Genomic DNA, 126608 nt, shown 5'->3' on the forward strand with positions numbered 1-126608 from the left:
CTACCTTGTGTATTTTCTTAACCTCCAACACCAAGTCACCATCACAGTTACATTCCTCCAACTGACAGTCTCCACAGTGAGGATGGAAGCATGTTTCGTTTTCCACTCAGAAAGGAGAAACTGACTTCGTATGAAAAGTGATGGCCTGAGTCTGAATTCTTACTTTTATCACTGCTTGTTTAGTGACCTTAGGAAAATCACTGCACCTGCTGAATTTGAATTTTCCCAGCTGGGAAGTGAGAGAGGATTCAGAGTTTGTAAAAGCTTCAGGATTTTATGGTTCCATAAAATCCTTGCGATGTGAGGCATGGGGCTTGGCCATATGTGCAGTGATCAGTCCTAACCACCCACTGAAATAGAATGGGTAGAGACTTCCTTTCTATCAGTTTAGAGATACTGTCTGATTATTATCAGAGCTTAAGTTCCTTTAGCTCTAGAGGTTTGGTTCTGGTTAGGAGATCCCAGGAGACTACTCTTCTCTTTCATCAGAGGGAGCAAAAACTTTTTCACCTAACTTTGTAATTTGCTCTCATTATGTGCAGGGCTTTGTATGATGCATGACTTACAAAATGCTTCTGGAAATTTCTGGGGATTTAAACCTTGCAGAGTTCATCCTGCCCATAAACAAGGTTTTCTGCTACTTTGGAATTCATGTTTTGGCAGGAAGACCAAATGAAATTGTGATCCTGATGTTCATTCTATTCACTTTCTCACTGAAAAAATTGCTCTCCTTGACCAAACCTCAGACAGGCTCCTCTAAGTCTGCTTCTCAAATGATCCTGGGCTTCCGTGTCCACACTTCCTGGGCCTGTATTGGCCCCCTATAGCAAGTTCAGTTTAGAAGAATCCCCACTCTTGACATTTGAGAACCCCCAATATCTGGCAAATTCCTTTTCTGCTGCCATTCCCCAGGTGATGGATGTCTAATTATCCCAGGCTGCCTTCAGCAAGAATCTTGTTAGATCTCTTTAGTATGAACCCTGCCCCCCTGGCCCCCCAATGTTTCCTCTTAATAACATTTTATCCTGATAATTCCCCAACTTTGTTTCATAATTATAAGTCCTCACTGCCCCATATTGTATCAAAAGGCAAGAGTGGTGCTACATGTCCACAATTTCTAGTGACTCAGGAAGCTGAAGTGGGAAGAGTGGGAAGGGTCTAAGTTTGAGGCCAGCCTCAGCAACTTAGAAAGACCCATGACCCTCAGCAACTCAGCAAGGTCTTGTCTCAAAATTAAAAAAAAAAAAAAGGACTGGGGATGTAGCTCAGTGGTAAAGCATCCCCGAGTACCACCCCCCAAATTAAGCCCGGTATTAAACTGAGATCTCTTTTTCCCTATTGAAATATTTCATAAATAAAATCCATTTTGCTATTTTAGGTACTGTCTGGCTCTGATTTTCTTTGACACCACTCACTACTAACACAGTCTCTCTAATCACTGACTCCCTTCCTGGATACTTAAGGACCAACGGTGTGTTAAATATCACTGCTTGTTTAGTGACCTTAGGAAAATCACTGCACTAATTATCGTGGGGATACTCAGAAAAATATAAGGAATGGAGTTTTATTACAAAGGGTTTATGCCTTTGTGGGGGAATCAAGATGGTGCCCATGAAAAATAAAATACACCTTAGCATGCTGAGCACTTAACAATGATCAGACAAGAAAAATTGAGAACCACTGGATCAAGGTGATCCGTGGAGGGGTGTTTGGAAGAACTTTTGAAAATAGCAGAGTTGGAATGCCAGTTTCTGGTAATATCTTGTGGAAGTATAGTAGTTCAAATATATAGTGACCAAGGAAAAAATATATAGCCCAAAGGCACATCCTTAATGTCCACCTCCTCCAGCCACAGGCTACCTGCTCCAGTGACCACTCTGTCAATCCCTATTAGGGGATGGATTCACTGACTGGGTGAGGATCTAGTAACCCAATCATTTCACCTCTGCATGTTCTTGCATTGTCTCACATAGGAGCTTTTGGAGAACACCTAATATCTAAATCATAACAGACCCTTAAAAACTGAGGAAATAATGCCAATAAATGGATGGTATCAAATTAAAAGTCTTGTGCACAGCAAACAAGAATGTGAAGAGAGAACCCACAGAATGGGAGAGAATCTTTTCTACTCACTCTTTTGACAGAGGATTAATATCCAGAATATATAAAGAACTCAAAATCTTAGCACCATAAAAGCAAATGACCCAATTAATAAAGGGGCAAGTGAACTAAACAGACACCTCTCGAAGAAAGAAATAAAAATGGCCACCACCACACCCCCTCCCCCAAGTTCAGCATCTTTAGCAATTAGGGAGATACAAATCAAAACTACATTAAGTTTTCATCACACACCAGTCAGAAGTTTAGTCATCAAATATACAAATAATAATAAATTCTGGAGAGGTTGTAGAAGAAAAAGAACACTTTTACACTGTTGGTGGGATTGTAAATTAATACAACCACTATGAAAATCAATATCAGTCCTCTAAAGACTAAAAATGGAACCACCATATGATCCAGACCACTCCTCAGTATTTATCCTAAAGAATTTAAGTCATCATTCTACAATAATACATGTACACCCATGTTTACTATTAGCATCATAATTCACAATAGTCAAATTACAGAACCAGCCTAGCTATCCATCAATTAAAATTTTAATGTAAAACTATTATTGAATAAAAATATTACTTTAACAAATTACCTTATTTATCTATGAATCATATTTATTTTGGATAGAACACAACAATTCAGGGTCAATTCTCTTGCAAATTGTTTTAATTCACAGGTCAATTTTCTTGCAAAGTATTTAGTTTATACATAGGAACACTAAAAACACTTAAAACACTAAAAACTAGAACTAGAGTATCTAGTATTTTATTTAATTTAAACACATATTCACCATAAAATGGAAATAAGAGTTTTATTTATGATAGGAATAAATAAATATTCACAGAAATATAGAAAAATACTGAAAGAGTATTTGTTTATTTATAGCAGTGGCAAATCAATTCTATAAATTTCTTTCAAGTTGTGTACTAACGTTTATAGCCTATAGGTCTATCATCAAAAATATTTTAAATTATTTCTTAGAAAATAATTTTACTTGTTCCTTTTTCTGCTTTCTCAAAAACAAACTGGAATCTACGTGGCTTGCAAATGTAGTCACTGCATTTCAATAAGATTCAAATTTTTCAGGCCAGGCACAGAGGTGCACACCTATAATCCCAGCAGCTAAGGAGACTGAGTCAGGAGGATCTCAAGTTCAAAGCCAGCCTCAGCAAAAGTGAGGTGCTAAGTAACTCAATGAAATCTGTCTCTGAATAAAATAAGAAATAGGTTGGGGATGTGGCTCATTGGTCAAGTGCCTCTGTGTTCAATCCCCAGTATTCCCCCACCCCCCCAAAAAAAGATTCAAATTTCAGTTTCTGAAAAGTTTAAGTTTTCTGATTTTTATCAAATGGATGTTAATTATAATTATCCATCTATTGCAAAATCTTTGTTTAACTTTATATTTTCAGAAATATAAACCAAAATACTAGTGTTCTCAATCACCTTTGGCCATTGAGTTTTTAATGAAATCTTTTAGCCTATTACATGCTTTAACTAATTATTTCTCTGTTTACCTAACTGAAAACTTTGAAAGTACAGATGTTATTCATTCCATTTAGAAGACTGTCATAAGACCCAACTGATGGCAATATGACTTCTACTTCAAAGAAGATGGAGTAAAAGTATTTTCCCCATTTCTTACCAATTAGTACAACCCAAAACTATAGACATTACATGTATTAAAAATAATCTATAAATATGGAAAAAAATCAAGAGAAGTTCAAAAATTTGCAAGTAAAAGGAAATTACATTTATGAATTCTCTGGATTTTCTTGTTGCAGCAGATATCTTAATCTTGTAGCTGATGATGTCAGCAACACTGGAAAGTCAGAAACTAAAAACATTTAGTTTTTCCTTACATTTTCTAATTTTTTGTGGAGATTTTCTACTTCTTTCCTGAGTGAATACCAAACAGGATAAAAAGAAATCCCTACCAATTCACATCATAGACAAATTCCTGAAAACATTAAAAGATAATGAAAAAAAAACACCTTGAAAGCAGCAAGAGAAATATGATATTTTATCTATAAGGGTAAAACAATTTGAATGATAGCAGATTTTTCAGCAGAAAACAGGGATTCCAAAATGAAGGTTTTTAGAATTTTTATTAGTTATTAATAGACCTTTATTTGTTTATTTGTTTATCCATGGTGCTGAGAACACAGGGCCTCACGCATGCTAGGCAAGTGCTCTACCACTGAGCCACAACCGCAGCCCCAAGGAAGTGTTTTACAGAAACATAAACAACTTTAGCAGCTGATGAGTCATATATATTATCAGGACTCCATTAAAGCATGAGCAGTCAACAGAAAGAAAAAAAATTCTCAGTTAAATCAACATCTTCAGTTTTATATCATTTAATTCTTCAAATAGCAGTTATGAATGACCTAACTCTGACCATCACTCAAGTTTTTAATATCAGAAAAAATTACCAATACATAGATGAGAAACAACTGAGGATATAATATGCAGGTTCCTCGTCTCAATCTGTCTTATTTTAAGAACTAGAGTATCTAGTATTTTATTTAATTTAAACACATATTCACCATAAAATGGAAATAAGAGTTTTGTTTATGATAGGAATAAAAACAGAGAAATATATGTCTCACCCCAAAAATAAACATCACATTTCATTTTTAAGAAGCATCGTAAGCCAAGGTAATTTTACAATGTCTCTAAACTCCAAATATATTTTCATTCTCTCTTCAATGTAAAACCATTATCTAAGAAGATTTGTCAAGCTTTATTGTGTGCAATTTACATTATCACATAAATCTATTTTAAAATTGAGGTATTATTTACAGAGAGTAGAATGCATAAAAAAGGAGTGTAGCATTCAGTGAGTTTGCCTAATTTATAGGTCGCCAAATCTGACTGTGAGGTCTAGAAAATTTTTATCACACAAAATGTAGGGTCTAGAAAGTTCCTTTTTGGGTTTTTCTAAATAAAGCCCACCAAAATCAATGAGATAATTTCTATAACCATCACAAAATTTTCTTGTTCTGTGAACTCATAAATGGGATTGTATTATTGTTTCTCCTTTTGCTCAACATAATACTTCTGATATTTATGCATGTATGATTTCATTCTTTATGTTTTTATTAGTGTGTGTTTCTTGTTCTTTATTTCTAGTTATTATTTCATTTTATGAGTAGTCTCTATAACTTTATTGATCTGCTTTTGGACATTTGGACATTTTCTAATTTCTTTTTATTATAAATTAAATGCTAAAACATTCCTACAAATCTTGATGTGGAAAAACACATACTAAGTCTGTTTACATTAATAGAAACCAGCATTCTTTCTTACAGGATGGCTGTTTCATTTTTCTTTGCCGTTTTGCTCTTTGATAAGATTTTTTTTTTCATACCTTGATTTATTAATTTATTCTACTTTTATGCTTTGCTAAAGATCTTTTCAGGACAATGAAGATATTCCCTTATGTTTTATTTTGGTTGCTGTATGGTTTTGCTTTTCCATTTAGGTCTGTGCTCCCTTTTCTATATATACATAAAATTAAGCAGTGATTAAGTTATTATTCCCAAATGCAGTTGTTTCAGTATCCTTTGCCTGAAAGATTTTCTTTCCTTCATTGAATTTCACCAACACCTTTGCTGATGTCTAATTGACTCTACATGTGACTATTTCTGGATTCTATTTTTCCACAGTATGCCAGTAGATACTGTTTTTGTTATTATTGCTTTATAGAACTTTTGAAATCAGGGGCTTAAATCCTCCACGTTTCTTTCTCAAAGATTCTTAAGACTTCATATTTCCTTATGAAATTTAGAGTTAGTTTATCAAAGCCTGCTGGTATTTTTTTAATTGAAAATGCATTAACTAGACAGGTAATTTGGGAAACTTGAATACTTACCATATTGAGTATTTTAATTCATAAATTTGCATACATCTCCATTTAAGGATTTTTAAAATTTTTGCCTTTTGTTCTAAACTTGTAGCATTAATTATAGAGCACTTCTCCACTTTTGTTAAGTTTAATTTTAATTGTTTCATTTTCGATGTTATTAAAATTGACATTTAAAAATAAATAGGCAAAAGAACTAAACAGAAACTTCTCAAAGAAACATAAGTGACCAAGAAATTTATGAAAAAATGTTCAGCATCTCTATCAATTAGGGAAACACAAATCAAAACTACCCTAAAATTTCATCTTATTCCAGTCAGAATGGCAATTATCAAGAATACAAGTAATAATAAATGGACACCAGACTGTGGGGCAAAGGTATAGTCTTAAGTTGTTGGTGGGACTGAAAATTAGTAAAATCACTCCGGAAGATAGTGTGGAGATTCCTCAAAACACTAGGAATAAAACCACCATATGACCCAGCTATAAGACTCCTTGGTAGTTATACAAAAGATCTAAAGTCAGCATACTATAGCAATACAGACACTTCAGTGTTAATAGCAGCACAATTCACAGTAGCCAAATTATGGAATCAACTCAGGTACCCTTCAACAAATGAATGGACAATGTGGTATATACACACAATGGCGTTTTACACAGCCATGAAGAAAAATGAAATAATGGTATTTGCCAGGAAAAAATGGTTGGAAATAGAAAGAAATCATGCTAAATAAAATAAGCCAGATTCAAAAAACCAAGGGTCAAATATTTTCTCTCATATGTGGAAGCTACAGAAAATTAAGGGGAAAGAAGGCAGTTGGGGAAGGGAGCAGATATAAAGATACAGGGAAGATCAGTGGAGTAGGAGACTGAGAATGAAGGAGAAAGGGAGGGAAAGGGGAAGGAAAATGGAATGAATTTAACACAATCATGTTGTATTTATATACAAAGTCACTATAGAAAATTTCACCTTTATGTATATGTAGAAGAAAGAAAATTTAGTAAAGTAGAAGAGAAAGAATGGGGAAGGAGGGAGAGGAGTAATGGGGTTTGAAATCAAATTCCTTGCATGCATGATTTTGTGAAAATGAACCTAAATACTATATAATTACAGTGCTCTAGTAAAAAATATTTCTTATCCTTTATTAATAATTTAGAAATAATTCATTTGATCTATCATAAATAACTTAAGATTTTAATAGATCTAATGCATTTATTATTTCTAGTGGCCCTTTGTGTATATTTAGTTAGAATATCTAGGTACACAGTGAGAGCATCTGAAAATGAATTAAGTCTTGTCATTCCTTTCACATAAATATTTTTTATGTCTTTCTCTTGTGTTATTGTACTGGTTTGAACCTCCAGTACAATGTTGTATGTAGTTGGTAAGAGTGGACATCTTAGGGGAAAAAGTTTAATTTTTTACAGCAAAATATGATATTAGCTTTAGGCTTGTCATAGAAACAGATTTGCCCACGAATGAATACTGATTTTTATAATTGTTTTTAACAAATGTTGAGGTGAATAAATTAATGTTTTGTCATTTCTTTTATTAATGTAGTAAATTATGTTAATAAATTTCAGTTAGAAAATCAGTCTTGCATCCTTGGAATAAGACGCCCTTTTCATGGAATATTAATCTTTTTATGTTTTGTTGCGATGTATTTTCTAATATATCTTTAGGGACATTCGAAACCATGTTAATGTGTTACGGTGGTCTGTAATTTTGTTTTCTTGTAATATACTTGTCAGGTGTCAGTTGTAGTGTCATTTTGGGCTCATAAAATGACAAATGAATTGTTCTCCAACATTTTATTCCATGAAAGAATTTGTTTAGCATTGTTCATTGTTGACCTTAAGTATTCGATAGAATTAACCAATAAAATGATCTGAACATATTTAAAGGAAATATGTGATAATTCAATACATCTATAGAATGTTTTGTGATAAAATCAGGATAATTAGTATTTTCGTCTCCTCATCATTTCTTCATGTTTGGAGTTTAACTTCCCCTTTGCTAGTCTTCATAAAATATAAACGAGATTGTTGTAAACTCCAGTAACACTACTGTGCAGTAGAGCCCTAGAATTTATCCTTCCTATCTCATGGTATTTTGGTACCCATATCTAACCCCCCTCCTCTCCCCACCCCAACCCTTCTCAGCATCTATTAATCACTATTTTACTCACTTCTGTGAGGTCAAAGTTTATAGCTTTCACATATGGAGAGAACATTCAGGATTTATCCTTCTGTGTCTGGCTCATTTCACTTGATATAATGTTGTCCAGTTTCATCTATTTTGCCACAAATTGCAGCACTATTCACAGTAGTTAAATAATGAATCAGCCCAGGTGTCCATCACAATGAATGGGTAAAGAAAATGTGGTGCATATCTAAACAAGAGAATACTATTCAGCCACAAAAATGAATTAAATCCCATTTTAGGTAATAAAATGAATTTGTTTTTCTTTCTGAATACTTTTGTCTATTTTTAAAAACATATTTTGGGCAGGGCACAGTGGTGCATGCCTGTAATGCCAGTGGCTCAGGAAGCTGAGGCAGGAGGATCACGAATCCAAAGCCAACCTCAGCAAGAGTGAAGTATGAAGCAACTCAGTGAGACCTGTCTCTGAATAAAATACAAAATAGAGCTGGGGGTGTGGCTCACTGCTTGAGCACTCCTGAGTTCAATCCCTGGTACGCCCCCCTCCAACAACAACAACAAAAGGGGGAGTGTTCACTTTTTCTCTATATTTTTGCAACCTTTGGAGTTCTTTTAAAATAATTTTTTTAAGTTCTCTAAAGTTGACACTAACCTGTTCATAATATTCTTATTCTAATTGCCTATATAATCTGAATTAATATTCCTTCTCTGTTTTTTTTTAATTCTTCCCTCTGTATTCTGATCAGTCTTAATAAGGATTTATCAATTTCCCTAAGAACTTCAAGACCTAGGGTTTGGTATTGTTAATTTTCTTTTTTATTATTATTGTTTATTATTTATATATTTATTATATTTTTCTTCTCCTTATTTTTTGGGTAGGCTTACTTTTTCTCTTAATCACCATTCATTATTTTAAATCTTCATTTTTCTGAATATGAGAATTTAAAACTATAAATTGGTATTTGAACAATATGGAGTGCATTTCATAAATATTAACAATATTTTTTATTTTTAAAGTAGAAATATTTTCTTTCTAAACACATGTATTATTCTTTGACTATGAGTATGTTTAAAGACAGAGAGAGAGAGCAAGAGAGAGAGAGAGAGAAATTGATTAGCTCAGCTTCATTCATCTCTCCACGACTTGTAACAATCACTGCAGCCAGAGATTGATAAACTCTTGGCCCACTTAACATTAGATCTTAGATTAATATATGGGTTGAGGGAGAGATATTGAAGCAGAAATAGGGCAAATTGGGGTGTTGAGCATAGAATAAAAAAGAGACAGTTGATGATGTGAAGGAATTCAGTGTTTCTTTCCATAGGGAAAAATAAAATAAAATGAATGAATGAATGAATCATGGACAGAAACCTTCAAACCTATTTGAAGTCATTGAAAAGGGATCAAAGTCAGTCAAAAATTTGAGATGCAGTTAATTTTAAAATAATACTATTTTATAACATTAGTTAAGAACTGTGAAATTCATTTTTTTTTTTTTTTTTTTGCCTAGGTATGGTCCTTAGCATCCCACACCTAACATACAAACAAACAAACAAACAAACAAAAAAAACAGAGTTTAAAGCAGAACAATGCTGGGAATTTTAAAGGGGGGATTCTGTAAATGAGGGAGCTACAGAAAGAGCTGAAATGCCAAATCTGAATATTGTCTGTGTCTAAAGTCCTGGTATCACAGGGAGTGCAGTGAAAGAAAAACTTGTTCTCAGCAAAAGAAACAATCTGTGAGGTAAGTAGAGAGCCTACATCTTGGGAGCAAATCTTTACCTCTCACACATCAGATAGAGCACTAATCACTGGGTGTATAAAGAACTCAAAAAGCTAGACACCAAAAGCACAAATAACCCAATCAATCAATAAATGGGCCAAGGACCTGAAGAGACACTTCTCAGAAGATGATGTACAATCAATCAGGAAATATATGAAGAAATGTTCACCATCACTAGCAATTAGAGAAATGCAAATCAAAACCACTGTAAGATTTCATCTCACTCCAGTCAGAATAGCAGCTGTTATGCATACAAACAACCATAAGTGCTGGCGAGGATGTGGGGGAAAAGATACACTCATACACTGCTGGTGGGACTGCAAATTAGTGCAGCCAATACGGAAAGCAGTATGGAGATTTCTTGGAAAAATTGGGAATGGAACCACCATTTGATCCAGCTATCCCTCTCCTCGGTCTATACCCAAAGGACTTAAAAACAGCATACTACAGGGACACAGCCACATCAATGTTTATGGCAGCACAATTCACAATAGCTAAACTGTGGAACCAATCTAGATGCCCTTCAACAGATGAAAGGATTAAAAAAAATGTGGCATATATACACAATGAAATATTACTCAGCAATAAAAGAGAATAAAATCATGGCATTTGCAGGTAAATGGATGGAGTTAGAGAAGATAATGCTAAGTGAAGTTAGCCAATCCCAAAAACCAAATGCCGAATGTTTTCTTTGATATAAGGAAGCTGATTCATAGTAGGTTAGGGAGAGGGAGCATGGAAGGGATAGACAAACTCTAGATAGGGCAGAGGGGTGGGAGGGGAAGGGAGGGAGCATGGGGTTACAAATGATAGCGGAATGTGATGGACATTATTATGCAAAGTACATGTAGGAAGACAGGAATTGGTGTAAGTATACTATGTATACAATCAGAGATATGAAATATTGAGTCTATATATGTAATAAGAATTGTAATGCATTCCATTGTTATGTATAAATATAAATAAACAAGTAAATGAACAAATAAATAAATAAAAAGAAAAATATAAACAACCACAAAAAAGACAAAACAAGAGAAGACTGAATGGCTGTTGGTAGTATTTGTGAGTTTAATATGCTTTTGACTAAGTATATCCCTCTACTGCCACGCAAATTGGAAGGCCTGAAAATGGGCACCTTACTAGTTTGAGGCATCAAATGCAGAACTCAGGAGTGTCAAGGCAACCACCACTTTAGGGAATAGCAGAGAAGAGTCTCAAGATCTGAGAGTAAACTCTGTACCAATATTTCTTACAGCTACATTACACCTACAGACAGCTAGGATGTGCATGAACAGTGGAGATGAAGAAACCAGACTGAAAAGTAAAGACAGAAGAAAAGAAGCAGCTTTTTGAAGTCAAATGGTTGGATCACAGATATCCAGTACTGCAGGTGAGAAGGAGTTGATGTGTTTAATTCAGGAGTGTTCATTAACAACTGAAGAGCAACCTTAAAGAAAGAAAAGAAAAGAAAACAGATTTCAGAGTTTCTGCAATATTCTCTATTCCAAAATGTTCAATTTTCAACCAAAAATGTTTACTTATATACAAAAAAATAGTAAAGCACAATCCATGCATAGAGCAAAATAGTCTACAAAAATTGGGATCACAAGTGAACACACAGTTTGAGTTTTGTAGTATTCACATCAGGAATTGTAAATATATTCAAGGAATAAAAGAAGAATATAATATTTAAAAGTACACAGATGTATAACCGTAGAGAAATGGAAATTCTAAAAAAGAACCAATCGAAAATCTAAAGGTATAGAGTTATTATAGTGGGGCTGGGGATATAGCTCAGTTGGTAGAGTGCTTGCCTCGCATGCACAAGGCCTTGGGTTCAATCCTCAGCACCACAAAAAATAAAATAAAATAAAATATAGGGGTATAATAACTGAACTAAAAGTTTCAGGAAATGAGCTCAACAAAACATTGAATATGATAGAAGAAAGAAAAGTGAATTTAAAGCTAAATCAATAACAATCGTATAATCTGAAAAATCTAGAGAGAAAAACAAAGATGAAATGGACAAATTATTTTAATTTTTTGAGACAGCATCAAGGTCCATATTTGTACAATTAAAATTTCAGGAAGGAAAAAAAGGAAAAAAAAGAGAAAAATATTTGAAGAAATGACAGCTATAAACATCCCATTTTGGTGAAAAATGCTAAACAATTAATCCAATATATTCAACAAACCAGAAATGAGAGAGCAACATAAGGTATGCCCATGTACATTATAGTCAAATTGTGATAGTAAAGAGAAACTATTGAAGCAAGAGAAAAATGACACATACCATAGAGTGGAATAATTATACCATTCATGGCAACATTTGCATCAGAAATTTGGATGATGGAGACATTGAAAAGGACATATTAAAAGATGAAAGGAAAACACATGTTGAACCAGATTTTTATTTCCAGCAAAACTAATTAAAAATAAATAAATTTACAGCTAAAAACCTAAAAAGCCAACTATATTTTGCAGTTGAAGAAAAAAATGAAGATATTTTCAAATAAATAAAAATGTAGACATTGTGTTTCAGCAAATCTTCACTATAAGAGATAATAAAGCCAGTCCTTCAAACTGAAGGAAATTAGAACCCATGGTACCTTGGATACACAAAAATGAAGAAGAGCACTGAAAATGGTAAATGTTGGTTAAATATAAAAGAATATGCATACACAGAATGTTTTCTTAATTTCTTTATAGTGATATATGATGGTTTTAAAATATAACAATATGTAGATTCATATAAATGGGACTATGCCATTGTAAATTTTCTGTATTTTGATGGAAAGTATTCAATATTAAGTTCAAGTAGATTATGTTAAAAGTGAAGTTCAAGTAGATTTTGCTAAAAGTTCATGCTGTAATCCCTAGACCAACAACTAAAAATGGTGCAAGAAAAATAGGTATAAGCCTAGTATTAATACTTGTTTCTGAATCTCACTTATCTTTTATTTTTTTTTTTTTGGGGTGTTGGGGACTACAGGGGATTGAACCCAGGGGGCTCTATCACTAAGATATTTCCCCATTTCTTTTAATTAATTTATTTATTTTAATTTGAAGCAGCGTCTTTCCAAGTTGTCCACCAGGCTGGGCATGAATTTGAGATCAGGCTGTCCCAACTTCCCAAGTTACTGAGAATGTAGGTGTGTGCCTCCACTCCTGACCACATCTTGCTCATATTTTGGTTCTGTATATGATGAAGAAACCAGGAATAGTATGGTAGCTAGGAGAAAAATTCTTGGGTCTACTTGTCACCAATTAGCTTTGTTATCATAGGATATTTAATTTTTCTATGTCTCAGTTATCTGTCTTAAAATAATGAAGAAAATGATAATCCCTAAATGCTGTGAGTGTTAATCCACATAATGAAGTTGGTCAATGTCTGGTATGGATTCATGTTACCAATCATTCTTATTGTTCTTGTTGAATCAGTGAGTAGAGATGTAGATTGCAGGTGCAAATATTGAAGAAACACGCCCTTTGATAGTGGTAAGTCAGGCAAAGTGATTAATGTAGGCCGATTGCAGGGGTTGTTTTGAGGTTTCAAGACAATCCGAGGGGGTAAAGTAGATTAGAAATTTGGGTGCAGATATCGCGGCAGCATAGGAGAAAGAAAAAGGGAAAGAGAAGACAAAGTTACTTTTAAGAAAAAATCATCTTAAAAAAGTAGACAGATAAGAATAAGGGGAAAAATGGCCTTGGAAGAGATCAGGATGGTCGTCAGACTGACTTTGAAACCAGACACTACATGAAATACCATATCAACATCTGGAGACTGCAGCAGGGGGAGAGCAAATTCCTGTTTTTATTCCACTTTTATGGCATGCATCTAAACACACAAATCCTGAGCTCTGTGATCTTGGGTTGGTTGCTTCAACTCTATTTTGGACTCAATTTGTTCATCTATGAAATGTAACTAGCTCACTAGGTTGTTAGGTTTTAAGAGGTTTATCATGTCCAAATAATATAATATTTAGCACACAATAGATGTACAAATTGTTGCTTTAATCATGATCTTTTTAGCATGTCCTTGTTCATATTCCCTTTTCTGCTTTCCCCAAAAGGATGTTCCTAACTCATAATGAAAAACAAAATTAGACCTGTTTCCTGAAACAGCACCCATTGGGACTGGGAATCCTTAGAGAGATAAGTTGTTTGGATGGAAGCAAATATGGTTCACCACCTGGGGCTAGAAATGTGGAATGAGGTTTTCTGGTATCATTTGGAGACATTGTTGTGCTCAGAATAGGTGTTTCTGAAATGGACCTCAGAAGAGGCTGGCTAGCTCATGGCTGTCAGTAGGACTTGCTCTCCCTGTGAGCCTCCTTGGTGAGTGGAGCATCTTCTCTAGTCAGAGCTCTCTCATGCTTTGGCAGGGAGGCACAGAGCCTAATGGCTGGTCTTTGGGCTAAGGGATGCTTGATGCACAACCAGCAATGGACCTCATTATTCCTTCAGCACTCACATAGTCTTAACATGAAAAAGGAGCCTCCCCTACTCTGCCCAAGGGATTTAGAAAGGATGAAATGACATGGCAGTGGCTGTAGAGACACAGATGTTTAAGTTGAGTAAGATATCTCTTAATCTGCATTAGTACTGGGCTCTCACAGAGTCTGAGGAGAGAAATCATTGTAAGAGGAGAATAATATTAGGTTAGCTACTAACCATACTTGTTCACTAGTCTTGATTCTGTGTGACTTCAAGAAATTAACATCATCTTTTTTTAAATTTGTTCTTTTTAGTTATAAATGACATTTAGAATATAATATAAATACATTTAGTTATAAATGACAGTAGAATGTATTTTGACATATCATACATACATTGAATATGACTTCCCATTCTGGTGGTCATACATGATGTGGAGTTACACTAGTTGTGTAGTCATTTATGTCCAAATCATTGTACTATCTTTCCCATTCCCATCCCCCTCCCTTCTCCTGGTTTCTCGCTGTCCAGTCTGGTGAGTCTTCACCCCTTCCTCCCCCAAGTTTATTGTGAGTTAGCGCCTGCGTATCAGAGAGAACATTCAGCCTTTGGTTAGGGGGGATTGGCTTATTTCACTTACTATGATAGCATCCAGTTCCATCCATTTACCTACAAATGCCATAATTTCATTTTTCTTTATAGCTAATATTTCATTCTATATATGTTCCACATTTTCTTTATCCATTCATTTATTGAATGGATAGGTTATTCCCTAGCTTAGCTATTGTGAATTAAGCTGCTATGAACAGTGATGTGACCGCATCACTATATCATGCTTATTTTAAATCCGTTGGGTATAAGCCAAGGAGTGGGATAACTGGATCAAATGGTGGTTCCATTCCAAGTTTTCTGAGGAATCTCAGAACTGCATTCCAGAGTGCTTGCACCAATTTGCAGTCCCACCAGCAATATATAAGTGTATCTTATTCCCTGAGTCCTTGCCAACATTCATTGTTACTTGTGTTCTTGATAATTGCCATTGTGACTGGAGTAAAATGAAAGTACAGTTTTAACTTGCATTTCTCTAATTGCTAGTGATGTTGACCATTTTTCATTTATTTGCTGACCATTTGTATTTCTTCTTCTGTGAAGTGTCTGTTCATTAACTTCACCTTTCTTGACTTTTGTTGCCTGATCTATAAGATAATATCCATTAAGCTGTTCACCTCTACATTTTAATAAGCAGTGTGTGTGTGTCTAAAGAAGGGCACATGAATATACATGTGGCGCGTGTACCTTCATATTTGCATGTACCCAAATACATAAGCATTTGTCATATAATGGAAAGCCTGATGTATTTGTGAACATGGTCATTATGTAATAACACATACTTTTGAATGTGTAAAATGTGCATAATTATGAGTGAGTGCTTTGTATGTGCCTACACATATGTAGTCATATATGTATTTGTGTGCAAGTGTGTGCACATGAATGTTTGTGATGACTGTGTATCTGTTTGCAGGCATATGTACATACATGCATGAAAGAATGGATTCATATATGTTTGTGCCTAATATAACAAATACCTTGCTGAAACTTGACTGCATTCTAAATCAGGCCTTTCTTTTCAGGTTACACAAAGAAAAGCAAATCCATATCAGCTGCCTTTTGATGAAACTAGGCATCTGCTATCAAGGTGTAAGCAATCAGCAAGCCGATCAGGAATATCCCTCAGAATGGTGCTACACAATGTGACTTTCTGGAGGGGCTTTGTTTTCCTCGGATTCTCCAGCTTTGGTGAACTGCAACTCCTACTCTTTACCTTATTCCTCTGTCTGTATCTTGTCACCCTGACCAGCAATGTCTTTATCATTGTCGTCATCAGGCTGGATAGCCATCTGCACACCCCCATGTATCTCTTCCTTTCCTTCCTGTCTTTCTCTGAGACCTGCTACACTCTGGGCATCATCCCTCGGATGCTCTCTGGCCTGGTTGTGGGGGGCCAGTCCATCTCGTATGTGGGCTGTGCTGCACAGATGTTCTTCTCCGCCTCATGGGCCTGTAGCAACTGCTTCCTTCTGGCCATCATGGGCTTTGACAGATACGTGGCCATCTGTACCCCGCTGCACTATGCCAGCCGCATGCACCCTACCCTCTGTGCTCAGCTCATTGGTGCCTCCTTCCTAAGTGGGTACCTCTTTGGGCTGGGAATGACGCTGGTCATTTTCCACCTGTCATTCTGCAGCTCCCATGAGATTCAGCACTTTTTCTGCGACACGCCCCCTGTGCTGAGCCTTGCCTGTGGAGATACAGGACTGAGCGAGTTGGGGATCCTCCTGCTCAGCCTGCTGGTCCTGTTGGCCTCCTTCTTCTTCCTCACCGTCTCCTATGCCTATATCCTGGCAGCCATCCTGAGGATCCCCTCTGCCGAAGGACGGAAGAAAGCTTTTTCCACCTGCGCCTCACACCTCACGGTGGTCATTATTCACTACGGCTGCGCCTCTTTCATGTACTTGAGGCCGAAAGCCAGCTACTCTCTTGAGCGGGATCAGCTTATTGCTGTCACCTATACGGTGGCGACCCCTCTCCTCAATCCTATTGTTTATAGTCTAAGGAACCGGGCTGTGCAGACAGCTGTGAGGAATGCTTTCCAAGGGAGCCTACTGGGTAAAGGATGAAGACTAGCTCAAAGGGACACTCTCCTCTGTGTAAGCTGGTCACAGACCAACAGGCCAGATTTTTCTGACCTCAGGTCAAAGGTGTCCCACTCAGCAGCCACTGGAAGAGCCCATCCTGCCGGTCTTTCCTCCAAAGCTACTTGAGACAGCAGAGGGAGGGCTTCTGACTCTGCTCTCTGTGTTCAACTCACAGTGAGCACAAAATATGAATTTTCACATTCAGCCTCATAGATGCCCCCTTAGTTACTGAAACCCACTAAGAATTAAGGCTTTTCATAATTCATTAAGATCATGACAATAAATTTGGAGTATTCAAGTTCAGGGCATTGGCTGGCAGAAACCCTAGCAGGGTCACTATAGAGTTTTACAAAATCATACCATGATTAGAATATTTGACCTCTAATGCTCTTCCAATATTTGGAATTCAGTGAAAAGCAGTATGACAGAATGATACCTTCCTAAAATGAAAAGGAAGGTTATTCCCCCTCTCACTGGGTATCTTTTATTTTATTATATAGTAGAGCTTTCTATCTCTGACTTATTATTAATTTACTTCCTTCATTTTAATTGTTTATGTAAGATGGGAAGATTCTATTTCAGAAAATGTATTTATTTCCTATTCTCCTTGGTAAGTGCTGTTGCTCTCTGGTGTCAAGGACAGTCCTTTCTCCCCGACTAGGGTATTATCCTTGGAATCTGTTGTAGAGCTATCTATTCTACCTATCCAGACTTCCACTTACAATGTTCCACACACAGTGCCAGACATGGTTAGGGATAAGTGAAAGTGTAGTGTTTGTGGGCTCTCTCATCCAGCGAGGAGGTCCACGGAACAGGGTAGAGGAGAGTGTGGTTACAGAGTTGCTAATCAAGACCTCCGGAGACCAAGCAGGAAGCAGGTCTGATTTTATTGTGCAGTTACCATGTATATATACTCAGTCAGTAGCTAAACAGGTTATAGGCAACCACCGATGCAATTTCTGCTGTCTTTGCAGCGACCAGTCGAGGAGTGGGCCATGGAGCAAGTGCAGGGACTGCCACACATGGCCCCATGCCCAGGGCTGTGCCTATGGGGTAAGTGGTTTGCTGCTCACACGCCTAGCACAGGGGAGTGGCCTTCCACTCAGATGCCCTTAATGTGTGCCATGTATGCAACACTCCATGCACTTTTCCCTATAGTAGTGAATTCCTAAAGCTGTCTGGTGGGAGCCTGAATGTAAGCCCTTCAACCTAAGTGACTGTATAACCCTGGATAAGTCGCTTAACCTTCCCTCAGTTTCAAAGCCTTCATCTGAATAAATGGTTGTAACTTCATAGTTTTGTTTTGGTGATTAAAGGGAATCATGAATGTAAAGAATTTAGCCTTAGTGATCGTCTAATAAATTTCAGTTGCTGTTATGAATGTGTTATGGAAAGTGATGTTGGCTTTTTGTTCAGGGAAATTTTATTCTGGAGGGGGAAGATCAGAGAAGTCTTCATGTCTAAGGTAGGATGTGACCTTGTTCCTGGAGAATGAGTGACTCCTGAGTGCACTGACTGAGGACGTTCACAGAAGGGCCAACAGAATAACCACAGGTTGGGAGGTCAGACAACATAGACCTGGTCCAAAGGATGGTGAGTTAGTTGTCCAGGAAGCTGAAAATGTCTCACAAATTACTGTGAAGTTCGCTCAGGTTAGGACTCATTTGTTGGGGGTGGGAAGCAATTTGAATACCTTGCTTCAGATATGACCCCTTGGGAACTGGGAGGCAGAACATGATAAACCTGCGAGCAGATAGTGAAGTGGCATCTGTGATGTGATTTGAGATGAACCCAGTGGCAGGGAGGATGATGAATTTCATCAGGGAGAAACCAGAGGCAAGGGGACCAGTAATCACTCCGTTTCCATCATCCTTCAGAGAGGCGGAGGCCTGAATAGGGGCTGTGATGTCGAAAATTGAAGAAAACTACAATCATAAGAGATTTTGAAACAGTGGGATCCAGATCCACAGGATTTAGCCATGAAAGAGAAGTGAGGGATGACTTCAGAAATCAAGGAAGAATTTAGTCTGTGATTTTTTTTTCTAAGTGGAATCCATAGTTTTTATGTTTTCAGGAAAAAAGAAACACATTGGTAATTAGAAAATTAAGTTTGGAAGACGGACCTACATCTTAGAGAAAAAAATGAGATACAGAGAAGTAGTGAGTTATTTAGGTAGCAGAAAGGTCAGCGTCTGAGGAGAGGGCCCATCTACCCTAGAGACCTTTTCAGTGTAGGATGGATCCTACCTTGTTGCTCTGAGGGACTTGAGAAGATTTATTTCCATAACCTATCAATAACCCAGCATGACAATCCCTAAACATCCACTGGCCAGTGGTGAGTAAGGGTGCTCCAAGAATCACTAAGCAATATTTAAAGGTATGCCTAACTTCCAAATGAAGCAGTCAAAAGTATGGAAGTGTTAGGAGTCACTTGGGGGGTTTGTTAGATATTTCTGAGGTCCATGTCTATAGAACTTGACATAATTGATTTGGGTAGGAAACAACAGAAGTAGGCTATGAAAATTGCCTCTCTTAATTAAAGATTTGACCATGTGCTTTAAAAGGGCAAACATTCATTCTAGATATATACACACAAACATACAGAGAGAGAGAGAGAGAGAGAGAGAGAGAGAGAGTAGTCCTGATGCTTTTTAGCTGTGTGACCTAGGAAAATTTTCTTTAACATTTTGTGTCTCCATTTTCTCAATTGTAAAATGGAATGATAACAATATCCATTTTATAGGTATTTGGGGTGAAGATTAATATAAAGTATTTAGGATAAAGCCTGATATACATTATGTACACAATACAACCATCTCTTATTAGTTGAAGTTTCTAGTTGGTATCACCTTAGAGGGCCTTATTTTTTACCAGTTGGCATTGGTATAAGCCAGAGACAGCTGTGTCCAGAATTTTATATATCACAACAGAGCTGGATAGAGTGCTATCACCCAGCACTGCGCCTGACTGGAGAAGACAGGAAGATGGATCTAGATCCCAGAGACATGAGAGGCCATTTATTGATTCTTGATTTTAATTTTTGCACTATAGGAGACTTTTTAAGAAAGTCAGGGCCTAATCTGACATGATAGAGATTTGGGCCTACTTTTTCTTCTAATAGATGAAGGGTCTCTGGTTTAATTCCTAGGTCCTTGATCCACTTTGAGTTGAGTTTTGTGCATGGTGAGAGATAGGGGTTTAATTTAATTATATGGATTTCTATTACACTTTTTTGCACAGATCTGATTTCAGAAAGAACTGTATGTAGGTCTGACCATTTTATTTTAAAGCATTTTCATTGCTTCTTCAGACAAATATTGTATTAGATAAATATTTCATATATATTACTCAATCTCTTTTATAAGATGGCACTAGTTGTCTTTGACTTTAAGAACACTTTTTCATCCATCACATGCCTAAAATCTGAGTTATGTCTTGAAAATTCTTGACCACTGAGCTATACCCCCAGCAGGAGGACTGGGGGTATAGCTCAGTGGTCAAGTGCTTGCCTAGCATGCATGAGACTGTAGCCTAGTTTTCCCATCTTGGGGCAGGGGGTAAACCCATAATTACCTTTGCCTTTGATTATTTCAATGCAGGGTCTTAGACTCTCCATACTTGGTTGATACTACACAAAACTGATTTTTTGGTGGCCTACTGGACTATACTCTTTTCAACTGTAAAATTTTTAGCTACTTGTAATTAATTTAGATATTTGTAGACATTCATATGTAAAATGCTTTCTTATTGTCATACTCCATGACATATTAGTTGATTGTTCATACAAGTCAGTGAAATACTTATTTAATACTTATTTACTTAGTAACAGCAAAGATGACTTTTTAGTATTAACCACAATTCTTTTAAGTGGCTCCTGCGGTAGGATTTTTCCCTGGCTGAAGGAAGGATTAATTCCCATGCAGAGAAAGGAATTGAGACAAGATGGTAATCAAATGGAGTGTGCATGTATTGAGAGGTGAGGGCTATTTATGTGGGATATCAGGACTTTTATACAAAGCAAAAAAAGACCTAAGAGTGTTCATGACCAAATGACACCATCACCTTTTTACAAATCAGGCCAGAATATATAAGCATTTGAACTTCTTCAGAGCAAACCTGTCCTGAAAATTCCTGGTGAGAACACTGCCTCTTGTTTTTTTCTGTAATTTGTAATTTTATTAAAACTCTATTGACTTTTTAATTAAAGATTAATTTAAAAAATAACACAAATGTTATTTTTACTACATTAAAACTTACGAAGAAATTCAGGCGACTGGAGAACAAGGAGGGGAGCCCTGCTATAAAGGAATTTTGTCCTTCTCATAGTGATAACATCTACTATAATGGTGAAGTATGAAAGGAACAAATTAAAAAGAAAAAAGTTCTCCATGCTGATCTCCATATGGTTCCATTTTACAGACAAAAATATTGCAGTTCCCCAGAAAATCAAATATCTTCATTTTCAAATGTAAGAATTTAAAGACATTCCGAAGCTAAAAAGAAATGGCAAATTACCTTGGATTTTATTTATCTACTCTACCATAGCCATTCTTTACAGTACAAATAGCTGTCTCTATTTTGAGAATGGTTTGGTTTCCAGTAATGCACAAGCTCAATTGGGTCAGAAATATTTTATTTCATTTCTCCCTTTAAAAACATACTTTATTTTCTAATCTGAACACAAGAAAACAATAAAGGTATACAGAAACCTAACAAATTAAAAATAAAGCCTGGCACTCCTCAGCAGTGACTAGTTGCCTCCAAAATAAGCCCATAGCTTCCTCTCCTCCAACTCTGTTAACTTCTCACCCATGCTCACAAGCTTGATATATTTTTTAAATCCTGCAATAAATGTAACACACACACACACACACACACACACACACACATCCATCTTTTCACCCCCCACCCTCCCTTTTCCCTTCATTTCCCAATACTTTCCCCCAAACCGAGGTTTTCTATGATCCTCAACAATCTGCTCATCAATTGCCAAAGTAGGAATTGGTGAAGCCAACATAATCATAGCCAGCAGGCTGACTTCGACCCCGTGGGTCCATATACTGCTGCATATGTATGGTACAGAATGACACTTGTTCTGGGGTTAAGGCCTAAAAAACATAAAAATAGAAAAACAGCGTTACAGAGACTTGAAATAGCTGGTTCCCTGAGGCATTTTCTATGCTCTAAGTGTAGGAGGTGGAGAGCTTTTGGAGGGAGGAGCAAGCTCTGCTCTTATCACAACTTTTATTCATAAATTCATGATTTGTAGTAAAAAAAAGACCAGCTCAAATTTCCAGTGTGGCTCTTTCCTCAAGGAAAGAGCTTACTCATTTTCACCATTCACTCGCTCTCATTGCCTAAGTTTGACTTGTTAAATACAAGGGAAATGAATTAGCGTTACAAGCTGAGCTGTAGGTTTTGGATTGACTCTGTTAGTTATCAGAGAAGCACTGTAGGTTTCTGAGCTTCATCAAGACCAAATGAAGTGACCAAACAAATGACATATTGTGAAAAAGGAAGTCTAAGGGAAAAGAAAATGTGGGTAGGTGGGTGGGGTTTTCAAAGTAAGGCAACCAAGACTGAGATGACCATAATCCAGATCATGAGAGCAAAGTAACAGAAAGAACTGGAATCTGACCTGCTTCAAGTCCTCTTTGGTAATATAGGCCTTGCCCTCTGCCAGGGATTGGAAAGCATTCTCTATCTCATCACTGGTCTTGATGTTCTCTGACTCCTTGTCAATCAGGAATGATGTATAGTCCTCCAGTGAGACATAGCCCTTCCTGTAGGAGAAATGGAAGAGAAGATAGACCTTCCCAAGTCAGAGAAGAAGGCAGGCTCTCTTCCATGCTATTCAGTGTTCAGAAGACAGAGAGCAGCTCTATTCTCCAAGTTCTTCTTTCAAATAAACTCTCTTCATCTTGATAATCTACTCACCTTACAGACAAATAAACATTGATAAGCTCTAGACTCTGTTCTGCATGGGTTGTTCTCTTTACACAGTTTTGGAATTTCCCATCAGCACCAGTCCCACATATTTAAATAATGGCTTGTCTTCTTTGGTCTTCTGTATCAGAAAGAATTGGTCCCAAACAGTAACTTATTCTTTCTTTGACTACACCACTCTCACAGTACACACACCTCTACCCTCAAGTGTTAGCTCTTGAATCATCTAACATTCCTTAAGATCTCATATATGTGAAAGGATTCTTCTCTCAAGTTCCATCCTTTGAAATAGCTGAAATCCATAAATCAAACATAAAACATGAATTGGGAAAATTGCAGAACGAGGGACTGAGTAGGAATTAATGCCATTTACTTCTGAGTTATTCATGAAAGAAAATCAAAAGCTTCCCAATTCATTTATTCTCTCTCTCTCTCTCTCTCTCTCTCTCCTTCCTGATCATCATATGAGCCGCATCCCTCTGCCACACTCTTCCTCCTTCTGCCCTATCTCAAGTCCCAAGGAATGGAGCCAGCCTTCTATGAACTAAGACCTCTGAAACCAAGAGCCCTCAAATAAACTTTTCCTCCTTTACAATTGTTCTGATCAGATCTTTTAGTTGCAACAGTGAAAAACCTGATTAAAACACAGTCCAAGCCCCAATCCCTGCCTGGATCTGACTCTTGGTCCTCTTCTTACCTTCCTGGATCCACAGCATCCAGGAACTTCTCAAACTTAGGCTCAGGTTCATCCTCCTCCACCATGGGCAAGTAATAATTGAGTCCTCTCAGGCAGGACCTGAATTCTTTGTGAGTCAAGCGCCCTGTCAAATTCTCATCAAAGTGTCTAAAGAATAAAAACATGTTATCAAGCTCAAGAGAGAACCAGGACTAAAACAGAAAGGAACAGGTCTTTCTTGTTGCATTAACTACGGGTTTTTAGATATGTCATAGGTCTTGAGAGATTAGAGAGCCTATCTGTATCTCTGTATTTTTTTAACCTAATGAATAGAGGGAAAATCATAAAGAATTGAGCATAAATGAAAGGTATTTAATCCAAGAATCTTATAGACATTTCATATTAAAAGCTGTAGCTGAAGCAAATTAACATATTTAGATCTTCATTTAAGATCTCATCAAGTCACTCAGAGGGAAAAAAAAAAAGGATTAGTTAGTTTTCAACTAATTCTGAATGGTCTAGGAAACAAAGCACCAGTCAACTAGGAAGTTCTACTCACTTATAGGTGGTGCTAAACTCCTTTAGAGTCTCCTCACTCACACCTATGGTATCCCTGAAAGGAAAGCAGAAATTAATCCATGAAATAAAACAAGAACAGCAAAAGACATCCCACATGGAAGAGAGAGGAATTTTAAGAAACATTCACTATTTGAGTCATCTAGCTCAGAGTTTGACAAACTGTGCTCCAGGGGCCAAATCCAGCCTGCCCTCTGTTTTTACAGTCCATTGTCAAGAATGCTGTTTCCATATTTCATACAGTTGAAAATAATCCAAAAAAGAGCATTTTATGAAACCTGAAATTTATATAGAATTCAAACTTTAGTGTCCATAAATAAAATTTTGCTGGAACATGTTCATTCCTGTATGAATGATCTATGGCTACCTTGCAACTACATCAGCCAAGTTGAAATGCTACAACTGAAACCACTGGACTCACAAAGACCACAGCATTTATAACAAGGCCTTTACAGGATTCCTTGCCAATTCCTGATATAGATAAAAATACTACTAGAAATTTATTGAGGCCTACAAAGCTGCTTTGAGATAATTTATCTTTAAAAAACATTTTTACTGTTCTGCTCTATTAGGCCATACCTGAATATTTCTCCCATTCCAGATATTATATTTTGAATGACATTTTGCTAAAGGGAATGTTTTCTGAATAGATCACACAAGATGGTGAAGGGACTCCAAAAACTGGATCAAGTCACTTGTCGAGGTAGATAATAGGTAGACTCAGGGGACAAGGCATGTGTCTTATTTCATTATAGATCCCAGTGTAAAGTGACATAGTCCCTCTGTGGAAATGAGAAAGAGCACTGGCTCTGGAGGTGAGTGCAGTACTTCTGAAGCAGCTCTTCAATCTAGTACCCCACCCCCGGCCCTTGGTTAAGTTCCTGCACCGTCCCTCCCCTGGCTATCCATCCTCCATACTTGGCTTGGATCTGTTGCTCCAGATTGTGCTGCATTCGCATCCCCAGCTCGTGGAGCTGGTCCCACTGCTGGGCCAGACCAATGGTGCTGTATTTGATGTCGAGGATCAGAGCCTCTTCCATGTTGTCTCCCAGGTCCTCGATCTTGGTCAACTGACGCTTCATGGCCTGGATCTCCTTCTGCTTCCTCTGGATAAAGAGAAGAGAGGTAGTCGGTCAGACTTCCAGCTCCACACCTGGAGACAGGAGAGAAGTGAGGAGGCTGAGGAACTTGAGTTTCACTGAATTGCTTCTTTTCAATTATTTTCAGGAACCTGCTTCTCTTTTATGAAAATCACTTCACTCTGTAGTCCTCGTTTCTGGAATAGTGGGATGTTTAGGTGAGATGATGCCTATCATTCTGGTATTCTCTTTTAAATGTTTTTATTGGTGCATAATAATTATACTGTCTAATTGTTTTCATTGGGGCATGCACTTAGATTTGATCAATTTAATTCCCCAGTTCGTTCCCTTGTCCCCTCCTCCTGCCTTCCCCTGATACCCGTCTCCTACCTTATCAGTCCCCCTTCTATTCTTTAAAATATGAAGTTTAGAGTTAATAGCCATATCTTGCAAATAAAGAAGAGCAGAATTTCTGGGACTCATGCATCATCAACTCCCAGTGATTGCATGTGAATTGTCTGCATTATTGATTGTGGCTGAGCTCTAAGTGTTCAATCCTGGGCCCTTTCATCAGCCTGCAGATGTGCATGGGCTGCTGCTGCTGCTACCCAAGCACATTATATGGCAAATTTCTGCATCTTGCCTATGATTTCTCAATGAGGGAATATTGTCCCCCACGGAGAGGAGGAATGAATTGGATATGATGATGGTGAGGGTTGTGTGAGAAAAGTTAGATGTTATAAGGCTTGGAGGTCCTCCAACTATCAACTCTAGTTGACACCTTACTCTTCTGTTGTTATGAAGAAATTAAATTTAATTAAATGTATTTATTTTATTTTCCTCTCGGGAAAAGGCAATTGAAAATAAGATGGAGAAACACTATTCTATGCCCATTGTTTCTCTCAATTGTTGGGAGATGATCTAGATTCAGTTATATCATTTTACCACATTAAGTAACAGCACAGATTCACTGATGTTCCAGGCTGTAAGCTAGGAACCTTGCTATCTGCTCCCTTACATAATTGTTACAGCAACTCTGTAATAGAGATATTAGCTCATTGTATAAATGCAAAACTGAGGTCCATATCTACAGTGTGGTGGCCTGTGGTTAGAGTGCCACTTGATGGCAAGAGTTGGGACTGCATCCTTAGCTTTGGGGTCTGGGATGATAGTTCCCTAAAAACATCATCATGTTGCTGTTAAGTGGTTTCTCTTGAGTTCTTTTTAATTCTGGCAATGAATAAACAATCATTACTTACTTTATTTGCATCCAATTGGGCTTCTAGAGTTCCTGTTTCTTTGAATAAAGATCTAGTTGAGAATCAAAGGAATACATTAGTCATAATATCAGAGGACAATATTTCATGCAGATATAACAACTTGAAGCCCCTACACATCTCTGCTTCTACTTCTCCCAAGTTATATGGCTTCTATAAAATGAAGTTTCACAAAACTAAATTTTCAAACCAAACCTTCTGTTTGTGGCAATCATTCAGATTGATGAGAAGGACACAGGACTGCCTAGGTCTTTCTTCTCTGCGTAGGAGAAGACTTGCATGTGTACTTCTAGTTCTATTATTACATACAGTCATCCCTTGGTATCCATGGGGATTGGTTCCAGGATCCCTATGAATACCCAAATTGTGGCTATTCAAGTCCCTTTTATAAAATGGCACATATTTTCATATAAGCCTCCTCACCTCCCATGCACTTTAAATCATCTCTAGATTACCCGCAATTCCTAATATGATGTAATTATTAAGCAAATAATTGATATATCATACTGTTTAGGTGATAATAAGAAAAATACTGTAAATGTTCAGTACAGATAATATTTTTCACGAATATTTTCAATCTACATTTGGTTGAAACCACAGATGCAGATCCCGTGAATATTGGGCTGACTCTGAACACTTAAACAATGTCAACAAGGCTCCACCTACTGGAATATAGGGGTAGAATAAAATAAATTAGCTTCTTTCTCATCCTGTATTTTTATTTATGCATTATCATAATGTAATGGGACCATGATACCTCAGTTCTAAGATCTCCTTAACTAATTCTTCCAGAATAATATAAGAAAACAAACATGATAGCATGAAATACTGACCCATCCAGAAAATAAGCCCTGGATACGAAGAACCGGAACATGAATTGGAAGGGAGAAAAGAGAGATCATATGTTAACATGGATCACTTCAATTATCTTGTTTCTTCAGATCTACGAAACATTCTAAATCATTTGTAGCCATAAAATATGAAGCTTTCTACACTGTTTCCAAAGTCTCTCCCACCCTGAGAAACTCTAAGCTTTTCATTGAAGCTCTTTGCTTTAGGATAGAAAGCACAGATGTTTAATGTTGAGCACACACTGCCAGGGTCTGATAAGGGAACCGAACCAGAGACAGAGGAGAATGTGCTATTTCCTATGTATTTTTAGACATGATGCAAGAATTTTTTTTGTTCATCTCATTTATCCTTACCAATGAGTATACAGAAGTAGCATATGTTATGGCTTGGCCAGCTACCCATTTAACCATCAAAACACCTCAATTCTGACCTACCTAATAGATACATTCTACCAACTTGGATCATTTGTTCTAACAACTGTATCCTTTAAATTTTCACTTTTCCAGGTCATTTCCTGAGGAGATGTGACAAATGTTATCTTCATGTATAGAACATTTTGTACCCCTTATTAGCTCACTTGATTCTCATTACACTCTAGGGGGCTGGCAAAATAAGAGCTTCATGTTAGGTGATTTCTTGTTGTGCCAATAAGTACATATGTGACCTTAAGCAAGTGAATTTACTAGTTGAATATCTTCACACACTTAGAAGTAATAATATTTGTTCCATGCATTTTTCAGTGTTGCTCTGAAAGGTAAGATCAGAGATAGGAAGCAATTTGTAAAGTTCAATGTGGCATGTAAATATAGGATTGTTATTATTTTGGACTACAATTATAGGCAACAGGAGGAAAACTGAGAATACTAAGGAGAGAATAAAGAAGGATGCATATGGGTGGAAGGATGAAATTCTTGCTTCTTGAAGCTATAAGGATTAAAGCAAATCCAAACATACAGCACAGTCAGTATGTGATTTGGGGACATAGTGCATGCTCTGGGAATGTGTCCACTCCCCTTCAGAATGCATGTCATCAAATAATGTGTGTGGCATAGGGGTTGTGGGGTTGGAGGGAGCCCAGCACACCTGGTCTCCTGAATCCACTGAAGGAAGGCACTGGCATTCTGCTCAAACTCTTGGCACATCTCAAAGTTCTTGACTTGTCTTGCCTCTTCTTTTTGTAGCTCCTGCTCCCGCTCCTAAAACCCAAACCACAGACAGTAAGACTCACATAAAAAACCTGCCTTTGCCGTAAGACAACTAGTTTGTCAGCTCAGTTGGACATCCCTCTCCAAAATCTAACCTATCTTCCACAGGCACATGTCTATATGTTCCTATTTCTTCTTACCCCACCACCTCCCACCTCCAAAATGTAGAAAAGACCTGTAAGGTAAGATCAGAGATAGGAAGCAATTTGTAAAGTACTTATAGGAGTATCTAGGACCGATCCCAGTAATAAGTAAATGATTATTAACAGCAAACTTCCCCTCCTCTTAGTATTTTTTCTTTCTTTCTTTTTTCTTTGATGTGTGTGTGTGGGTAGAATTAAATTTAAAAGAACAGATAATTATTTTTAAATGGAAAGATAGTAACAAGAGTTGCTATTAAAAAATGGTGATGGAGTGAGTTTTTATTAGTTAATCTTTCATCTTTTCACTTATCATAGTTTCAATAATGTCCATCATCATAGATAACAAAAATTAAAAACAAACTCATAAAAGTAGAGAATGCCTTGGATAGGGGGAGAGATAGGGCTTATGAATACATACATATGCACACACATGGTAAAGCTATTGCCCACTGTTTCTTAGTGTTTGTTAGTTTGTGGCTCCTTTCTCAGTTTAATTACTAACAATGTTTCTTTTTTTCTTATAAGACACCAACTTGGATGACAAATTAAGGGGTCATGCTCACTGCAGGCAAAAGTCACTCTTCTGCCTCAAGTTACCTTGATCATGTCAGGTAGTTGCTTCCAGATCCTTTCCAGCACCTCCACCGTCAGCCAGGTGTAAGGGCTAGAAGGCACATTTAAGGCCTTAATCTGCTTGTCTAGTGCCACCAAATAGTTGAAGTCTTCCTGAGCCCCACCCAGGGAGGCCAAGAATGCTTCGTGCTCCTTCTGCAGCTGCCGGACCTCCTGCAGCGACACGCAGTGCACAGGCTGTGACATGTCCTCTTCCACGTTCTCACACCAGTTGTTGAAAGCTGAAGCCTTGTGTGCAAATTCCATGAAGAGCTCCTCAGCCTGCAGAGGAAAAACCAGACAGACTCATCTTTCCTGATAAAGGTTCTCAGCAGAAGAGAAGATTGAGGATAAAAATAATGACTGTCTTCTGAGAGCCAGCACTCTCAAAGGGATGAACTAAAACCAGGAGGGACCATGTGATCAGATGAACGGACAGGAGAGGAACAGCCCTGGGCTTAGAATTTTCTCACTGTGTGAAACTAGTCAAGTGTTTCATCATTTACAAATGAAAACCTGAATGACTCTGAAAGTTATTTCACCTCTTAAGAGTTCGAGAGTGGCAAGGTAGTTTACAACATTTCTTATGGTAGCATGAGCTCAGGTTCTACCCGGTGCACACAAGACACGCAGAAATGGATGATGAACAAATACAGGGAAAAATTATCACAAATCAGGCAACTCTTTTATTCTTTATCCACTTCCTCTTCTTTTCTTCCAAGTTTCTGCAGATCACATCCTGCTGACATTTCTGAGCATACTAAGTCATTTTCCTAGCTTCCCACTAGCACTTGTTTGGACCTAATCTCATGTCGGAAGCTTCTCAAACCACTGCTTTAAAACATTTCCTACACTTGACCTACATCCTTAGCATGAATCTACGTATTGTCTCAAGTTGCCCATGCTCTTGAAAGACTGGGTCGTCTATATTACTAAAACAGTCTTTCCAAAAAAGCACGGATTTTTACAAACAGCAGGTGATCAAAAATAGTTTGAGACTTAAAATGCAACCTAGATTTTGGGTCAGCAGATTGTATTTCTAAGGAGATCTATCTTGAGAAAATATGAAAATGGGTTTCCTCTCCTACCCAACATAAGACTTAAAGAAAATTCACCTAAATGGAGTGGAAAGGGATAAAAGTATTATACCATTACTTCTTATCTTGTGAACTTACTTCAACAATATACATGCTTAATTGATTTTTTTTTTATTTAAGATTTGTTTCTGTAGGTCCTATGTTCTTTTATTAACAGAGATTTGCATTGTGTTCTGGGTTCTTGTATTCTTGCAGCAGAGAATTTCAAGAAAGGCATAAAATATAGTAAAATCAGCAAAGTCTGTTAAAAAAAAAGGTACCCCCAAGGGAGAAGAAGGGCCATCTTGAGTGACAACACCTTTTTTTGTGAGCTCAGTTTTATTGGGGTATGAGGACAGAGCTGATAGAAAGTTCCACTCAAGTATCACCTTCAAGCTCTGGATTGACAGACTACATTGATTAGCAGCCTAATGGCAAGTCTTGGTCATCTTGGTCCAGCTGATAGGTTCTACTTAGAACTTGGGTTTACAGAATTTATTGTCAGTATAGGCTGGTCTCAATTGTCCTGTTTTCCAAGTTTGTGAATCTCAGGTCTGTATTGTTTGAGCATGATCTTGCTTAGGATGTTGTAGGCATCAGGCCCTTTTAATGCATACACTCACCCTTGATTCTTACCTCCTGAATTTATCTATACTTTCTCCTGTAGTAAGAGGAATAGTTTATAAAGCTGGGTTTAGGCAAGGGTCCTGAAAGAGTTATCTTGTCAGCCTGTACAACTCCACTAAGGCAGAGCTGTTGATTGACTGGTTTGCTCTGTACTATTTTTTTCAACCCCTGACTGACTGATTATGTCTAACTGCTACCTAACACTTAAGCAGAGTATAAATTAACTAAGGGTCCAGACTGACTTTCATGTGTGTGTTTGTTTCTCAATTTCTCGAACTCCCTGCCTTAACTTATTGCCAAGTACAATGCTTCTTCTGGTCTGGGGCTGCTCAAAAATTTCCCTGACCCTCTTTTATTATTGATATACTTTATAATATATATACAATGCCTTAGTGGCCACCACTGGAAAAAATTTTAATCACTTCTATCCATCCATATAGAATTTAGTGGTTTCTTTTGCATTTTTGGATCCATCATCTATTTTAGTAGTACTGACAGAGGAAGTCAGGAGAGGTTGGCAGTATTGTCCTTTTTCTTAAACGGGGAAGCAAGTTTCAAAAGAAATGTCACCTGACCTATATAAAGGCTTCCCACCTAGGAAATGTCAATATGAGTTGAGAACATGTTTTATGGCTACTATCCGTTACTCCCTTTATTTGAGTTAGATAAAACGACAAGGTCAGCCTTCACTCCTCCCTGCCAGTTTTAGTCCTAAGTATGTGAAGACCTTCTACCCTTCTGTTCCAACCACTTCTTCTATTAACTACGTGTTTCTGACTTCCGTCTCAAGTTGGTTGTATAACCCATCAATCCATTTTTAAAAGCCCACCTTTTGATCTAAGAAAGAAAAGGACTCATTTTCATTCAACCAGAATATCTTCTTGATCTTTTTCAATGCCCTAATTTGTCTTTAGATTTTCCAAACAGGGTTCCCAGTGTCTATTTCTAAATTCCATGGTTGATATCCATGTGGCTGAGACCTAATCATGCCTCGTCCTTTTCCTTACTTTCTGTAGAGGCAGCTGCTTTTCCAGCAATTTCTCTCTGTGGGCTGCAGAGGCTTCCAGCAACCGCTCCCAGCGCCTTTGCAAGGCGTCATGGCGCTCCTCAATGGCTTTGCTCTGGCTGTGCTGAGCAGCTACCAGTTGGTCCTTCAGCTCAGTGATCTCAGCAAGTTGCTCTTGCTGGAAGCTCTGAAGACTGGCATCCAGTGTGTCCTGAGAAAGACCAATAGAGAGGCAATCAGCAGGAAAAACGTATGGGTTGCAGGAGGTCATTCACACCTGGCTTCCTCAGACGTTTATCACTTAAAAGATGAAGGCAAGGCAAGAATTAGGGTGCTGGCCAAGAAACAGCAAACATGACTTAGAGGCTGAAGGGAACACTTGGATTTCGAATTTTCGCTACGTCCGATTGAATGTAGACTTTATAATTCAATGTTAGACTAGTTATAAAAATTAATATTAAAGGAATATTGGATCATAATATTATATTCCAAATTGTCCCCATCAAAATTAAACCTTTCTATAGCATGCACACTTTCCCAGACTCTCTTACATCTCTTACTATACAATCTGTTCTAATTAGTAGCAGTGTCTTACTAAAGACCTTGGAAGTGCACAACTAAAAAAAGACCTCATACAGGTGCCAGTTACACACATTTATTTTTTTGTGGAGCTGTTGATACCAACATCACAAAATTCAGGAATTTAATTTCTAGCTTTAAATGTTGGCTTGTGTTAGACCAAATCTCCTCTTTGAGAACAATTTTAACAATCTCTTTGAGAACAATTTTAACACCTGGATAAAAGTAAAAAAAAATAAAAATAAAAAAAATCTGGGGAACCAAAGATTGGAGGGGACATAAAAATAAAACTGTAGAAAAGTTGGTTCAATATTGGCGTCCCTTCCCTCTCAAGGCATTTTAAATTCCTAAACTGCATAGGAAACACATCCTAGAAGCCAAACAGAAATAGCTAAGGGTCTAAAACGCCAAGTAGAATTTTTGGTAGTGTTACAGGGCTGACTTCAGGATCCATCAAGACAGAGCAGCCCTGATTATAGGACTTTGGTTAAAATTTCTAAAAGGCCTGAGGAGTAAGAGAAATATGTTCAAACCCTCAACAAATAAAAATGAAATAAATGCTGAAACTATGTTTGGAATCACTTTAATCCCTGACCAAAAATTGAGGAGACTGGATGGATAAGGGTCGTTAAATTATCTCTTTAAACCAAAATTTGTGAATTAATTTATTTAAATGTAAATAAACTCATTTTTCAATAAAAATTATCAAATTAGAAAAATAAAGTAATAACCAAATATGTGATATCTACAAGAGACACATCTAATATATTATTATACAAAACTTTTAAAATCCCCAAAGGATAGAACAGATACACACTGCAAACATTAAAAAAAAAAAAGAAAATTAGTGTAATATATTATTATCTGAAAAAAAAGTATTTAAGTCAAGAACTGTTATGGACTAGAAAGAGGAGAATTTCATAAGCAAAATTATCAGCACATAAGATGATTACATGATTCTACCTAAACTTTTAACCTAGTCCAAAATATATGAAAATAACAAAATATTTTTAAAACATAATGACCCCAATCTGGTTGATAATGTAAACCACTGTAAAATGCATAATCTACATGAAATATTCACCAAAACAGAATGTTTATTTTTGAATATAAATAAATATTCTGAAATAATATAGAGGATATTTTCAAAACACAATGTAATTAAACTATATATAAATCTTAAAAAAAATAATGAGAAAATTCCCCAGTGATAGATAGGTTAAAAAAGAAACTCAATTGGGTATAGCAGAAAAGTTTAACTGAAAGATAATGAAAATGACAAAATTTGTGGAATACAGCTAAATCCTTGCTTAGGGGAAATTTATATACTTACATTCATGTGCCTACATGAGAAAAGAAGAATGGTTATTTTTTTTTACCATCTCAAGAAATTTTAGAAAAAAATAGGAGCATCAATTTGATCCACAAGAAAATGAAAAAGAGATAAAAAGATATTGCCATAGATTGGATATTGCTTAAACATGTCCCCCCAAGTCTTATGTGTTGGAAGCTTAGTTCTCAATGTGTTGAGTGTAGGACCTTTAAGGGGTGGGGTGAATTATATAGGTCATAGGTCAATTGGAAGTGCACCCTCAGCAGGTACTGTGGAACCCCTGACTCTCTCTGGCTTCTTGTCTCTAGCTGTGGTTTCTTTTTTCACATGTTCCTACGATCCCCTCTGGGGCCCTCATTGTGCTGTTTGGACTTCCATTCAAACTGTGAATTAAATAAACTTCCCCTCTTGATGAAATTAACCTGCATTATAACCAAAAATGGACTAGTACAGTCATTAATGCAGTAGATGCACCAACAAACTGAGAAAAAAATAAAATAAAAAGCCAAAAGTTGTTTCTCTGCAAGATGATGAATACCAAGGCCACAAAGCTAGTATGTGAGAGAGGTTGGGGGAAACAGAGAGAGGTAGCAAGTTATCAATACCGAGAAGGAAAAAGGGGACACACACTACAGATGCTACAGACAATGAAGCCACAGATCCTGGAAATGAAGTAACTCCAGAGGACTGAGTTTCTGTGAGATGTGGGTTTAGGGCTCCCTGGCACCTGTCAACATGGCAGCCTGGTCTCACCTGCTTTGCCAGGAGAGTGAGGAAGGCAGTGAGGTCCTCACCGTTGAACTGGGTCTTCAGGCTCATTTCCTTCTCAGCTAAAAAGGAAAGAAAATGAATAAAAAGAGAACATATGTTGGTCATCAATGAACCCTTTTTGGCAGAATGATGTTTTTTTTTTTTACCACAGACAACAGGAAAAACTCCTGATTCTCCAAGGATGTGGTTCATGGGATGGGAGGCGGGTGGGGGGTAAAATGGTTGGTGTTTCTAAACTGATGAAGGATAAAAATGACAAACAGATCTAGGGCTAAGAAAACTTTTGAGTGTTTCATAGAACAAAAGGAACATTGAAAACTGGATATAAATTATAAGTGTATCAATCATACATTGTAGTTTACTTCCTAGAATATTTTGTGATGATCCCCCCCCAAAAAAAGGGTTCTGTGGAATTATCAGTTCCTCTAGCTGTGTGTGTGTGTGTGTGTGTGTGTGTGTGTGTGTATGTATAAACATGAGTATAACTGTGTCCAGAATGGATAAGTGTAGATAATAAAGGGAGTACCTTTTTTTTTAATGGTGAAATAAAAATCCCCAGAGACTACACTAAAATGAAATTTATCAGGATTTCTTAAATCTAAGGGACCCCAACCTTGACACATACCTATCCAGGACTCTACCACATCAGCCTTCCAGTTAAATTGCTGGAAGGCATAATTATCTTCCAATTGCAACTTCCAAGCTTCTATTGCATTCGCCAGAGAAGGGACCTTTTCGTTCAGAACCTGGATCTTGGCAGAAATTTTCTCCTTATTCTGAATTTCTTCCTGCAACACCAAGGTGGAGGGGAGAGGAAAACAGACACATATACTAATGAGTGCCCAGGCTAGAAATGTGAATTCATGAGCACTATTAAAAATTCTCATCCCTTTTACTCCAAGTATATAACTACTGTCTTCTAAGTCTAGTGTAATCATCCCATTATTCACCCACTCCCAAGAAGGTTATTTCCACTCTGGTATTTGAAGAGCTTGTCGTGTTTGTATACATAAGTGTAATTTTCTTAGTTGATGTAAGCTTCAAGAAGGTATAGAGTCACATAGCACTCAGATCAATGAGGTTCTGTAAAAATGATATGTAAGCAAAAAAATCATTCACAACTTGCAAAGAAGTATATGTATGTTTCTGTTCCTTTTTATTCTTAGAATACTCTGTGGCCAAAGCCAGTGACAAGATCTCAGTAGCACAGCAAAAGTGTCAACAAAGGATTTAAGGAAAGGTCAAAGGTGTACATATAAGAACTTGAAGAACAAAATTCCAGAAAACAGCAACTGAGTAGATAATTAGTTGTTTGGGAACAAAAGCATAGAAGAGGTTGCTAAAGTTCTGTGTATGACTTCAGCATTACTCATGACTATGTTTGGGGCATTTTCTGTCTCAAAACAAAAATTAGACATGGAGTCCCTGGGTGAGCTCACCTTACTCAGGATATCTTCTCCTTGTGCACACACATTTTGTACTCGGGTCTCATGGATAGTAAAGTCATTAGTCAAAGCTTCATGCTTCTTTAGAATGTTCTGCATAAATGAAATCAGTGAAAATCTGAATATCCAGGCTGAAAAACCTGTCTCTACCCACATTCAGGCTCATTGTAATATTATTCACCAGGATTGATTCAGGTTAATGGACAGACTGGATGAGTGTCTACACTCTCTGGAAAAACTGTACAAAATTCCTCTCAAGAGTCTTCCATTGAGGGCAGTCTTATTGGAAAATAGAACTTGGAATGTAACTCACACCGTTTCTAACTTATCATGTGACCTTTACCTTTTTCTGATTTTTTAAATGAGGATAATATATAAAGATGTCTCTGTACTGAGATTTATACAATGAATTTATACAACTTTTCTATGAAAAGTTGCATCTATCAGAATAATAATAAGTTTAGGATACCTAAACTAAGAACTTATCCAAAAGTGGTGCAAAGAGGGTTAAGGAAACTGTCTTTGCATGTCACTGCAAACCTTCTGTGTGTCTGACTGCCCAGTGGAAACATGGCATCTGTACAGCTGGCAGAGTGGAAAGAGAAGAGAGAATGAGGCATGAAAAGCACTGCTTTTCCATCTTTTGCTGTATGTTCCTAAGAAATATCTATACCAGTCCTCGTTACCACCACCACTGCTGCCTTTTTGCCTTCCTCTTGTCATACAGCATCTCGTTCATATTTTATCTTAAACACCATAGTAACCCAGGCTAAAGGAAGAACAGAATTTCTATGACAGATATACTTTTTCAAAATCACCATTTGAAAACAAAACCTTTTCAACGCACAATGATCTTAAGCATTGCTATCAGATGGTCACTCCTTTTAAAACAAGATGGGCTGCATTATATTTTATGTTCCTTTTTTTCCCCCAGAAGCTGTAAATGGAGACTGGATGGTTGGATTCCTAGAAACATACAACCTACCAAGACTAAGTCATGAAGAAACAGAAAGTCAGAAAACTCTGATAAATAGTACAGAGATTGAATCAGAAATCAGAAACCTCAGAGTAAATCCCTGGACCAGATGGCTTTACTGATGAATTCAGCCAAGCACTTAAAGAACTAATGCTAATCCTTATCAAACTTAAGAAAATTGAAGACAGGGAATATTTCCAAATGTCTTTATGAAACTAGCATTACCTTGATATCATAGTCAGACAGAGAACTCACAGGAGATGAAAAATATAAGCTAATGTTCTTAATGAATATAAATACAAAGATCCTCAACAAAACAATAGGAAACTAAATCCAACAATACATTAAAAGGATTATATACCATAAGTAAGTGGGATTTTTTCCTAGCAGGCAAGGATGGTTCAACATGCAAATAAATATCTGTGATACACCCATTGGCAGAACAACAGTATCCTTTTACAATAAAAGTTCTTAACAAACTAGAAACAGAAAGAGTACCTCAAAATGATAAATTTCACATACAAAAATCCCACAGCTAACATCATACTCAATGGTGAAAAACTGAAAGCTTTTCCTCTAAGATCAGGAACAAGGTAGAGATGCAGTTTTCCTAAGTCCATTTAACCCAGTACTGGGAGTTCTATCCAGAGCAATTAGGAAAGAAGAGAAAAGAAAAAGAAAGAAAGGGCATCTAAATCAGAAAAGAAGATTTACATTGTCTCTATTTGCAAATAATGTTTTATATATATATATATATATATATATATATATATATATATCTCCATATAAAACTGTTAGAATTAATAAACCAACCAAGAAAGTTACAGGATAATAATCAATTTACAAAATTCAGTTGCATTTCTACATACTAACAATGAATTACCTGAAAACAAAAGTAAGGTGACAGTCTTTTCATAATCACATCAAAAAGAATGTAATACTTGAAAATAAGTTTAACCAAGGAGGTGAAAAACTTAAGTGCTGAAAATTACATCACATTGATGTAAGAAATTAAGAAAGATATGAACAAATGGAGATGTATCTCATGTTCACATATTAGAAGCACTTAATGTTGTTAAAATGCCCATACTACCCAAAAGAATCCACAGACTCAATATAATTCTTATCACAATTCTAACGGCACTTTTATATAGAAATAAAACAAATCAATTCTAAAAACTCATAATGGAACCAGAAAAAAATCACAGATACCCAAACTAGTGATAACAAAGAATAAAAAGCTGGAGGGAATACTCTTCATGATTTCAAAACATATTATGAAACTATAAATAACAGTATGGTATGGCATAAATAAAGACACAGGCCAGAACAGAAGAGATATCACCTAAATGAATCCATGCACATACCATCAACTGAAAACTGTCAAAAATGCACAATGGAGAAAAGACAGTCTCTTTAATAAATGGTTCTAGAAAAACAAGATCTTTGCTTGTAGGCCCTTATCTTACATAATACCTCAAAATCAACTCAAAGTGGACTAAAGACTTAAACTAAGACCTGAAACTATAAAACTCCTGGAAGAAAACAAGCAGAAAGTTTCACAGCATATGTTTTGGCAATGATTGCCTAGATATGATACTAAAATCATAGGCAACAAAAAACAAAATAAACAAGTGGAGCTTCATCAAACTAAAATTCTGTGTACAGCAGAGCAAACAATCAACAGAGTGAAATGGTAACCTATGGAATAAGAGCTAATTCATGCAAACCCTTTCTATACATTCAGAATGTATAAAGAACTGCTCACCCAATTGAAATAAAAAGAACTATTCAAATTTATTACTATAAATAAGTAAATAAAAGGTAAATAAATAAATAAATGAACAAATAATAACTTGATCAAAAATGAGCTAAGAACTTGAATAAAATTTTTGCTAAAGGAGACATATAAATGGCCCACTGGTACATGAAAAAATAATAGTCACTCTTACTAATCACTAAAAAAATGTAAATTAAATCCCAATGAGAAATCACCTCATACCTGTCAGGCTGTTTATGAGCAAAAACAAAAACAAAAGACAATGAGTGTTAGTGATGGATTGGAGAAATTGGGCCCCTGGTACACTATTGGTGGGGATCATAATGATGCAGTTGCTATGAAAAAAACAGTGTGAATGGTCCTCAATAAATTAAAATCAGAACTACCACATGATCTGGAAAGCCTGATTCTGGGCATTTATGTAAAGGAATTGAAATCAGGAGATTGACAAAATATGAGCATTCCTATGTTCAATGCAGCACTATTCAAAATAGCTGAGATGTCAAAACAGCCGGAGTCCATTCTCAGATGAATGGATAAATCAAGTGTGGTCTATACATACAATGGGATTACTGCTCAGCTTTATAAAAGAAGGAAGTTATGCAATGTGTGACAACAGAAATAAAACGTAACATTATGCGAAGTAAAATAAGCCAGTTTCAAACAGAAACATAGCTTGATTGTACTTATGTGAGGTAAACAAACAGAATAAAAAGAGTGAAACGAGGCCAACTCAGAAAGTCAAAGGTTGAATGTTTTCTCTGATAGGTGAAAATAAAATAAAATAGCAAAAACACAAAATGTTAGCAAAGATATGAAGAATCTTTATCACTAGTGCAATTGGTGATGAGGCTGTAAACGAGTACAGCTGTTTTGGAAAACAGTTTGGCTTTAAAAAATAAATTCATAGATGATTATAGTACAGTAATGAGACTCCTAAACATTTGTCCCCAAGAAATGCAGCATCACATTTGCTTGGAAATCTGCATATGAATATTTATAATAGTTTTTTTCCAAAGTAGCTAGAAAGTAGAAATGACCCAAATGTCCTTCAACAGGTGAGTGATTGAACTGTGTATGCTCATACCATGACACTATACAGCACTAAAAAGGAATGAGCTATTGTTGTAATATAAAAAGCTGAATTAATCACCTGCATTTTATGCAGAATGAAAAAGCCAATCTTCAAAAGTGACATATAGTATTATTTCATTCATGTAACAGCCTTGAAATGACAAAAAATTTTAGAAGTATAGAACAGATTAATGGTTTCCAGTTGTTAGGAATGGGACAGGATTAGGAAGAAAGTGGGTGTGGCCATAGAAGAGAGATCTGAGAGACATCTGTGGTGAGAGTAATGTTCTGAATCTTGGCAGTGGCAATATTCTGGTTATGATTTTTCTTAACATTGTCATTGGAGGAAACTTGGTAAAGGATACATAGGATCTCTCTGGATTATTATTATTATTATTATTATTATTATTATTATTATGTGTATTAGGGATTAAACTCAGTGGCACTCAACTACTGAGCCACATCCCCAGCCCTATTTTGTATTTTATTTAGAGACAGGGTCTCACTGAGTTGCTTAGTGCCTTGCCAGTTGCTGAGGCTGACTTTGAACCTGTGGTCCTCCTATCTCAGCCTCCTGAGCTGCTGGGATAACAGGCATGTGCTACTGCCCCCAGCTCTGCATTATTTTTTTTTTAAATGCATGTGAATCTATAATTCTCAAAATCAAAGGGCTTAATTTTTTAAAAAGAAAACACTTTGGAGTATTTGATGTGAAACCTTAAAGTGCTTTAACAAGTCCAGGGGTGTGCATGAACATTTTCTAAAAAGTTTTCAAACCACAGGAGTTGATAATTTGAACTATATGCTGTTTGGATTTTAAGCTTTCTTTGGCAAACCTAAGTTTTCCTTATGTCATCATATAGAAGTCAATTAATCTCCACATAGAGTTTTGGGTAAATTCCCAATTTTTAGAAAGCACAGTTCTCAAGGTTCCTAGAACATTATTGTTTTATAATCACTCTCTCAAAAGCTGTCAAATCTACATTAACTTAAGATCACACTGTAAACTTTATTTCTTAATTGGGAAAGCCAGCCCTGTATTTAAAATGGGATCTCATCAGGTGGGGCATGGAGAGAATGGAGGAACTTTGATTGGGTATAGAGGAGGAAGGAAGAGGAGGAGGCATGGGGGGTAGGGAAGATGGTGGAATGAGATTAACATCATAATCCTAGGTACATGTGTGGCTGAACATGTGGTGCAACTCTGTACTGTATATAACCAGAGAAATGAAAAGTTGTGCTCCATTTTTGTACAATGATTCAAAATGCATTCTGCTATCATGTATAACTAATTAGAACAAATAAAAATGATAATAAAAATAAATAAAATAAAATGGCATCTCTTAACTAGAACTGTTTATTTCTAGTAGATACATTAAAATTCTTTGTCTCCTAAAAATGATATATCCTGAAATATATGAATAATATCCAGGCATAAGAGAAAATTTTTTTTCAAATTAGTGTAACATTATGGTTTAAGGAAACCTTTAGAAAATTTATGCCCTGGAAAGAATCCAAACTATCAGAAGCAGCCTTTAGCCATAAAGTCCTTTTGATTTCTAGACCAGAGATTACAGATTAAGATTTGAGTACTGTTTTCATGCCTGATTGGTTCCATTATTTTGAACAATTAACTGATACCTTCAGATATTTACATCTTTATACTTTAAAATTGGCAGAATTATCCATAATCCCCTCTTCTCCTTCTCTCACCAGGAAAAGTTTCTAATGTTATAGGTGAAAACATTGGCTATTTAAAGATCCCATTTAGAGAGAGAAAACCCATCCATTCTGCTTGTTCCCGACCTGAGTAGCAGCCAGTGTGTCTCCAGACTCCCCTCGGGCCACCATGGCCTCCTTCTCACTCATCCAGGTTTCCTCTTCCTCCGCGTTCTCCATGAATTGCAGGAATTGTAGGGACTCTTCCAACCGAAGCCCTCTGTGATGGGGTAGTTAGCCAGACAAGGAGAAGAAGGAATGGTTAGCAGTAGGATGACAGCCTGGGGGCCCAGTCTCATCCAAGCAGACCTGCTCCCGCTCTACAAGTTAGCCACGGTCAACCTGGACCAGGTCACAGCCTGCTAGGGGCCTGCTGGTCAGTGGGGCAGATCTCCTGTGAAACAGAGGAGACTCTTGCCCTAGACGTCCATTTTGAGTCATCACCTACTTTCTAGGAAATCTGCTAAAGAAAGGAAACCTTATGGCCCCCAGAACTAAAATGCTAAGACTTCACTGTCAAAGACTATCCACAGTGTATGATTCAGGAACTACAAAGCTAGAAGCTCCCTTTTTCCACAGGAAGAAATGTTTGTCCCTCACCAACAGGATGGGATTATAGTTGGAAGTTGTGCTGATGTGAAGGACAACACTTGTAAGAAATTAGTGATAAAAGACAGCTGCATGTCAGGGCAGGAAGAAAGGTATTTTCAGAACAGAGGTAGTGATCATTTCTGTGTAGGGTAAATGGTGGACAGCTTCACGGAAGAGTTGGGTTTTGAGCAGGGACTTGTAAGCTAAGCAGTCAGAGAGGGTGGTCAAAGCATCCTCCCAACAGCTGCCTAACAAATGAAGCCCATAGGAAGATAGCTGGGCCTCCCACTCACCGGTCCTTGGCCAACTCTTTGAGTTTCTCCCAGTGTTGAACAAACTGAGCCAGCCGCTCCTGGATTTCCTCTTGCCCCACAGCATCCTTGTCTCCCAGCTTCTCGGCCATATCCAACACATTCTGAAGGACACACCCATCCATTTCACATCACTCCACAATCTCTCCCCATTCAGCCACAGTCCCTGGAAAAGTACCGAGGCCTTCCTACCCTTTGGATCATTTATAACCTCCTATAACTGTCTTCATGCCTGACTGGCTCCATTACTTTGGACAGTTGGGGTAGTCCTAGAAACCCTGGGAGCAGGAAGGGAACTGCAGCAAGGTCTGCCCTGCTAAACGTTTCCAAGTATTTTGGCAAATACCTTGGTGCTTGCATTATGCTTATACAGCACATGAGCTGCTTTATAGACTATTCATGGTCACACGTGGACTCTGCTGCCAGGTCAGACCCAGAGTATCCTTCTTCCCATAAGGCTAACATACAGCCTTACCAGATGTCCCAACCTGCATCCCAATTGTAACTGACTTCCCAACACTGCTAAAAATGCTCCTTCCAGGGAACAGCACAACCTCTTGTCTAGAATCCTTCTATTCAGAGAAGATAAAATGTGGTCGAAAAAAAGAACAACTGTGAACTGTATTACTAACTCTCTGTGACCTTGGAATAAATTCTGCATTCACATTTTGCAGCACCAACATATTTGACTATACCATGAGAGACAGCTAGCTATTAGAATATTTTCTCTCTTCAGGTCTGATCATTCTGTTCCCACCTGGATCGCAGGTTCATGTGCCACCAGCTCTCCCTCCAGGCGTTTGTGTTTCTTCAGTAAGTTCTGAACGCCCTGCAGATCCCTCCCATAGTCCTGGGAGCTGACTCGTGCCAGTTTCTCCCTGAAACCAAGGAAAAAATAAAAAAAAATTGAAGTTTAGATGTCCAAGATCACTCAAGAGCAATAGTTTTCTAAGTGTATGTGTGCGGGGAGGTGGTGAATTCTGGAATATTCTAATGTTAATAGCCAAAAGGTAAGTAGTGGCTGATGTTTTCAGCATAAAAATTGAGTGGTGCTAGTACAAACTAAAATACTGATATCCACTGTGGACACACCTGTAAAAAAGCCTTCCCATGAATCATTTTTCCTGTCTACTTTTGTATATTTTCTTTGCTTAAGAACATACACTAATGCTACTCTTGTGGGGGGTGGGGAGTAACAATGTGCATGACCTCTATGGCTTTTATTATTTTCCTCTATCAATTTCAATAAAAACTTAGCTAGACTAGTTTTTAAAGAGTTGGTATTATAGGGGTCATGAAATTTAAATGGCTCCAATATTAGAACATCATCATGAAATACAGGATAATAAATAAGATGATGCTATTTTAAGGTATCCTCTTTGCTGCCCTATGTACTATGTTTCCATCTAATTCATTCATTACTCATAAGAATAAGCAGATCTGCAGAAGAGAAGCAAGATGCAACAGGAATATGGGCAGAATCTTTTAATTTTCTAAGAGTTCCCCAGTCATATTTTTTATAAGAAAAGTAGAATTAGTAATGAAACCATGGTAGATAGTGTATAACATTCTCTGTTTTATGTCCAGTTCAGTGTTACTAGGTAACACTGGATATAGACTGAATAGAGCCAATGATCTTAGCTGGGTAATCTATAAATACTCAGCTCAGTGAGTATTACATGTTCTATGAACTATATAGAGCAAACATATATGGCTTCAAAATTTGGTTCCCTACATGTATATGAACTGCTCACCACTCCCTCCACATTTCTCTTCTTCTGTCTAAATCCAGTAAGGGAATTTGGGAAAAAATATAAAACCAATATTAACTTTAAGCAGAGACAAACATGATTAAAATGCCATACAAATTTTACACTGAAATTTCATTAGGTGGTTTTCTAGTCACATCTCTTGGATCATCCACACATTGTGAGTTGGACTGGGGATACGTACTTGATCCAGGATTCCTCATCATCTAGTTCTTGGAAGAACTGGAACAAGGCATAGGCCTCTTTCAGTTTCTCATGATGGGCACTTGCCAAGTTCTGGACATTTTCAAAGCGCGAGTTGATACTATCCCTTTTCTCCACAATCTGCTCAATGTTGAAAGTTCCACTGGAGAGCAGATCCTCAGCCAAGTTGTTCAGGTCCTTGAGTGCCTCCTAGAAAACCCCAGCATGCTCAGTGAATGGTATTGTATAGACCCCAGACTTTAAACATCCCTGGTCCTGGTTCAAAGACCAGGGCAAATAGATTGTTTTTAAAAAGTAGTTTGAATTAAGCTGGGCAGGTAACTTATACCTGTAATCCCAGCAACTCAGGGTGCTAAAGCAGAAGGACTGCAAGTTTGAGGCCAGGCTCAGCAACTTAGTGAGACCCTATCTTATAACAAAAATCAAAAGGGACTTGGGATAGAGCTCAGTCATAGATAGAGCACCCCCTGGGCTCAATCCCCAATGCCATATACACATAAAAAAAGGTAGTGAAATTGATGTTCTATACTATTATCTGTTTTACACATATTTGTCTATGTTCAGATTGAATAAGAGTTAGATCAGAGAGCGATACAGATAGCATGACTCTATTACTCAAACTGTACATTTACTCTGTGTCTCCTGGTTCTTCCTTCTGATTTTCACCTTTATCCATAGCTAGAAAATGAGATCTTGGGGAATAATCTCACCATACAGGACTATCTTCCTTTAGAGCAAAATACTAAATGAGAAACAACTGTATTGGTAGAAAGCTTAGTTTGCCCACAGAACACACCCAGACCCTTCCCATCCTAACACAGCCTCCTAGTTATACAACAGGAGGTACCACCAAGGACTGAAGACTTTAATCTAGAAAGCCTTTGACTTCTTATCCTTTCTTCATATCCTTTACTACTAAATAAAAATGACACCATAAATGTCTGTCTGAAATGAACACCTGGTCACTGTTCACAGGGCAAATTTTTGGTTGGTATTAGGTTGCAAATGGAATTCTTCACAGGTTTTCTAGAGTGTATATGTATTTCAAATTCACTGTACATGTTCCAAATGATTTTTTTTTCTCTCTCTCTAATTCTGTAAAATAAAGTTGCATTTTCTTTCAAAGGCCAGATCAAATATATAGCTATGGAAAAACTCCCGGAAGTGGATCTTAAAAAGCTGTCTTGTTTGTCTTTTTACTGATGCATGTATATAAACTAGTGAAAAGATAAACAAGGCAGCTTTTAAGATCCACTTGCTGGAGTTTTAGAGTCTGCAGTTCAGTGATAATTGATAGTGACTGTCACAGTGGCTCTGTAGCCCATAGATCTGACCTGGTTAAAATGAATGATGGCTGAGCCATCGTGCTCAGTTTTGCAAGGCTACGTTCTAACTGGTCTCCTAGAAAATAAGGGAAGAAAATAAGAAATGTTTCATCCTATCCAAAGGGTTTCAATACTACTCACCTCTCGAGCCGACATCTCTTTTTCCAACAGCTGATGCTTCTTGAGCAGGTTTTCTGCAGAAGCCAAGTCCTTGGCCTGATCTTTCATGGCCAGAAGTGTCTCTGCCTGGAGACAAAATAATAAGTAATAAAGCTGATAGATGAAAACCGTGTTTAAGGAGAATAAAATTTAGCATCTATTCTACAGTCTTTTCCCAAGAAGGCTCAAGAAAACCATTCACATATAAATTCTTTTATTTAACAAGTGTTCTTGAAACTACCGTGCTCCCACCACCTCCAGGTGCAATTACCTCTGAGAGCCAGAATTCAAAATCCCGGACACTTGTGTTGAACCTCTGCTGGCGGCTAGCCTCATCGAGTTTCTCTCCTTTGTCAATGGTTCTCTCAAGGAGGCTGTCCCAATGTTCCTTTAGCAATTTCAGTTGCTCCTAACTCAAAGAAAGGGAGGATTCTGAGCACTGTGACAACTCGAGAGGATAATGTAGGGAGTTTCTGTATGTCGGGATTAGCCAAAATTTGCTGACAATTGAATGTCAGACATTTCAAACTAGTTATGCTCAATGTGGAAAAACAAGAAGTTTTGGATGACAGGAAACATTTGAAACAAAGATCCTGCACTGATTGCAATGACGGGTATCCAAATGCAAAAAAAAAAAAAAATTCTTGGCAGAGGGATAGAGAATGCAAAGCAAGCATGAGAAGACTTGGGAATTCAGTTGAAAGCTCTCTTGGAGTTCCAGGAGCTAAGTATGATGGGAGAGGTGGTCTGAGCATTACTGCTTTCTTCCTTTCTTGTCTAGAGGGAGGAGGAGTGACCACAGAGCACATGCTGGATCCCTACCCATAGAACAATAAAGAGTCAAAGATTTTTATGCATGTGACTTTGCAGCCCAAAGGTCATCCCAAGCAGAACCTTTACCTCCACGGTCTCTTCATTGCCATCACATGCCTTCCGCTCAATCAGGGAGTTGCCCAAGTCGATGACTCCTTCCACCTGCTCAGTTCGACCCCGAACCTCATTTTCAAAGGTCTGGTGCTTCAGGTATTTCCTCTGAAGGCAAAGCAAAAACTTATCCTTTCATGTAGGTAAGTGAGATTTTTAAAAAATCAGGTATAAAAGGAAGAGTTAATATTTCTATCACATCCAAGATATTGGTGATTTTAAAGGACTTGCTTCATGTTAGACTCAGTATGTGGAGGTGCTCATTCAGCCAACAATGTGAGTGAGACTGGTAAAATTTTCCAAGATTCCTATTTTGAACTTGCCTGAATGTTGGTGGGGTCTTTGTAGGATTCATCACAGGCTATGGGCATCATCTCACTGATCCATTCCTCCAGCTCCTCAAGGTCATGGTAGAATTTTTTCAGATCAGCGTAGTCTCCAAGTTTTGTCCGTTCAGCCATCATTAGGGCTTTGAGCGCATCCCATCTGCGGGAGGGGGCCAGATGATTTTTTTCCATTTTGCAACCTGCTCTTTTTCATTTCCTACTGTTTGACTCTTTTCAGATACAAAATGCAGTGGTTAAATCAGGTAATTTCTAGTGTAATTTCCATGTCTTTCATCCCATGAGTCTAGATCAGACAGTGTTATCATTTGCATCTTTAATGCCTTCTGAAAAGCCCATGTGTTAGGCAATGCAGCAATGTTCAGAAGTGAAATGACCAGTTTCCATTTAATGAATTTATAATCTGAATGGACTCCTGGGTGGTAAGTGTAGGCAGGTGGGGTGTGGCTGAAGGAAATAGGTACCTGAGGATGTGACCTGGGACTATATCTTGCCCCTAGCTCCTCTCCCTCTCTTTGCTTTATAGTTCTCTAAGCAGCTTTCCTTCACCACACCATTCTGCTATGATTCATATGATTCACACCATTCTGCCTCACCTCAGGCCTAGAGCAGTACAGTCAGCCAACCATGCACTGAGAATCTCTGAAACCATGAGCCCCCAATAAACGTTTTCTTTGTCTAAGTTGTTCTTGTCAGGTATTTTGGTCACAGTGATAACACAGACAGCTTCCAAGATGTCAAGATAGTTTAAGGCATCTAGAAAGGACAAAATCTCAGAGTGTCTTCCCCATCATAATGCTAGCAAAGAGGTCACTTTGCTACATCTTCCAGTAGCCTCGGGACTGACCTGCTTAGCACTTGTTGGAGCCGAGTGGTAATCTCTTCCTTTGCATAGTGGTCATCATCTATGAGCTGATCAGCAAAATCTTTTAGGTCATTAATTTTCTCTTCCTGAATAAAGGAAAATAAGAGACCAGGTGCCTGAAGATTAGACTTTGGGTACAATCTCAGACTCCCTCCTAAGGAAGAACAGTAATAACATTTTTCCTTCAGGAGACAGCTCCAAAGGTAAATGCCTTATAGGAAGGTCTACAGGAAGGTGTATTTTAACACAACAGGAGGAAAAATATCTAACAATCTTACTGAGGTGAGCTATCTGTGTGGTAAGGATCTCCCTAAAGAACAGTCATTCCTCATGACTGTTGTCTAGAGTGAGTCCTTCATGGGGCAGGATGTTGAAATAGGTACTAAGAACACAAAGTCAATTTGAATCCTCAAATTTGGGTTTCAGGATGGCAGACTTAAAGTTCAATTACACATAGGACTCGGATAAGACAGTGCCTCGTGTCGGTCCACCTTGCCTGCCTCCAACTTGTCTGTAAGAAGTAAATGTGAGTCAAAATACTCGTAAGTCATGATCCCAGAAAAACGTATAAGATTTCTGTTCTGCTCACAACCATTATCGTTGGAATATTTACATTCCCTGTTCTTACCTGAGCAGTGATTGCTTTCTCCAAATCGTCACGTTTCTTCATCAAGGCCTCTAGGCCATGTAAGGAATCTTTGTCATCCGACCTCAAGGAATTCTCACGCGCTGTCATCCAGCTCTCGACCTGCTCACATTTACCTCGGAACAACTACGGAGGATGAAATTAGAGGTATATTAAATGTTTATTCTGGGTGGACAGAGGAAATGATCTTACCCCTCTCCTGTGACATGAACAGCAAGGATCCTGCAGGGAGTATGTATGTTCTTTTAAGAAACATTCATACAATGAATCTTAGCTATATTGAATTTTCTACTCTTTCCTGAATTTTCTACTCTTTCCTTTATGTGTTCATATAAGCTATAACACCCATATCTTACAACTGGAAGATACTGACTGGTTATTTTCTTTAAGACTCTGCTGAACATTACCCACAGAGTTGGCCTGTGACATTCCCATACTCTTCCCTCCAAAGCTGTAATTATTCCTTCCTCCCTACCCTCAAAGCCTTCAAGAATTTTGTTTTACAAAATGATGTCCTATATTAGAATGATCTGTACTGCATGTCTAATTTTACTACTTAAAAATAGAAACATTAATTTACTAATCTTTGTGACACCGGGGCCTGCACACAGTAGATTCTCAATGAAAACAATCAACCCCTTCATTAATCAATAAATGACAATCATTCCCTGTCATGTCCAGGACTGATCATTTTCTTCTTTATCTCTTCTAACAGGGATAAGAGCAGAGAATAAAACAATAATCAGACTATAGAAAATAATGTTACATAATCAAGAGATGCCCTTGTGTCTACAACATGGGTAGTAGTCTGGGTACTGAGTGACTGTGATATCCAAATATAACTGCTTACAAGGAACAGAGTAGGGCTTCACTACTGGAAATCTGCTGTACCTGCAATTTCAGGCATTGGTCTAGCATCTTCTTGCGTTTTTCCCAAGACTTCTCCAAATCTTCTCTCTTTAGTTGAATATCTTGAAGTTTATTTTCAATCTCAGCTCTATTACGGTGCACACTGTCTATAAGTTCTGTGCCAAAATTTTCTAAGTCCTGGAAAGTGGAGGCCTCTGCCTCCATCTCGCCATGATGCTCCTGTTGGAAAATGGGGAAGTAGACTGGTGAAGCTAATCCTTTTGAATTTTTTTTTAAATGAAGCAAGGTTATCGGGTCAAGTGATTAGTGGTTGTGGGTTTTTAGCCATACCTGGTGTCGCTCTATCAAGATCTCTGTGCCCGTTAAGTCCTCAGCTAGCTCCGGTGATGATACCATGCCACCAATGGCACTCATCCAATTTTCAAGGTCCCTAGAGAAACAGGTATATTGGGATGGACAAAAGACCTTGCCACATTCTACAGGGCTATCTATCCTATAACTTTTTAGAAAATATTTCCAGAATAACATTTTCTATGTCTTCCTATGCTTCCATGTCGTATCATGTTTGGTGTTCTCATTGTGTTAATGATAGCATTACCTTGCATTTGAAAATCTTGTCACACATATTATTTCTTTTAGTTCCTGAAATAATCCTGTAGAGAATTATGAGAACTCTTTTATTTCCATTTTGGAGATAAGGAAGTCAGCTTGGAGAAGGTAAGCAATTTGCTAATGTGGTACAATTAAAACCAGACATATGGACTGTGTTCTTAGAACATTTTCTACCTATCATCTGGACTAGAGCCCAGACCTCTGGAGTTCTGAACAGAACGTATTCCATGACTGCTGTTGATTCCTGTTCCTTCAACAGTTTTCTGGGCTTTAAAGATACAGCTTATGGAATCTTGGGGGAGGAACATCTTTTCTTTTTCCTCTTTTTCCCAAAAAAATCTAATACATGCTTCTGCTCAGCACACATATATATACACACATAAACATATATACATGTCATACATTTCCTACATTACAGATTAAATCAAGGTTTATTTCTTATTGTTTTAGTAGTCAAGAATTTAGACAAGGTAAGCTAAGATTTATTCTTCCAGAGAGCAAATGTCAACCATGCATTGACTTAAAAGTTATCATGATATTAAGATAACAATCCCATAAAGAATATATTTAGTCTTGTTTGCTAAATAGTAATCCTTAAATCTAGGAAAGAGAGGTCTTTTGTTTCTTTATACAATAATTTTTTTCATTTATCCAAACATCTAAGTTTTATTTATTGCTTACTAAGTACCAAATATTTTGAAAAAGATATATCTTTACCTTCTAGGAGATCATACTTTATTTATATTGGGGGTAGGGTAAGCAAATGAGTCATACACACTCATAGCTATTAAAAATGAAATATAAATTATTATAAAGAGATAAAATGAGGTATTAGTGTTTCTCAGAAGCTGAGAACATGACTGTGATTGTGCAATATCGAGGAATAAAAATTTGTAAAAAGGGGCCATCACTTATTCTGGAATCTTAGTAATATATACGGAAATAAATGATCTTAAAGAATGGGTATAGATGTTATTTAATTACACTGTGTGAAAAACTACAGCTTTCCAGAGGTGCTAAAGTGGGGGAGGAGTTACCAAAAGCAACTATAATCATTTAGCTCATTTGCTTCCTTTTCTTCTTCAAAAGCACTACCTTGTGAGTAGCTACTGCCTGGACCTTCAATTCCAAAGACTCCTCCAAGCAGATTGAAACAATGGGGCAGAGTCATCCCACATAGTGTATATTTGCAAGGGGAATTTCATATTGTGAAAACATTCTGACTGTAGCACAACAATGAAAATTCTCTAGGATTTGATTCCAATGTTTCTAAATTTTTCTTTTGCTACTTGTGCTTAACACCCCCAATATAAAAAACCTATTCTCCAGTTTCCCCAGCCTTTCTTACCCTCACAGTTTTGCCCATTCCTGTCTGTATGAATAGCATTCTCTTTTACCAAAATCCTGAGTGATATGTAATCAAATGCTACTTCCTCTAGAGTGCAGGGAATCTCATCTGTTCCCTCTATCTCTGAACTTCCATGGCTATTTGCTAGGATGTGTGTTTTGTAATGTTTCACCATCGTTGTCCACATTCTTCTCTGTCTCTCCAGTGGTAAGAAAGCCCCCTTGATCTTCATCTCAGGATATATAGCTCCTCGTTTGTGCCATATACTTTGCAGAAGGTCATTAGTTGGCCTATATGACCTCACATTTCTTCAAACATCAATCTTTTATGGCCTGAAGTACTGAATTTAACATTTTTGTGCCTCACCAGAGGCAATATTTGGCCAGCGTGGTACCTTCCAAACCCATGGGTTGATGGCACCTCTACCCAGAGTGTTCCTCCAGGCTCTACTTAGGGCCAGATATGAAAATTGCTCACCCACAGGGTGAAAATCCACCTTGTGAACTTTACCTGGCCTTGCTGAGGAACAGGTAGAATTTCTGGGCCTCATTCAGGTTCTCTTTACGATCTTCTGTAAGCACCTGCAGGTCATTCCAGGCCTCATTCAGCTCTGTTCGCCGTCTCTGCAGGTCCTCAATGGCATCTTGGTGGGATTCACTGAGCCGCTCTGCTGTCTCTCCCAGTATGGTCACCTGGGGAGGTGCAAGAGCTCTGGCAATCACACTATTGTAGAACCTGATTCTTAGCAAATAAGAGTCCTGAGTCCTGGTCTTAATCTCCCCAAATAGATGCCAGCAATGTACCATCACATCTTACTAATTCATAAAATAATATCAACCTCTTAGTTTACATGATAACTTTCTGAAGTACTCAAAATTGACCTTACCATTTTTATTTTAAAAGTAACAAGTTTTGGAGAAAGATGGTTAAATGACTCTTCTGGCTAGTAGCAAAACCAGGGTACCAAAGGATCCTTATTCTTTTAATGAAGATATTTCCAATATTGATATTTTCTGTTCTTCTTTTTGCTCTGTATAATAAGGCCAAGCTTCGTGTTGCTTCCAGTGTATCTGGAAAGCTCTACTCTTCTTTTGTGTTTTGGATTAGGAGTAAGGTTATTCAACTCCTGACTGAGAAAACATTGCCCAAAGCTCAGGCATAGCCCTAGCCATCCTGGGTATGCATAGTTGCTATTTCTCCTAGGTCACTGTCCTGTAACTAATTGCCTCAACTTCTGATCACTCGATACCCACTAAACAGGCAAGAGGACATTAAATACTTAGATGGTGGCAGTTCAATGCATTTTTCTTGATGTTAATGGTCTTGGGGGTATGTCTTTTTATTGGTCTTGCTTTGGGGACAGAGTGCAAGAACAAGTATCATGCAAGATAAAGAAACAAAAGCATAAGACTGGAAAAGAAAGCAAAATAGGGGGCATTGATATGGTTATAAAAGCAAAGAGGAAGGTGCTGAGAAAGCTCAGAAGCACACAGCTCACCTTTTCCCCCAAAGGGATGAGGTCTCTCTCAAAGCTCTCATGTTGTCGCTGAAGCGCCTGAACACTGATCAGGTCAGAACCAGGGTCAGCAGCCCTGAGGGCCTGGCACTTCTTCTCAATCTGTTCCTTTGTGTCATCTATATCTCTGGTCCACAAGAGAATAAAAGACTTTAGGAATAATGATGTGTACCAAAGAGAAACTGACCAGGCTCAGAAGGAAGTCACTACTGCCATGTTACCAAATCTACCACCTTCACCTCTATCACCAATACCACCAGCACCACCACCAGCACCACCAACACCTCCATCACCACCTCCACCATTTCCACTATCATCACAACTGCTACCTTTACCACCGTCACAATCACTATCACTATCAATACCACCACCACCATCACCACCTCTACCTCTTCCACTAACACACCATGACTACTACTTCCACCACATTTACTACCAACATCACATCACCTCTCCCACCGCCATTACCATCACCACCACCACCACCAATGCTTACCAGAATAATATCAATGCCAGATGGTGAAGCCTACATTGAATCAAGAGGTCTAACTTCAGAGCCAAGTGTTTAACAATCATATTCATGCTTTCTCTTTTCAGCTATTCTAAAGAGCCCTATCCACCTGAATCTCTGCTTTCCCCTTCCTCGCATCTGTAACACACATAGGAAGGTATTTGGTTTATGTTTTGTTCATTTGTTTAATTCTTGTATGTGTGGTTATACCTCTTAGTACAAGTATGGATTTGGTAACCAAAGGCAAAAATGTATTCAATGAACAAAGTCAATGTGATGGTCTGTTGTCCTTTACTGTCTGCTTCTAGTCTAGGACCATAATTATTTATACCATTTGTTTATACTTCAAATCGATGCACTATCATGAAAGCATTCATAAAATATTAACTATGTGCCAGGGCCCAAGCCAGACATGAGAAAACTAAAGTTGGAGCTAGGCATGGTGGTACATGCTTATAATCCCAGTTACTCTGGAGGCTGAGGCAGGAGGTTTGCAAGTCCCAGGCCAGTCTGAGAATTTAGGAAGATCCTGTCTCAAAAGTTAAAAAAAAAAAAAGGGCTAGGATTGTGGCTCAGAGGTAGAGCACTTGCCTAGCACGGGCGGGACCCGGGTTTGATCCTCAGCACCAAATAAGAATAAAGGCATTGTGTTGTGTAAATCTACACCTAAAAAATAAATATTAAAAAAAGTTAACAAAAATCTTTTTAAGGATCTAGGGGAGTAGCTTAATGTAAAAACACCTCTGGATTCAATACTTAGTACCACAAAAAATAAAATAATAATACATTCAATACATAAAAAAATAAATTGAAGTAGGTTGTCTTGGAGTATTTAATGTGCCAAGTGAGGAATCTATTTCTAAAAAAGCCTGATTCCTATTTGCAAACTGTCTCTAGCTCATAAAAAAAGGGTTACACGAATAGGTATCATTATCACAGTGTTATAGTGTTATGGTTTAGATCTGAAATGTCCCCCCAAAAAACTCATATATTAGGCAATGCATCAGTGTTCAGAAGGGAAAAGATAAATTACCGTAGTTTTGACTTCATCTGTGCATTAATCCACATGATGGACTGATCATCTGAATGGACTACTGGTTGGTAACTGTAAGCAGGTAGGGCATGGCTTACAGGAAAGGGTCACTAGGGGCATGGGCTAGGCAACTAGATCTGGTCCCTTTCTCTCTTTTTTCCTGCTTCCTCGCTGCTATGTGCTAAGTACTTTCCTCCTCCAAGCCGGCTGATGTTCTGCCTCCCCTCAGACCCAGAGAAATGGAGATGGCCAACCATAAGCAGAATCCTCTGTGAAGTCAAACAAACTTCTCCTCCTCTAGTTGTTCACATTGGTAGATATTTTTGCCACAGCAATGAAAAGCTGACTAGACACATCGTTACTGGACTTGTGAGTTATGTGAGTGTTTTCTAGAGTAGCACTGCATTTTAGAATTAATTCTTACCTGTGAAACATCTCCACAGCATGTGCACTGCCTAGCAGCTGCTGCTGTTCATCTGCAAGCCTCTGCAAGGAATCCCAGCATGTGTTCAATTCCTAAAAGAAGAGCCACATCAGACTTTGGACAAGGAGTTGGTTCAGATAGCTCAATGGCGTCTATGACTAGCTGGATTTAAATCATTGCTTTCATGTTATCTCCTTCAGAAATCACCTTGCTTTATTTTTTTCTCAGACAGGCTGGGCTTGGTCTTATGTTGGTGCATCAGAGAAAGGTATTTCTTTTCTTCCAAATTGATGATTCCCAGTTGGACTCATCAACCCTGGAGCCATAATTGATGCTTGCTATCACTAGACCATATTATATATAACCTCTGAAAAATGAGCAAAATGTGTTGCCTTGGTATTTAGAATCTGCTACAGTTCTCTGGGGCAAGCATAATACCTTTCTGCATTCTGAATTGAATAGACCTAGTGGTCTAAGAGCCTTACTTTCTTTTTTATTTTCATGCACATTACTTTTTCTCTTATCCATGACAATCACCATGGGATAAAGAAGGGAGTTCTTCTTTACTAGTTTATGACAACTCACAGACTGGACTTTCTATTAAATTTTGTTAGTCTTTTATGCAGTCATAGGTCAAGACACAGATCAGATGAAGAATTTTCTCTCTCTCTCATCTCTATTCCTTCTCTTCTCCTTCTTCGTTACATTTATGAGAACCCAACTCTTCCAGGAAACTTTCTTGATACTCTTCCCCATATCACAGCTTCTTTATCTGCACTTTCTTTGCATTCATGTATTTGAGCATTGGATCTCTTATGTGAGTGGTAATAAAAGGGAAGTGATTGTTATAATTTAAGAATTTCATATCAGTTCAAGTGTATGTATTTCAAAATTTTAATTTAAAAGTTATATTTGGGATAGGGATGGAAGGCAAAACTTTATGTTCAGCTTTATGAAACATAGCACAGAAAATTAAAAGAAAATTTAGAGATTTTGCTATCTGACACTCTTGCTTTTCAGATGTGGACACTGAAGATCTCAGAAATGAAACGAGTTGCCCAAGAACACATAGTGAGACAGGGATAGGGCCAGCACTTAAGCTCAGTTTTCCTGATGCCAAATGCAATAGTCTCTAAACTTCCTAAAACTGCTTCTTGAAACTAAATCTCAATTTCTGGTCCCAATACTTTTGTCTTCCTCCCTTCACCAAAACAGTACCGATGTGAGAAAACAGAGGACATTCAGCAAATCATAGTAAACAAACATTCTCTAGTTAAGTTCATTTAGACAACAAAAATGGCTGAACTCCTTGGACCTTTGCTATAGTCAGTTTCACACTGCTGTCCACTCCTGCATATCCTAACTGATCCGTTGACTATTTTACTATTAGAGTAAAATGATGACACCAAGGCCAAATCTCAGTTACCTGCCGAATGTGAGCTCCTTCTGGTGTCAGAAGTTTTTCCCACAGCAGATCATCAGCCACCTTGTTGATGTCCCTTAGCCGAGGCTCATTGGTCTTTAAATCCTGGATGAGAAAATTTGTCCAAAACAATGTCAATCCTCTTCTCAAAAATATTCCATATCTATCTGTTCATCTTCATATCCATTTGGCTAAGTATTATTAAAACATATAGGTATCCTCACTTACATTACACAAGCTGCTTTCTTCTCAGCTGCCACTGAGAAAATACTCTTAAACTCCCTGACACCCCGTAACTATCAAACATTGCCAAGAGAACTATTATTCATCGGAAGTAGGAAGCATATCCACCTTCTTAGATTTCTTAAAATCTTCCCCTATATTGAATTTTGCTGTCAGATGTATCTGTACCTGAGTTGTGTAATATTATTTTCTATCCTTATAAATACCTCCATCTTTATAGAATTTCATTGACTGAGTTATTATTTTTCTATATTAAAGGATATTGTAAAAATCATCACAAAGGAGCACACACACTATCTATATACATGCACACACACATATACACACACACATGCACACAATGAGAAATATCATAAGAAAAAGGAAGGAAGGAAGAAATTTATATTCAGTGCTAGGTAAGACAATGTAATAAAAATAAGAGGAAAAAAGGTGATCACAAGATTTTAGCTAGGTAAATACTCAGAAATTTTCTCACTATAAACTCAGGTCGTTCTTCTCTTCCCACCCCAATCTCTGTCCCATGATTAGACTCTCCACAAAGTTTCATCTTAACACCCCATTTCACCCTGGGCATGAAGAATACACTATGATACAGGGCAAGTTTTGAGGAATTCTGGGAGATTGGCACACCCAAGAGGATTTGGGAGTGGCAGAGACTGTAGGCTTGAAAGTTAGAGTAGCTAGTTTCTTCTTCTTTATTTCCTAACCAATGACTAACAACTACAATAAACTGGGGAAGATCTAAATTGTGGAGTTCTCAGTAGCATTGCAGAGAGCATTCAATAAGTATTAAATCAATTAAAGAGTCATGTAGGAGGAAACATAGAATAAAAAGAGATGATGATAAGTCTCAAAAGGTGTCTAGAGAAAGCTCTTCTTTCTTTCCTTTTTTTGAGGGATGGGGGAAGAAGATGGGAAGGGAGGAAGGAAGGAAATAATGTTTGGTTTTTTTTTTTTATCAACTTGGTTTTCTTTAGACTTTATGACCATAAAGACAATGGTAAAATATTGGGCTGGGATTTTAAATATATTTCTCATCAGCAGTCAAATAATAAGATACCAGGGATTGAACTCAGGGGCACTCAACCCCTGAGCCACATCCCAGCACTATTTTGTATTTTATTTAGACACAGAGTCTCACTTAGTTGCTTAGCACATCACTGTTGCTGAGGCTGACTTTGAACTCAGGATCCTCCTGCCTCAGCCTCCTGAGCCACTGGGATTATAGGTGTGCACCACCACACCCAGTGATAGCTCCTCTTTCTTACCCTTTGGAATTCATCAAACTTTTTCTGCAGTTCCCAAACATCATCAAGTTCCACTCCAGTGTTTTCTGCTTTTTTCTCTTGAATCCACTCCAGCATGTCCCCTGCCTCATAGGCCAAAAGAAATTCATTATAACGTTGTAGTAGGCGACGTCTGCGTTCTTCTGCCCGATCACAGAGAGAGCGGTACCTGGGTGGAAAAGTTACGGAGATGAGAAAATGGAATAAAAGGTGGAAAAGATACAGAAGAGTAGAGAGTGAAAGAGACAAAAAGGAAAGGAAGAATAAAATCAAAAGATCAGTAAAGGAGTGGGTGAAATTAAGATGGCACAAAATAAAGCATTAGGAGCAGAGAGATAAACACAGTATCACATTTAATAACAATGAAAATGTTAGGGACCTGAAAGTATGGCTGGCAGCATCCCTTCCTCTTCTATCAAAGTGAAATTCTTACGTGCTGCCTAGATATTAAACAAGTAAACAAAGGCCACATTGGATGTCAGAAGACATTTTATCAACCTTAAAGGAATGAATGGTTTGGGGGATCCCTTTCTTCATATAAAAACTTAAGTGTTTGAAGGATCCTAAGTTTCTTTCCTGTTCTTGAAATCTTTTAATTTGTATCTCTAATCTAACAGATGCAAAATCATGAGAAGAGTGCCTTCATTCAATAGGAACTGTTTTGCCAAACATGGTCCATTTCTCCAGCATCCAGAACTCACAGTTCCTCGATCTGCTCCTGGCGCTGGGCGATGCTGCCTGGCTCTTCTCGCCGCCGCTTTGGGACCATGGGGAGCTCATCAGAGGCCAGTTTTCTGACATGGTTTGCTGGGACAAAGCCCTGGTGATCATCAGCTTCAACCTTCCACCAGTCCTGAAGGGAGAACAGATTCCCACTCCTTTTTCAGTTCTTGGGAAACCCACAGACAAGAGAGATTGGACTCTCATAACTAAGTCTTTAGGCACAGGCACAAGCTGGTGGCCAAGAGAATCTAACCATCACTTATGGGCGGACATGTATTTCCACAGACCACCAAGAAAGTTACCGTGGAATTTCAGGAATTGCAGAGGTAAGCCCCTGAAATAAAATAATATGGTATTTTATGTCAGACCCTAAACTCTAGGAGGAATTTCAAAAATCAAATCTAGCTCTTCAAATGATGGTGTACTTTTGTTCTCCAGGAATCCAACAAAGTTTCTTGGGGGTGGATCATGTGTATGATAATACTGCACCAAAATTTCTTCTCCCCACCCCACTTCCAGAGGTTCTAACAATTGTCAATTGCCCTGAGATTCATTAATGTAATTTTTTTCTTTTATTTTTTTGTTAGTGGTATTGTACTAACTTCTCTGTAGTTCATTTTCTCAGAGAAAAACGTGGTGAAATAAAGAGGTCTAGGCAAACAGAAAAGGGGGTGGGTGGGCTGGCACACGGTGGATTTTTGTTTTTATTTATTTATTTAGTAGTTGTAGATGGACAGCATACCTTTATTTTATTTGTTTACTTTTATGTGGGGCTAAGGATCCAACCCAGCTCCTCACGCATGCTAGGGAAGCACTCTACCACTGAGCTACAGCCCTGGCCTAAACACGCAGTGTTTTTCATAATGCAGTATTTTGTCTCTCCAAAAACATTCAGAGCAACAATATGCCAAATCCTTTTCTTACGGAGACCTCTTGAAACTTAATTAGATACTTGAATATAAGAATTACTTGACTGCTGATGAGAAATATATTTAAAATCCCAGCCCAATATTTTACCATTGTCTTTATGGTCATAAAGTCTAAAGAAAACCAAGTTAATAAAAAAAAATCATTTCCTTCCTTCCTCCCTTCCCTCGTTTCTTCTTCCTTCCTTCCCTTTTTTACTTTATTCTTTTCTACCAACCTACCCTGAAAATTTTGAACTGCCAGTACATGAACTAATATCTTAAAATCTCTTTCCTTCCTTCCTTCCTTCCTTCTTTTTTTCTTACAGGTCTTCCTGTTTTGCTCACTCTGGCCTCAAACTGGAAATTACAGGCGCATGCAACCACACCTGGCAAAAGACCCCTCTGTTATCAGGCCTCTCCTGACCCTAGATGTTGGGTCCATCAATAGGAACGCTGGCACAGAGAGGGAACAAGCAAAGAGGTGGGAAGGAAGGGAGAAGTTAGTCCTATAATATCATCCATTTAGGAATTGCCGCCTTAAATATTTGTATGTTAATTATTAACTTCTTTGATTCTTCATTTCTTTCATGAATTTTAGGATTATAACTCACAAGGCTTTAGAGGATGATTTACAATATCTGAAGAAAGTATGCTACTTGGTAAGTTATAAATCATTTAAAAAACAAAGTGATTAAAAATGTTGAAGCTGGGGCTGTGGTTCAGTGGTAGAGCGCTTGCCTAGCATGTGTGAGGCACTGGGATTGAGTCTCAGCACCACGTAAAAACAAATAAATAAAATAAAGGTCTATCAACAATATATACATATATATATATATATATATATATATATATATATATATATATATATATATATAAATGTTGAGGCTGGACATGTTGGTGTAAACCTGTAATCCGAATGACTCAGGAGGCTAAGGCAGAAGGACCACAAGTTCAAGGTGAGCCTGGGCTCAATATTAAAAAGAAAAAGGAATGAGATTGTAGCACAGTGGTAGAGCTTCTGCTTAGCTATGATTATCTGGTTATCTGGCAAGGTTAGGAGAAGGGCTATGAAAAAGCCACTTCACTGATAGAAATAAGGTTAGGACAAGTCACCTTGTTGATGGAACTGAGCAGAGTTAACACATCGTTCTTCTTCATGGTGACCTCTCGATGGCTGCGGGCCTGGAAGTCAAATAAAGCCAAAACCCTTGATTCTTGAGCAGCATCCTCCACGGGTGCAGCCTGTTGTTGCTGAGGGAAAAAAAGGGGGGTGGGGGACAGATGTCAGTCATGCATTGGAAGCATCTCCCTGTGGAACCTCCCAGTGATGGGCACTCCCTGGGGCCTCACAGGAGGAGAAAGTCTGGAACCTCTTATGTGGCTGCCAGAGGTTAAATTACGTGGTTTCCAGAAATACTGTAACACTTACCAAGAGACCAGCAGGTTGGGGAATACGAACTCAGAGTGAACAAGAGAAACATCTAGTCTCAGAAATATTAAATGTTTTAAGCCACGGTTCCTAATGTGCTCCTTAAGTAGACCAGTAGAGGATCAGGAAGGGGGATGGGAAGGAAAGAGGAGGTACTGGGCGACAAAATGGACCAAATTATGTTACCTGCCTATGCAAATGTATCACAATGAATTCCACTATTTTATATATAACTTGAGTGGTAAAAATATGATTATCTGGTTATTTGTGCATTATAATTATACATAATTGGGTTCATTAATGCATAGAACATAATTTACTCCATTTTATCATGCACCAATTTAAACAGTAGAAAGACAAGAAGGCCCCAATGGATTATACACATTGACATTTTAGAAAATTGTGTGACAAAGTTAAAGACCCACTTCCTGTCATCTGTCTGTTGACCTGATGTGCAGAATCTGTCTTGTGTCTGGTCCCAGTGTATGAATCCCAAGCATCTCATTAGAAGAGATTCTTTGAATGTAAGAAGCGTGTCTCATTCTTTTTCTCCAGTACCCAGAGGAGACACTGATTCTATCATTCACTTGATTGGAATTCATCGCCCTTCACAACACTCCCTTTCACCTCTGCCCTCGCTGTTCACACATTCTCAGCCAATCTCCATTTCCCAAATACACTTATATAATTCCTTCGCTCCTCAGTGTATCCACCCTCATGGTTTATGAACTAAATGTCATTAGCAGGAAAATGGATGGAATTTGAGGACTATATGTTTTTTTTCTCCTATGTGAAAGCTAGAGATAAAGCTAGAGATAAAAAAGGGGATAAAAAGTGGGGGAAGGATCTCATGAAATCAGACAGGAGATGAGTAGAGGAGAAAGGGAACCAGGAAGAAGGGAAGGAAAGGTGAGGTACTGAGAAACAAAATTGACCAGATTGTGTTATATGCATATACAAATATGTTGCGATGAATTCCACTAGTATATGTAGTCATAATTCGCCAGTTTAAAAAATTCACTAAAGAAAGACTCAGAAATATGGTACATACACACATTGGAGTTGGACTTAGCTATGAAAAGAATCGAATTATGACATTTGCTGGTCAACGGATGGAACTGGAGAATGTCATGCTCAATGAAATAAGCCAGACCCAGAAAGCCAAAGGTCAAATATTTTCTCTCATATGGAGAAGCGAGAGTAAACTAAGAATTTTTTTTAAAGAGATCACATGAAAATAGAAAGAAGAATAGTGGAATAGAGGGAAGGGGGTTAAGGCGGCGGGGGGGGGGAGATTGGAAAGAAGAGGAACTTCAAAATGAAATTGACCAAATTATGTTATGTGCCATGTATGAATATATCACAGGGAATTCCACCTTATAAATATAAGGCACCAATTTAGAAATAATTAATGAAAGGAAGGATAATAGAGTAGAGGAAAGGGATCAGGAAGGGCAGAGGGGAGGGGAAAAGGTAGTACTGGGGACTGAAAGGGAGTAAATTATGTTCTATGCATTAATGAATATGTCAAAATGAACCCAATTATGCATAACTACAATGCACTAATAAATAACTTAAGTAACTTTAAGACTATATAGCCTTCTTGTCTGCATAGGAAACCTCCCATTTCATAAAACAAACAAACAAACAAAAAATTCAGATAAAATGGCTCACCTCAGCTACAAAAAAATTTCTCTCTTCCAGCACTCCTGTTTCGGGAAACAGAAGATTCCTTTCTTTGGGACTTTGTGTGTGTGTATGTGTGTGTGAGTGTGTGTTCCATCTGCACTATGTGCACTTAATTATTTAAATTTCTGGCCTCCTAATGAAGTGTAAATTTATTGCAAGTCAGTATTACTTTTTTGTTCTTACTTGCAGTTGGCAGACCTTTAATAAGCATTGTCACCAAAAAAATAAATAAATAAATAAAGGAAAGAAAAGAGTTAAGGAGGAAGATAAAAAGGAACAGAGGCAAACAAAGAAGAAAGGAAGAGAGAGAGGGAGGGAGGAAGGAAAGGAATAGTATTAAAAGGAGGAATGAGGAAAGTCAAAACCAGGTATCAATGAACACAAAATAAATAAAGTTTATCCAAAGCTTCTTTTGGACTAAACCTCTGTAGATGTTACATTTCCTGCCTAATGGGATTATAGATTTTTTTTTATTTTGTTTGCAACCCCAGGAGGGTTGTAGGAAGTAAAATCAGTGATAAGAAAATCCCTTTGCTTCTGTGGTGAGGAACATGATTCTTGCCGTCACGAAGTCCTTCTTACCTGGCAGGCTTCTGCCTGATCCCGTAGCGCTTGCATACTATTGTCAAATGCATTGAGATCCACCAAGAAGGCTTCATGCTTCTTGAGGAGAGCCTGTATTTATTGATGAGAAGATCATCAGAACAAATGTAGCAGGAACACTAACCACATCAGGAAGATGCATTTACTTCTGTTGTTTTGAATTACACTGATAGCCTTAAATCTTGGGAAGAGCCACTTTCTATTGTGGAGTTCTTTTTAATCCTAAATTTTCAAGACTCAAGAAAATGGGAATTAATAAATAATAATTTCAATATATTTGCTAAATATATTTTTGTGTGCTCCATCTGCACTATGTGCACTTAATTATTTAAATTTCTGACCTTCTAAATTTGCACATGTATTAACCCACACATCACAGCTGAAAGACAGTGACAATAATTATGTTACCTTGTAGGATAAGCATCAGCATAACTTTAAACTCACATTTCAATTAGTTCTAGGGCTTAGGTTTGTAAAACACTATATTGATTTCCTGTGGGACAATAAACAAAATGGATATAAAGAGTTATTATGATCTTTGAGGTTCTTTTTGCCCCATGTGCCTGTATGACTTTTATATTTAAATAAAGAAATAAAGATGCCTATATCAGAAAACCATGGTTGCTTTATGAAAGTTTGATTTTAGTTATGAGCGGTTTCAGAATAGGACCAAGATAAGTATAGATCTTTAGTCGCACCTTTTGGGTTTAGATATTCTCCAAAAAATCTATAAATCTCTAGAGCATTAGAAAAATGTGGTACATCTTTTGAGATCCCTGCTAACTCTGAGGGTATCTTAGCAGATGAAAGCCAAAGGTGATCATTCTGGAAAGCCCAAATAATCAAGCAGAACCTTTATTTGACCCATAATATGAAAAAACCCTACATTAGTAATTTGGTAGCATTTGGTGATTATTCACTAGACAATGTTCACCCCACCCCTGCCTTACCCCAGCAGCTTCTTCATCAGCTCCGTAGTTAGTGTTGTCCACAATAGGCTCCTTCTCTCTGATCCATGCTTCTGCTTCATGCAGGTCAGCCAGGTACTGTTGGAACTGGACATTGGCCTCAAGATCATTCTGCCTTCTCTTAGCTCGAGCATTGAGAGATTCCATATTCTTGTTCAAACTGTCAACCCTAGAGCTGACATCTTCTGCAGCAAAGTGTCCTGTGGAGTAGTTATAGAAAAGGTGAGGATGACCCTCATGAATGTCTTCCATACTCTAGTCTTTCCCATATGGGGAAATAAAGGGAGGACTGAGAAGGGTGCTGAATTTAGTCAATGTCACACTTTTCAAAAATTCTCTGGAAAATGGAAAGTCCAAAGTGAGATGAGCAGCTAAGTCTAACAAGTGTGTATACGTGGTGGTAAATGGGTTGGTATAGTCTAACCAATACAGATCTGAAAAGAAAACACCCATGTGTAGTTTTTACTCAGAGTATCAAAAGTGTGTCTTCTCTAGTCTAAACAGAAAAATCAACAGACTTCTATTTCTGTCCATAGGGATTTATTATAGGAATTGCACTTCCACCTTAAACAATCAGAAAGCAGGAAAAACGTATTACATACAGTGATTTTCATGTAAGGTGTAAAGAAATGAAAGAAAGAAGATAGATCTTACTATTGCTGTAGGTTATGCCCTCAGCAGTTTGGGGGCTGGAGTGGTAGGAGAGCTAAAATGGAAACTCATAGTCAAACTGAATTGAGGAAACAGAGAGAGGAGTTTGTAAAAGACAAGACAATTAGAATTTGTGAGGCAGAGCACTAAAAAGAAGGGTGCTGCACAGAGATGGAGCTTTGGAATCGTGAAGAAAAGTCCCTCAAGTATCTGACTGATTACTTTTTTGCACACATGTGAAAGGAATTTCCTAAAGGGTAGGGAAAGAATGACTTAAAAACCAAACAACTCCTAGAGCTCACATAATGCAGGAAGTAATGAAACTACAAGACAGCAAAGTGAAAAGGTATTGTAACACATGAGTTGAATCTTTAGAAGGGTAATATCTTAGTATTAGACTAATTTGTGTGTTAGTCATAAGATAAAGTCTGTCCTGCAAGAAAGACAACAAAGCAGACCTAAGAAGCTCAATGTTTCCTTCCAAGCCAAGGAAACAAAGAAAACCAACTGAATTTACAATATAACCCAACTGATGAAAACCAGTGATAAAGAGAAAAGCTTAAAAGAGTTGGGGGGGGGGGGAATGGGGCCATCACATACAGAGAAACAGAGATAACGATGACAGCAGATTTATCTCATCAGAAACCACAAGTCAGAAGACAGTGTGGCAGACTCTTTAAAGAGGCTCTGAAAGAAAGAAATCATTAGCCAAGAATGTCATGTGGTGAAAATATGTTCCAAAAGGAGAGCAAAATAAATATGTGCAGATGAACAAAAGCCAAGAGATTTCATAGTTAGCAGACCTGCACTACAAGTTCATAAAGCAGAAGAAAATGATACACATGAAATATTTACCTATACAAAGACTGAGGTACACTGGAAACGACAAATACATTAGTAATTTTTTTTTTCATTTTTGAATCTTATGCAGAGCATATCCAAGCAAAATAATGAAAAGCAATATGGTATTTATAACATAAATAAATTTAAAATGTGTGATACCAGGAGCACCAAGGATAAATGGGGAAATGGAGTATCCATTTAAGGGTGTTGTATTACACATGAAATAATGTGATACAATTTGAAGTGAGGCTATCATAATTTAAAGATCTATATTTTCTTTTTATTTATTTATTTTTTTATTTTATTTTTTTTAAATTTTTTATTGTTGGTTGTTCAAAACATTACAAATTTCTTGACATATCATATTCCACACTTTGATTCAAGTGGGTTATGAACTCCCACCTTCATCCCATACACAGATTGCAGAATCACATCAGTTACACATCCATTGATTTACATATTGCCATACTAGTGTCTGTTGTGCTCCGCTGCCTTTCCCGTCCTCCACCATCCCCCCTCCCCACCTCTCCCCTCCCCTCCCCTCCTCTCTCTCTACCCCCTCCACTGTATAACCCTGAGGGTCTCCTTCCATTTCCATGCAATTTCCCTTCTCTCTCCCTTTCCCTCCCACCTCTCATCCCTGTTAAATGTTAATCTTCTTCTCCTGCTCTTCGTCCCTACTCTGATTTTAAGTTACTCTCCTTATATCAAAGAAGACATTTGGCATTTGTTTTTAGGGATTGGCTAGCTTCACTTAGCATAATCTGCTCTAATGCCATCCATTTCCCTGCAAATTCTATGATTTTGTCATTTTTTAATGCAGAGTAATACTCCATTGTGTATAAATGCCACATTTTTTTTATCCATTCGTCTATTGAAGGGCATCTAGGTTGGTTCCACAGCCTTGCTATTGTGAATTGTGCTGCTATGAACATTGATGTAGCAATGTCCCTGTAGCATGCTCTTTTTAGGTCTTTAGGGAATAGACCAAGAAGGGGAATAGCTGGGTCAAATGGTGGCTGCATTCCCAGCTTTCCAAGAAATCTCCATACTGCTTTCCAAATTGGCTGCACCAATCTGCAGTCCCACCAGCAATGTACAAGTGTACCCTTTTCCCCACATCCTCGCCAGTACTTGTTGTTGTTTGACTTCATAATGGCTGCCAATCTTATTGGAGTGAGATGGTATCTTAGGGTGGTTTTGGTTTGCATTTCTCTGACAGCTAGAGATGGTGAGCATTTTTTCATGTACTTGTTGATTGACTGTATGTCCTCCTCTGAGAAGTGTCTGTTCAGGTCCTTGGCCCATTTATTGATTGGGTTGTTTGTTCTCTTATTGTCTAATTTTTTGAGTTCTTTGTATACTCTGGATATTAGGGCTCTATCTGAAGTGTGAGGAGTAAAGATTTGTTCCCAGGGTGTAGGCTCCCTGTTTACCTCTCTTATTGTTTCTTTTGCTGAGAAAAACTTTTTAGTTTGAGTAAGTCCCATTTCTTGATTCTAGTTATTAACTTTTGTGCTATGGGTGTCCTATTGAGGAATTTGGAGCCCGACCCCACAGTATGTAGATCGTAGCCAACTTTTTCTTCTATCAGACGGCGCGTCTCTGATTTGATATCAAGCTCCTTGATCCATTTTGAATTCACTTTTGTGCATGGCGAGAGAAAGGGATTCAGTTTCATTTTGTTGCATATGGATTTCCAGTTTTCCCAGCACCATTTGTTGAAGATGCTATCCTTCCTCCATTGCATGCTTTGAGCCCCTTTATCAAATATAAGATAGTTGTAGTTTTGTGGATTGGTTTCTGTGTTCTCTATTCTGTACCATTGGTCCACCCGCCTGTTTTGGTACCAGTACCATGCTGTTTTTGTTACTATTGCTCTGTAGTATAGTTTGAAGTCTGGTATCGCTATACTGCCTGATTCACACTTCCTGCTTAGCATTGTTTTTGCTATTCTGGGTCTTTTATTTTTCCATATGAATTTCATGATTGCTTTCTCTATTTCTACAAGAAATGCCGTTGGGATTTTGATTGGCATTGCATTAAACCTATAGAGAACTTTTGGTAATATCGCCATTTTGATGATGTTAGTTCTGCCTATCCATGAACAGGGTATATTTTTCCATCTTCTAAGATCTTCTTCTATTTCTCTCTTTAGGGTTCTGTAGTTTTCATTGTATAAGTCTTTCACCTCTTTTGTTAGGTTGATTCCCAAGTATTTTATTTTTTTTGAAGATATTGTGAATGGAGTGGTTGTCCTCATTTCCATTTCAGAGGATTTGTCGCTGATATACAGGAATGCCTTTGATTTATGCGTGTTGATTTTATATCCTGCCACTTTGCTGAATTCATTTATTAGCTCTAATAGTTTCTTTGTAGAGCCTTTTGGGTCTGCTAGGTATAGAATCATATCATCTGCAAATAGTGATAATTTAAGTTCTTCTTTTCCTATTTTTATGCCTTTAATTTCTTTCGTCTGTCTAATTGCTCTGGCCAGTGTTTCGAGAACTATGTTGAACAGAAGTGAAGAGAGAGGGCATCCCTGTCTTGTTCCAGATTTTAGAGGAAATGCCTTCAGTTTTTCTCCATTCAGAATGATGCTAGCCTGAGGCTTAGCATAGATTGCTTTTACAATATTGAGGTATGTTCCTGTTATCCCTGGTTTTTCTAGAGTTTTGAACATAAAGGGATGCTGTACTTTGTCGAATGCTTTTTCCGCATCTATCCAGATGATCATATGGTTCTTATTTTTAAGTCTATTGATGTGGTGAATAACATTTATTGATTTCCGTATATTGAACCAGCCTTGCATCCCAGGGATGAATCCTACGTGATCATGGTGCACAATTTTTTTTGATATGTTTTTGTATCCGATTTGCCAGAATTTTGTTGAGGATTTTTGCATCTAGGTTCATTAGAGATATTGGTCTGTAGTTTTCTTTCTTTGAAGTGTCTTTGTCTGGTTTAGGTATCAGGGTGATGTTGGCCTCGTAGAATGAATTTGGAAGTTCTCCCTCTTTTTCTATTTCCTGAAGTAGCTTGAAAAGTATTGGTATTAGTTCTTATTTAAAGGTTTTGTAAAATTCTGCTGTATACCCATCTGGTCCTGGGCTTTTCTTAGTTGGTAGTCTTTTGATGGTTTCTTCTATTTCCTCAATTGATATTGGTCTGTTTAGGTTGTCTATATCCTCCTGACTCAATCTGGGCAGATCATATGACTTAAGAAATTTATCGATGCCTTCACTATCTTCTAATTTATTGGAGTATAAGGATTCAAAATAGTTTTTGATTATCTTCTGTATTTCTGAAGTGTCTGTTGTGATATTGCCTTTTTCATCCCGTATGCTAGTAATTTGAGTTCTCTCTCTTCTTCTCTTCGCTAGCATCGCTAAGGGTCTGTCGATTTTGTTTATTTTTTCAAAGAACCAACTTTTAGTTTTGTCAATTTTTTCAATTGTTTCTTTTGTTTCGATTTCATTAATTTCAGCTCTGATTTTAATTATTTCTTGCCTTCTACTTCTTTTGCTGTTGTTTTGCTCTTCTTTTTCTAGGATTTTGAGATGAAGTATGAGATCATTTATTCGTTGTTTTTTTTCTTTTTTTAAGGAATGAACTCCAAGCAATGAATTTTCCTCTTAGAACTGCTTTCAATGTGTCCCATAGATTCCGATATGTTGTGTCTGTGTTTTCATTTATCTCTAAGAATTTTTTAATTTCCTCCTTGATGTCTTCTATAACCCATTGATCATTCAGTAACCTATTGTTCATTCTCCAAGTGATGTATGTTTTTTCCTTCCTTCTTTTATCGTTGATTTTCAGTTTCATTCCATTGTGATCAGATAAGATGCATGATATTATCTCTACTCCTTTATATTGTCTAAGAGTTGCCCTGTGACATAATATATGATCTATTTTTGAGAAGGGTCCATGTGCTGCTGAGAAAAAAGTGTAACTGCTTGATGTTGGGTGGTATACTCTATATATGTCAATTAGGTCTAGGTTATTAATAGTGTTATTGAGTTCTATAGTTTCCTTATTCAACTTTTGTTTGGAAGATCTGTCCAGTGGCGAGAGAGGTGTGTTGAAGTCTCCCATGATTATGGTATGGTGGTCTATTAGACTCTTGAACTTGAGAAGAGTTTGTTTGACGAAAATAGCTGCACCATTGTTTGGGGCATAAATATTTATGATTGTTATGTCTTGTTGGTGTATGGTTCCCTTAAGCAGTATGTAGTGTCCCTCTTTATCCCTTTTGATTAACTTTGGCTTGAAATCTATTTTATTTGATATGAGTATGGACACTCCTGCTTGTTTCCGAAGTCCATATGAGTGATATGATTTTTCCCAACCTTTCACCTTCAGCCTATGTATGTCTTTTCCTATCAAATGTGTCTCCTGTAGGCAGCATATTGTTGGGTCTTGTTTTGTGATCCATTCTACTAGCCTGTGTCTCTTAATTGGTGAGTTTAAGCCATTAACATTTAGGGTTATTATTGAGATATGGGTTGTTCTTCCAGCCATATTTGTTTATTTCTGTTACTAAACATGGTTTGTTTTCCTCTTTGATTATTTCCCCCCCCCTTTACTGTCCTACCTCCCACTGTTGGTTTTCATTGTTATTTTCCATTTCCTCTTCCTGTAATGTTTTGCCGAGGATGTTTTGAAGAGATGGTTTTCTAGCTGCGAAGTCTTTAAACTTTTGTTTATCATGGAAGGTTTTAATTTCATCTTCCATCCTGAAGCTTAATTTCGCTGGATACACAATTCTTGGTTGGAACCCATTTTCTTTCAGTGTTTGAAATATGTTATTCCAGGATCTTCTAGCTTTCAGAGTCTGTGTTGAAAGGCCAGCTGTTATCCTGATTGGCTTACCCCTAAATGTAATCTGCTTCCTTTCTCTTGTAGCTTTTAAAATTCTCTCCTTACTCTGTATGTTGGGCATCTTCATTATAATGTGTCTAGGTGTGGATCTCTTATGATTTTGCACATTCGGCGTCCTGTAGGCTTCTAGGATTTGGGATTCTGTCTCATTCTTCAAGTCTGGGAAGTTTTCTCGTATTATTTCATTGAATAGACTGCTCATTCCTTTGGTTTGGAGCTCTGTACCTTCCTGTATCCCAATGACTCTTAAGTTTGGTCTCTTAATGTTATCCCATATTTCTTGGATGTTCTGCTCATGGTTTCTTAACAGTCTTGCTGAGCTGTCTATGTTCTTTTCCAGTTGAAATACTTTGTCTTCATTGTCTGATGTTCTATCTTCTAAGTGTTCTACTCTGCTGGTAGTATTCTCCATTGAGTTTTTAAGTTGGTTTATTGCTTCCTGCATTTCTAGGATTTCTGTTTGTTTGTTTTTTATAACCTCTATCTCCCTGTATAGTTGATCCTTTGCTTCCTGGATTTGTTTGCGTAATTCATTGTCGAAGTGATCTTTCATTGTCTGATTTTGCTGTCTAATGTCTTCCTTGATACTCCAGATCATCTGAAGCATGTATATCCTGAATTCTTTATCTGACATTCCATCTGCTGCAGCTGTTACCTCTTCTAAAGTTGCGTTGACCTGCATTGCTTGTGGTCCTTTCTTTCCTTGTCTTTTCATACTGCTTGCGTATCTTTCCTGCAGGTGCGGGCGGCGGCTCTGCTCTCTCCTTATTCCAATTGGGGTGTCGTGGCTACCACGCCGGCAGGTCACTGGGCCTGTTCTGGGCGCTGGCGGCGGCTCTATTCTGCCCCTACTCCAATTGGGGTGACGAGTGTACCACGCCGGCAGGCCACGGGGCCTGATCCGCCGGTCGGTTGCAGGTTTGCCTACCCTGCAGGTGGGGGCGGCGGCTCTACTCTGCCCCTACTCCAAATGGGGTGACGTGTCTGTCGTACCGGCAGGCCACTGGGCCTGTCCCGCTGGTCGGTCGCAGATCTGCCCACATTTCGGGCACGGGTGGTGGCTCTGCTCTGCCCCTACTCCAATTGGGGTGTCGTGGCTACCCCGCCTGCAGGTCGCTGGGCCTGTTCCTGGCACGGGCGGTGACTCTGCTCTGCCCCTACTCCAATTAGGGTGGTGTGTGTACCACGCTGGCAGGCTCCTGGGCCTGATCCGCCGGTCTGTTGCAGGTCTGCCTGCCTTGGGGGCGCGGGCGGCGGATCTGCCCTGCCCCTCCTACCACGCCTGCGGACCCCTGGGACTAATCTGCAGGTTGGTCACAGGTCTGCTCACCCTGCGGGCACGGGTGGCGGTTCTGCTCCGCCCCCACTCCAATTGGGTTCACGTGACCACCACACCGGCAGGGCCTGATCCGGGCGTGGGCGAAGGATCTGCTCTGCCCCTACTCCAGTTGGGGTGACGTGTGTACCACGCTGGCAGGCCACTGGGCCTGACCCGCCAGTCTGTCACAGGTCTGTTTACCTTGCAAGCGCGGGCGGCGGCTCTGCCCTGACCCTCCTACCACGCCCGTGTGCCACTGGGTCGCGGGTCTGCCCACCTTGCGGGTGCGGGTGGCGGCTCCGCTCCGCCCCCTCTCCAATTGGGGTCACACGGTCACCACGCTGGCGAGCCACTGGGCCTGCTCCGGGCGCTGGCGGCGGCCCGGCTCCTCCCCTCTGGCTCGACGACAAATCGAGGAGACTCGGGTGTCTGTGCCTCACCCCCCCTACCAGGAGACCAACTGTTTCTGTCGCCGCTGGTATTGATGAAGTTCTCTCCTCCGCCGCTTTCTGATGACATCAGATCTCTGCCATGTTGGTATCCTATGCGAATGGCAGCATTTCGTTCCCCTTGCCAGGCAACCAAAGCAACGGGTGAGTCCTGACCGGCCCTCAGCAGGACCCGGACCGAGAAGCAGTTTCCGTGGGCTCCCAGCCCTGGGCCAGGGCAGTTCCGGGAGCCGGAACTCGGCCGCTCCGTGCTTGGTGTATGCTCCGATAAGAGTAGGCTCCACGAAGCAGCCCCCGCGGGCTCAGTTCCGGGAGCCGGAATTCGGCCGCTTAGTGCTTGGTGTATGCTCTGATAGGAGCAGGGTCCAAGAAGCAGCCTCCGCAGGCTCCCCAGCCCTGGGCCAGGGCGGTTCCGGGAGCCGGAACTCGGCCGCCCCGCGATCGGTGTTCGCTCCGATAAGAGCAGGTTCTAAGAAGCACCCAGGCACTGAGCCTGAGCAATCTGTCTGCAAGCCGCAGGTGAATTGCAGCCTGAAATTACCTGTTCTATGGCTGAATGAGCTGCGGTCATTCGAACACAGGGATGGTGACGTCAGCTTTCCAACATGGTGGCCGCTGGCCTCCTCTGTGGTCCGACCGGTGTGGAGAACCGAGATGGACCGCTTCCTTCCCCCGTCTCGAACCCAGAATTCAGCCCTGAGTACGGTGCTTACACGGCTGGCAGAAACTGCAGCGCTGTATCCCTGCGTCGCTATCTCCTCGTTTCCCAGCGCGCGCCGCAGACTCTAGCCGCGGGGCGATTTGCTGAATAAGCAGTGTTACCCGCCGTGCGACAAACCTCTCACGCTTGAGTCCCCGTAGCCGATCCTCGTGCGATGGAAATCCTTCCTCCAGGTTCCGGAGCACCCCACTATTGCTGGAAATTCCTAACAAGATAGCCTTTAGCCGTCCTGACTTGTCATACTCCCACACAGTGAAGCAGCACACGGGGGCAATGCACTCCCCTCGCCGCCATCTTCCTAATCTAAGATCTATATTTTCAATCCTAGAGCAATGACTCTCAAATATTTTCTCTTAGAATGCACAACTTTAATGAGGACACTAAACCACTTTTGCTCACACTCCTACTTATTGAAAGTTACTATATGAGAAATCAAAATAGAAAATGTTGAGACTCAAAAAATATACAAACATGTATTCTGGTAGATATTTGGGCAATGATATCCACGCACATCTTGCATAGGCTCTGGAAACTTCATATATGCCAATAAAAGAAGATGTGTGAGAAAAAAAATAACATCTTAGCATTATTCCAAAGTATCCTGACAATGTGCACTCTCTGAAAGTATCTCCAGCACCACAACCCACAACTGGAAAATATCTGCACTACAATAAACACATCCTCGCACAAAACAGAACTGTACCTACTAGGCCAACATGGGGATTAAAGTGAATTCATAATAAATACAGAAATAATTCCAGGAGGACAGAAACTGATGGGCAAAGAGGGACATGATGGCAAGATGCTTGATTTAAACGCAGCCATCATGATAACTGTGAAGTGTATATGTTGTAAACACTTGGATTAAAATGGAGAGCATGCCAGATTATACAGAATACGCAAGGCCTAACTAAGCAAAGAGATCAAGAAACAGATACCATCCTAAAACTAACCAAAAGATATCTCAAGTGTCTCTATTAAAAACACAATAAGTCAACTTCAGAATAAGGAACATCACCAGGAATAAAGATGAACATTTCATAATGTAAAGATTTAAATTAATCAAAAAGTCAGAATGATCCTAAATATATATGATAACAGAGCTTCAAAATACATACATACATAAAACAAACTGACAGAAGAAAAAAAATTAGTTCCCAATTACAGTCAGATATTTAGAGAAATAAAAGGTGAGTTTGTATAGTAACATACAAACCCCAAACCCCAAATTTGTCAATTTTAATCACTCAATGGGGATCTGAATTTGTCTTAGCAAAGTTTCTTTTAACCTATACTTTTGAAAACTAGACACTGAGTAGCAGAAATGGATTCTTCAAGCAGCAAAGGGAAAATCTCAGTTTAATCTGCATTGCTTATACTCTACCTGGCCTATGATGTTCAAGTATGAACATCATATTTCAATAGCAGATGTTTCTGAATATGGAAAAACAGAATGAGGAGAGTCATTAAAAACTATATAAAGTGAAAAGTTCAAAGAAATGTCACTGTTTACCATTAAGATAATAAGACACTGGGAACCTAAATCTTCACAGAACTGGAAGCTAGTACTTGGGAAAAGGTCTTAACAGATTTTGTAACTTAGGTTCTTGAGTTCTGTAACTTTTACAGAGAAGCATATTGATGATTAGGGTATTTTAATAATTTTGGCTTTATAAAAAGAATGGGGATCAGAGGATGAGGTTGGGAGATTTCTAATACTGGCAATATGCAAACAAAGCTGTATATCATCTGTCAGAAATTTCTAAAAGGAATTTCTGCATCGAGTGGGAAAATGGATCAGTTATTTTAAAATTTCCTTGAAGCTCTAAGACTGTATAAGCCTCTTTCCACAGGTCTGGTCCAGTGATATTTCAGCCAACTCCATATGAATCGTGCATACCTTCCTGTACCATTTTGTTTCCCCGCTCTGTTATCACTTGGATGCGTGGCTCATGGATGGCAATGTCTGCCAAGATGACTTGGTGCCTGTTCAGAAGATTTTTGGCTGCAACTAAGTCCTTGCCTATAGGGAAAAACAAAATTAAAGTTGGGGATTATCCTAGCATATGAAAGGAATTTATAAAAAGTGACTCACCTGTAGCCTGACATTAACATTTCACAACAAATACAATTACTGTGAATTTCCTCCATCTTTTGAGATCCCCAATCCCTCCTGCCTGTTTCACTTTCCTTTGTTTCCTAAACATTCTTTACTTCTCTCCCCTCCAAACTTTCTTTCCCATGCTTCCTATTCAAAATACCTCTCCAGGAACTCTGTGCTTTTATAATTAGCCTCAAGCTCTTCTGTTCTACAGAAGTTTTCCTAGACTAATCTTTCTATTGTCTAGCCCCTCACAGATCTTTCCAATATGTATGTACAAAGTCACCCTTTATTTGTATACTGTTTTTTCTGTACTTTAAGAATCCTGGTGTAGCCACTTGTGAACTAATACCTTACAAAGGACAAGACAATTGCACTCTGTCTGCTAACTTTACCTTTTATATCCTCATAGTGGGTTCTTGTAATTTCAAAATTTTTATGTTACCCATAACCTAGACAAAAACTAACTTGATACCTCGAAACATTAGCCATGACTTGTCCGTCAAGAACATTCACAACCTGTGAAAAGCTGAGTGCTCTAGATCTTCCCAGAACTGCTGAATTCACAGCATTGTTCATGTCCAGTTTCAGGGGGTGAATGTTTTGGCATTATTTAGATGGAGATCTGGACAAATTATCATGGATCTGGAGGTGACTGGAGCCGAGAGTAAACTTTCTACTCCAACCCTACTCTGTCCCAGATCTCTCAATCTGCAGCCCTTGGTCCTCTTCCCCAGGCTCAGACTGCTCAGGCTGTACTAACCGAGCTGGGTGGATGCAGCTGAAGGCTCAGTCTCTTGGATCCAGGCCTCCTCATCCTCTGTGTCTCTGCAAATCTGCTGCAGACGGAGTAGATCAAGGAGCTTCTTCTTCCGGGTGGCCAGTGGCTCTTTCAGAGCTTCAAATCGGGACACCAAGGACTCCTGCCTTGCCCGAATGTCCCCCGAATCAGGATGGCCTATTTCTTCAAAATGTGTAGCCAAATCTGTGAGGATGTCCACCTGATCCTGAGGGAGAAACAGAAAGTGCATCAGGACGTACCAGCATTTAGGAAGAAGGGCCTGGATTTCAATGTGATAAGAGGGGGCCATGGGAGAATTCTCCAAATGTGGCATGTTAAGACTTCCAATTAAATCCAAGTAAAATAGAGTGGGATGGACTGTTACACTGAGGATCACCTCATGAAGCTAAGACCTTTTTCATGAGAGAGATGGAAAAAGGGAGGACTGGTGGACTGAATTGACAAAATCATCCTACATACATCTATGAATATACTACAATAAATTCCACCATTGTGCATATCCATAATGTAGTAATTTAAAAAAATTATAAATAAGTAGAAGGAAGACTAGTAGAGTAGAGGAAATTGAATGGGGGAAGGGGGAAGACAGAGGGAAGGAAAAGGGGAAGTACTGGGGATAAAATTGGATCAAATTATATTTCATGCTTGTATAATTATGTCCAAATAAACCACAATATTATATATAACTATAATGCACTAATAAAAAATGAGAGAAAAAGAAGGACAATAGTTGTCACACCACATTCAGAAGGACAAAATGCTCCAAAGAAATCCTACAAATTGAAATTGTAATGTTTTAATTCTGAGTATTGATGAATTGGAGACCCAAGAAAAGAAGTAGGAAGATTTTTTTCTGTGTTTCCTTTCCATGCTTTCTCTCCCTTTGAAATGAGCTACGTCTTCCAATTAAAAATGAGAACTTCTGAGGCTTCAGTTTGTTACATAAGAACAAAGTCTATAAAATGGAATATAGTGTTCCAAAGCAAAGATCAGAAAACCCCAACAAAACTGATGCATCTGCACTGGCCTTGACAGCCACCTAGTTGTCCCCATTTGAGACTGAGAATGATCCTCCTGGACATAAAATTCTAGCTATATGCCTGTGGGTTAAAATAGACATATGAGATTGATTTCCTGTTTGTTGGTGAGATGAGCTATAGCTGGCCTTGTATAAAAATGGTACAGTTGCTTATCTCCTTCTTTTGTTTATTTTTGTTGTTGTTTTTGAGGAGGGAAGCTTTTTGCATACAAGAAGTTCTTTGAGAAAAGAGGAAGATGAGGCATTGTTTTTAAATATTCTGTTTTATCATCCAATGATCAGCCTATCCACGGATTGATATCTCTCTTCAATTTGGAACAAAACACTGTCAATTGTTTCTTAAAATGCAAACTTACTACTCTGTAAAAAATTAAAGGATCCATAAAGATTTAAAATTAAGATCTCTCACTAGCTAATTCTCCACATTTTCTTGGGATACTTTGGACAACATAATAGTATAATAGAGTGATTTTCGAACATCATCATCATTATGCCTAGGGATCCGTTACACTCTGAAAAATCTCTAATGTATTGTAGAATGCCCTCAGGGAGATGGAAGGCTTAGTTTCTATTCCTGGATGACAGTTAATTGAAATTTGATCTTGGGAAAGTTTGTTCACCTGTCTTGATCTCAACTTACTCTCCTATAGGAAACACTGAAGACATTTTCCAACCATAACAATCTATATCTAAAATCAACTTTGCAGAGTTGGGAATATAGTTCAGTGGTTGAGCACTTGCCTAGAATGTGTGAAACCCTGGATTCAATCCCCAGTACTGTACAAATAAGTGAATGAATAAAATGTATTTAGCCTCTACTAGGAGAACCAATTCCTAATGATTGGCTACTCTTATTTTTCCCAAATAGTGTGACAGATACCTATTTTTCAAGTGTTTATACCTGATATTCATCATTTACAAGTTGTTCTTTTTCATGTACTTTTAAACAAACAAATAAATAAATAAGTAAATTTTAAACAAGTAAACAAATCTTTTCTTCCCTCCTTGAAAAAAATCTGTTTCAAACTCTCTCCGACTGTGTAGATTTCAAATTCATCTACTATAGTTTAGGTATGAGGTATCCCCAAAAGCTCATGTTTGAGACAATGTAGGGATTTTTAGAGGTGAAATGATTGGATTATGAAAACTTTGATCTTAACAATGGATTGATTCCCTGGTATGGAGCTAGGTCACTGGGGGCATATCTTTGAAGTTTACATATTTTCTCCGGTGAGCAAAGCTCTCTTTGCTTCCTGTTGTCTGTCCTGAGGTGCTTTCCTCGGCCATGCCCTTCCACCATGATGCTCTGTCTCACCTTGGGTCCAGAGCTATGGAGTTGCCAACCATGGGCTGAACACTTGAAACTGTAAGTCAAAATAAACTTTTCCTCCTCTATCTTGTTCTTGTCAGGTCTTCTGGAACCAATAAAGAAAAGCTGACTAATATGTCACCTTTGTATGGTTTTCTTCTCTCTACCCTTTTACCTTATCGAAGGCCTTTTGAGCCATCCCTAGAGCTATATAAATGACTGAGGGTTTTTTTTTTTAATTTTTTCCTTTTTCTGTGTTTCCTATTTAAGTCAGAGTAACCAAAGAGCAGAATTTTAAGAAATGTATTGTGGGAGTACAGATTCATGTGACTTAGGGAATAGCGGAATCATTTTCAAATGAAAGCTAAGATTCCTGGGATAAGAAATTGAATTAGTTATAAGTGAATTTTTACTGACTTCTTCCAAAACTCACAATATAAATGTTATGGAAACTAAGTAGATAATTTTTTTTTAAAGAGAGAGAGAGGGAGAGCGTGCGCGAGAGAGAATTTTTTAATATTTATTTTTTAGTTTTGGCAGACACAACATCTTTGTTTGTATGTGGTGCTGAGGATCGAACCCGGGCCGCACGCATGCCAGGCGAGCGAGCTACCACTTGAGCCACATCCCCAGCCCAATAAATTTCTTTTAAATATCAGTCTAGTAGGATGTTAGGGCCAATAACCCTGAAATTAGGAACTTAGATATCTGTAGAACATTCCTACCCTTGTTCATTTTTCTCAGTGATGTTGGGAAAGTCAGCTTACATGTATGAATTTTAATTTTATTAACTACAAAAGATTGACAAGATTGACTATACTTTCAAATTTGAATAATAGAATATCAGAATGAGAAATTTGAGCCAAATTTTATCCAAAACCCTTATTTTATAAGTGTGGATACAGAAGCAAGAGAAGATGAAATGACCTACCAAAGATCATACAACTAGTAAGTGACAGGATGTCTAAGACATTTAGGCTTCCGGATTAAGTGAACTGTGTTATGTTTAGAAAAGTTAATAAAGAAAGACGAATGACTCAGGAGAATGACTGGATTGGAGGAGAATTGGGAAAAGGCAGCTGAATAACTAGAATTTCGATTTACCTTTGGTTCCTTGTTTTCTTAATAGCAATAATAATTGCTAATGATAATTACTTAATAAATAGTTATTTATTACTTAACAATAATAATAGTGAATACAGTCAGAGGAAAAACACCAATTGCCTGCAGTTGGCCAAAGAGCTAGCAACAAACCTGACGAGCGACCACAGCGGACTCCAGGAGGCCATGTTTCCTGAGTAGATTCTGAACATCAGCGAGGCCTTTCCCATAATCCTCAGAGGCAACTTGCCCCTCGACCTCCTCCAGCCAGTGCTTCAAGTCTTCTGCATTATTTTCAAATTGTAGCTGCTGGTTAGCTTCATGCAACTGGGTCCCTGGGAGAAAGACGTTAGGCTTAAGCTACTAAAAACTTTGTTCCTTTATACGCTATGATACACCTTCCCTCAACTTAAAAGAGAAACATAGTATTTTGATATTTCAAAGAGAAAAAAACAGGATAACCCTTTTACATGTCATTATATAAAAAGTCACCTTAAACTTGGAGAATTCTGATGGTATTTGGTTTTAAATATAGTAATGTTCTCAAAACAAAAATAAACAATAAGTAATAACCCCTGGTGAAATATCATTATTCTGTGTCAGATTTTAACCTTCCTAGATATTTTCATTTGTCATTTACTAGTCTATTAAGAATTTTCTTTCGAAGAGATTCAAACCCAAATGTCACACTTTCTGTGACAAACATAAAATGTGGGGCTGGTTCAGTTTGAAATTTTGAAGTTTCTTTGAACTTTGCTATGCCCTCTCTTAATGCCTGTCCTTCATCACAAACCATGCCCCATATTTTTTTCTTCCAAAAAGTCTTGATCATTCACAGTATTCTTAGATACATTTTTAAATCTATGCTTTTATATCAGTTATTTGCATTATTTTTCTGTGAAGCAACTACTAGATGACATCTTAGTAAAGCAACTACTAAATGAGAATGGCAGTGATATCTTATTGGTATAACCAGGTTGGATTCTTTGTCCTAACCAAAAATGAGATGACAGCCAAAGAAATCCATGTAACATATCTCTTGTGTAACCAGGAGAGAGAAATATCTACAGATGATGTTCATAACAATGGGGGCAGTGATAGAGAAAACTTACTATTCATGTTAATTATTGGTAACTGATTAATTCTCCAAAGTAAGAGTAAGATAAAATATCAGTAAGACTATTCAGGCATACATGTGAGAATTTTTTTAAAAAGCTTAGAGAATAGCCTGATCAATTTTAGACAGGAGAAAAAGCAATAAACGACCAGACCCTAAAAAAATAAAATACTATAGGAAAATCACATGTGATATCAATAATCTGTTCATGTATAATATCTTAATGTCAATGTTTAATGGTCTAATATGAACCATTCAAAATGTTACAAATGGGTTCTAACATTCTGTCTAGTTTATAGAACCAAAACATACAACCTAATTTAAGTACACTAGATTCAGATACAAAGCCAATATTGAACTCATGGTTCATGAATATTTACTCAAGAAAAGAGAAAACACAGGGGTAAAAAAATGAATAAAACACAGTATTTTGGCTTTAAAAAAACCCACATATGTGAAGAAAACAAAATATTGTTGGTGCACAGAGGGAAAAATTTAGCTTGTATTTTAAACTATTGGAAGGAAATGGTTAGCAACCCTACTCATAGAGGTTGCCAGGTGAATTCATGCTCATGAAGGTGAACGTGGTAGGTTTCAGAGTGTAGGAAGTAGCCTTCCACCAAAGCCTCTGCTTCTCACCTTTCTGAGTAGTCACCTCCATCAACTCCTTCCAGAGGCTGGTGACTTCCTTCAAACGAGCAGCCACATTATCAGAGGCATAGTGATCATCTTCAATCATTTTTTGGCCAGTTTTCTCCAGGTTATTGAGCATGATTTCATTATTTGCCAGTTCCTTTTCAAAGTCCTGCTGCTTTTGAACCCTGCTCTTCAAGTTCTGTGTATCCTGAGAGAAGATGTCAAAATAAGTGACAAAAATCATTGTCTGGAGAATGAGGGACAGAAATTTTGAGGACAAGGAATTGCTCTCCATATAAATCTAACTGTACTAAGAAGACGTCACAAGGGAGAAGAGTCCTTTCCCAGTGTTTGGACTCATGCAATCAATCCCTCCTTCTACACACATGGAAGAATGGTTAACCAATACAGCATTTAGTTCTACTGAGTCTGAAGAGGGCCTGAAGATCACTTTGAATGTGACACCCCATGCAAGCAGTAACAATCAATCAGAGCTATCATGAAAGATAAAATTACTTTCCATTCCTCTCTTAGTATATAAGCCCTTAAGCTCTCCATTTACTTGCCAAATATATATAAATATCTGTTTATTCTGAACACATGGGAGCCATTTGGAATGCAAACACTTACTTCCTGGTTTCACAGAATGAAATCTACAAGCAAGATTTATAGTTCTATCAAGATGTAAGAACCAACAGAATATTAGAACCCTTTTATAACATTTTGAATGGGTCATATTAGACATCAGGAGGCTGAGGCAAGAAGATAGCAAGTTCAATGCCAGCCTCCACAACTTAGTGAGGCCTTAAGCAACTTAGTGAATCTCAAAATAAAAAATTTAACAATGAGCTGGGGATGTGGCTCAGTGGTTGAACCACTGATATAAATAAATAGATAGATAGATAGATAGGATCATAAGGATCACAGGTAACCACTTAAGATGAAATGATATCTGGAAAAATAACTATTGTCAGTAGATATTGGACTAGAAATTGAGAGACTAATTCTAGCCCTGACTGTAAATGTGAAGGTTTACAAATAGTATGCAAAGACATGTGTGTGCATAATAGTTTATATTCTATAACTTCTGTGAGCCTAAAATATGTGTTTTCCATAACCCCAAGGAAGAAAAATCCATGGCCACAGATCATTTAGCAATCTCTATAGTCACACAAACTTCAACAGTAAAGGGCAAGAATTCAGGCCCTGGTTCATGTTCTCTAGAGCTTATGATTCAACACTTTATGTTAAGTCACCTTCTAAGTAACTAGGTAACTTGGGACCTTTTCCAACTGGATCCTAGTTTCCTTGTATAAAAGAAGTGGTTGTTCCTTCTCAGTGGCAAAACGGAATAAGTCTACATTAGGTCAAACTCTTGGGTTCCTTTTGAGTTGATGGTATTCTTGTTTTAATTTGAAATGTATCACTGGGATTCATTCATAATATTTTTCTACTATAAGGAGGTTACACAGAGAAATAGGAGAGTTGATAAAGGGACAATACACACCTGAATAAGGAGCTTTTCCTCTCTTCCCCCATTCTGTTAAGAACTACTAGATGTTCTGCCAAAGAGAAGGGGTGAGGGGCAGCTGGCTATAAAAAAATTAGAATCTAGATTTTATATATATATATCCATCCTTAGGGGAGGGTCAATACCTTTTTCCCAAATCTTGTTACCTCATCTATAAATGGAGATCACCATCCATCTGTTGAGCCCCAAGACTGTAATTCCATGAAGACAACTGCTCATGAGGATATCCAGGACCTGCAAACCCTGCCTACCTTGTAATCTTCATCATCTGCCAACTTTTTCTTCTTGTTAATCCAGTTTTTTAGGTCATCTGAGTCCTGATATAGTTGCTGCAGAAGATATGAATCCAGCAGCATTTTACGACGAGTGGCAGCCTTTTCTCGTAGGGCGTCCCGCCGGCGCAACAACTGCAAAAACCATGAGTAAACTTAATGTCTGCAAAACCAAATATGGATGCCTGAGATTCAGCGCCCACCCTGGCCACCAGGACCCAACTTTCCCCATCCCAGTGCGCAGGCAGTTAGAAGTTTTGTGCCCTTGGACTTACCCCATCACGGATAGCAGCAATGTTCTCCGAATCATAATGGTCATTGTCAATCAATTTGTTTGCAGTATTGTCTAAGGTCTGGAAAAAAAATACAGTGATTTTTCTCTATAGAGACCACTGAGCATGCAGTCAGTTTGAGTCACTGTATACAAATGAAACATAGCAACGTGGGAAGACAACAAGTTTGAGAGTCAGAAGATCTAGGTCCTAGTTCTTATTTCTGTTATAAATTGTATTTCAAAGTACACTTAATCATGTCAATTAGCTTCTCTGTTGTTAGAGTCTGTAAACAAGTCAAAAATAACACCTGGCATTTTGCCAGGGGAATGTTAGAGTTCGTAAACAAGTCTGGATGGTGCCTGGCAAAATGCCAGAGGGAGTGGTTTGAGAAGTAACAAAAACAAGCCATTAAGTGTGGAGATTCCTTATTGGTTGACTGATGTATCTAGTTTATGCTAATTAGATAAGCTGTGTGGAATGTATAAATACTGCTCCTGTCCTGCAATAAACGGCTCCTACTCCTGCTGTATCAAGTACACAAGTTATTCGTCACCCCCCCGGCTAGTTTGCTGCAGCCAGACAGACTGCGACACTCTGTGCCACATTTTTTATTATAATTATACAGAATTTTATTACACAGAATAGTGGTATGTGTTGTTACATATTCATACACTTGCATCACAATATTTTTTTCAATCCAGGCTACAGCGAATGAATGAATGCAGATGTCACTAAAAGGTAAATATTTGATCTATTCAAATAGAACAAGTGGCTATTTATATAAAGCCATGTCCAGTGGCCAGTATCTATATATCTCTCTCTTTCTGAGTCTTCATCCCCCCAACTCCATTCATTAACCTATAATATATATTTCCAGCTATATAGGGGAGGGGAGTCAGAAATTGTAAGAGTGAATTTTTACCCATATTCATTCGTATCCCCCAAATTGCTATATTTTAAATGGATTAATGGATTAGAATAGGAAAATAATATAAAGCAAATGATAATACTATAAAAATAAATTATTATATATTGTTAGCTTTTGAGAATCAACAGATAAGCATATGGATTAATCAGGGACCATATTAATCACCAAATGGATTAGGCAAGGAAATAGGGGGAGGGAGGAAGATAGGGAAAGGGGAAGTACTGGGGACTGATCAGAGCACATTACAGCCCAGGCTTATGTAACTACATCAAAATGAACCCCAACATTATGCATAACTATAATGCACTAACATTTTTAATTGAAAACAAAAATTTAAATAAAATAAATAAAAAGCAATCCATTCATTTAAAAAAGGGAAGACTTAGAATTTGTCATTTTTGATGCTGGTGGTAGCAACGGGGTGTGTGTGTGTGTATGTGTGTGTGTGTGTGTGTGTGAGAGAGAGAGAGAGAGAGAGAGATTATATATTGCTTATATATTGATGAGTTTTCTGAAACGTTATTACCAATGGTTCACCAAATATCTCAATAATAGTATTAGATGAGAAACACAAAGACGAAAACACAGTAGAAAGGATAAATATACCATAAAGGAAAAGAACAGATATTACTTAGATATCTAGATATTACAAAAGAATATTATAGTAAGATATTACTAGAATGGAGAAACAAAAACAAATTCAAATGTTTAAGTGATAATTTTATATTAAATATGGACCCAATAGTTTTTATTTATGCTGCAGAAAAAAAATAAGAGCCATCATTCACTTCATCAGAAGAAATAATTTCCTACCATCTTAAAAATCTTTCTAAATATGTTTTGCAGGGAAGAAATGTGTTAGAAAAAAATGTGTGATTATTTTTCTGGATTTTTTTCCTTTTATCTAAAGAAAAATCCTGAATAAGTTTTAGTTTTCAAACTACATAAAAAAAATTACGTTTATAAAATTTAATCAAGGCGTTTTAAAGACATGAGTAAATATTGCTAAAACAAAACAAAGGGTGGCAACTTTTTTTTTCTTTACTTTTTGCTAATTGTACATAACAGTGGAATTTATACGTGCACAAAAATAACAATATATATGATACTATCAGGTTTTTTTTCCTCAATACCTTCCCTTTCTCTCCCTACTTCTCTTCTTATCTTTCCTCTGTTCTACTGATCTCCCTTCTATTTTCATGAGAGTCCCTCCCCTCAACTCTTTTCCCCCTTTTCCTCCCCAACTTCCAGATGAGAGAAATCATATGACCTTTGACTTTCTAAGTTTGGCTTATATCGCTTAACATGATGCTCTCAACTTAGGGATGGAAATTTATGAAGAATCATCCTCATGCTGTGCCTGAGCTTTACAGGAGTGATTCCACCAGGGACACCTGTTGGTTAAAGTGTTGTATACCATCAGGAAGCCAATGCCTCAGTCAGGGCCCATTTCTTACTGTGATCTTCTCTTCTTGGGCAGTAAAGGCTTCCTCAAAGTCGTCGTGCTTCTGCAGAAGGGCATTTACACTGCCCAGAGAGTTTCCCAGCTCTTCATTTTTCAGGAATTCCTGTAGAAATCAGAAAGAAACATCCCAGATGTCCTCACTGGTGAAAAATATTCCTTTTTGCTTATCTCTGAGATAAACAATAAGGAAGAAAGCAAAGGGAGTTGGAGTGCAAGGTGGGATTTAGTGCAAATCAGGAGGGTATGTAGGAATTAACCTCAAATAGCAGGAGCTGTCAACATCCTTCCTGATGATTTCAATTTTCAATAGAGGATAGACAGACCCTCTATCACTGGGTCTATCCACATGGAATTCACTCCACCCAGATGATGATCTAGGCATCATCTCAATTGAAGAAAACTATCTCCAAAGGACCACTTACCTTTTCCAAGAAATCTTATCTGATTAACATTGCTTGACTCGTTACAATTTTTTCTACCAGACCCCTTAACAATTTGACACTCCTTATATTCAGTTGTGCTCAAGCCTGTGTGCTGTCTTTAAATATTTTTCTATGCATTTGCCCATGAGAAGATTGTAGGGGTCATATAGAGGGGGGCTTCTATTTACTTTTTGTCATGGGTCACCCTTCAGTTCCCCAGTACAAGTTCGAGCCCAAAGTAGTGGTTGTGAGATGTTGATCACAGCCATGGTGGTAAATGAAGGGTGCAAGAAGTGGTTTAAGATTGACTGGAACCTTCCAGTTACCTCTTGTCTGTTCATCCAACTGTCCACTTGCTCACGGTCCCGGCAGAAGAGATGAAAGTCCAGGCATTGCTGGTATTGTTGTTGACGCTTGGACCACAGCTCCCTCAGGGCAATCCAGTTGTTTTTAAGTGTTGTCATCTTTGGGAAGGAGAAGATAATGTATCAGAATAACATTTAATTAATTTATTTTATCTTATATTTACTACGAAGCTTATAAATGCAAACCCTTTTGAATGTTACAGAAATGAATAGAAAATGGGATTAGATTAGATTCCAACGTCTAAGCAAATAGTTGTGGTATAGAGAAACTGGGATAAATGCCACAAAAGAGATTAAATGTACTGTATATGTAAAGAAGGAAGAAAAGATTAATTCAGATTGGATTAATTAGGGAGTAAATGTAGGAGAAAGTCTGAGAAGTATTGTACAAAATGGAGATTTAAATAACAGAACAGAGGGGTAGTATTAGGATTGTAGGAGGCCATAACACTGGGAACCTAATACTAATAATTAGGTTATAGAATGTGCTGTAGAAGACAATGTAATAGGTAGATTAATCGCTAGATCGTTCATGAAGTTGAATTTCACAAAGCACTTAAAATGTCAGACTGAGGAGTTGGCCTTTTACACTGAAAAAGAAATAAGAACAATCCAAGAAAGAAGAAAAGAACACATTTTCAAACACAGAAAAAATAGTCTTTGTTTCTGACCAACCATCTGCCCAAGAAATTCTAGTTTATTATAGTTGCTGCTATAAACCTCATCAAAAAAGCAGCACACATTTTCAGAATCTCAGGATAATGGCTAGGTTTTCATGGATTTAGGGTTCTGCCAAAGAATAAAATCCATATTATAATTTTACCACAGAGTTCTGGGGAAATTGAAAATGTGTTTATCTCAACCTTACCCATCACGCAGAGCTGGAGGCTGGAGTCTAGTAGGATAAAAAGAGGCATGCAAATCTTATTGTGACTATCACCTCGAGGACTGTTTGGATCTGTGACTGGATCAAAATCTCTGGGTGAGGGGGTTAAGATAATTCCCTGTGTTCTGGAATGTTAGAATGCTGGCAAATCTGATTTCCTCGGACTTCTGTGTTGAAAATTTTGAGGTATACAGGATGTAGGAAAATCAGCATAATTTGAGATTATAAAAAGAAAAGAGGAAAAGATTCAGATAGCAGCCATATGGCAGACACCAAGCTAGGCACTACAGGGGACCTGAACTTTAAGAAGGTACAGACCTCATTGAATTTACAATCTAGATATGAGGAGGAGGATGTGATAAAGTGAAGCGTATAGAAGAGTCTAAATAGTATGAAGTTTTAAGTTAGGAAGAAGTCAGGGAGTGAATGAAATAGACTCAAAGGTAAGCAACCACTCATCATGTTGTCAGGTGACACAGTTTAGGGAAAGCATATGCAAAAGGGGGCAGTGGGAACCTCAGATCCTTATTAGTAATTTCACAAAGCCTGTTAAACTGGGTTACCTTTTCCTGAATTTCATCAGCGGCTTCATGGTTGCCATCCAAGAGCTCCCAACCAGTCATTTCGGCATTTTCAAATCGGTCATCATAAGAATCAATCTCATGCTGTGGCCACACAAAGCAAACAAACAAACAAACAAAAAACAAGAATGTCTCAAACACAGCGGAAAACCTCCCGACATTCTTGGTGATGATCCAAACTCCTCCTTCCTCCTTTGACTGGGTAGACCTTTCCTGTCTACCTTATGCTGCAGATGCCTGTCCAGCAGGGCTTCCCCAGCAGCCACATCTGCGGGCAGCTCATCGGCGTTGATCAGAGCAGTCTTCTCCTTCATCCAGCCTGAGAGCTCATCGTAGTCAGATAAGAACCGCTGGTACCTGTGGAAAAGGTGAGGTAACGGAGAGGAAGGAGAAAAACGAAAGTGAGAGGACGTTGAACAGAGTTAGGGTCAGACTGAGTTCAGATGGGTGAGATGTTCCTCAACCTCATCCTTCCCTTCCCTCTCCCTGATGGACTTCCTGTTGTTTGCAGTCAGCACTCCTTTAGTGCTGTAAACTCCTTCACAGCAAGCTCAATATTCCTAGGTGTCATGGGGATGCAATGCACAGTCATTAAATCTCTACCACCACGAGGTCACAGAACCCTAGCAGTACTTGAATAAAATGCAATATAGCCAATATATAAATAGATGTCATCTAAATAACAGAAAGCACCATGTGGGAGAGGGGCCAGGATTGAGATGGGATTCATTGTATTTTAGCTGACATTTAACACTATTAATAAAAAACAAAAACTTCAGGGTAGGTAGTAGGGAATAAATTTTATTGTTATATTGTGTGCATATGTGAACACGTTAACAGCGAATCCCACTATTGTGTATGATTACACTGTACCAATAAAAATAATTCAAAAAACTGAATCAATGGTTACCCATTCAAAAATTTTTGATTTGGTGTCATATCAATAAGATAAGTACTATCTTCTGGTAATTTAACTACTAACCATAAAAATTAACAAAATTACTAAAACAGTGCCTGGTGACCGTGTTTTTGTTAGCTTTTAACCTGTAGTTCAGGAAATGGAGTTATTTCTATGCTCTTTAGCTTGGAAATTTATTCCAATTCTTCAGCAGGAGCCAGGATTTTGGAATGTCATATCATCTGCCTTTCCAGCTCTATGGGCCACTTTACAATACCTTGCGATGATACACGCAGGTGAAGTCCAGGGTGCAGGTTGGTGGAGGTGTTATGCTGAGTATCACATCACAAATTAAAACTTTATTTGCCCCCACTAAATAGACAGGAGAGCTGAGACCCTCACTATTTTCTTCTTTGGACATTACACTTGACACCTGCGGAGGTAAACAGAGCAATAGGAAAGAGGAAATATCTCACCCATAAGAAGCCTGCAGTTTTGCATATCTGGCAGTAGCCAAGTCACGGATGTGCTGCCAGTTGGAGACCAGATCCTCCTTCATCTGCTGGATCTCAGGTTTATCCGAAGGATGGGAAACCATCAGCTTGTCTGCTTTGGCACATAACTCCTTTACCTTTGGAATGAAAAAGAAACCTCGTAGGAGATCAAGCATTCTGACTCCTGGCGTAGTGTCATGGCACAAGTATAACTGATCATATGAGTAATAATAATTTACAAGTGTATTTATGTTGATATATGTGAATTGGGGTATTAAGAGATTATAGAAGAGGGTGGAGTGGATCTCGGCTGCAACACTCAACCCCTCCACAGCCTAGAAAGGAAGCAGCTGAGCAGAGAGCCTCCGCAGGAACTCAAAGTCAGGCCCATGACTTCCTACTCCCACCCCTGTGATGGGCAAAGCCACTGTAAACTGAACCAACCGTGGTGGAGGGTTCTGTGTCCCAGATGACCCCCAGAGAACCTGCACCTGCAGGCCCCACACTTGCAGACAACCTCCAAGTGCTTAGGTAGCATCCTTCCAAAGAAGTTCTAGTGAAAAGAAGTGGGCACCCACAATTCACAACTGCAGACAGTAGGAGCTCAGATATAGGCCGGCCAACTGACTTTCTATCCCAGTCACAAGAACAGTGCTCTGGCAATCTTCATCGGCCATGGTGGGGACTTCTGTACCACACTCCACCCACAGACAGCCTGCGGTTATAGGATCCATACTTGCAGATACTCACAATTTTCTATGCCATTTTAAAGAAGGCTGACATAAATGAAGACATCAAAATGAAAACTAAAGGAATGGATAACCTTTGCAATAAATTAATTTCCAGAAATTTTCCAAGCCTCAGGAATGAGGGAAATTTAATACAAGAGGCATTTAGAACCCCAAGTAGGTAAGATCAAAAAAGATCCTCTCCAAAACAGATTATAATTAAAATGTCTAACAAGCAAAATAGGGATAGGATCTTAAAAGTCATAGGAAAAGAACAGCAGGTCACATTTAGAGGTAAGCCAAAAAGAGTTTTCTCAACCTGGATCCTAAAATCCAAGAAGACATGGAATAATATATAATAAGCTCTGACTAAAAGCAGTTGCCAACCAAAATTAATATACCCAGTGAAACCATTCTTCAGAATTGAAGTTGAAATAAAAACCTTCCATGATAAGCAGAAACTAGAAGAATTCATAACTACTAAGCCTACACTTCAACACATACTCAATATTTCATGCAGAAGAAATGACAAATAAAAATCAAAGCCAACATAGGGATGAATATTACTAGTAATAATAATGAATTAAAGAAAAATCAAGTCTGAATTAACCATTAGAAAAAAATCAAAATGGCAAGAAATAAATCATATCTCTTAATAAAACTGAATGTAAATGATCTAAACTGTTCCATCAAAATACATAAAGGAGCAGAATTGCTTTAAAAGCAAGACTCAGCCACATTTTCCTTATAAGAGATTCACCTAATAGGCAAAAGACATCCATAGGTTGAAGATGAGAGAATGGAAATAGATATACCATGCAAATGAAGACCAAAAGCAAGCAGAAAGGCTACTCCCAGATCAAAGTAGACTACAAGCCCAAATTAATGTTTCATCCATTGGCAGTTGAATTCATTTTGTTCTTGGCCGCACATGAAACTTTCTCTAAATAGATCTTATTTTAGAGCAAAACACATTACTTAGAAATTACAAAAATGGAAATAATTCCTTGCATCCTATCAGATCATAATGGAAATTAGAAATCAGAAAGATAAAAAAAAAAAAGAAAGTATTTTAACACCTGGAAATAAAATAAGGCACCTTTAAATGAGGAGTAAATCAGGAAAGAAATTTAAAAGTTCTTAAAATGAGAACAGTGATACAACAATCAAAATTTCTGGGACAATAGGAAGGTAGTTGTAAGAAGAAAGTTTATAGCATTAAGTCCCTACTTTAAAAAGAAAAAAAGAAAGATCCCAAATAAATAATTGATAATGTTATGCCTCAAGACCCTAGAAAAAGACCTAAAAAGTGCCAAAAATCAATCAAAGACAGGAAATGATGAAGATCAGAGCTGAAATTAATGAAATTGAGAATGAAACAGTAAAATAATTGATGCAACAAATAATCAGTTCTTTGAAATGATAAGAAAGATTGATTAAAAAAAAAGAGAGAGAGATTCACTTCTGAATTCCAGAGTATCTTTAGAAATTATTTTGAATTTTTATATTCTAATACACTGGAAAAATCTAGAGAATATTGACAAATTTCTAAGACACATATGATCCACCCAAATTGAACCATGTAGATATAGAAAACTGAACAAAACAATGTCAATCAATGAAATTGAGGCAGCAAGTTTTCTGCATTTATTCCTTTATATTGTCTCCCTAAATTTTACTGTGGGAGTCACAAAAACACTTCTGCCCACAAGGCAAAGAAAATCCCAGTAATACTATACCAGTTTGATCACAATTCCTGAAGAACAGATTACTATGTCAAAATGTAGATACAGGTGACTTTCCACATGTTACCATTAATTCTTTCATCATACTCAAACATAATCAGGTATTTTGTATGGTTTGGCATTTTTTTACCGTTATTCATCAACTCCTAGGATTTAATTATTTACTATTATTTTTAAAAAGAACAAAAACAAAAAAACAAATGAGAGAGAATGAAAGAAGTTGCATGGTGGATATTTGTAAAAACTGATCACAGGGACAGGGCTACAATGAAAGAACAGCAGTGTGAATCTTTCTGTGGGTTGATTGCTCTGTGGACACTCAGTAGTAATTGGCTTAAGTTGTGGCTAACATTATAAGGGGAGGAAATAAAGGACAAGAAACATTCAAGGAGGTAGGCTTCCTCCAAGTTCTAGTGTCTAGTCTTCTAGACATAGGAACTGGGACTTTTCAGCTTACAGAAGGAAACCTAAAGGTAGATTTACCTGAAGAGTCTCAGTGTTCATCATAGAATGAAAAGAAGAAAATGCTTCCCTGATATACTGAGTGAAGGACAGAAAGAAGCAGGATTCAAGTGCAACAGAAGAAAATGTGGACCTAGCCATAGGGTAGTTTACTGAGAGAGATTAGAGAAACATCCTCAAAGATACCATTTTATTTTTATATTCTGAAATATATAACAGAAGACAACAGAATATAAATCATACACATATATTTAAATAAAAATAATTTGAATAAAATTAAAGACTATTCAGTATCCCATGAACTGGGATAAGTAGGAATTAGAATGAAGAAATATATTCAAATGCCACATAATTTCTCCTTTGTTGAAAATAGTGGATTTAGGGTGTCCTTTGGAGGCATGGAGTTAGGCAAGAGGTCTATCAAATACATTTTCTAATTGCAGGGGTCAGCCATTCCTTCATCAGTGTCTTACCTTGTCCTCCATGACAGCAAGGTTTCTCTCAAGTCCCTTATGATTGTGAAACAGGGCCTCAGAACTAACAAGATCTTTGCCATAGTCCTCAGAGGTGACCAGAGGCTCCTTCTCCTTGATCCACTGCATGGCTTCAGTCATATCCCTACGAGACATTAACATGAGCTCCAACAAAACAAGATGGCAGGCATTGCAAGACAAAGAGAGCAACAGAGCATGGAGCATGCACCAGCCTCATCCTCCCAGGTAGCAATTACCTACTGTCCTGCATACTAGCAAAAAGTAATTTAAAAGATTTTTTTCTGGTTATTTGTTTCCATTGAGATGTTAAGAAACTATGCCTCCTGATGATTGAGCATCCAGAGATACTTCCCATATCTGAATCAGCTATTCATGAGAACTTTCTTTCTTCCCAGACTGCCCATCTAATTATTAATCACTTTTCTGCAGAGCTTCCATCACTAATATGCAAGGACTGTTATTTCCATGGTTATTGTTTTGGTCTCCCCCCCACTACAGCATTGGCTATAGACTGGATCACAGTCTCCTTAATTCTTTTGCTATCTGAAAGGCAAACACATGATGTGCTTTGGTTTGAGCTATTGATCACTAATTGCTAAGAGGAGTAGAGACAGGCCAAATGGCATGCCACTATTTAATAGTCTTCTGTAAGGCAGTGACCAGATCCACACCTTTTGAATCTCTGGAGGTCCGCAGCACTGTACAGGCTTTCACGTCGCCGGAGAGCCAGATCACAGAGACGCTGCCAGGCCACGTTCACTTCATCCTGCTTTGTCTTTATCAAAGGCAGCTGAGGATGGCTCTCCTGTGGAAGGCAATCAGCTCTGGAGTTATGCAAAGATGAAGTCACATCAAATGTCATTTAAACACATTTTTTTTTTCATACCGTTTGTACTTTGTCAGAAGTAGAGAATGACCGACCACCACAAGTAGACACTGAACTTCACTAGAGCCCTGCTCCCTGGCTCTAACCTGATTCCCATAACCAAAACATACAAAACCAACCTGCCAGACTTTGTATCCTTTGCCTACAGTGCTGGACTAGACTGCTAACGCAGACTGCCCAATCATCATGTTATTTTCAGAGCTCCACAATTTTGATGCCTGCCCAATCCCCTGTAAACTAGAAACCAAGGAGAAGAAAAGAAAATCCCCGTTGTGAAGTATGACAATTTTCCAAAATCCTAGGACTTTGGTTCTTAACTGTTTTGTGGTCATGACTCAATTTTGATGACTTCTTATATGCCCAAGTCCTCAACTCCTCCTGTCCCCATTTCTTTCCCATTCCATTCCCATTCCCAACTTTCTTCATACATAGTTTCTTCATCCTCCTTCTAAAGTGCATGGTCCTATCTACTCTATTGTATAGACCCACGCCAAGGTGCAGAAGATCCACTCTAATTGTATTGGATTCATCTTTTCTGTGGTAGACTGGAAAAAAAAAAAACGGGGATCATGCTGTTTTGTCACTTCTCCCTCTAAGAGACAGAGTTTGTTTCCTCACGCCTTGGCTTAGGGTCAACCTTTAACCTGCTTACCAACCGAATATGATACAAGTAATTTTCTATGAGTTCCAGCAGCTAGGTCTCAAGAAACCATTTGTTCTCTTGGGACACTGGCATATAAAGAAGAGTGGCCTCCTGAAGAATGAGAGACCACATTGGGAAAATCTTCCTGGCCAGAGCCTAAACACAGGGTGGAAGCCATCTTGGGTCCTTCACCACTGAGTGGGGCCACCAAATAACTTCAATCACACGAGAGGACCAGGTGAGATCAGGAGAATGGCCCAGTCCACCTTCTCAATTATCCGGTCAATGGACTCATGAACAAAAGACACGTTTGTTGTTTTAGATTTTGTGTTGGTTTTTTAAGAAGTAATAGACAAGTGGGAGACTTGTACGACAAGAGAAAAAAAAAATGGTAGAGAGGTAAAATGTAGAGTATTGGCCATGTGGCCTGGAAAAAAATTAGGAAACATTGGCTGGTTTTCCTTCTTCAGAATCCATTCTTCTGAATTCTTGTTAATAAAGAGCTATGAACATTCCTACTATGGGTTGTGATCATCCTGAAACTGGAAGTGGATAAGCACAATATAGCCAACTATTAAGAGATTATATGTGTGTATGTGTAATGTGTGTGTGTGTGTATTAGATGAAATCCTGGCTTTCCTCTCTCTATCCTGGAAAGAGAAAGAAGAAAACTGGGAAGACTGATTCTATGCAGACACACACACATTTTTTTTGCATATACTAAGGTCACTTATTCCCACACTGACCCTTTGCTTACTCAGAGACTACAAATTTATTTCAGTCATTTCTTTATAAATGATGGTAAAACTAACTCTGTTCTCCTTTTCACCCCCTAAAACTCATGTACAATGATATAGTATGTTGTGTATAAGCACGTGTGTCTGTGTATGTATGCGTGGGTGGGTGTATAAGCACACATAAATTTTGTATTCCCTGCTAATTTATTCTTGCTTCTTTTCATGAACAAAGACTGCTCTATAAATATGTGTAATTAATGTACTGCATAATACAGCAGTAAATTCACTGTTCCTTATAGACTTAATTCCTCTACACACAGAGACACACATAAACACATACTCACACATATACATTTCCATGAACTGGCCAGGGGTAGATGGATTCAAAGGGGAGAGGAAAGCACTCAGGTCATGTTACTACAGGAATATGCCACCCTCTGTTTTCTCACAATGCTTGATTGCCCTCCTATCCTACCTATTTGTGGCCAGAAATTCTTGGAGGCCAGAATCCTTTCCCTGAAAGGACTCTCCCTCCCATCTTACCGCAGCACACTCGTCGGCATACTGGTTCACTCTATCCACTCTCTCCTGTCGAGCTTCCAGTTCTTTCTGGAACTCTTCAAACTTCTTATGCAAAACTTCTGTTCTCTCCCAGTCCTCACCCAGCTCCGCGGATGTCACTATAGCCTCCTGTAGATACAGAAAAGTTTACTGACTCACTAATAAACATTTAGGAGTTTCCTGCAGGTGAAAAGACTAAAACCTCTGCATTCTGAGATGCAGGTATTTGGGGAACCTGGGAAAACAGCCCCCAATCCCAGGAAAAGCCAGAAACCAGAGTATGCTTCTTGAATGGCCAAGGGGACAGGGGTCTCTGAAAAAAATCTTCAATAAAGTCAGGTACACTGTTGGCCAAAGCCTCTGGAAGTACCCTGTTATGTTTTTGGAAGGGGAGGAGGAGTCAATTCATTCTAATTCTACTCCAACACCCTTTTGTAAATACTAAATATTTTACAACACAATTTGTGCTAGGTACACATTTGTGTATATATTCAATCTTAAATATGAGATCATTCCCTAAGCATTTAGAAAAATAAAACCCACGGATATAGGAACTGAGAGGAGATTAGAGAAAGAGCTGGAAATACTCTCAGCCAAGCACCAGAGTATAAATAAAAACCTAGAAGTTAAAGATCACAGGAGGTAGAACAGGGATAAGCCCAGATCATATTTCAAGTGGTATTCTTCATGTAAGTCTTGTCTTCTCCATATTTGGATCCATAGGTTTAAGCTTATGCCCTACAATGGCAATCTCCAAAATATCTCTCAATCTTTGCCAGAATCCCCTGGCCTCCCATGGAATGAATGCCAAGAACAAACACTCTGACTTCTTTGTGAGCAGTCTGCAGGGAGTTGCTATGAAGTTCCTGGGACAGAGAGAAGGGAGGTTCTGTATGCATTCTGTCCTTTACCTTGTCTCCAATCCATTCCAAGATATCTTCACACTCCTGTAAGTATTGTTGGAACTTCAGGATCTGCAACAGCCGGTTGCCTTTCTCTTGCATCAACTCCATCAGCAGTTCCCACAGGTGGGAGAGTTCTTCCAGATGGACCTTTGTGGGACAGAGGCAGAATCATTTAGGCACAGAGGATTTGGAGCAGGTACTGACTCAGAGACTTGTGCAGAAAAAAGAGCTGAATTAATGATTCCTCTTCCCATTCATTCATGCATTAATTGGTCAACAAATATCTAAAGAAAGAAATAGGATGCATATGAAAACAGCTCTTAAATTAAACCAAATATAATCTTGCATGGGAGAAATTTTTGCAAAAATGCCTTGGGGTTTTAAGGTGGAATAATGACAATAAAATGAACAGGAAGACAGATGCATGGTACAATGCTTATTTGAACTGAACCTTAAGGAACAGAAAGATTTTTGACAGGTAGATGATAGATAGAAAATGTTCTAAGAATAGCAAATAACTGTGGTAATGCTAGAGAAGAAACAGCACGGACCGTTTGACAGAAAGTAGAAAAGCTACAATTTTGCTGAGTTACTGGAAATCAGTAGCACCAAAACAGTAAGAGTAGTTGACGGCTGTATAATTTGAGACCATATAGAGTGTTTTGATTGAAACTTTAGCTCAGAACATCATGTAACACATTTCTTGTACAACTGAAGTTGCCATCTTTGTCATACCTTCAAGAATTATATTTTTTTAGCTCCTATGTTGCTCAAGGTAGCATGTGGACTGCATTTCTCTAATAGCCCTAATGATTTTGACAGATGGTAGATATTTTTATCATTTCTCTAATTAATGTAGAATATTAGTTACCGAATGATACAAAATTGTTTCTATTTTACATAAATTTTGAAATTTTCATTGTGAGTTCTTTCTAATAAGACTCTTTTCTGGTTGAAGTCTATATTCCCTTATCATATTTTATTGATAGTAAAATAGACTAGATTTATTTTTTCTTTTTGTATTGGGACTGAACCAGTGTAGTGCTTTACCCTTGAACCACATCCCTGGTCCTTTCTATTGAGACAGGATCTCTCTAAGTTGCTGAGGCTGGCCTCAAACTTGTGATCCCCTTGCCTCAGTCTTTCAAATTACCGGGATTCCAGGCATAGAATTTTTAGGCCACATCCAAAAGACAATTCCCAATTTGAAAACATGTAATACACTTTTTTTGACAACTTAAAAGTATGTAAACAGTAAAACGTTCACTAATAAAATAAAAGATCATAAATGGCTATATTAATGCAAATATCTAGAGTGCACAGGTTAAGTTAGAAAATGTTATCTTTAGTTCTAGGAATATTTTCTGAAGATGGAACTTTAGGGGTTTTGTAGTAAAAGTAAAGGAGAGTTTAAAATGTATAATATTAGTCATAAGGCATGGGGTGTGAAAAGAAAGAACTTTCACAAAGAGGAAAGATTTCAAAGTAGATTCAAAGGGGAGACCATCACTTGTTCAAAGAGTTTAGGAGCCAAGGAGACTGAAGTTGAGGAAAAAATAGAAAAGTCATTGGGTAAAGCTGTTAGTTATCTGAGAAACGTGGAACAGGTTGAAATGGTCTTGATCTTGAACCAATAATCCTACAGTGGCATAAAGAGGAATGTAGTACCATTTGATGACATCTACCAATCACAGTTCTCTTCCTACTCCAAGGAACAAACACAAGGACATCCCATCACTTCTTCTTGCTCAATCTCAATAGAACACCAGAGGCAGATGCCCTTATTCTTAGCCAGCTACATCAAGGTTTATATCTGGTATAATCAGTTAAAACCCTAATAACATATTTAACAATGAGACTTCTCCATGAGACCCCTACCATACATTTACCTTGGTGTCCTCATGGGCAAAGTGATCTTCAGTAAATCGGAGTTTTCTGGTTTCTTCCAGTTCAGGAAGGACTCTGGATTTTGCTTGCACTTCTGTTACAACAGATTGGTGCTTCTCATATTTCCCCTGAAGTTTGGAAATCAGAGTTAGTTTATAGATAATGAATCATTGTCTCCCTGGCCATAAAGTGAACTTCATTCTTCTCCTCTTACTTTCAGACAGAATTACTTGCTCCTTAAGCTGGATTCAATGACAAGCCGTGGCCATAGTTGCAATTGTCCTATTCTAGAAGAAATAGTCACTTTGGGTAGAGGCCCTAAACATAGGTTTTCAAAGGGTCCCAGGGTCCACATCTCTCTACGATCTCTCCATGGAGAGGGTCGGTCCTTTTCTGTCCTCACTGACTTTGGGGAATCTATAGCAAATTCCTATTATTTTAAAGGCTTCATAGAGTCCTATGAGAATTAAAAGACGTGACACATCTCCTTCAAAGAAAGCTAGGAATAGCTAAGTTCCACTGAGAGGAAAGCAGAATGAAGAAGAGGCCAGTCATAATAATGGATTTTTAAACATGCATCCTGGACTGTTCTTGCTGTCATGTGTGAACTGATCCATTTAACATACATGTTTTGATTTTTTTCCAGGTACTCCCTGTCCTGTCAACATGTGAATTACCCTCCTCTGATCAAGATGATGGCACGTATTATAATACCACATCAATAGATAGGTGTGGAAGTCTCCACCTAACATCTCCTCCTGGGACTTTTGATTTGAATTTAACAAGAGCCATAAGTAGCAGTTTGGAGAAAAACTAAGAAAAACCGTGATTCTGAAGAGAATGGAAAGCAAATGCTTTAGAAGCATTTACGATTTCTTATCACGATTCTGTCCTTAATGTCACAAAATATTGAAATCCCATGGTACGTCAGAGATTCCTTGAGCTCTTTTGTCCATGGTTTAATTTAAAATGCTATCTTGAATGAGTTTCCTTTGTAAATAAGATCCTGAAGGTTAAGAAGTTAAAAACATATGTCCTTTAGAGACTTAATTACGGTCCTTAACAGGTAATCTAATCTATTACATCAATCCACTAGTATTAACCAGCTAGACACTTAAATCACAAGAATATGAGTTCTGAGCATAGAAACATTTCTACTTTAAACAACTGACAGACTGCCATTTTTTGTTGTTTGATTTTTCTTTTCTCAGCCTCATCTCTCCAAATTTATAATGGGAAATGCATCTTTAGATTTTCCTTTAATTCAATTTTTGAACTTCCCACTCCACTGGCTTACTTACTCTGGTTTTGTCTCTAAATGGAACCCGATTGCACTCACACCTGCACCTCAACAATCATAGAATGAAAGACCTATTTCCCTCCATCAGGAGCCTAGGGTCTGCTGTGGGGAAATCTGTGGAGCTGAAGTACCTGTATGTTTGTGGGATCTTCATAACTTTTTTCCTCTGCAATCTTGAGTTTCTCCTTGATCCACTTCTCCAGGTCATCTGCATCTCGCCTGAAAACCTGGTAGTAGTAGGACTCTTCGAGTTTCTGGCCCCTCTCAGCAACCCGTTCCTTGAACCTCTCATACCGATTCAGCACCTCCTGACGCCGCTGCTGGATTTCTTCTGCTGTCTCTAAAACCTTTGGCCCACTGCTCTCCAACATCTGAAAGTTAAAAAGCCCCTACATGATTAGACTATTGCAATGCACGCTGTGAACTTGGAAAATTATTATGCATCAATTAAAATTTAAAATAAATAAATAAAAATGCTTTTATCTGTTGCTAGTTTTTATTTCTTTAGCATGCTGTCCTTCTTATATATCCCAAGGCTTTTATTTACTCATGCTGGATCTATGTTTAGATATCTTTAAGCTTATAAATGCTTATTGTTTGAAGCACTGCAGTTTATTTATATAATTTTTAACCACAGAACCCTTTTCATCCAAAACACTCTCTCAATTTTTCCCATAAATGTGTACCAAGATTTCTTTTTCCGTAGATAGAATGAAAGTGAGCTAAAGTGAGCAAGTCCAATGAGCAAAATCATGGAATTTCAGACGGAGAGAAAAGAAATGAAATTTTATGGCCTCTAAGAGCAAAAAAAGTCACTCACTGGCAAGTGCTGAGCATTCTAAAATTAATTGATTAAATCTTTAGAAATTATTTGCAATTAACTTAATGAATTATATACAATATTGGAATTTTTTTTGTTTCTTCATACTTGAAAATGTAGGTCAAGTGTTATTTATTCTTTTTCTTTGCTTTATTCAAAAACATTCAAAGTTTAACTTCAAACTGTCTTTTACCCACTTATAAATTTCTAATTATTAGTATTTCAGTAATTGTTTTTTGGAATGTAAAATCTTGTACAAACAACATAAAATAACCCTCTTCTTTAAAGGGACCCAACCTATGTGACAATATTCAGCAACATTTCCATAGGGTCCACTTTCACTCATGTTGACATAAATACTGTTCCCTAGCTTACCTTAATCAGAACATTCAACGTAGGCTTTAAATTTCATTCTCTCATTAGTCTTTCTAAATATAATTGCTTCTTTGCAGATCACAATTACTATTGCAGCTATAAAATTGCATGGAGACTCAAATCTTTATTATTTTTTTCATGTTACCTGTTTTTTTCTCTATGTGAATTGACATAACAAGTTGTTGCTATATGGGCATAAGTCCTAGGTTATTATTTAAAGGGAAACATTCAAAGAAAGGAGAGAGAGTAAGAACAATTCTTAATGACCCTGTTAAAGATAGTATAGAAAATTCAAAGCAGACAGATTTCTTAATAATATTAGTGACAAATTGCGCTGAGAATTGAATTCTGTACTCACGGTTTCCATTGGAGAGTGTTCCATTTTTTCCTGAAGATCTAGAACTTGGCAAGATAAAATGTTTGAAAGAGAAAGAGAGAAAGAATTCACATGGAACTGTCTACTCTCATTCAAATAGGGATGTCAGAAATGTTACAAATGTGACCAAAAAAAAATAAAATGTGGCCAGCAGAGACAATCAACATTATCTTCAGGAGACATAACCAGCTGAGGCAGCTGCTAACTTTCACAGATGCAATGTCGTGACTCATCAGTTTGGGGAGTCTGTGGTACTCAGTGTCTCAATAGGACTTAAAGGGAAAAAAGTTCAAGCAAAATTTCCAGATGAAAAAGTAGGAAGACAGTCATAGACATAAGACAAAAAGCTGTCTTGGGTTGTGTTTTGTTTCTTTCACTAGTTTTAAGTTTGATAATGTCTGAGAATCATGGATCAGGAAGAGATTCGGGATTGCTCATTCTTGACTCTGTAGGGCAGAACTAAGAGCCGGAGTCATACACATAGGTTCTTGTTCTGATGCATTTCTACAACTCAACAACTTCATCAGGCATTTAGCAGCCTTTAAGTCAACAGATTATCTTGACTTTTTCTGGAAGTTCATTTTTGAAAATAGGGAGACGGTTTTCTCTGTGACCTCTTAGATTAGGTTTTTGAAATTGATCATTTAAATAGAAGGAAAAACAGGTGAGTATATGAATGTGTTCATTTTGCATTTAATGAAACAACAATTAGGATCCTACATTTGACAAACTGTGCCTCACAGAACATTTGAAAACAGGACTGACTTCTAATATAGGAGATAAAAGCCACATTATTTTACATATTGCTTTTAAAGAAAAGTAAAGGGGAAATTTATTTATTTATTATTTATTAAAGGGGGAATTAATTAATTTATTTATTCTAAGTAGGCATATATGACAGCAGAATGCATTCTGATTCATTATACACAGTTGTAGCACAACCTTTCATTTCTCTGACTGTACACAATGCAGCATCGCACCATATGTGCATCATACCTGCACCTAGGGTAATGATGTCCATCTCATTCCACCATCCCCCGTGGCTCCTTCCCTCCCCTCCCTTCCTTTTGCTTAATCACAGTTCCTCATTTTTTCCCACCCCTCCCCCATTATGGATCAGCATCCACTTATCAGATAAAACATTCAGCCTTTTGTTCTTTGGGATTGATATTCTCCAGTTCCTTGGAGGAAGAAGCTCTTTTCAAAGGCATAGTTCTTTTAGTCTACCTTACTAAAGTGGAGCAAATAAGCAATTAAAAAAAAATGCAAGATGGCTTTAAAATCTCCTTACAAAGTAGTGGAACCTTCCAAGCCAAACCTCATTCCATTTGCTTTTGTTGCTTAAGTTTTTGTTCTCACATCCCAAAAATCACTGCCAAGACCAATAGCATGAAGTTTTTCCACGTGTTTTTTTCTAGCAGTTTTGTCGTTTAAGAGTTTATGCTTAGGTCTGTAGTCCAATTTGAGCTGATTTGGGGGCTATCATGCAAGATAAGTACTCTTTTGTATGTGAACATGTGATTTTTCCCAACACCATATGTTGAAGACACAATTTGATTTTTATTTCATGATGGTCAGTCCTATTAACTGGGCCATCCTGTATCTTTGGCCAAAAGGTTATTATTATATGTTTGGCACTTTTAGTGAGATGAAAGAAACAGGGGAAAGTAACCAGAAATGCTGATATATGAAGAGAAGTTTAACTGAAAATAAAGGAAAGCAGAAAGTAGTCATGAATTTGATTTCTTATGTGAATATTCATAAGCCAAATAACAACAGAATGAGACTTGACATTCCAGAGACTGCTTTATCATATAAAAGTGGGAATGATAAAACCTGCTTTACAGAATCTTCTAAAAATTAGAAACTAATATAAATGAATCACACCGATATACATGGTAGATATGCAATGGATGTTTGTTCTTATCTCTTGGATAAATGTAATTTCCTCTCCTCACGCCAACTCCAGACTGAGGTTCCCTAGAACATGAGAAACAATACTTTTGTTAAACTTTTTTCCCACCTTTAGTGTCAAATATGATTTGAATGGAATAAAATCATATTATCCTCCTAGAAGAAAACATGGGGGAAGACTCAATGAAGTTGGCCTTGGCAATAATATCATGGATATGGGGAAATAAAATCATAAGCCATCAAGGCAAAAGAAGACAAGTGGGACTAGATCTAACTGAAAACTTCTGAAAAGGAATCCACCAGCAAATTAAAGGGCAACCTGCAAGATAAAGAGGAAAATGATCCTATCTATTAGATAAAAGGTTTAACTATCCAAAACATATAAGGAGTCCTTCAGCTCAATGGCAAACACAACAATAATAAAAACAAAACAAAACAAAACAAACAAACATAAAAACAGGTCTGGGGATGGAGCTCAGAATGCTTGTCTAGGAAGCACTGGGCCCTGGGTTTAATCTACAGCACTGAGCCAGGGACTTGAATAGACATTTCTCCAAAGAGATACAAATGGCCAAGAGATAGATGAAAGGTGTTCAATATCACTAACTATTGGGGAAATGTAAATGAAAACCACAATGAAGATTACCTCATACTTGTTAGTATGGCTATTGTCAGAGAGAGAGAAAGAGAAATAGAAGTTTTGCCAAAGATGTGGAGAAATTGGAATATTTTTTTACACTGTTGGTGGAAATATAAATTGGTGCAGCCAGTATGAAAGTTGCTAAAAATAAAAATCTAACTACCTTATGATACAGCAATTCCATTTCTGGGTATATATCCAAAGTAATAGAAATCTTTAAGAGATATTTGCACTCCGGTATATATTGCAACACTATGTACAACAGATACAATATGAAAACAACCAAAATGTCCATGATAGATAAATAGATTTTAAAAAAAAATGTGGTCTATAAAGACACGGCAAGCCAGGCATGATGTACATGCCTATAATATCAGTGACTCAGGAGGCTAAGGAAGGAGGATTGCAAGTTTGAGGACAGCCTCCACAACTTAGTGAGACTCTGTCTCAAACATCCACAAAACAGTAATTAAAAAAAAAAAAAAACTAAAGGCAGAAATATTAATAGAGTAGAGGGAGAAAGGGAGGAAAAGGGGAAGTACTGGGAACTGAATTATAACAAATTATATTCCATGCTTTTATAATTATGTCAAAATCAATTCTACTGTCATTTAAAACTAGAAAGAAACAATAAAAAAATAAAGATCTCAGTGTTAGCATGCCTGAGGACTGTGTTTATTCCCCTAGCATTGCAAAACATAAGTACATACATATAGACATGCAGTGGAATATTTTCTTTAAAAAAAAGAAGGAAATTCTGTCATGTAGGACAATATGGATGAAACATGAGGAACTTATACTAATCACAAAAGGACAAATGATACAACTTATGAAAGTATATAAAATAGTTTAAGTAATAGAAGCAGAGAGTAGAATGGTTATTGTCAGGGGTTAGTAGAAGAGAAGATAAAGAGTTGCTAGTCAATGGATATAAAGTTTCATATATGCAAACTAGCTGAGGACCTGCTATCCAACCTTGTAAGGGCCTTTATGCAATATCATGTTAATATTTATTGAATAAAAGCCCTTACAAGGTTTTGTACACTTAGAGTACAGTATTGTACACTTAATTTTTTTTAATGGGTAGATTTCACGTTGTTTTGGCTAAAAATTTTTAGATATGGATAAGAACCACAGTCCTTAGAAAAAAAGTAGCAATGTTGAAATCCACACAAAACATTCAGGGAATAAGTTTGATTTATGAAAGCAGATGAGTTCTTCAGGCTTCAGTCATTATAGCCCGGAGAGATTCATTGTAAAAGTTGCTGATGGCTCTTTGGCTGTTACTCTGGCTACTGTTGACTTTAAATTCAATCTACCCTGTATTTCTATTCTCTTGAATATGATATGGATTCTCCAGTCTCTAAACATTATTTACTATTATTATTAATACAGTATCAAGACATGTCCTTGGGATGGATGGGGGACAGGATGAGAAAATCTTATGTCTTAGTGGTTTAACACTTAGACCACTGACCTTCTCCTTGTACTCATATCACTTTCCAAGAATGCTCATCAGTCCATATAACCCAAATAACGGCATGGTACTGGCATAAAAACAGATATATAGACCACTGATACAGAAGACTCAGAGACAAATCCACACATCTGCAATCATCTGATACTATCAAGAATATCAAGAATGAGCCTGTAGAGTAGCAGAAAATCTTTGCTACCTACACTTCTGACAGAGGATTGGTATCTAGAACATGTAAAGAACTCAAAACACTTTACACTAAAAAAATCAACCCAATTAATATGTGAGGAAACAGACATTTCTCAAAAGAAGAAATACAGATGGCCAACATCTTACTATCAAAAACTATATTTATATGAAAAAATGTTTAATTTCACTAGCAATTAGGGAAGCACAAATCAGAACTACACTGAGATTTCATCTCACATTAGTCAAAATGGCAGTCCTCGAGAATACAAATAATAATGAGTGCTGGAGAGGGTGTGGAGAAACAGGAACATTTTTACATTGTTTGTGGCACTGTCATTAGTACAACGACTGTGGAGATCAACATGGAGTTTCCTCGAAAGACTAGACCCTGAACCACCCTAAGACCCAGCTTTACCACTTCCCAGTATCTAAAGTCATCGTGTACAATGATACTTGCATACCCGTATTTAGAGCACCACAGTTCACAAGAGCCAAACCATGGAACAGATCAGGTATCCATCAATGGGTGAATGGGAAAAGAAAACATGGTATGCATACACCATGGAGTTTAATTCAGCCATAAAGAAAAAAAATGAAGTTATGTTATTTTCAGGAAAATGTATAAAACTAGAAATCATTGTGTGAAGCAAAATAAGTCAAACTTGGAAGGTCAAGAGTCACATGTTTTCTTCCACAAGTGGAAGTTAGATAGGCAAAAGGAAAAGAAAGATGGGGTCCGATCTGATAAAAATCCAAGGGAGATCAGTAAGGGAAAGGGACCAGGGGGGTAGGGGACAGGGAAGAAAGAGAGGAGTGCTAGGGAGTGATATCAAACTATATTGTTCTGTTGTGTGCATGTACAAATATGTAACCACAAACCCATCATCATGTACAACTCTAATGCACTAATAAAAGACATGAAAAGAGAAAGAATGCTTATCAGCTCTGATCACATAGAAATCATGATGAGAATGAACTCAGGTAAAGAATATACGGCAGATTTCATGGAGACACAAAAGTACAAAAAATCTATAAAATTGTGTGCAATACAATGGACAAAAATGTTTTGAGAGGTTACAGGAGACATTGGAGTTGGTCACAGCTTAATTTAAAGAGAAAGTAAGAGGAGGCAATTCTGTTGTTGTTGTTGTTATAATTATTAGAGCTTTACAAATTTGCAAGGCCACATACATTTACAAATAAAATTGAAGAACAAATAAATTTACAGGAATTGGAGTTATAAAATGTTAAGAGAAGACAGCTGCAAAAAGACCTTTTGACCATCAAATGAAATTATTTACTGTTCAACTTATTTAGAAGTCAGAAAATGGAGAAAGTTTTAAGAGAAAACTAGTTTTTAAAATGGGAGTCCTGTGTACAATTTTAAAAGGGTGGGGCTGGTTTGTAGGGTCGTTGTACTTGGTCATAGTTATCAGCTCTGAGCAGATCTGTACTTCTCACTGTCGTGTAATCTGCCCTGACCAGCTTGTATCAGCCCCTGCTCAGGCAATACAACAAAGTGATGTGTTTGATCTTCTCTGGGCTCAGACACTCCAAAAATTTTATACGTTTATTTACTGTGAAATTTTTGGAGTCTAACTTCCTTGATTCATGTACCATCAAAGATAATTATGTTACCTTTAATGTCAAACTAATTTTCCACCATCTAGTAGAAGTCATTATTAATCTATTATTTTTAAAATTTCACTTTTTCTTTCTTCAGAAATAGTTGTTATTTTAAAATTTATCCAGTTTTTGATTACTAAATGATTCAGGACAGTACAAATATTATCTAAAAAATGAAAAGTTGTTTCAATTCTCTATAATAGGCAGATTAATCATTACTAAGCCCATTATATTCTTAATAAAATTTAAATTTCCAATAACCAACTGACCATTAAATGCTCAGTAGAACTGAGCATTCAAATCAGATGGTTCTGCTTTAAATCCAGTGCTATTGGATTAAGAAAATCCAAAACACTAGGGTATATTTTTTTCTTATACAATGAACTATACAGTCAAAACTGGAAGACAGCTTAGGATAATGGAAAGTATGTGGGCTTGAAGCTGAACCACCTAATTTTTATGCTCAATCTCACCATTTTATAATCAAATGGTTATTGAAAATTTTAATTACATTTTATTAAGCTGTTAATGAAGAGAGTAATGACTAATCTACCTATTGCAGGTAATTGTTATGTGATTCAATTTGGGTAGCAGATGAAAAAGCACTTTACATTTAAGTCCATATAGTAAAAGAAGTATTATTGCTAACTGAAATAAATAATGTCAATGGCATATATTTTAACTACATCAAGTTTTATATTTCATGATCAAATTTTAAAATCTGAATGTAAATGGCAGAGATCTGGTATGGGATAACTTCCAAAAAGCCAAGTATTTTTCCAATTAAAGAATGATTTATAATCTATCAGTACCAAATATTAAGAAAAATTGCTTGATGCTCTTATCCACTAATAGTTATCTGTGAATGTGGAGACACTGAAGGAAATCATTTAAGCCTAAATCTTCCGAAGCTTGTAAATCCAGCATATTCAGTGACATACATGGTCCCATTCAGGGAAATAAGAACTCAAATATAGTTTCTCTTTAGAGTAGAGGTGAGCAGGAAGGAAATAGAATCCAGTGTTGGAACTAAACAAATATTCCTTTCCAAGCCATGACTAAACTATGACGTTTAATTACTATTTTTAAGAGACCAAGTTCCAAGGATACAAGAAATATCCTACTTAAATATGTCAGCCATGGAAGTTTGAGTGGATTATCTTTTCTGTAGTTTCATTTTACTATCAAAAACTATACTTATATGCAAATACACTTGTCTTTAGCCATTCTCTCCAGTCCTCCGCCATTCTATGTTGCATGTGATAATAGTCTGAGCTCTTTTTCTTTTCTATAACTTCAAGAAATAAAGACTAGCCAGGTGCAGTGACCCATGCCTCTATTCCCAGCAACTCTGGAAGCTGAGGCAGGAGGATTCCAAGCTGGAGGCCAGCCTCAGCAACTCAGTGAGGTCCTAAGCAAATTAGTCAGAGCCTATCTCAAAATAAAACATAAAAAAGTTTGGGGATGTGACTCAGTGGTAAAATCCCCAGTACCAAATATAAATACACACACACACACACACACATTCATCTACTCTTTTAGCAAACCATTTTCAAGTGTTTCTATGTATTTAATATTCTATGAGACATTGGGAATACACACAGATAAAACAAGATATCTACTTTAAAGTAGCTTATAAATTAGAGGGTCACATGGGCCATGTAAATTATAACACAAGAGGACTAAAAAATGCTAAGTAGAGAGGCAAGCAACATATTACAGAAACAGAGAAAAATGGGTATATTTCTGTTTTAGTAGGTTAGAGAAGGAACCAGAGCAGAGAGAATTTTATGTGACTCCCTCTGTGTTTGAAAAATAATAAATGAAATACTTGATCTCCCTGTCTTTGAATTCCAGGGTTAATTAACATCTGAGAACATTTATTAAGCTCTTAGAGACAGAAAGAATGGCTAAATATTTGGGGTTGAGGCTGTGGCTCAGCGGTAGAATGCTTGCCCAGCACGTGCGAGGCCCTGGGTTCGATCCTCAGCACCACATAAAAATAAATAAAATAAAGGTATTTAAAAAAAACGTAAGCATAATATATTTTAAAAGGAATGGCTAAATATTCAATTTACTCTGCACAGAACACATAAGCATAGTTGAGAACATTAATAAAGATAGTTGCATCGATGGACTTGATTAATCACTAGGGGTGGATTTTGCTTTCTTCAGTAGAATTCATACGATTGGCACATGCTTTTTATGGCTTCCTTTCTCTCTTTATTCCTTAGATTGTAGATAACTGAGTTGAAGAATAGTAAAAACAAATGCAAATACAAGGCTATGTCCGGGAAAAAGGAGTAGTTGGCGGTTGCTATTTTAAAAATATTTCCATAGATAATATTTTTTAAATAGCAAGGTGAGGGGGGATGTGGCTCAAGCGGTAGCGCTCGCCTGGCATGCGTGCAGCCTGGGTTCGATCCTCAGCACCACATACAAACAAAGATGTTGTGTCCGCCAAAAACTAAAAAAAAAAAATATTAAAAAAATTCTCTCTCTCTCTCTCTCTCTCTCTCTCTCTCTCTCTCTCTCAAACATAAAAAATAAAAAATAAAATCAAAATGGCAAGGTGAAAGCGTAAGTAGAATGGTTAGAATTACCGAAGTAAATAAATGCCACATTTTTTTTTATCCATTCATCTACTGAAGGGCATCTAGTTTGGCTCGACAGTTTAGCTATTGTGAATTGTGCTGCTATAAACACTGATGTGGCTGTGTCCCTGTAGTATGCTGTTTTTAGATCCTTTGGGTATAGTCCAAGAAGAGGAATAGCTGGGTCAAATGGGGTTCCATTCCCATCTTTCCAAGGAATCTCCATACTGCTTTCCAAATTGGCTGCACTAATTTGCAGTCCCACCAGCAGTGCTGTGAATGGATAATTATAATTGCACACTATTGTCATGTATGTGAGAAATAAATTTAAAAAAAGAAAGAAAGAAAACAAGAATTACTGCAGTGACCCACATGCAAGCCAAAGCCATGGCATTGCCACTATCATCTCCACAGCCTTGATGGACAATGCTGTGCCAGTGTCCACACATGTCAGACTAACAGTGCGATCAAAGTCACAGAAGATATTTTGAATTTGATTTGGCTCACAAAGTGGCAGTACAGATATCCAAAAGGTATCAGGGGGTGGTGTGCATAAGCCTCCAAAACAACAACCTAGAGTCAGTGGAGTACAGAGAGCTCTGGCTCAAAATTGAGAGGGAGCAGATGGGGTTATAGAAGTCATGAGCCCTTGAGAGCCAGGTACAATGAACAAACAAAACTCAATGAGACCCAAAGAGGAAACTATAGGGGTTCTGACTGTGGAGATATAGAGGGAAGCGTTCCTCTGGTGAGCAAACTCCTGGGGGTTAACAGGTTTCCCACCCTTAGAATGTCCTGCAGCTTCTAGGAGCTAGTAAGATAACTAATACAGGTGCAGTTTTTAGTTTGTATGGTAATGTCCTTTGTGAAGAGTCCCTGTGCTAGAGTCTTATTAGCCTGGACCTTGATCTGAGACACTCAGATCCTGAGAATAAGGGAACACCAAACAATAGAGTAGTTATGGCACTAATGACCTAAAGTAATCTATTGATATAAATGAAGCTTGGCAGTATGGTCTCTCCTGCTTCTGCATCTTGTCTCTGTTTCTCTTTTTATTTTCCTTACAGGAAACAAATACATATGCAAGAAGCAACCAGCTAGGGAGACGGTTTCCTGCTCACTAGCTAGATTGGAGAGAAGCTTGGAAGATGGTCTTGGTATCCAGATATCAAGGAAGAAGAGGATAATGAAGAAGAAATACATGGGGGTGTGCAAGCAGAAAGCCATCTAGTTTGATGGCTAAGAATACCATAAGTTTACTGGTGATGATGACCACTTAAATGAGGAACAAGAGGATAAAAAGCAAGAGCCCACCTTTCTGTAAATGAATAACATTTAGCCAGTGAATAAAATTCAGTCAGTGCTATCTGATTTTTAATTGTCATCTTAGCTAAAAAAGGAGAATTGGGGCTCCTGGACATCTAGATTTGGAAGTTAATTAGATAACCAATACATTCATTTATTATATATTTTATGTGTTTATGAATTATTATTTGTGGCGTGCTTACTATATTCCGTGTCCCATGCAGCATCCTAACATGAAATGAATCACTAGAATAGAGCCGGCATTTCCAGTACATAATGGCTTTATTTTCCCTAGCCAGCCACACTATGAGGTTCACTTTAACAGTCAATTGCCTCTGCTAACCACAGACACACTTTCATAATAAGCAGAAAATATACCCCTAACATTTCTATTCTGTTTTAAAAGAATTTATGAATCTGCTATAACTTTCCTATGTACATATATGGATATACCACTGTGAATCTCTCCATTATGTACATCCACGAGAAATTAATTTTAAAAATAACCATGGGTAAATAGCAGAGAGACCCACAGAGGGAAGGAAATAGCATGGGAGAGAGAAGGGGAGGAAGAAGTAGTGGGGTCTGAATTAGAACAAGAGATGTCCCATGCTTGTATAATTATATCAAAATGGATTCTGTCATGTAAAACTATACAGAGCCAATAAAAAGAAAAATTTATATCATTCACCTCTGTTCCTTTATAACAGTGTTTCTTCAGCTCAGAAAAAGAAAAAATCAAGATCCAGCTCAAATATTAAAACCCTACCCTCCTCATACACACACAATGACAGGCTTCAAATGTGTGCCCTGGCCCCACAAAATTCACCAGCTGAAACCTTAATCACAGTGTCTCTGTACAGGAGATTGATCTGGGGAGTAGGTGTTCATAATTAAACTTAATTAAATGTGTTCATAAAAGTGGGTTTGAATCCCAAAGTTTCGTACCCTTATGAGAGGAAGACACAGAAGCTCTCTCCCACCAGGTAATACTGAGAAGGTGGCCATCTGCAAGCCAGAAACAGAGCCCCACCAGGAACTCAGTCAGCTTGGCACCTTGATCTGCACCTTGATCTTGGAATCACCCACTTGCACAACTGAAAGAAAACAAATTTCAGTGGTTTATACCCCCCAGACTGTGGTATTTTATTATGGCAGACTGAGTACACTAATACATGCTGTAAGTGATTCTCCTGGATTAAGTTTTTCTCTCCTAAGTATTCCCATGAGGATTAAGTTTTTACTTTAAATATCATGGTTAATACTACAATAGCATGTCTTCTTCCCCAGTTAATGTTTATACTTTTGTAAACTTGATGTTTCACTAGTAAATACTCAATAAATGTGGTTATAAATGATTTTTAACACAGGTAATACATGGTGAACAGGCTGGAGTTGTAACTATGGCAACTTCTACCTGAATTCTGAATGAGAGAGTTTGGGGCTCAAAGGGCCACTTTTAAGGAATACTTCCTGTCATTCATGGCCAATAATAGAGAATGAGGGATAAAGAGCTCTTCCTAAACCGAGAAGACACTTTGATCAGTTACTTTCAGAATTTTAGGACACTTCAGAGGCATTTTTTAAGGGACTTTGGAGAGAATTTGTGCTGTTTTATACCTTGTTAAGCTACTGGCCCAGAGATGTGCTCTTTTGTTACAAGATCCACTTAGGTAGGAACACGAGGAAGCAAGGACATTAGAATACAGGAAATGATGATAACAGTCTTCAAAATAAAACGGAACAAGATTATTTTCTGATTTCTTTAACCATTTTCATATCATCATTATCAAGACATCATGATAGTATGATAATATATGTTATAGTGCCTCCATTTTTTTTCAGTGCTGGGGATTGAACCCAGGGCTTAGCCTATGCTCTATCACCAAGCCCCATCCCCAGCCAAAACCAGCCTTTTTTTAACAGTCAATAAAGATATTGGAAAATCATTCCTAAGGTAATAAGTGAATAAAAAAAAATTTATGTATTGCAAATATGAAAAGTTTTATTGTAAGCAATATTTACACCTTCCTTGCCCCAAAGCATATTTTCCTTATCCATAAGATATTCTGTTTGTAATATTTTATCATTATATTGTTCTGTGCATGAATAATGGATAATAATAATAGACAAATACCGAATCTCATTTGCATTGCCAAAAGATGTTAGTTATGACCTTGTCACAATACTCTGAATTATTGCTCAAATCATTAAGAGCTGAAATTGGCTACTGAAATTAAAAATTTAATTAAAACATTTAAATGGAAGAGACTTAACAATCTCTAAAACTTTTTTTCACTTCTCCAGAGCTAAAGCCATGTCCCACACAAGAGAACACCTCAGCTTCTGGTTACATTAGGAACAATAGAAAACATTACATAGGAAGAGTTCTTTATCCCTCTCAGAAAGGTTCTCTCTTTCTATTATTGGGAATGAAAAAAAGTGAAGCATTCCTTAAAAGTGGCTCATTGTCTGCCCTAAATTAAATGGAGATAGATATCTAAAGATCAACATATACTAAATATTTTTGAAGACTCAATGCAAACATTATTTCTATTTGAAGATTTTCTTGATTCACCAAGCACAATTACTACTTCCTCTATTACGAATTTTGTTGTGATTCTTTTTCATATGGTACTTTCATGAGCCTCTCTACAGTTTTTCAATGGAAGATTTTATAGGACAAAGGACCAAGTTTATGTCTTTACTTAAAACTTAACCATATTGCCTGAAAAATAAAAACTGCTCAATGATTAATGGTTTAATAGATTCATAAGATTTCTGATATTCCAAGACTGATAGCAGAGAGTTAACACGGAACATAAAAAGTAACCTTCAGATTACCGTTTTATCGATTATGAGGGACTTTCCACATATGATCCTCAAGTTCACATATGACTCATCTATACAATGCCAAGCACAGTGGCACATACCTCTCATCGGAACAAATCAGGAGGCTGAGGCCAGAATCATAAGTTTGAGGCCAGGCTCAGCAACTTAGTAAGACCATCAACAACTTAGGGATATCTGTCTCACAATAAAAAATAAAACTACCTAGGGATGTATCTCAGTGGTAAAGTGCCCCTGGGTGCAATCCCCCATACCAAAAACAGAAAGAGAGAGAGAGAGAGAGAGAGAGAGAGAGAGAGAGAGAGAGAGAGAGAGAGAGAAGTAAGTCATCCAAATTTTAGACGTGAAAATATTTTGTGTACATAGCATTCTGTTTTTAATTTTTAATTTTTTAATTTATTCTAATTAGTTAGGCATGACAGTAGAATGCATTTTGACATATTTCATACAAATGGAGGAAAACTTCTCCTTCCTCTGGCTGAACATGGTACAGAGTTATACCAGTAGTGTAATCATATAGGGTAATGATGTCCATCTCATTCTCCTGTCCTTATCATCCCCTCACCCCCTACCCTCTCCTTACTCTCCTCTGCACAATTCAAAGTCCCTTCATTCCGCCCACCCCCATTATGATCAGCTCTGCTTACCAGAGAAAACATTTGTTTTTTGGTTTGGGGGGTTTGACTTATTTCACTTAGCATGATACTTTCCAGGTCCATCCATTTACCTGCAAATGCCATCATTTTATTCTTTTTTAAGGCTGAGTAATATTCCACTATATATAGTACATAACATTCTTATTTCCTTCTTAATTTCTTTATTCTTCAGGCTTTAAGAAATGGAATTAAAAGTGGTGATAAAATGCATACATAAAGCTTACATTGGTTTTCTAGAAAAAGTGACTATACATTTGGAGATGTAGATAGTCATGGGAATTCTGCATATGTCTCAAAAATATAATAACTTATAATAAGCATAATTGTTTGATGTTATGAGAAGCACAGCGAGAGAACAGATTGCAAAATCCTTAATAATGTGAATTCAAAGGACTGATATAATAAGAAGGCACAGCAAGACAGCACTGCCCTCCCCTGTAAATCCTCACTGCTGATCATCAGATATTGCTAGGGTACGCCCAGGCCACTCATGAAAGTTTTGCTTTCTACTCCTAGTACTTTATGCTCTGCTGGACTAGAGCTTTGGTTCCAATGGGAATAATGCTTCCTCCGGGAGACTCAGCGCTGATTTCACTAATTGGGAGTGAAATGCCACCTGGGCACCTTGGACTCCTCATGCCTGTGTTAATGCACAGAGAAGGAAGTTACAGAGCTGGCCAGTGGCTGATTCAGACGACCTAGGGTGGTTTGCTCTATTATTTTATAGAGTAAGGAAGGAGCATCTGAGCAACAGAGCAGGTCTTTAGGAGTGTCTCCTACTGTCACCACACCCTATGATTACAGTGTATGGAAAACTACAGTCCAATTCAGGCAGGACGACTAATGGCCCTGACCCTTCAGGAATGAAGGTTTGGGTAACCCTTAGACATATCATTTAACCCTGATAAACCATAGTTTCTTCTCTTTCAAAACAGAAGTGAGAGACTGCAGCTCTGCAGTAGAACATTTGCCTAGTGTGCTTCAGGCCTGGGGTTCAATCCCCAGAATCACCAAAAATAAATAAATAAGTAACAGCAGAAATGATAATAATATCTATTACAGATGATTGTTACAAATACAATGTCTTTAATATGAAGTGTTCCAAAAACATGGACATTTGCATTACTATTAATAAATACAATTGCAATTATGTGAATTCATACGGTTATTTTATTATTGCAAGTAAAATTTGGTTAATAAAAGCAATATACATTAGGGGAAAATAAATATATTTAAAGTCAACAAAGAATGTGTTTTTAGCATCATTTGCTCATTACAAGTCAGGACATGTGTTTCCTTAATCCTATGCACTGACTAAGGACATATTTTCAAGGTAACATTATTGTCAACCCACCACAAACCAAAGCCATAATTTAGCATATTTATTTAGGGGTATGGTCACATCTAGGAGGGACTATATATACAAAAAAAAAAAACAGAACAGAGAAAAGAATTGCCCTTTCACACAATGGATGGTCATGTGCAGGGGACCACCATGAATTACTTGAAGGTCTTCATTGGAAATGGCAGCCAGGGAGGTTTTAGGTTTGCATTGAGAACTACCCGTGGCTCCCCCGTGCAATAGATTGCCCAGTGCATGTGACCTTTATCTCTGCTTTTGTTGGAAGATCCCTCACAGTAGCTCTGGAGACGGGCGTAACCCGCTGGGAACTGAACAGCCCACCTACTACCTTTTTTGGTGAAAAATATTCTATGGAAAAACTTTGATGTTCTCTGATATAAATAAAGCAAGCACGGGCTCCTTTTCGCCCACTGTATTGTGGAAGCTCAATCTGTGTGACCTGCTAGCCCATCCTGCCCCCGCTTCCTGAAAATATTTTCTGTGTCCTCTGGGTGGTTTGTTGGTCTACTTTTCTTAGCTTTTATTCTGCAGGCAACCCATTCCACTGAAGGGAACCCCATTTCCACAGCCCAGGTGGGATGTGGACAGGAGTCATGTGTAGTAACTATGTAACGATACTAATAAATTTAGAACAGTTACCCAATCTGTAAAGTAATACCATTTCTCATGTCTTTTTTAGAACATTTTTTAGTTGTCAATGGGCTTTTATTTTATTTATTTATATGTGGTGTTGAGAATCGAACCCAGGGCCTCACAAGTGCTAGGGAAGTGCTCTACCACTGAGCCACAACCCCAGCCCTCTGGTGTCTTTTGCAGAACATTAAAAGGTGCTATGTGAACTCAGCCGTGTTTCTTGATTTCCCTCATGTTTTTAAAACTAAGTGTTCTCTGAAGCCTTCCTTCTGTGTATCTCTCTTCCACACAAGACCTACAGCTGCTCTCTGATTTTCTGTCTGTGCTCCATTCCAGCTCATTAGTAGATAGGACTGATCTTTTAAAAACTATGACCTTCTCCTTTACTTCTGTCTTTGCATCCAGCTTTCAGGTATCCACGATTCAGTGGTGAGGGTCAGGGAAGGACTGTGCCACAGAAGCAAGGAAATGAGGCCAACAACTAGAGAGTTCCTGTTGGAGGGCCGGGGACAGCTAGAAATCCCAGAATTTGCACTATGTAAGTTTCATCCCATCCAAACTGAGGCATTGGTCTTTATGAAGCATGTATAATTAAGAAAGAAAAAAAGGAAAAAGATCAGCAGAAAGGAGTCCTTCCTTAACAAGGTAGAATATAAAAGAATCCAGAACCCTAAATTTTAAGGGAGGAAAGAGCTTGAAAAAAGAAGAATTGTTGTCCAATGCAATAGATCAATTGCCCAGAATAATCAAAATTTATAATGGTGAAGTTGATTTATTCATTCAACACATATTTATTATTTAATGTGTACAATACATCTGGGTGCGGTGGCACACACCTGTCATCCTCGCCGCTCAGGAGACTGAGGCAGGAGGATCATGATGTCAAAGCCAACCTCAGCAAAAGGAAGGCACTAAGCAACCCATTGAGACCCTGTCTCTAAATAAAACACAAAATAGGACTGGGCATGTGGCTCAGTGGCAAAGCTCCCCTGGGTTCAATCCCCATAATCAATAATAATAATAATAATAAATACCCTAGGGCAAAAAAAGGACAATGAAAATTGTAATTTAAAAGAAAAAGTATTAAACACTGCCCACTGAAACCTTCTCTATACGTTTCCAAAAATTCAGTAAAGATAACTCTAGTGCAAATACCAGGGACACTAACTGCCCAACAGGCAACTGAAAATCTCATCTGATTCTTAGAACACTTATTCCTGAAACTTTTCATAAATCAAACACAATGCTCACCTGCGACTTCAAAGCAATCCTAACAGCTTGGCCCTACTTGCATCTCACCCACTGCTGGAGAAATTTAATAATCAAAGCCTCACTGTGTCCTAACTTCCCTTGTAACACTTTCCCCACTTCTCAAAACCTTCTCAAAGGCTACCTACCATATCCACAGGCTCAGTGAAGCTCTCCCTTGTTAAATAGGTTAGTTGTTCTTCCTCTGGATACTTCCCATTCCCCCAAAATAATTGATTCACTGACCTTGCTGCTGTAGAAATAAATATAGAGGAAGTCTCTTTCTTTTCCTACCCTGATATCTTTATTCCCTGAAAAAGCTGAATTTCCTTCATAAATCAGACTCACCCTGTATAGTCTGGCTATTTCTCTCTCTCTCTCTCTCTCTCTCTCTCTCTCTCTCTCTCTCTCTCTCTCTCTCTTTCTTTCTCTCTCACTCTTTCCCTCCCTCTCTCTGAATATGTATATCTGTTTCTGATCATATGTAGAAAGCTAGAATGTGTATACAGGCTTTCTTGGTAATGGCTCCAATTAGGAAAACAGCTCAGGCTAGAAATTAGGAGAGCCCCAATCCCATGGAACTCCAAACCAATCCCAAATGAGATAGCTTGGGAACTCTATGCATTGGAATAAAATTACTTTTCTCTTTTCTGTTTTTTCTTCCCTTTCCAGGTACTTCTGGTTGGACTGATTTTTTGATGCATCAAAATTCTGAAAACACAAGTTACAGATTTTGGCAATTTTGATACTGTAGATTGAGGAGTTCCACATAGATGCAGCAGTGGAAGACAGGAGATTGGCTTACTACTTGGTCCCACTTGACTTGTTTAATTTAGGAAACACAATTGCATGTTCTGTCTACTGATTTCAATATTGAAGTCTAAGATTAATATTTTAGATAATAGTGTTGATTTTCTCCTGTTTTACTTCCATGTGCTTAAAAGTCAGAGAATTCTCCAGGAAAAAAAATGATAGACAGAGAGGTCTCCCAAAGACTGAAGCAAATTAACATTGTTATATGCCAACCCTATCAAGATCAATTCCATTCTTCTATCAGTTTTCACATAGCTGACTTCCAAGAATCATATTTTTTGAATAAGTTGAAACCACATAAATTAATTATTTAAAGATAAAAAGTAACTGAATTGCTTTTTTTGTTTCTTTATAGCAACATGGATTTTATAAAGTTATATTTAATCGACAATTTTAAAAAATATTTTTATTAGTTGTTTATGGACATTTACCTTATTTATTTATTTACACATGGTGTTGAGAATCGAACCTGGTGCTTCACACAGGTGAGGCAAGAGTTCTACCAATGAGCCCCAGCCCTAACCTAATTGACAATTTTTTTAAAGTTCCTATTTATACTTTTATATTTTACTCCAGAAATTTTGAAATTAATCTTGTTTTAAGGCTGCATGAATTCTCTCCTTGAATATCTTTTGCCCTCTAATATGGAATGCACTCTTCCTCAAAAATTCTAGTTCCTTTATAGAAGATAGTCCAAATATCAATTTTAGAAAAATATATCACATTTTTTTCTTGAGTATCATTTCATATGGTAACTGATAGAAACATATTTTTTTTTTAACTCACTCGTTCATGTTGGCAACTTCAACTTAATATTCACAATGTGTTGGAACAGACAAGGGTTATTAATTGCTTTAAATCATGTTTTACATTCATGTGAGGTAAGAATGCTCTTAACTTACTTGACCACTAACTGATGAATGATTCTCTTGGACTTTTCATTAGGGCTCAAGCATGGAACTCTAAATATTACCCTTTGTTTCCACATTTAAGGCTGAAAAATGTATGAATAAAGGCAATCATCCGTTATCCCAGAAACCACAGGATATCCCTGTGTCCACCTGGAATTATTTATTTCTTTGCATTCATTAGTGTCACAGGATCAAGCACTTTTATGATGCTCTGAAAGGTTCACTCAGCATTTGACTACATATTTTCCCTACTATAGGCCCTTGATTGCTCCAACCTCAAATAGTATCTTCACGCATGTCAACTTACAAACAAAAATGTCTTTTAAATATTTATTGGAACAGGATTACTAGGAAAGAGGATACTTCTGAGTTCAATTTAGTTTCTGCAGATTATCCTTGAGAATGACTCTAACAGGGTGATTTACCCAGCTTTTTCACTGCTGTGACTTTAAGACCACGCAGCAAATTATGGAGGACGAAGAGTTTATTTGAGGGCTCATAGTTTCAGAGGTTTAAATTCATAGAAGGCCAGTTCCATTTCTCAGGGCTGGAGATGTGGCTGAACATGGAGGAAGAGTGTGGCAAAGGGAAGTAGCTCGCAGCATGGTGATCAAGACACAGGAAGAGAGACTCCACTTGCCAGATGCAAATACTTACCCAAGCCAAGCCCCAATTCCCACCTCTGCCAGCCACACCCTAGTACTTCAATTACCATTCAATTAATCCCTATCAGGGGATTAAAACACTGATTGGGTTTCGACTTTTACAACCTAATCATTATTCCTCTAAACCTTCTTCTATTGTCTCACACATGAGCTTTGGGAGAACACCTCATATCCAAACCATGACACAATGTATCTTCCAGTCAGCGCTCAGGTATATTAATTTGATTTCATACTCTGTCTTGCAATTGGTCTTAATAAAGAGCTTAGCATCTCTCTATGTAGTTCTTAGTCTTTTCAATTTATCATTTTTAAACTTGTGTAGCAATATTGCTTGCCAATCTACTTTCAAATTTTCTATATTTTCTTATGTCTTTAAAAGAGTATTTTTAAGTCTAAATTAATTTTTCACCACTACCTACCCGCTGCCGAAATCTAAATGTATATACGATAAAAAAATGATATTACGATTTTCGACAAAGACAAACTCACCAATTTACCTAACATAACAATATTACAAAGACTAATCTGAATGTTGTACTACGCTGAACTGAACATTTTGTATATGTACATATGGCAAGCATCAGGGATAAGAAAAGTAGAAAAATTCTATAGTCTTTTCAATATGTGTGCATGTTTGTTATACACACATTGTTTTCAGAGATTCTTTATTTTACTCTATCTGAAGAATTAGGTAGTAAGAACTAACTAAAATGTCTATAATCTTAGGATGCTATAAGTTCAGTGGAGCCCATAGACAGCAGAATGTCATAATTCATCAAGTGTGTTACACATGGACATGGGCATAGAAATGACAATCATTGAGCTTTGTGCTCCTGTAGGTCAGCTGCATTGGAAGGAGTTAAGCTAAACTGCAGGCTCTGAACTCTGGGTTCTGGTCCCCAGGCACCGTCCTTTCAGCAGGTGGAATTCACACCAGCTCCTTGTGTCTTTCATTCTGTGAACCATTGAATGACTCTCTGGGGCACTGACTTCACATGGGTTCAAGGCTGAAAAGGAACCAGCTATCAGGGGACAAACCCAAATACAAAAGGACATATTCAATTTCTCAAATGTCCATTGACATCCCAATAGCCAAGTAAGGAGAAAAAGGCTGTCCCATATAGTGAGTCTTGAAAATACACACGACCTACCATGAGTCTTTTCATTGCAAGCTTGTGGATCTATAACTCTGTCACAGGGATATGAAGAACTGAGATCTATAACTCAATTTATCACAATTTCTTGTTATAGAAATGCTACAACTTTAACTTGCCTGTGAAAAGAATTGATGTGCTTCACACCACAACTACAGTTCTTCATTTAATCTGTATGCAAGGTGTCATTCTATTGAAATTGTGTTGGAAGTGTTAAATTAATGTATTATTTGTATGAATATTTATGAAAAGAATATTTTTATCAAGAGCTATAAACATATTAATAAATTGAACAAATCAATTTCCTGAAATTTATCTTGAAACAATTCTCATCCAAAGATCTTTATGTAAGAACATGATTCTTGCAATATTTATAAAAATGATGATAAGCAGAAAACAACATAAAGGTTCAAAGTAGAGAGGTAATTTGTATATCCAATCCATGAGACATGACACTATGATTAAACTAGTGGTTATAAATTATGTGTGGCTTGCAAGAGAGTCAGAATATAATTTTGAGTTTACAGAAATATGGATTATAAAATTTCCAGGCATGGTGGCACAGGACTATCATGCTAATTACTGGGAAGGCTAAGGGAGGAGGATTCAAGTTCAAGGCCATCCTGTGAAACTTAGTGAGACAAAAACAAAAAAGAAGAAGAAAATCATGTATTTATCATATTAAAACTAATGTAGAATCATTCAGATGAGCTCTGTAATAGAAGGGAAAAGGAACAAAACAATTTTAGATTGATGGATTAAATAGTTAATGAATTTGATTGTATATGTTACTCCTATATTTATTATGTCTTACACATCTTTTGCATAGATTCTATATAGAATAGTAAATTTTCAAAGGTAAAGATATGAACTATTCTATTGTTATTTGTACAGTAGCTAACCCAACACCAAATATAGCCTATGATCTCAGTGCCTGGGTTATATACCATACTTCTCTCTTGTATTAAGAATAAAATAAAGCACAGTGGCACATGCCTGTAATGTCAGCAGCTCGGGAGGCTGAGGAAGAAAGACGGAGAGTTCAAAGCCAAGCCTCAGCAATTTAGCAAGGCTCTAAACAACTTAACGAAACCCTGTCTCTAAATAAAATATAAAAAAGTGTTGGGGATGTAGCTCAGTGGTTAAGTGCCTCTGGATTCAATCTCCAGTACCATAAATAAATAAATAAATAAATAAATAAATAAATAAAAGAAGAATACAATAAAAACAAACAAAATTAGGGGGACAGAAAATATTTCACTGACCCTAGAGTGTAAGGCATGGAATTGTTATTTTTGTGATCTATATTAACCCTCAGAGGACTTTCTGAGGCTATTTATCAGCTCACTGGGGAAGAGAGTTGGATTAATTGTATTTTAACTCCTACTCTTTTTTAAGATCAATATGTTGGGAAGGGTTTTCATTAGGGTCAAGAGAACTTTAGCCTAAATTATCTGCCTGATACATTAAAGAACAAAAGAGCTTGTTAATTTCATCTTTTATGTCCTTATTTCTCAGGCTCCAAATAATGGGATTGAGAAAGGGATCAGAGACAGAGAATGAGCAATAGCGGTGTCCCAGAATGACACATAAGTAGCAGAGAACCTAAGACACCTGAAGACTGCACTGTTGAACATGAGCAGGGAGACAGCAATGTGGGCAGTTATTAGACTTCGAGAACACGGATCCCACCTTGCAATAGGATCTCAGAGGCATCTCTAACAGCCTGAAGCCAATAAAGAAAGGAAATGGTAGATCTGATGATGGGGTTAGGGCCATAGAAAGATAGGGTAGAAACCCACACAATCTGAGATAGAAGGACTAGGAGGTCAAAGGTACAAGGGTCTGCTGAGTGCTGAGCACACAGTGAGGGGTCTTGATGGTCAGAGGGGGTTGCAGTTGGCAACAGATCTGTCAAGAGCCATGACAGTTCACCAGCTGTGTTCAGTGTTTCCAAGTACAAGGAAAAAGTACAAATCTGCAAGAGGTGGCCAGTGAGAGAGAGAGAAAAAATTAGAAAATACAGACATGGAACTGTGAAATGTCCAACCAGAGGAACAGCAAAGAAGTTCATCAGGTTTCAGTCACAATCAAGGCATAGATGAAAAATAAAGGAAAAAAAAATACTGTCTTCCCTAGGGCACATAGAGAAGATCAACCCAGTCACCAAATTCTCCCCAGAGCCACCTGGGATTGCATGCCCAACTAACAGAGAAGCTATCTAGTCTGGAGCTTTTCTTTGTTGGAAGACTTTTCATTACTAATTATGTAACTGAAAGCTTGATCCTCGCCCAACCAATCCAATAACAAAAACAAGGTTTTGAGAAAAATGTAAAGGAAGTTTTATTGCTTTGTTAGCAAAAGAGCAACAATGGGACTCTTGTTCCAGAGTGTGTGATTCTCCCCATCATGGGGAACAGGGGGGAGGGGGGGTGTTAAAGTGGTGATTCAGAAGAATCCTGTACCCTGAGATTAGGGAGGAGTGACTAGGGAGGAGAAGATCAGGGCAGAGAGGGTCAGGAGGAAGAAGGTCAGGGAGGAGAAGGTCAGGGAGGAAGAAGGTCAGGGAGGAGAAGGTCAGGGAGGGAGAAGGTCAGGGAGGGAGAAGGTCAGGGAGGAGAAAGTCTGGGAAGGGAAGTTCTGGAAAAAAAAATACACCAGTTTTAGGGCAATGAGGGATATAGTCAAAGCATGAAGTGTACCACTGTCACAATCCAATCTCATCACTTGTTGACCTATTCAGGTTTTTTCTGTCCTGGCAATTTAACTTTGGTAGTTTACATGTGTTCAGAAATTTATCCTTCTTTTCTAGATTTTCCAATTTGTTAGCATAAACTTGTTCATAATAAGCCTTAGTAATCCTTTACATTTCTATGGTACTGGTAATAATATCTGTTTTTTTCATCTCTATTTTTATTTAAGTCTTCTCTTTGTTTTTCTTGGTTACTTTAGCCAAAGGTTTGTCTGTCATATTTATCTTTTCAAAGGCCATCTTTTTGGTTCATTGATTTGTGGGTTTATTTTGGTTTGGGCTATTGGTTTTAGTCTCTATTTCGTTTATTTATGCTTTGATTCTAGTAACTTATTTCTTTCTATTAATTTCAGGTTTGGAATTTTCCTTGCATTTCTAATTCATTAAGATGCATTTTGCTGAGAATAGTGGTGCATGCCTGTAATCCCAGCAGCTCAGAAGGGTGAGGCTGGAGGTCCCTGAGTTCAAAGCCAGCCTCACCAGTGGCGAGGCACTAAGCAACTCAGTGAGACCCTGTCTCTAAATAAAATACAACATAGGGCTGAAGATGTAGCTCAGTGGTTCAGTGGCCCTGAGTTCAATACCTTGTACCCTCCACCCAAAATGCATCTTTACGTTATTATTTATTTGAAATATTATAAAATAACCACATATGATATATAGTGCTTATTGCTATAAACCTCCCATTGAGTTCTACTTTTGTTACATCACAACAGTTTTGGCAGGTGTGCTTTATAATGTTCCTCTGGTGGTGGGGCATGCCCTGTTTTTGTTGTTTTGAAAGGTCTTTATTTCTTCTTTGTTTCTGAAGGATAACTTTACTGAGTACAGTGCTCTTGGTTGGTAGTCATTTTCTTTCAGGACTTGGAGTATTTTATTCTATTTGCTCCTGGCTTCTAAGATTTCTGCTGAGAAACTTGCTAATAGTCTAGTAGGCGTAACATTAAATGTGACTTGATACTTTTCTCTTGTACTTTTTAGTAGTTTCTTCTTTGTCTTACACTTTTGGTCATTTGACTATAGCATACCTTGGTGAGGACCTCTCATTAATGACAATTTGGGGCCCTATAATCCTTCTGTATATGGATAACCATTATCTTTCTCAAGATTAGCAACATTTTAAGATATCCTTTGATAGAATAGAATTTTTATGCCCTTAACATTTTATTCTCTTTCACGTACTTTAAAAATGTGCATTTTTAAAAATTTATGCTGAAGGTCTTGAATACTATCTTCATCTTTTTTTGCCTGCCTGCCCATCTTCCTTCTTTTTCTCCTTTCTTGTGTGACAGAGACATTTAAAAGACCTCTCCTCAAGTTCAGATATCCTTCCTTTTATTTCCATGATTTCTGTTTGGTTCCTTTCAAAAAAATCTCTATCTCTTAGTGAATTTCTCTTTGATATTGTATCAATATTTACTCATTCATGAACAGTTCTAAGGATTAGAGACCTAGGAGCACTCTACCTCTGAGCTATATACCCAGACCTGGTCTACAACTTGTGATCAGATCCTCCTGCCTCAGCCTCCCATGTAAGCTGAGAATACAGGCCCGTGATAATGGGCCAGTTTTCCAGACCCTCTATTCATAACCAGAAAACCCACAAACACCAGGTGCAGGAAAATGTCAGAAGACATCTGCAAGAATCTTCTGCAAGAGAAAAGCTCCTTAAAATTTTTACCTAACAGTGCCAGACCCAGCTCCTGCCACTCTTTAAAAGGCTGGGCCATTCATGGGCAGTTTTGACTTCTATTTCAATCAAGTCTGTCTCTTCACCTGGAGGTGAAAATCCATTCCTTTTATTTTTCCTGATTAAACCTTTACTTGTAAGAAGAAAAAACAGAATATTAATTTCTGACGGGAATGCATAGAAAGTACTTCAAAGGACACAAAAATGAAAGCAAGTGTCCTATAAAAACACATGGAAAAGTCGTATCTCTGTCTCTATTCCTAATCTATCATCTCTCTCTCTTGAATGTGTTTGAGACTGTTTCCAAACAAATAGTTTAATTCAATTAAATTGCACAAATTCAACCATAATAATCAAAGCAAAATGAAGATTGACTTGTACTTGGGCCTCAGAAAAATAAGCAATGAAAACATTATAAATAACAATCATAGCTCATTATAGCTAAGATTATGATTTCATTTTTAATATATCATTGTTCATTATACAAATCTTTACAACATCAAAAGAATACTAATAAATAGGGGCAAATAATAGATAATATTCATTTTGTACTTTTACTGTTATGCAATATTCTAAGTCCAGCACAAAAT

The 126608-nt window shown here is 37.8% G+C and overlaps 2 protein-coding genes across 2 annotated transcripts; one reads left to right on the forward strand and one right to left on the reverse strand.

Annotated features, from left to right (window-relative positions):
* Positions 1–16098: 16098 nt before the first annotated feature.
* On the forward strand, positions 16099–17040 carry LOC124082470 (olfactory receptor 10Z1). The gene has a single exon (XM_046428874.1). It carries the CDS (start codon positions 16099–16101, stop codon positions 17038–17040), a length of 942 nt encoding a protein of 313 aa, XP_046284830.1.
* A 4653-nt stretch (positions 17041–21693) lies between these two features.
* Positions 21694–101672, reverse strand: Spta1 (spectrin alpha, erythrocytic 1). The gene is made up of 52 exons (XM_046429067.2): positions 101521–101672; positions 100099–100338; positions 98670–98795; positions 96787–96927; positions 95858–96004; positions 93720–93853; positions 93028–93172; positions 89602–89756; positions 88449–88584; positions 88210–88311; positions 86722–86859; positions 85966–86076; positions 83581–83658; positions 83285–83440; positions 81506–81710; positions 79903–80084; positions 76262–76505; positions 75298–75420; positions 64517–64734; positions 63546–63638; positions 60959–61096; positions 58916–59067; positions 58197–58383; positions 56689–56790; positions 55263–55354; positions 53277–53421; positions 52289–52470; positions 50149–50248; positions 49840–50037; positions 48931–49074; positions 48285–48388; positions 47417–47579; positions 47070–47201; positions 46441–46578; positions 46152–46256; positions 44666–44874; positions 43470–43590; positions 42695–42816; positions 41898–42030; positions 36256–36354; positions 35442–35604; positions 34799–34875; positions 32135–32344; positions 29410–29706; positions 28548–28660; positions 27446–27463; positions 26595–26646; positions 25175–25362; positions 24240–24293; positions 23702–23848; positions 22697–22841; positions 21694–22166 (listed from the first exon to the last, which is right to left on the reverse strand). The coding sequence occupies exons 1-52, from the start codon at positions 101542–101544 to the stop codon at positions 22041–22043; spliced, it is 7254 nt and encodes a 2417-aa protein (XP_046285023.1). The 5' UTR covers positions 101545–101672; the 3' UTR covers positions 21694–22040.
* Positions 101673–126608: the final 24936 nt, after the last annotated feature.

Source organism: Marmota monax, unplaced genomic scaffold (genome assembly GCF_021218885.2).
Source record: "Marmota monax isolate L192 unplaced genomic scaffold, Marmota_monax_Labrador192_F-V1.1 WCK01_AAM20220418_F8-fsc00145, whole genome shotgun sequence".
Lineage (NCBI taxonomy): Eukaryota > Metazoa > Chordata > Mammalia > Rodentia > Sciuridae > Marmota > Marmota monax.

What these genes read in the sequence shown, in the direction of transcription:
- Spta1 (XM_046429067.2), bottom strand. Translation starts at nt 101,544, where the DNA reads ATGGAACACTCTCCAATGGAAACC. An exon ending in CTGATGAAGAAGCTGCTGGG is followed by an intron (nt 63,639 to 64,516) that starts GTAAGGCAGGGG and finishes CAATAAATACAG; the next exon opens with GCTCTCCTCAAGAAGCATGA. An exon ending in CTCCAACAAGTGCTAAGCAG is followed by an intron (nt 47,580 to 48,284) that starts GTCAGTCCCGAG and finishes CCCCTCCCGCAG; the next exon opens with ATGGGATGCGCTCAAAGCCC.
- LOC124082470 (XM_046428874.1), top strand. Translation starts at nt 16,099, where the DNA reads ATGGTGCTACACAATGTGACTTTCTGGAGGGGCTTTGTTTTCCTCGGA.